This window comes from Coregonus lavaretus, assembly GCF_964263955.1.
Source record: "Coregonus lavaretus genome assembly, chromosome: 14".
NCBI classification, from domain to species: Eukaryota; Metazoa; Chordata; class Actinopteri; order Salmoniformes; family Salmonidae; genus Coregonus; species Coregonus lavaretus.
Genome location: NC_140001.1, coordinates 8995677 through 9139855, shown reverse-complemented (window position 1 = coordinate 9139855; position 144179 = coordinate 8995677). Strand labels below are relative to the sequence as shown.

General features: G+C 45.0%; 5 protein-coding genes across 9 annotated transcripts; 3 read left to right on the top strand and 2 right to left on the bottom strand.

The window, feature by feature from the left end:
• Positions 1-9342: 9342 nt before the first annotated feature.
• Positions 9343-15785, bottom strand: LOC311141592 (arrestin domain-containing protein 3-like). The gene is made up of 7 exons (XM_084176964.1): positions 15281-15785; positions 12655-12736; positions 12358-12505; positions 11207-11309; positions 10812-11068; positions 9953-10255; positions 9343-9817 (listed from the first exon to the last, which is right to left on the bottom strand). The coding sequence occupies exons 1-7, from the start codon at positions 15558-15560 to the stop codon at positions 9749-9751; spliced, it is 1242 nt and encodes a 413-aa protein (XP_084033090.1). The 5' UTR covers positions 15561-15785; the 3' UTR covers positions 9343-9748.
• Positions 15786-16858: 1073 nt separating this feature from the next.
• Positions 16859-28017, top strand: LOC311141520 (G kinase-anchoring protein 1-like). 2 transcript variants are annotated; one of them, XM_084176869.1, is made up of 12 exons: positions 16859-16945; positions 18375-18621; positions 18757-18915; positions 19369-19446; positions 19626-19758; positions 20906-20931; positions 21109-21255; positions 21392-21478; positions 25990-26053; positions 26223-26293; positions 26375-26455; positions 27611-28017. In XM_084176869.1, exons 2-12 carry the CDS (start codon positions 18394-18396, stop codon positions 27650-27652), a joined length of 1116 nt encoding a protein of 371 aa, XP_084032995.1. In that variant the 5' UTR covers positions 16859-16945; positions 18375-18393; the 3' UTR covers positions 27653-28017. The 2 variants fall into 2 exon arrangements, with proteins under 2 accessions (XP_084032995.1, XP_084032996.1); XM_084176870.1 differs by having other exon boundaries at positions 16866-16939.
• Positions 28018-29456: 1439 nt separating this feature from the next.
• Positions 29457-38704, top strand: LOC311141521 (ubiquilin-1-like). 4 transcript variants are annotated; one of them, XM_084176873.1, is made up of 11 exons: positions 29457-29647; positions 30121-30272; positions 30844-30998; positions 34340-34569; positions 34661-34822; positions 34984-35182; positions 35812-35954; positions 36205-36288; positions 36371-36486; positions 36737-36908; positions 37157-38704. In XM_084176873.1, the coding sequence occupies exons 1-11, from the start codon at positions 29522-29524 to the stop codon at positions 37307-37309; spliced, it is 1692 nt and encodes a 563-aa protein (XP_084032999.1). In that variant the 5' UTR covers positions 29457-29521; the 3' UTR covers positions 37310-38704. The 4 variants fall into 4 exon arrangements, with proteins under 4 accessions (XP_084032999.1, XP_084032998.1, XP_084032997.1 ...); XM_084176872.1 differs by having other exon boundaries at positions 34984-35200; positions 36377-36486; XM_084176871.1 differs by having other exon boundaries at positions 34984-35200.
• Positions 38705-47264: 8560 nt separating this feature from the next.
• Positions 47265-50478, bottom strand: LOC311141245 (putative gluconokinase). Its single transcript, XM_084176506.1, has 5 exons — positions 50363-50478; positions 50059-50089; positions 49293-49379; positions 48852-48895; positions 47265-47749 (listed from the first exon to the last, which is right to left on the bottom strand). The coding sequence occupies exons 1-5, from the start codon at positions 50398-50400 to the stop codon at positions 47398-47400; spliced, it is 552 nt and encodes a 183-aa protein (XP_084032632.1). The 5' UTR covers positions 50401-50478; the 3' UTR covers positions 47265-47397.
• Positions 50479-51324: 846 nt separating this feature from the next.
• On the top strand, positions 51325-117418 carry frmd3 (FERM domain containing 3; the record flags this gene model as incomplete). The annotated part of the gene is made up of 15 exons (XM_084176453.1): positions 51325-51429; positions 66208-66312; positions 68323-68365; positions 71003-71081; positions 79856-79953; positions 81094-81217; positions 82859-82946; positions 84445-84533; positions 84649-84712; positions 84935-84967; positions 88505-88593; positions 89647-89721; positions 93529-93597; positions 93710-93834; positions 116718-117418. The coding sequence occupies 15 exons, from the start codon at positions 51325-51327 to the stop codon at positions 117416-117418; spliced, it is 1887 nt and encodes a 628-aa protein (XP_084032579.1).
• Positions 117419-144179: the final 26761 nt, after the last annotated feature.

Here is a 144179-nt window from a genome sequence, read left to right as displayed (position 1 = left end):
AACCTTTTTTTTTTCTATGAGGCTAGCGAACAGAAAATGGTATCATTGAAAAGGCACTGACATGGAGAGCAGAAGAAAATACATTTGTGCTCCCCTCAAGGATAGAGGGGAGGCTGGATATAGTGTGACTGGAAGGAATGCCTGTGCGGAACGGTGGGGTGGGGAGAGGGGAATGGGGGATGTTCTTGTCTGGGACAGGCAGGCAGAGCTCTCAGGCTGTTTTGCTGTACTCAGCCACGGGGTGGTGGAGCGGGGGGTGGTAGGGGAGGACAGGGTTTGTTGTGACTCAAGAGAAACTGATCGGGCAGAGATGGCCTGATCCCAGAGGGGAGGCTGGGCCATGAGTCAGCCATATCTAAAAAAGGAAGCTCACTCCCACGGAGAGAGGAAGGGGGGGAAAAAGCAGCCAAACACTCAGTCATGCCACCTCAGCCTCTTAAAACAGAGCGTTAGGTTACACCGTCATAACATTTAACCTCTTAAAACAGAGCGTTAGGTTACACCGTCATAACATTTAGCCTCTTAAAACAGAGCGTTAGGTTACACCGTCATAACATTTAACCTCTTAAAACAGAGCGTTAGGTTACACCGTCATAACATTTAACCTCTTAAAACAGAGCGTTAGGTTACACCCTACTAACATTTAACCTCTTAAAACAGAGCGTTAGGTTACACCGTACTAATATTTAACCTCTTAAAATCCCCGAGCCGACTGGGTGAAATCGATGTGCCCTTGAGCAAGGCACTTAACCCTAATTGCTCCTGTAAGTCGCTCTGGATAAGAGCGTAAATGTAAAAACAGAGACTAAAATGTGTGTGGTTACACCAGACTAACATTTAAGGAGTCTTATGAAACCACAGCATGAGCAACTTAATGCCTGCCCTATGTAATTAAAGATAATTTGTGTATGAACCCAAAATTCACAGATTAGAAACAAAGCAACATATTACGTGTGATTAAAGGCAGTAGACATAATCAATGCATTGGCACAGCTTTTACCCTTGCTATCACAGGGCCTTCACAGAGAAGTCATTTGGAAGGTCTATTCCAAGATTTATATTTATTTTAGTCACAATGGTATTCCACCTGCAACAAACACTCCCATTCAATCTCTGCGTTATGGTGCAATTCCTCATGACAACCAATAGTACAGTGGGGGTACACTGCAATGTCTCCCCCCACCATGGAGAGTACGCTAGGTAGTAACACGAGTAGCACACATACAGTGCATTCAGAAAGTATTCAGACCCTTTGATTTTCTCCACGTTTTGTTACATTACAGCCTTATTCTAAAATAGATTAAATTGTTTTTTTCCCTCATCAATCTACACACAATACCCCATAATGACAAAGCAAAAACAGGTTTTTAGATATGTTTTTGCATATTTATAAAAAATAAATAACTGAAATATTACATTTGCGTAAGTATTCAGACCCTTTACTCAGTCCTTTGTTGAAGCACCTTTGGCAGTGTTTACAGCCTCGAGTCTTCTTGGGTATGACTCTACAAGCTTGGTACACCTGTATTTGGGGAGTTTCTCCCATTCTACTCTGCAGATCCTCTCAATCTCTGTCAGGTTGGATGGGGAGCGTCGCTGCATAGCTATTTTCAGGTCTCTCCAGAGACGTTAGATCGGATTCAAGTCCGGGCTCTGACTGGGCCACTCAAGTACATTCAGAAACTTGTCCCAAAGCCACTCCTTCGTTGTCTTGGCTGTGTGCTTAGGGTCGTTGTCCTGTTAGAAGGTGAACCTTCACCCTAGTCTGACTGGGGCGAAGGAGCAGGTTTTCATCAAGGATCTCTCTGTACTTTGCTCCGTTCATCTTTCCCTCGACGCTTGGCATTCAGGCCAAAGAGTTCAATCTTGGTTTCATCAGACCAGAGAATCTTGTTTCTCATGGTATGGGAGTCCTTTAGGTGACTTTTGTGGTCCTCTGTAGCTCAGCTGGTAGAGCATGGTGCTTGTAACGCCAGGGTAGTGGGTTCGATCCCCGGGACCACCCATACACAAAAAAAAATGTATGCACGCATGACTGGAAGTCGCTTTGGATAAAAGCGTCTGCTAAATGGCATATTATTATTATACTTTTGGCAAACTCCAAGTGGGTTGTCATGTGCCTTTTACTGAGGAGTGGCTTCCTTCTGGCCACTCTACCATAAAGGCCTGATTGGTGGAGTGCTACAGAGATGGTTGTCCTTCTGGAAGGTTCTCCCATCTCCATAGAGGAACTCTGGAGCTCTGTCAGAGTGACCATCGGGTTCTTGGTCACCTCCCTGACCAATTCCCTTCTCCCCCGATTGCTCAGTTTGGCCGGGCGGCCAGCTCTAGGAAGAGTCTTGGTGATTCCAAACTTCTTCCATTTAAGAATTATGGAGGCCACTGTGTTCTTGGGGACCTTCAATGCTGCAGACATTTTTTGGTACCCTTCCCCAGATCTGTGCCTCGACACAATCCTGTCTCGGAGCTCTACAGACAATTCCTTCGACCTCATGGCTTGGTTTTTGCTCTGACATGCACTGTCAACTGTAGGACCTTACATAGACAGCTGTGTGCCTTTCCAAATCATGTCCAATCAATTGAATTTACCACAGGTGGACTCCAATCAAGTTGTAGAAACATCTCAAGGATGATCAACGGAAACAGGATGCACCTAAGCTCAATTTCGAGTCTCATAGCAAAGGGTCTGAATACTTATGTAAATAAGGTATTTCTGTTTTTGTTTTTTATACATTTGCAAAAATGTCTACAAACCTGTTTTCGCTTTCTCGTCATGGGGTATTGTGTGTAGATTGATGACGGGAAAACATTATTGAATCAATTTTAGAATAAGGCTGTAACGTAACAAAATGTGGAAAAAGTTAAGGGGTCTGAATACTTTCCGAATGCGCTGTACATCCCTGATTGAGTTGTTTAGTAATGTGCGTTCTCTCTGTCTTCTATTACAATCTATCCTATAAATTGATTTATATCTGTCTTGTTAATTTGCTACTGAAATCATTCTCTCCCTAGCTAGCTTTTTACATTTTTTATTTAACCTGTTTTTAACTAGGCAAGTCAATTAAGAACAAATTATTATTTACAATGACTGTCTACCAAGAGGTAAAAGGCCTCCTGTGGGGAGGGGGGCTGGGATTAAAAATACAAATGTAGGACAAAACACACATCATGACAAGAGAGACTCCACAACACTACATAAAGAGAGACCTAAGAGAAGAAAATAGCATGGCAGCAACACATGACAACACAGCATGGCAGCAACACATGACAACACAGCAGGACAGCAACACATGACAACACAGCATGGTGGCAACACAACATGTCAACAACATGGTAGCAACACAACAGGGTAGCAACACAACATGGTAGCAACACCACATGTCAAAAACCTGTTTTCACTTTGTCATTATGGGGTATTGTGTGTAGATATTAACCACCATTCCGCCTCTATCTCAGTTGTCACTTAGTGAGATCAGTATGCACATGCATTATGCCCACCTCCATGCCTATCAGGTTTCCCCATTGCAGACATAGGCTGGCCCAGTGTGGTCAGTGGCTGTTGTTCATCTACACTTATGTCACATCAAAGCTGCCAATGTGCACTAGGCTTCTGATCTTTCTCCTGTGCTACGCCGGTTGGTCCACTTCAGCATATTATATAGCAATGGTAAACAACTTGTCCTTCGCAAGGTTGTTGAAAATCCCTCCCAGAATACTGTTGTAATAACAGCACACTTTGTGACTTGGCAGAGGGTGTCAGAGGAAAGGGGATTGAAACTGGAATGAGCCGGTTTCCTCTGTGATGTGGAAGATAATGAAGGGCTGAGGCCGTCTTACTCTCTAAAAGGGTTGGGAACATTATGGCCTCGCTGTCTAACGAAAAAAACAGAGCAGAAAAACATCTGTACTGATGTCAGATATGAACAGCAGACTGCTAGTATGGTTTTAAAGGAGAGTGTGTGAGCTGGGGTGAGTGCACGACCGGTGGTGGAAAAGAACATCACTGCTTAAATACATTTAAACACAAATCTCCCTTGTAATGGACTCTGACTCTATCATGTTCTGAGATTAAGGCCGGGATTCAATCCAAGACTCAAGAAGAAACAGTCATCTGATACTGTACTTTATGACAATGAGAAGCATGCTGCAATCAAAATGTTAAATCATTGGAATAGAAAATGGAATTAAAAAGAACAAAGTGGGCATGGGAACCGAGTCCTCGTGGCAGTCTGCCCATTGAAATCAAAACACACTGAGGCCAAAGTTAACTTTCTTATTGTTTCTATTCGACTGTGACGCACTTTCAACAATAATGTTGACTTTTCCTTCTCAAACATAATTCACTTAGGGGCTGATTACGATTGAGGAATTTACGCCACTCTTGCGCACGCCTTTCCTATGCACTTCTCAGTATTTGGTACTCAGACTTACCTTATTCAGTCTAGTAACGGGCTCTTTAGGTGAGGCTACCTTGCACACTCTGTATACATTTCATTCAACCGCTGAAAACCCTCCCATTTGCTGGCCAACAGAGTTTTCTTTCAATAGGGTTTTCAGTGCATTTATCATAAGACATCCCTTTAAATATGGTGTACCTTTTAGATTTTGTCGACAAACCCAAGAGAATGGGTTCCAAATATTAGGGATCAATGAAAGAAAGCCATCTAAATATATGAATATTCGTCTCCGTTTCAGAACCAATTGGTAGATTTAATAATACTCTGATCTTGCCAATTATTTAGGTTTAGAAAAGTATTTATAAATCATTAAAAAAAACAGGTTCGGAGCGCCTTTACGCACGAAATAAAGAAAACTGGTTTGATTCATTCAGAAAATTGACACATTCAGTTCGACAACCCATGATAATGTTGGAAGATTAGTGTACATAGAATTATAATAGGGAGAATAGTGTACAATAGTAGGCTATACCCTCGTCTATTGCCTGCACTACCCATGGAACTGTGTGGCAAAGTATTTCGCCATTGCATAGGGTTCGAACTGTTACCGCTTGGTCTGCGCTCCGCTCCATAACGATTTAATTAGCCTAAGTGTCTTTTTATATATTATCAACTGTTACTAATGATCCTCAGCAACAACCACATGGCCGTGATGGCGTTTACAGAGGAAGCAAATGAAGGTAAACGAAACAATGTCATTAAATGGAATGATAATGTAGACTATACCAACTGAAGGGAACTAACAGTAAATTGGCAGTTGAATATGTGTGGTTATTAGGCCTACTGACGGTCGATACTGATAGTGGCTAATATTTAACGACAGAAATAAGAAACAGTGAAAGTCGGGGTAGCCTGTAATTAAGACATTCGAGAGTGCCCATTCCTGCAAGTTAAAAGTACATACAATTTAAATTATGCATAATGGCACAGCATTTCATAAACTTTACCATGGGAAAGTTGATATGTTGATATGCTTCAGTTTGCTGCCATATGACTGGTTTCACATTTGTCTCCAGTGCTTATAAGTTAAAATAGATCTAAAACAAGTGTAATTTATATTTACAATTCCCTTATCCAAACGGAGTACTCATTTACCTAGCTCTTATCAATAGCTCTTATCAAGCTGTAAATGATAGTGCATAGAGAATGGCGTTATTTCTATCGGAAAAAAATAAGTTAATGCTTTTTACACTTGGAACGGGTAGGTTCGCTCGACCTTATTCATGGTACCTTGCATGGAAAGGTGGTGAGACGCTTTGAAGCCACCGGTCGGCCATATTGGCAATCCCTAGAAGAAGCAGTCCTCCATAGGAATTAATGGAATTCTACAGTATTTCAATTAAATGTTTCAAGGACACAATTGTATGCATTTAAGTATTTTTTGTTGTTGTTGTGGGGTAAGATTATTATCAATGTTTTTATATATTTTTTTCATTTTCTATTTTTATGTTTAGCTCACATAATATAATTTAAAATTACGTCAAGGTGTCTGTAATAGAATAAACATAGCAAAAACTAAATGTAAATATTAATAAATGAATTTTTATACCTTCCAAAATATTTTTTACAACGTGGGGGAGTACAAAGATGGAGATGTAGTGGTTTCAAAACAGTGCCCCCAAAAAGTAATCTAGTGTATTTATAAATTATTTGCTCACATGCGTGTATAAAACGAATGGAATGAAATGTAATGCTGTGGCAAATATGTTTTCCTCAACCTTTTCCTATGAGAACCATTGCAAGGAAAATAAACAAAATAATGTTTGTTGAAGTCATGAAGTTGTGTAAACACTGCTGGTCTTGGAGATAAGTATGGCGGATATGAACTCCTGGTTTGGGTTGGGAGGCCTTACAGCACGCTCACTTTACAGTAACACACGAAACCTTTACCAAGACAAAAATAAAACCATGTACATTTGGATATAACCATCATGTAGGTAATGGTATTCCTTATTAACTTTGGATTGTTTATAGCTACTTGTGTGACATTTCGTTTCTAGAAAACGACTACCAATATGTATGTCTTGTGTCTGGCCCACACTATTGGACTATTGAATGTGTTGGAGTGAAGTGTAAGTTCTAGGAACAACCAGCAGGGGCGCTGTTGCACGTTATGGAAGCTTTGGCTGTGTGTGAAGTGACTATAGGGTAGTGAGAACTTGTGTGGGACTGCTGCACCTCCCCTGATGTTCGGCCCTTGGTCGTCATATAGGCTATGGATAGTTGAGCCTAACTAAATTGATGTCAGACTACCTGATCTATGTTATCATATTTTTGTATGTTAATAAAATAAAATAAACATATCTGCTGAAGTTGGCTTAGTGGTCTCATCAAGAAGAAATACATGAATGATTCCCACAACTGTCATTGTAAATTTTAACAAAAGTTTATTAAACTCAAAAGAAGAACTAGACAAATGGTTACAATCATTCAGGACATTCATAAAATATCTATAGACGATCGTGACCAACAAACTAGAAAGACAAAGGAGAAACTAGACATACAAATAGAGAATAAAACACATTCAGATTAGTAATATTGCACTTTGTTTCTAAAACATTTTAGATCCACTCTCCCATTTTTAGCATTTTGATTCCTCACTTCAATAAGTCAGGAATGTAGCTTTTAACACTGGACTACACCGAACAATGGACTATAGAATTGACCAACCTGAAACAGATTTAAGCTTATTCATTTTTCTTTTAGCTTGATACATATTCCCTAAGATAAAATCGAAGCAAAACAAACAAAACAAAATTGGGGAGACAGATTTTTATCTTAGAATAGCGGTCTATTCCACTTGTTAGCTAATTCGTTCTCAGTGGGGGAGGGAGGGTTGCTGATCCACAGCTGTTCCGTGAAGCTGAGAGGTGAGTAGACCTTAACTAAATGGGGTTGTCTGACTGGATAACAAACTATCAATGCCCAAGTACATTATCTAGCCCAGTCATCACTAAAGACATTATCTAGCCCAGTCATCAGTAAAGACATTATCTAGCCCAGTCATCAGTAAAGACATTATCTAGCCCAGTCATCAGTAAAGACATTCAGACAAGTGCACAATCAAAGAGGCTTGTCCAGGGATCGTACATTTTTTTTAACACTTTCTTTTAAGGACTATTTTTTTCTTCCCTTTTTGTCCCTTTGAAAAACATAAAAAGACTAATCTTACATACAGACAACGGAAAGAGCAACAAGATTAAGGTTGTAAATTGTATAGACACTCGATAATGAAGCATCATAATTAGGTGAGTTCTGTGTCAAGGCCACTAAGATAAGATCACTTTAATTAAGTCTACTACTGTCAGCAGTATTCTTATATTTCCTAGCTGGATCTTAACAGAGCACACAAACATATATACAAACTTCTTTTAACTAATTCAAACTGTAAACTTTTCTTTTTTTTTTATCTCTCTAATTTTAGAAGATTATATAATGCATTAATGTCCAACACAACACTGCTTGACTACATTTCTCATCAGAAAATTATGTGGTTACCAGACTTTTTCCAGACCTCCCACCATCAATGCTATTTTTCTTTTTATTATCAAAAAGTGCCTCATGTTTAAGACGATGCCAATTCTCCACTCTAGCTGGTCTAGGTGTTGAATGAGTTTGAAAACCAATGTATTACTCATGTCAACCTACCACTACTTGTTCTGGACAGTTTGAGTGGAGCTTTAGCAATGTCCAATTCAGTGGAGGCTTATGGGAGGAGCTATAGGAGGAGGGTCTCATTGTATTGACTAGAATGGAATTAAAGGAACGGAGTCAAACATGTGGTTTCCATATTCCAGCTCCTCCCACCAGCCTCCACTGGTCCAATTATTCCCCAGCAGTTTGCCAGGCTGGGTTTGCGTCTGCCCCATTTTTAGAAGCAGATCATACCATGTACTCTTACTTTTTGTATATATAATTTTAGCATTTCAGTCTTCACTGGTCTGGAAAATGAAGTAGTTGGTGAATGAAGTCGGCAAGTGCAGCATGGACAAAAAGGGAATGTCGTTCGTCTTCGCAAGCTGCCTTGCTGCTCTGTGTATTTCTCTTCTCTCTTGTTTTGGTAATATACTATTTTAAAATACAAGAAATCCTCCTTTCACTATTTAAAACAGTGCAATTAAAAAATAAAAATAAAAATCTTTTTTTGGGGGGCAAGTGAGAAGACCACCTGAGACAGTGCTGTTTTTGCCCGTATGTAAGCCTGCCTCACTCTGTGCTGTGAGTAGAGGGACAGGGAGACACTGAGGGTGGCTATTCTAATATGTCCCACTCTTTCTGTCTCACACGCATACACACACTCACAATACTCTGCATTTAATGCTCTACTTGAGTGGCAAGTGCTGGCCTGAGGCTCCTCTACTCTAGAACACAGCGGAACATAAACACAAAGCAACATATGATTGGATTGAAGGCATTCTAAGTTCGGAACTAAATCAAAAGACAGAATCTAGTAAAGGAAAAAGGAAGCCAACTGAGGAGACATCGAAAAATTGCTTTTGAATGGAGAGTGTGCTGCTGCTTTCAAGTCCAGTCTACATGTCATTAAGGAAATGTGATAAGGAAAAATAACATCTTAAAACAGCTTAAACAAGGTAGGTGTTTCTGTCCTTTTCAGTCTTGCTTTCCTCCAAGTAGCTATGTTCTCTGCGTTGTTCGAAGTTGTGTGGATAAGGAGTCTAGGCAGTCTCTTTCGTCCAGCATGTTACTAGGCTGAAAAAAACTATTAGTGATTATTGATTCTTCTTCAAAACAGAACTACACAACTCAAGCAAAGAATAACATGTGCAAAAATCCCACATGAGACAGGAGGGTAGTCTCTCTGCTGTGGACACTTCAGACACTGCTGCTTATGTGGTTTTCTCTTCTTTCTGTTTCCTTCTTCTTTCTGCTCAGGTCTCAACAAGACAGTTCTGCTCTGTGTGAGAGCCATGTCTGTATGTTACAGAAGAAAGCAGGCGATTAAGAGCTACGGGCAGACAGTGCCCTGGCATGTCATCATTACTCCACCAAGGCTGTCTCCACTACAGGGGTTTATTTTCTTACAGGTCAGGTGTGTGTTTGTCCAGCCGTCCCCCAGCCAGGCAGGCAGGCTGCCAGGAAGTATTCCCCGTACTGACTTCCTGTGCCTCTCTCTGTGGAAGGGGCTTCGTTCACCCATGGTATGGTCCACGTTTGTTTCTTTGTTTGTTTTCTCTCGACATCGACGGCGGAGTGCTGTCGCTGAGGAAAAAACTAAAACAGAGCTGACTAGAAACGCCCGAAACGTCTCCGGGCGGGGCTCCGAGTTTCCTTCAGCGTGATGGACAGGTGTCAGACCTCCGCTCCCTTGTCCGGCTGGCTTGATCAGGATTGGGATCAACCTGGCGGAAGAGAAGGAGACACTGCTTTAATTACTGGAACGGCACCTCTCGGCTACCAGACTTGAATATGTTCACTAACTGCAGTGTGTAAAAGCATTAGTCTTAGTCGAGGGTGTACGTTTTGCTGATGCATACCTCAGAGTAGAGCGGAGGGGGCTGGAAGCGAAACTCTTGGATGTAGGCAAAGAGTGGTCCCTCCAACTCATCCCTGGCTGAGGTCACAACCAGGCTCTGTCTCTGCTCCTCTGTCACGATCTCGGCATAGCTCGGTGGGGCTTCAGGGCGCTCTGGCAGGGCCATGCCTAACCAGCTCATGGTCATACTGCATTGGCTGCTGACACTGGAGGTGCGGCTGCCAAAGGGGTGCAGCGGGATAGTGCCCATGACCAGTGGCAGGTTCAGAGACAGGTTCATGGCTCCGGGGATGTCTACGTACACCTGGAGAGGGTAAGCAGCACACCGCAGAGGGTTAGAACTGTAGGTCCACCTTCACTGAACAACACACCTGTGTATTCCACAGTGTTACACTCATACTGTATGGGAGTTAATCTCATGTGGGTGTTCCACTTATGCAAGGAAAAGCCTGAAGCAGTCTGACAGGGTATAGAGGTCATTAGCACCTCTAAGACAACTGTTGCCACAGATATTCTAGACTGATCCTCTTAACTGCGTATGGAGACCTGGTACAATGACAATGCCTTTGCCAAAGCTACCTAGATAATAGGCTAGGTCACAGTGGGAAACTTAAGAGAGCTTTCTAGGAATTCAAGAAATCTTTGGAAATGTGCCTAGTATCAATGTCACATGTGGCCCATAATAGTGTCTTGACTTTTTACATCACATCACTCCATATTTACATGTCCAGATTTACCTCAACGTGTCTGAAAATCGGTTGTCAATTGTCACCACCACATTGGAGATGAGAAATTGGAGCGAGAAGGTGAGAGGGAGAAAGAGGAAGATAGGGTCTGCCAAGGGCAGTAGCTGTACTCACCATGAGAGAATATTCCACTTGGATGATGCTGCAGTCCAAGATGGAGGGAGAGACCGGGGGGATCTTCAGCATTTTGCCACTCCACGTCTCCGTCTTGCCCGAGGACAGAGACTCCCCTCGGAGGTTTGCCACCAGCTGTTTGACCTCCTTCAGTTTTCCTTTGGCTTTGAAGGTCTGTGTTTGGTAAATGGCTGCCTTTGGCACGACCATGCGAGAGGAACAATTCTCGATCTCAGCAAAGATCTGAATCGACTCTCCTGCAAAGACAAGAAAGAAGGGGTTTAGTTAAATCGGTCCAAAGATCCTTCGATTGAGATGTCATCATCAAACATAATACGGCAGTCATCTATAGTCATACATCTACAAGAGTGACAGAGTCAGGGTGTTCTCCTCACCTGGGGTATATCCCTTCCTTTCGATTTTGGCACTTAAGGATATTGGACCTGAGGTGCAGAACCAGCAGCATAAAGTCTTGTCTTTCGTACCTGCCTGGGGTGACTGTGAAACAGACAGAGAAAACAATGGAATGTAAGAGCTTGAGAATCAGGCTCCCTTATTCCTCTCCTCAATTTTCCATCGGGGGGGGGGGGGGGGGGGGTAGTCATGGCCCCCTGACAGAAAGCTGCACCTCTCTCAGTTAACATAATGACACACAGCACCTGAGGCCCGTCATTCAAAAACATGGAGAAAACCTGTTTTTCTTTCCATAACCCGGAAGACATGTTTAGACAGCAGAGGTCGTCACCATACTAAGTGGCTGTCACAGACTATCACAGAACATTAAATATAAATTCCCCCTCAACTGTCATTTAACACCCATATATCACCAACAACACCACTTTATTTGAACCATGTTCTGAATGTCTTGATTTCTCTCCTTTTACCAACTGATCAGAACATAATCTCTGTTAGGTATGGCCCAGCTGACGGGTTTTTCACAACCCATGTCCACTGTCGTCCTCTGTGCTATGGGTTTGGGATCCGCTAGTATAACAAAATGTGTAACTAGCACATTCTGCCACCACAATAACAGAAGCACTGGCAGCCACGACACCAAATCAGATTACAACCAATGAAAAGCAAGGTGCCTGAGTGATGGTATTTTTGCTAATTCTTTCTATATCTGGCCAACAATTGGGCAACATTTGTGGCTAAACATTTGTCATACTTCCACCTTTAAGTCTCTCTCTTGGCTGCCAATGGAAATAGATCTATGCTGCCAACTGAACCATGGAACCATTCAAAGACCCTAAACAGATTAGGGGCAACCAAGGAAGTTCCTATGGTCTACTACACATTTACAACGCACAAACATACAGACACTGTGTGTACTAACCAGTGCCCCCGCACATTGACTCGGTACCGGTATCCCCTGTATATAGCCTCGCTATTGTTATTTTACTGCTGCTCTTTAATTATTATATATATTTTTTGGTATTCTTTCTTAAAACTGCATTGTTGGTTAAGGTCTTGTAAGTAAGCATTTTATTCGGCGAATACAATTTGATTTGATTTGACTGTACAGGAGAAAGATCCGTGCGCTCACCAGCAGTAAGGGAGTGTTGATGTCGATATGTTCGAAGACGGTGAATTCTTTCTTGGTCTTCATGGGCAGAAGCCATGGCCTGTGTAGCTCCGCCTTCACCCAGTAGCGCACGCTGCCGTGCTTCCCTTCGAACGAGGTAGCCAGAGGTCTGAGAGGGATGAGAGACAGGGGGGACAAAAACAGGTCATTTCGGGAGAACATAAAGCCAGCCTCTTCAACTAAGGAAAGACATAAGGATATTAAATAGAAAAACGTTTCCTTAATCAGTCTTTTGATAAGTTAAGTGGAGATACTCACGTCTGTGGAAGCTCAAGGCTGAACGCATACTCGTGTCTTCCTGAATGGATAGTGGTGAGTCCTTCTTCTGAGTTGTCCTCATCTGAAACAACAGAAGGACAATATTCCAACACATGTATACCACACCTGGGAAATATACAGTATGATGTCATCTAAGTATTACAACACAAATACAACACACAGATAACACACAAAATCACCACAGCAGAGAGCACAATAAAACTATTATTATTTGTATCATTATTGGACAACAGGAAGTACTGAATATGAATATGAAAATAATGAGAGAAAAATATTATAATGTGAAATTATCTCTGCAATTAAAGATGATCCTTCTAGAAACATATTTACCTAGCTAGCAAAAAACCTTTAAAGTCTTGAACAATAACACTGACACATTGTGTAAGTCAGTATTGAAAGGGAGAACATATATAATATATACAAACAATGTTAATATAAAAGCACATAAATGTGATGTAATCTTCCCCAATTATGAACTTTAAAATAGAGAATCTAATTCTTATTTCTCTGAAATGATGCATTTTTCCTTGTGTAGGCTAATAAGGAGAAAGGATTTTGGTGTTGTGTAATTAATTACGCATTATATGATAAGTACTAAAATATGTCTCGCTGTGTGCTATTTGAAAGTAACGCGCTATAGAGCAGGAGCTCCGTTTCCTCTAGCTCAGCACTCCTCCCAGCCTTAGCAACTGCCGAGCTGTCACTCAAAAGCAGACTGGAGCAGGAGAAGACCAGCCTAAACCGGAGCGAGCAGCTTCCCCAAGCTGGCTCTCTCATTACGCATTCACTGTGCGGCATTCAGTCAGTGGTTCACTATCAGGGACAACCCCCTCAAGATCTGAAGCGTGTAAATTACTGCAGCATGGACCAGGGATCGTAAGAGACAAGTGGAACAAACACCGCTAATGAAGAAGACGACAGACAAAGAAGCAATTCAATTAATTAAACCTTTATTAAGCGCCACTGATATCCATAAACTCCATACATTATTGTAATAAACCCACAGAGGAAGGCATTGACAATTTCAAGAAACCGAATCAAACTATTCAACAATTGATATAAAAACATTAGCAACATATGCATACATTATTCCCCATACAGAGACAGATCAAATACATTATTTTCACCATCAAGAAACAAACCGTAGTCCCGTGTAGCTCAGTTGGTAGAGCATGGCGTTTGCAACGCCAGGGTTGTGGGTTCGATTCCCACGGGGGGCCAGTATGAAAAATAAATAAAATGTATGCACTCACTAACTGTAAGTCGCTCTGTATAAGAGCGTCTGCTAAATGACGTAAATGTAAACCCATTTCAAATGCATTTACAGCCGATAACAAGGAACAGGCAATGGGTGTAAAATACTTCAATGGGTGAAAAATTTAAATACTTCATGGCATGCATTTCCACCCCACATTCAATTAAGCTACTTATGTTCTCGGACTGACGTTTCTATCCAATCAGCGGAAAGATCTACTACGTACATTAGCAACAGGCTAACAAACCTTTTCTAGTCCTTAGGACTACCGAGTTTCAGTGGTGTAAATTGAAAGTGAACAAAAACAGGCCTACATTTATCATCCGCAAATAGGCTAAAGTGTTGTACATTCAGATAGGCTTAATCATTTTACAATTTCTAGTTCATAGCCAAGTGCAGGACTTATGCACCATTCATTTGATATCTGAATGTTGCTTATATTAGGCTATATAGTAGCACTAAACACTAGACATGCCTACACATGAAGGCATCAAATAAATGGAACGAATGCTATTTTTCTTTTGATGCGACTTTGTAACTTTGTGCTGGCAGGTCGGATACAAAGTTGCAGGCTCCTCTGTCACTTTCTGCAAAAGCATTCCGTCATTGGAAGACACATGAGCACTTCAGCCAATCAACGGAGAGAAAGTACAGTCCCTAAAACCCCCACACATCCAGTTTCTGAACAGGATTGAACCGCTTTGAACAATGGGTGGAAACTTAAGAAAAGCTACAATGTTAAACCTGACAAGATCGCTCGATAAAAACTATTTTCTTTAGGTAAAACTACAAATATGTAAACGGAGACTGCTATGTACCTCAATGTACTGTTTTGACGAAACATTGTAATTTATATAATTGTTATAATAGGCTAAATTGAAGGAAGGGTAGAGACCACTATCATTCAGTCTGCAGCCCAGACATTGCTAACTTGATAGACTTTAGAATTAGCCTGTGCTTGAATAGGCCTACATGATTAATAAAGTATCATGATAAAATATATTCCCATATCTTAAATGATTTCATTAAAGAATATCCTACTGTAGTTGGCATGTCTCAAGGAGAATTTGACCTGCAAGACATGCATGTACCCATATTCATGTGTTGTAGCCAGTAATAAAAAGGTGTTGTGATTGTGATGCTGGTTCACAGACCGTCCCCAATCTTTCTCTGTTATGCATTCAATTGTGTTCATTGTCAGCCAGCCTGTAACATATCACGTTAGGTTGACAGAACAACAGCATCCTCTGTGAGGAACCTCAAGACCCACAATGACTAGCCTACACAGAGCATCTTAGGGAAAAAAGTGATTTCTTTAGCTACAAACAAGGTTGTATTAGGCTATCTTACCTCTTTCATGTCCAATTAGGATGTCTCTATGGTTTAGATATTCCACTTCTTCTGTGTAATTTTGCGTATAGGCAGTGTTAGATCCAGCATTTCGGGATTCAGTCCAACGAACTTTTGCAAATCCCTTTGCTTGAATTTTAAGAGATTTCACACGGATTTCTCCAGTGACTTCGATGATAACCCTACCTGAGACGGAGTCCCCGCTTGCGAAAACGGGGACATTGCTGTCATTGAGACAGTCGTAGCTTACGGTGAAGCTCTTCACCTTTCCTAGCACCATGGTGGAAAAATATGTACCTACAAATAAAAATCAATGAAAAATAATCTCATAAGAAAAAAATGCAGTATTCAAACACTGATCAATATCTTTGCCCTGCAAAAGCAGTGGGCATGATCAGTGCTTTCTTTGACAACAGTTCATTGAGATGTGAAGGCTAATAACAGCAGTGGATGCTGTTATCGTCCGCCCGTCAGCCCTTCCGCGCGTTGGTCTCTAGTCAAAGACAAGGAACTTTCGTCGCTCAGCTCACTTTAAGCGAGGATTTTGTGAAAAACAACCTATAGAGCATGCGCAGAACTTTATCTGCCCTCTCCTTCCGCCTAATGGAACAAGGGAGAGAGCAGAGGCAGTGAGCCAAATAACAAGTTTGGTTAAACAGCTGATAGTATTGCACGAGCATGCGAGCATCCAGTGTAAATCATTCGAGTTTAATGTTCACCCTACACATTTTTTGAATAGGTTGATTAAATAACCTTTTACCAAACAAACGTGTCACTATGTTGGTAGGCCTATAATAAAATACTGGCATAGGCTACTCCCTCATATAGGATAATGAATTTAAAATGCGGAGTGTGTGTACATGACAAACCTATTGTTTATTAATACATCTTAAACATGACATGACCTAGGCTACAGCACATCTTAGTAACATCATACGCTATTATGTAGGAACTACACCAGTGCAGAACTAAACCTATGAATAGGCTTAAACCTGTCGCTGGTGGACCCGACAGCGTTTAAAATGGAACAATATGATCACAATAAAATCGAAATAATAGCTACACAAAGAGGGGCTTGGTTTGAGTCAAACGATGATCTGGTGGCATTGCAGACTTTGACGCACCGGACGCCATCTCGTGGCTATCTTCGATATTGTTGTCAATGGGTGCAAGCTCGCAGACATGACATGACACCTGTTGCATGTTGACTACACATACCAATTTCAAGGAAGAGGTCGAGGTGGCACAATGCATATTTAGAAAATTCCTAACTAATAAATAACATAAGCACGGATAATTAAAGTTCAATTCTAAATAATGGAGGCGCCGACCATGATCATACTGCCACGAAACATTGTATGATTAAACTTCTTGTGAATACTGACAACGAGTGGTCCTGACCTGAACTGAACGCTGTATAAATAAGCGGATCGTCAATCGCGATACAATGTATGATGATGATCATCATGAATGATAGAATGTTGCTGTCATGAATACACTGTCGCGGAAAAGTAGATCTATGTCTCCCTCTACTGATTAAGGGAAGCCAACACATTACTGCTTGGGCCCGCTGCTTGCAGAACACTTTTTGGGCAACTGGGCCACCATATCTACTTTACCGACTGGAAGTGGTGAACGTGTGGTTAACTACTCGAACAGGTGAAAGTATGTTTAAAATTACATGTTTTCTTATTTTCCCTCAAACATACACTGTACAATATTTTAATGATCTGATTTCCAAATTATAAAAGCATTTGAGTTTGTCATATATACGAGTAATGATAGCCTATACGAGCTACTTAGCTAGCTATATCATTGATATGGATGCAATGTAGATAATATGCTAGCCAGCTAAAACTGTTATGACGGAACTAGCTAGGCAACGAAATTCGATGTTTTATTTAAACCAAGCTAATCGGACGGACACTGTTTCTTTCGGTAGTTAGATAACTAGCTATCTAGCAAGATCTCCAATTACCTAATGCCCACTCCCCTCTGCGCCGTGTTGTAGTAACGTTAAACGTTGAAACGGTGTTAACCAACTAGCTAGTTAGCTATAGGCAGACATATTACTCGCACAACGTTGAAACCCAGTTGGTTAGCTAACTACCTAGTTAACTACCTAGTTAGCTAACTAAACTGAAGAGAAGTGCCAGTGCGGGACAGGTGAGCCAGCCAGCAAGCTGCCCTTATAAGTGGCATGTGACATGATATGTCATGTAAGTTAACGTTAGCTACTAGCAATAAACTAATCTGCATCGAGCTAGCTAGCCAGTCACTGGAGCCAGACACAAGTGTTTACTACTTTGTTTACTCACCATAAAGTAGGCTAATACTAGCTACAGATTGTACGCCAGATAATGTAATATAACCAAATATTTTTGGTGTCCATTACTGGGCGTTACAGGAAAGCCACATACAAACCGCCGCCATAGATTTGACAACTAATAGCCTTTTCTTGGCGACAGTGGTGGAAAAAGTACCCAATTGTCATATTTAGTAAAAGTAAAGATATCTTAAAAGAAATTGACTCAAGTGAAAGTCACCAAGTAAAATACTACTTGAGTAAAAGTCAAAGTATTTGGTTTGAAATATACTTAAGTAGAAAAAGTAAATGTAATTGCTAAAATAAATAAACTATTTCAAATTCCTTATATTAAGCAAACCAGACGGCACCATTTTGTTGTTACAACTGGAAACAGACATTTCAAAGATACTTTTTTGACTGAATCGAAAACGAGGAAAAAAACGCCAAGAACAGGTTAGTTGAACAATCTATGGGGTTTGAATGGGGCTTTCCTGTAACTCCCAGTAATGGACACCCAAATCCCAGGTTATATCACATTATCTGGCTTACAATTTGTAGCTACATCATACTTGGCTACACAGCAAAATCTTTTCATTAAAGATCAGAAATAGGCAGGCTAGCTTATTGTAGAACCAGGCATTCACATTTGTCTGTTTTCCTATGACTTTCTTTTGGTTTATTGCTAGAGTTGCACAGGATAAGTTTAGATTTGAATGGTTTTGTCACTAAGCATGTGCCTAATTTGATGTGCATGTTTTCTTCTTGTGTGTATCTTATTGGGTTTAGGTTGTGCACAAATCAGCAGATGGCGTCAGCAATGATCTCCGTCCACACCACAGCCTCTCGCTTTGCCCTGCTCCAGGTCGACTCTGATTCGGACTCCGATTCCGAATCAGGAAGGACCAAAGGCGTCCGGGACTCTGGAAAGACTCGGCCCGGGAAGACAACTGGGGGGAAGTCCACCGCAAGCAACGACAAGAAGAAGGAGAAGAGGAAGAAGAAGAAAGAGCAGCAACAGAGCGAGGCCAATGAGGTGACTGGCAGAGGCATTTCAACTCCCTGTTCAACACCAATTTCTGGTGTTCCCAATGTCGGTTCTCAAAGGTTTCACTTTCACTAATTTACCTGAGCTTGAGGACTGATAATCACTCGTGTCTCCTGTCCCCAGTTAAGAAATCTTGCCTTTAAGAAGCTCCCTCAGAAGTCCTCTGCCCCGCCCCCCTCCCTGTCTCTGCAGGGTGTGGCCAATGAGCTGCTCCATCCCGCGGCAGGGGACCAAGCCATGCCCCCGGAAGGCTGGCAGCAATGGAAGCAAAGGGACAACCAGGTAGAACCCGACAGACACCCCTTCACTAAGAGCAGAGCCCTGTCCAGAAACAACCTATCCCTACCCCCCCAGACACTTGTTGAGATCTGAGATAATTGAATAGTTGTTAGAAATATGGTCCTACTACTATATTACTAATACATTTTAGATTTGATTCATTTGAGCAATTAGGGTTAAGTGCCTTGCCCAAGGGCACATTGGTATATTTTTCACCTGGTCTGCTCGGGGAATAGAACCGGCCCAACACACTTAGCCGCTAGGCTACATATACTCTAAAAAAATCTCATCTATATTGATTGCTTAGTCCTTAAGGGATAGGGGTTGTTTCTGAACAGGGCCCATGATAACACCTGACATGGTCATGAATGGGCATGAGTATTGCTCATGGGTGTTCCCCTTTCCTGACATTCACCATCTGATCCCATCCTTTATCTTTGTCTTTGCCAAATGCAGTTAACGAGTGAGCTTTATGAGGCCGACCTGGAGAAGGCACTGATGATGAGTAAACTGGAGTTTGAGAAGCACAAACAGGTACCACACTGCCCCGTCGCAGCATGCTGTTAGTAAACATCTAGCATTGACAAAAATCACGGAGAGCGGGAGATATATCTACACATGTATGGCTCTGCCAAAACATTGTTTATTTTGTTCATGAGGAAATGAATGTTCCATTGAAGCAGATGCTGTTCTTTTAAATTGCCTCCTGTCAGGATGATGACGGCACAGACATTCCCTCTCCCAAGTCCCGAGGAGCAGGAGGAGGGAAGAAAGACAAGAAGAAGAATCAACAGGGAAAAGACAAGAAGATGACGGTCTCTCTGAAGGACTTCCAGGCAGAGGGGGGTGAGACTACCAGTGGCAAACAGAGCTACCCTTATGTTAACATCGAACACTGCCCAACTTCATCAATACAGTGCCATCATAGCAGTAGCACGACTTGTTCAGCAATCCACTTCGAGCAGGTGCTGCGTAGATATGCTATAAATGCCTCACTGGCCCCACTTATCTTATTGTTCTGGTTTTTTTATGAAGCGTTCATGGGTTGTATGTTTAGTCACAATATTGTTTTGAAAGTTTGTTTTGAACTGATTCCCGACTGAGCCTTCTACTCAATGCATCGTCAGTGAGTGCTAATTAAGATTTCCTCAAAAGTCCATTACAGTGGCTTGGAAATACAATGACATTCAAAAGGACGCAAATAATTAGTAGGAAAACATTTTGTCATAATTTTGATGTCACCAGATTGACTTTAGATGTATAACTTTAGCTAGCTTAGACCCGAGTGGCGCAGTGGTCTAAGGCACTGCATCGCAGTGCTAGCTGTGCCACTAGAGATCCTGGTTCGAATCCAGGCTCTGTTGTAGCCAGCCGCGACCAGGAGACCCATGGGGTGCACAATTGGCCCAGCGTCGTCCAGGGTAGGGGAGGGAATGGCCGGCAGGGATGTAGCTCAGTTGGTAGAGCATAGCGTTTGCAACGGCAGGGTTGTGGGTTCAATTCCCACGGGCTTAGTCCTTAAGGGAATGGGAAAAAAATAAAATAATAATGTATGCACTCACTAACTGTAAGTCGCTCTGGATAAATGACTAAAATGTAAATGTAGCTAAGATTGAGGGGAGGCCACCGGATTTTAGCTAGCTAACATTAGCATTGCTAGCTATTTTTGACAAACTTTGCTAGCTAATGACAACATTGCCATCAGTCTAAAGTAAATTTGACGACATGATAATGCTGGCAAAGTTGTTTCCTACAAAATATTTCACAACTTTAGCAATGTCATCGTATTTCCAGGGACTATTGTGTAATTTAGACGAAACAGTAGTTAGCCTCCGTCCAGAATTACTGGGTTTATCACCACTTTAGGGCACCACTACGGCGCGGCCTTGAGAACGTTCATAATAATGGCATGATGCGACCGAGTGACGGAGGTGCAACCTATGAATGCTTGACATGTTGTGTTCTACTTTAAAAACATGATTCTCCTTTCCAGATCAGAGTAAGAAGCTGGAAAAAGAGGTGAGGGAAAACGTTGTTGTACTTTGTGTTGGGCTTACAGTGCTTCGGGCCATGGTTTAAACCCTGTCATGTGAGGATGAATGTGATGGAAAGGTGGTGATATTACGCAAATTGTGTAGGTTGTGTGTGTGATGTCATAATTCAAATTCTGAATCCATTGATGACATCACTCTCTAGGAGCAGAAACCGCCCGCACCTCCAGAAGACAAGTTCTTCAACAAGCTTGAGGATGACGTTAGCAAAATCGTACAGCAGGAAAAAAGACGTGAGCAGTTTTCTAACAGCACTGGCCTTGAGGTCACGACTTCAACAGAGCATGAACCGGTGAGGCCGACTGCAAATCTGTTTAGTGTAAAAATCATTTTCGCAAAACAACCTTTGAGTGACTGCTGGTAAGACCATGGAGGTCAGTGTAACTTATCTCTCAGAGCCTAACTGTGACTTCCATCACACCACTCAGGACCCTCGAACTGAGCAGTTAAAGGACGACCTGGAGAAGAAAGACCAAGAAATCGACAAGTTAAAGAAAGTCATTTCACAATGGGAGGTGAGTCATTGTAGGGATACTGGTACTAGGCTTTAATGGAGCACGCCTAAAATCAAATCAAATGTATTTGTCACATGCGCCGAATACAACAGGTGTAGACCTTACAGTGAAACACTTACTTACAAGCCCTTAACCAACAATGCAGTTTTAAGAAAAATAAGTGTTAAGTAAAAAATAGATAAGTAAAAAATAACAAATAATGAAAGAGCAGCAGTAAAATAACAGTAGCGAGGCTATATACAGGGGGTACCGGTACAGAGTCAATGTGCGGGGGGGGCCACAGGTTAGTCAAGGTAATTGAGGTAATATGTACATGTATGTAGAGTTAAAGTGACTATGCATAGATAATAAACAGAGTAGCATCAGCGTAAAAGAGGGGGTGGGGGGGGGGAACAAGGCAAATAGTCCGGGTAGCCATTTGATTAGCTGAGTCTTGTGGCTTGGGGGTAGAAGCTGTTAAGAAGCCTAGACTTAGACTTGGTGCTCCGGTACCACTTGCCGTGCGATAGCAGAGGGAACAGTCCATGACTAGGGTGGCTGGAGTCTTTGACAATTTTTAGGGCTTTCCTCTGACACCGCCTGGTATAGAGGTCCTGGATGGCAGGAAGCTTTGCCCCAGTGATGTACTGGGCCGTACGCACTAGCCTCTGTAGTGCTTTGCGGTCATGGGCCAAGCAGTTGCCATACCAGGCAGTGATGCAACCAGTCAGGATGCTCTCGATGGTGCAGCTGTAGAACTTTTTGAGGATCTGAGGACCCATGCCAAATCTTGAGTCTCCTGAGGGGGAATAGGCTTTGTCGTGGCCTCTTCACGACTGTCTTGGTGTGTTTGGACCATGATAGTTTGTTGGTGATGTGGACACCAAGGAACTTGAAGCTCTCAACCTGCTCCACTACAGCCCCGTCGATGAGAATGGGGGCATGCTCGGTCCTCTTCTTTTTCCTGTAGTCCACAGTCATCTCCTTTGTCTTGATCACGTTGAGGGAGAGGTTGTTATCCTGGCACCACACGGCCAGGTTTCTGACCTCCCTATAGGCTGTGTCACTGTTGTGTCGTCGGCAAACTTAATGATGGTGTTGGAGTCGTGCCTGGCCATGCAGTCATGGGTGAACAGGGAGTACAGGAGGGGACTGAGCACGCACCCCTGAGGGGCCTTCGTGTTGAGGGTCAGCGTGGCAGATGTATTGTTACCTACCCTTACCACCTGCGTGCGATCCGTCAGGAAGTCCAGGATACAGTTGCAGAGGGAGGTGTTTAGTCCCAGGGTCCTTAGCTTAGTGATGAGCTTTGAGGGCACTATGGTGTTGAACGCTGAGCTGTAGTCAATGAATAAATCAAATCAAATCAAATTTTATTGGTCACATGCGCCGAATACAACAGGTGCAGACATCACCGTGAAATGCTTACTTACAGCCCTTAACCAACAGTGCATTTATTTTTAACAAAAAAAGTAAAAATAAAACAACAACAAAAAAGTGTTGAGAAAAAAAAGAGCAGAAGTAAAATAAAATAACAGTAGGGAGGCTATATATACAGGGGGGTACCGGTGCAGAGTCAATGTGCGGGGGCACCGGCTAGTTGAGGTAGTTGAAGTAATATGTACATGTGGGTAGAGTTAAAGTGACTATGCATAAATAATTAACAGAGTAGCAGCAGCGTAAAAAGGATGGGGTGGGGGGGCAGTGCAAATAGTCCGGGTAGCCATGATTAGCTGTTCAGGAGTCTTATTGCTTGGGGGTAGAAGCTGTTGAGAAGTCTTTTGGACCTAGACTTGGCACTCCGGTACCGCTTGCCGTGCGGTAGCAGAGAGAACAGTCTATGACTAGGGTGGCTGGAGTCCTTTTGTCCAGGTGGGAAAGGGCAGTGTGGAGTGCAATAGAGATTGCATCATCTGTGGGTGTGTTGGGGCGGTATGCAAATTTGAGTGGGTCTAGGGTTTCTGGGATAATGGTGTTGATGTGAGCCATGACCAGCCTTTCAAAGCACTTCATGGCTACAGACGTGAGTGCTACGGGTCAGTAGTCATTTAGGCAGGTTATGTTAGTGTTCTTGGGCACAGGGAACTATGGTGGTCTGCTTGAAACATGTTGGTATTACAGACTCAGTCAGGGACAGGTTGAAAATGTCAGTGAAGACACTTGCCAGTTGGTCAGCGCATGTTCGGAGTACACGTCCTGGTAATCCATCTGGCCTTGTGAATGTTGACCTGTTTAAAGGACTTACTCACATCGGCTACGGAGAGCGTGATCACACAGTCATCCGGAACAGCTGATGCTCTCATGCATGCTTCAGTGTTGCTTGCCTCGAAGCGAGCATAGAAGTAATTTAGCTTGTCTGGTAGGCTCGTGTCACTGGGCAGCTCGCAGCTGTGCTTCCCTTTGTAGTCTGTAATAGTTTGCAAGCCCTGCCACATCCGACAAGCGTCGGAGCCGGTGTAGTACGATTCATTCTTAGTCCTGTATTGACTCTTTGCCTGTTTGATGGTTCGTCAGAGGGCATAGCGGGATTTCTTATAAGCGTCCAGGTTAGAGTCCCGTTCCTTGAAAGCGGAAGCTCTACCCTTCAGTTCAGTGCGGATGTTGCCTGCAATCCATGGCTTCTGGTTGGGGTATGTACGTACGTCACTGTGGGGACGAAGTCATCGATTCACTTATTGATGAAGCCAGTGACTGATGTGGTGTACACCTCAATGCCATCGGAAGAATCCCGAAACATATTCCAGTCTGTGCTAGCAAAACAGTCCTGTAAAAGACAAAGGACAGAATACTGCCATCAGGCATTTACAGTTGGTGTCAATTTACATGTGTGTGAATCTATATGTGGGTGTGTGTGTGTGAATCTACAGTTGAAGTTGGAAGTTTACACCTTAGCCAAATACATTTAAATTCACAATTCCTGAAATTGAATCCTTGTAAAAATTCCCTGTTTTAGGTCAGTTAGGATCACCACTTTATGAAATGTCAGAATAATTGTAGAGATTTATTTCAGCTTTTATTTCTTTCATCACATTCCCAGTGGGTCAGAAGTCTACATACACTCAATTAGTATTTGGTAGCACTGCCTTTAAATTGTTTACCATGGGTCAAACGCTTCGGGTAGCCTTCCACAAGCTTCCCACCATAAGTTGGGGGAATTTTGGCCTATTCCTCCTGACAGAGCTGGTGTAACTGAGTCAGGTTTGTAGGCCTCCATGCTCGCACACGCTTTTTCAGTTCTGCCCACTAATTTTCTATAGGATTGAGGTCAGGGCTTTGTGATGGCACTCCAATACTTTGACTTTGTTGTCCTTAAGCCATTTTGCCACAACTTTGGAAGTATGCTTGGGGTCATTGTCCATTTGGAAGAACCATTTGCGACCAAGCTTTAACTTCCTGACTGATGTCTTGAGATGTTGCTTCAATATATCCACATAATTTCCTTCCTCATGATGCCATCTATTTTGTGAAGTGCACCAGTCCCTCCTGCAGCAAAGCACCCCCACAGCATGATGCTGCCACCCCAGTGCTTCACGGTTGGGATGGTGTTCTTCGGCTTGCAAGCTACCCCCTTTTTCCTCCAAACATAACGATGGTCATTATGGCCAAACTGTTCTATTTTTGTTTCATCAGACCAGAGGACATTTCTCCAAAAAGGCTTTTTTATGGCAGTTTTGGAGCAGTGGCTTCTTCCTTGCTGAGCGGCCTTTCAGGTTATGTCGTTATAGGACTTGTTTTACTGTGTATATAGATACTTTTGTACCTGTTTCCTCCAGCATCTTCACAAGGTCCTTTGCTGTTCTGGGATTGAGTTGCACTTTTCGCACCAAAGTACGTTCATCTCTAGGAGACAGAACGTGTCTCCTTCCTGAGTGGTTTGAGGGCTGCGTGGTCCCATGGTGTTTAAACTTGCGTACTATTGTTTGTAAAGATGAACGTGGTACCTTCAGGCGTTTGGAAATTGCTCCCAAGGATGAACCAGATTTGTGGAGGTCTATAATTCTTTTCTGAGGTCTTGGCTGATTTCTTTTGATTTTCCCATGATGTCAAGCAAAGAGGCACTGAGTTTGAAGGTAGGCCTTGAAATACCTCCACAGGTACACCTCCAATTGACTCAAATGATGTCAATTGGCCTATCAGAAGCTTCTAAAGCATGACATAATTTTCTGGAATTTTCCAAGCTGTTTAAAGGCACAGTCAACTTAGTGTATGTAAACTTCTGACCCACTGGAATTGTGATACATTGAATTATAAGTGAAATAATCTGTAAACAATTGTTGTAAAAATTACTTGTCATGCGCAAAGTAGATGTCCTAACCGACTTGCCAAAACTATAGTTTGTTAACAAGACATTTGTGGAGTGGTTGAAAAATTAGTTTTAATGACTCCAACCTAAGTGTATGTAAACTTCCGACTTCAACTGTGTATTTGTGTGTAAATGTATATTTGTGTGTAAATGTATATTTGTGTGTAAATCTATGTGGGTATGAATCTATATGGTCCGCATGGGCTCCGTTCCTGATCTCAATCCTCAGGTGAAATACAAAGAAGTGAAAGCCAGAAACTCCCAGCTCCTGAAGATGCTGCAGCAGGGAGAGAGTGAGTACAGCTACTGCACTCCTAATGCAATCTGACTATACTGTAATCCATTACTGGTGCATTAGGCTATTGCACTCCTAATGCAACCTGCCTATACTGTAATCCATTACTGGTGCATTAAGTAGGCCTACATGTCATTCATTCACTTATTCTCTCACTTTCTCCACAGTGAAAGATAAAGCAGAGATCCTACTGCAGGTGGAAGAGCTTCTAAATATCAAAGAGGAGCTGTCTTCACAGGTGTGTGTTTGTGTGTCAAACCTTTCAACTTGCCATGCAAAGCTGACTTCCTGGTTGAATGACCTTTGTTTCCCTCTCCAGGTGACATCACTACATGCCTCACTGGAACAAGAGAAGTCGAAAGTGAAAGGTTTACAAACAGATCAGCCAAAACACCATCCGGTAGGACGGCGCACACATACTCATCACACTTGCAAGTGGCCCTTAATACAACACACATTTAGTTTAAAGCCGCAATATGTATGGGGCGGCAGGTAGCTTAGTGGTTAAGAGCGTTGTGCCAGTAACCGAAAGGTGGCTGGTTCTAATCCCAGAGCCAACTAGGTGAAAAATCTGTCGACGTGCCCTTGAGCAAGGCACTTAACCCTAATTGCTCCTGTAAGTCGCTCTGGATAAGAGCGTCTGCTAAATGACTAAAATGTAAATTTAATGTAGCTTTTGGGCAACCTGACCAAATTCACATAGAAATGTGTGTTATAGATCTGTCGTGGAAATGACAGAAATTGGTTATTAGAAAAGCACAAACATAACATTTTCCATCACATGTCATTCTCATTGAAAGCAAGTCTAAGAAGCGGTACATCTGTTCTATGTGCGCTATTTCTATGCTTCCCGTTCTTAAGTTTTGTACACCAGCTTCAAACAGCTGGAAATACAATATTTTTGGTTATGGAAAATATATTACACAGCGGTTTAGATGGTACAATGATTCTCTACACTATACTTGCTTGTTTTGTCACAAACTGAAATTAGGCAAACTATTAGAATTTTAGCAACCAGGAAATGGTGGAGCGATTTCTACATAGTGCCTCTTTAACTGTCCCTGTCTGATTTAAAATCTGCAGCTCTCGCCTGGTTCCGAGAGAGGAGTTAGAGCTGCAGTGTAGAATGACCATTGTTTGTTTGTTTTATTGTTCAACCTGTGTAAAGCCATGTGTCAAGTGTGTGTGTGTGCATGCATGTGTGTGCTCTCCTCTTAGATCAGCCAGGAAGTCACCCCTAGGAAGATTACCAAGGTAACAGTGCAGCTGCAGCAGTCCTCACTCTCCAGAACAGGACACTACTAGACTGACACAAAACTGAACCGTTTACTCAGTCCAACTCATTACTATAAGTCTCAATGCTAACTAGTGTAGTTCAGTTGAAGGATGTTAGTTTGGTTACAACTTACAAGCCGGTCATATCATGAAATGTTTAATCTCTTGAGCTGTCTTAAGCCGTTGTAGACGGTCAAGCCCCTGACAAGCTAACCAACAAACTACCGATGTAAGACACTCTGTACTGACTCCATACTTCCTGATCTCCTCTGATTGGCAGGGAAACAGGAAGGGGAAAAAGGGTCCAGAGTCCGATCTATGAAGACCGCAGAGGAAAGAACATTGACTGCAAAAACAAACTAAGCCACTCCTATTCTTCAGGGTCTCCTTGTTTGTACTGTTATTCTCTACTGGTTTCATGCGTTATGCATGCCTTGTATTACCACACATCAACTCCTGGATGTGTTGAACTGCAGAAGTCATGAAAAGGCTTTTAATAAAGGCTCTGATAAAGATACGTTTTAAGTTGACTGACATCATCGCAGCTCCTCTTTTTGTTCTGGTATGGAGCTCAAGCGGCTGTCTGCTCCTCCCTTTTTCTGGTATGATGCCAAATGGCAGGTGTGAAATGTATGTTTTTTTCCCTTTCACTGCAAGGTAAATAAACTACTTTTCCTGTGTAAAGTCATGTCTCGTTGTGGTATTATTACTTCTATGTGCTAATGGTAGGCTACAACACAAGATGCTATATTTCTCCTGTTTTTGATGCTAATGAGAGTTAGCATATTTTAGTGTTGCCTCATCTTCACTCATCATGATTAATTCATGACAAATTACACTATATATACAAAAGTATGTGGACACACCTTCAAATTAGTGGATTTGGCTAATTCAGCAACGCTGATTGGTGTATAAAATTGAGCACATAACCATGCAATCTCCATAGACAAACACTGGCAGTAGAATGGCCTTACTGAAGAGCTCAGGGACTTACAACGTGGCACTGTCATTGGATGCCAACTTTCCAACAAGTCAGTTCGTAAAATGTCTGCCCTGCTAGAGCTGCCCCGGTCAACTGTAAGTGTTATTGTGAAGTGGAAATGTCTAGGAGCAACAACGGCTCAGTTGTGAAGTGGTAGGCCACATAAGCTCACAACTGGATTGCCGAGTGCTTTAGCACGTAAAAATCGTGTCCTCTGTTGCAACACTCACTACCACATTCCAAACTGCCTCTGGAAGCAACATCAGCACAAGAACTTTGTCGGGAGCTTCATGAAATGGCTTTCCATGGCCGAGCAGCCGCACACAAGCCTAAGATCACCATGAGCAATGCCAAGCTCGGCTGGAGTGGTGTAAAGCTCGCCGCCATTTGACTCTGGAGCAGTGGAAATGCGTTTTCTGAAGTGATGAATCACTCTTCACCATCTGGCAAGTCCGATGGACAAATCTGGGTTTGGCGGATACCAGGAGAACGCTACCTGCCCCAATGCATAGTGACAACTGTAAAGTTTGGTGGAGGAGGAATAATAGTCTGGGGCTGTTCTTCATGGTTCGAGCTAGGCCCCCTAGTTCCAGTGAAGGGAAATCTTAACGCTACACCATACAATTACATTCTAGATGATTCTGTGCTTCCACATTTGTGGCAACAGTTTGGGTAAGGTCCTTTCCTGTTTCAGCATGACAATGCCCCCATGCACAAAGCGAGGTTCGTACAGAAATAGTTTGTCGAGATCGGTGTGGAAGAACTTGACTGGCCTGCACAGAGCCCTGACCTCAACCCCATGAACACCTTTGGGATGAATTGGAACACAGACTGCGAGCCAGGCCTAATTGCCCAACTCCATATTAATGCCCATGATTTTGGAATGAGATATTCGACGAGCAGGTGTCCACATACTTTTGGTCATGTAGTGTATCTAATCATGGCTGCAGTAGAATGAATGTAGGAATGTTCAGAAGCATCTAACGGAAATTAATTAGGCTACAATATGTGAAAATATTCAGACCTAAAGAAAATAATAAAGCTATCCCTGCACTGTTACCCATTATGCCGTTTGCAGATATTTTTCGAAGCAGCATGATGAGGACACCAGGAAATAAAATCTCACATTACGAGATTCGCTTATGCAAACAGTCTGTTCTTTGCCCGCGCGGTCAGACATCGGTCTGTCCCCACCCCTAGAGCAAAAAGATGGATAATACTGTGGATGTGGACGAGCAACCATCCGCTGCTGAATGTAACATCATCAGAGTTACTGTGAAAACACCAAAGGAAAAAGAGGAAATCGCCATTCCAGAGAACAGCTCTATCAAACAGGTCAGTGTGGTCATTGGAGCTGTCATATTGGCTTCTCGTGTGGAATCCCGTTTATTTGGTCAAGTCACCGTGTCTTATCTGAACATGGTCTAAACCACACGTGGCAACTGTCAAGTATAGTTGTAATTCGTTTTTCTATTTGTAATGTTGTTTTGGATTTTAACACCTACGTGCTTTCATGGATGTAAACTTTTATATGCTGCCAGGCCAGTGGTCCTGTCCCCACCGAAGTGCACCCACACACAGCTGGACTGATGCAATCAGCTTATTTGTGAATGATGCAATGTTTGTGCCTATGTGACAATTTTTTATTAAGCTGTCTTCATGACAATGACTTATTTTCTTTACTGTTGTTGGCCAAGTGTGACTCCCAATATCTGATATAGCCTACAGTAAAATGATTTTTATCTGTCTGCTGCTTGGCAGGGATGAGTTAATGTCTCTCCCTTCTCCCTGCCTGCCTGTCTCTGTAGTTTAAGGAGCAGATAGCCGAGCGGTTCCAGGCACAAACAGAGCAGCTGGTGCTCATCTTTGCTGGGAAGATCCTCAAAGATGCAGATCTGCTGAGTCACCAAGGCATCCACAACGGACTGACCGTCCACCTGGTCATCAAGACCCAGAGCAGGTACACACACTCCCATCACACACACATAGGTAAGACACACCCATCACACACACGTAGGTAAGACATTTTACATTTACATTTTAGTCATTTAGCAGACGCTCTTATCCAGAGCGACTTACAGTTAGTGAGTGCATACATTTTTCATACTGGCCCCCCGTGGGGGAGGGTAAGACACACCCATCACACACACGTAGGTAAGACACACCCATCACACACATGGTCCTCTGTAGCTCAGCTGGTAGAGCACGGCGCTTGTAACGCCAAGGTAGTTGGTTCGATCCCCGGGACCACCCATACACAAAAATGTATGCACGCATGACTGTAAGTCGCTTTGGATAAAAGCGTCTGCTAAATGGCATATTATATTATTATTATTATTACACACCCATCACACACACGTAGGTAAGACACACCCATCACACACACACGTAGGTAAGACACACCCATCACACACACGTAGGTAAGACACACCCATCACACACACGTAGGTAAGACAAGATGAAAGCATTAAAGCTGTCCCCAAAATTGGATTGATGGGCATTATAACTGTCAGTTTCCCTTTCTGTTGAAGGCCTCCGGAGTTGTCTGCCTCTCCTTCCAGCAGCACTGCCTCAGAACAGGCCCAACCGGAAGGCCCTACCTCTGTCCCTGGACCCCCTCCTGTAGGCCCTACCTCTGTCCCTGGACCCTCTCCTGCTTCTTCAGCCACTTCTACCCTCAGCCTGGGTAAGACCAGCTGTATCCTTCCCTCACCCCCTTCATCAACAACACATCTGCCACGCTGACCCTCAACACGGGGGCCCCTCAGGGGTGCCTGCTTAGTACCGTCCTGTACTCCCTGTTCACCCACGACTGTGTGGCCGTGCACGACTCCAACACCATCATTAAGTTTGCATGTGACACGACGGTGGTAGGCCTGATCACCAGCCTATAGGGAGGAGGTCAGAGACTTGGCTGTGTGGTTCCAGAACAACAACCTCTAGCTCAACGTCAGCAACACAAAAGGAACTGATCGTGGACTACAGGAAACGGAGGGTCGAGCACACCCCCATTCACATTGACGGGGCTGTAGTGGAGCGGGTCGAGAGCTTCAAGTTCCTCTGTGTTCACATCACTAAGGATCTACAGTGCCTTGCAAAAGTATTCATCCCCCTTGGTGTTTTTCCTATTTTGTTGCATTACAACCTGTAATTTAAATTGATTTTTATTTGGATTTCATGTAATGGACATACACAAAATAGTCCAAATTGGTGAAGTGAAAAAAATAACTTGTTTCCAAAAATTCTAAAAAAATAAATAACGGAAAAGTGGTGCGTGCATATGTTTTCACCCCCTTTGCTATGAAGCCCCTAAATAAGATCTGGTGCAACAAATTACCTTCAGAAGTCACATAATTTGTTAAATAAAGTCCACCTGTGTGCAATCTTAAGTGTCACATGATCTGTCACATGATCTCAGTATATATACACCTGTTCTGAAAGGCCCCAGAGTCTGCAACACCACTAAGCAAGCGGCACCATGAAGACCAAGGAGCTCTCCAAACAGGTCAGGGACAAAGTTGTGGAGAAGTACAGATCAGGGTTGGGTTATACAAAAATATCAGAAACTTTGAACATCCCACGGAGCACCATTAAATCCATTATAAAAAAATTGAAAGAATATGGCACCACAACAAACCTTCCAAGAGAGGGCCGCCCACCAAAACTCACGGACCAGGCAAGGAGGGCATTAATGAGAGAGGCAACAAAGAGACTAAAGATAACCCTGAAGGAGCTGCAAAGCTCCACAGTGGAGATTGGAGTATCTGTCCATAGGACCACTTTAAGCCGTACACTCCACATAGCTGGGCTTTACGGAAGAGTGGCCAGAAAAAAGCTTAAAGAAAAAAATAAGCAAACACGTTTGTTGTTCACCAAAAGGCATGTGGGAGACTCCCAAACATATGGAAGAAGGTACTCTGGTCAGATGAGACTAAAATTGAGCTTTTTGGCCATCAAGGAAAATGCTATGTCTGGCGCAAACCCAACACCTCTCATCACCCCAAGAACACCATCCCCACAGTGAAGCATGGTGGTGGCAGCATCATGCTGTGGGGATGTTTTTCATCGGCAGGGACTGGGAAACTGGTCAGAAGTGAAGGAATGATGGATGGCGCTAAATACAGGGAAATTCTTGAGGGAAACCTGTTTCAGTCTTCCAGAGATTTGAGACTGGGACGGAGGTTCACCTTCCAGCAGGACAATGACCCTAAGCATACTGCTAAAGCAACACAATGGGAAACATTTAAATGTCTTGGAATGGCCTAGTCAATGCCCAGACCTCAATCCAATTGAGAATCTGTGGTATGACTTAAAGATTGCTGTACACCAGCGGAACCCATCCAACTTGAAGAATGGGCAAAAATCCCAGTGACTAGATGTGCCAAGCTTATAGAGACATACCCCAAGAGACTTGCAGCTGTAATTGCTGCAAAAGGTGGCTCTACAAAGTATTGACTTTGGGGGGGGTGGATAGTTATGCACGGTCAAGTTTTCTGTTTTTTTGTCTTGTTTCACAAGAAAAAATATTTTGCATCTTCAAAGTGGTTGTCACGGTTTCGGCCGAGGCTGCTCCTCCTCCTGGTTCGGGCAGGCTTCGGCGGTCGTCGTCCCCGGAGTACTAGCTGCCACCGATCTATGTTTCATGTTCGTTTGGTTTTGTCTTGATGTTGTACACCTGTGTCTTGTTAGTCCTCGTTAGTGTCCTATTTAGTTCTCGTTGTGTGTGTTTGTCTTTGTGTGTGATTGCTCTTCTGTTTCGTGTTGGAGCTACGTACTTCCCTCCAGTGTTTTGGAGAGGTTTTTCGCACATGTTAGTGCGCCATTTGATTGACGCCTGTGTGCGCCGTTATTTCGCCTTCGGGCTTATTGTGCTTATTTTCTACGTGAATATTGCACTAAAGTCTTTTGGACTGAGCTTCTGCGTCCTGCGCTTGATTCATGCACCACACCCACCTTCAGCACCCCTTGACAGTGGTAGGCATGTTGTGTAAATCAAATGATACAAACCCCCCCAAAATATATTTTAATTCCAGGTTGTAAGGCAACAAAATAGGAAAAATGCCAAGGGGGGTGAATACTTTCGCACGCGTCTGTATCATGGTCCACACACCAACACAGTCGTGAAGAGGGCACGACAATACCCCTTCGCCCTCAGGAGGCTGAAAATATTTGGCATGGGCCCTCACATCCTCCAAAAGCTCTACAGCTGCACCATTGAGAGCATCTTGACTGGCTGCATCACCGCTTGGTATGGCAACTGCTTGGCATCCGACCGCAAGGCGCTACAGAGGGTAGTGCGTACGGCCCAGTACATCACTGGGGTCGAGCTCCCTGCCATCCAGGACCTCTATACCAGGCGGTGTCAGAGAACGGCCATAACATTTGTCAGACTCCAGCCACCCAAGTTATAGACTGTTTTCTCTGCTACCGCACGGCAAGTGGTACCGATGCACCAAGTCTGGAACAAACAGGACCCTGAACAGCCATAAGAGTACTAAATAGTTAGTTAAATAGTTAACCAAATAGCTACCCGGACTATCTGCATTGACCCTTTATACACAAACTTTTTTGACTCCTCACATACGCTGCTGCTACTATTTATTATTTGTCACTTTATTCCAAGTTATATGTACATATCTACCTCAAATACCTTATACATCAACTCGGTACTGGTACCCCGTGAATATAGCCAAGTTATCGTTACTCATTGTGTAATTATTACTTTTATTATTACGTGTTTTACTTTTCTATTATTTCTAAATTTCCTTTCTCTCAGCATTGTTGGGAAGGGCCCGTAAGTAAGGATTTCACTGTCAGTCTACACCTGTTGTTTGCAAAGCATGTGACAAATAACATTTGATTTGATCTGGGGCTTTCTGTGGTGTGTGGATGAGTTGGTAGCCAAATGTTTCTGATGGGTATTTGCTACCTCAAAATGAAGCTTTGTCCAACAGGGAAGGTTTGGTAAAGCAATGAAACTGAGTAGAAATAAACAAATGTTTCTCGCCCTCTGTCTATATCCTGTAGGAGGTCTGGGGACAGCTGCTGAGGGGTCTGGTCTCTCTGAGCTGCAGAGGCAGCTAATGTCCAACCCTGAGCTGCTGGCCCAGATTATGGACAGCCCCTTGGTCCAGGGCATGCTGTCCAACCCAGACACGATGAGACAGCTCATCATGGCCAACCCCCAGATGCAGCAGCTGCTGCAGCGCAACCCCAACATCTCCCACCTGCTCAACAACCCTGACGTTATGAGACAGGTAGGCGTGTGTTGTTATACCTTTTGAACCTTCTCTCTCTCTTCCCTCTGTCCTTGTTCTCTCATTCTCCTATTCTTTTCTTGTCCTTCAGACCCTGGAGATAGCACGGAACCCGACCATGATGCAGGAAATGTTGCGCAACCAGGACAGGGCACTTAGCAACCTTGAGAGCATCCCTGGTGGCAACAATGTCCTCCGCAGGATGTACACTGATGTTCAGGGACCCATGCTCAATGCTGCTGATCAGGAACAGGTAGGTACACACGCACAGTTCCTGATGTAACTTTACAGTGTAACGTTAACATTTAATGCCAATCATTGACAAGGACAAGTAAAAGTAAACTGGTTGGAGGTAAATGAACTAACTGGTATGCTGGTGTATGTTTAGCTGGACTGTAACCCTCTCTGGCTTAGATTGCAGGAAACCCTTTTGCTTCTCTGATGACCTCGTCGTCAGGGGAAACCCAGTCACCCCGGGTAGAGAACAGAGACCCCCTCCCCAACCCCTGGGTTCCTCCTGCTTCCACAGACACCCTTGTAGGCACCGCCACACCCACCACTTCCCCCACCCAATCCAGCAATGGCCCTCAGACCACCCTGCACAACCTGGGAGGTAGAACATCTAACAGTGGTACACACACGCACTCACATTTATACATGTTTATGCTCACACATAGGTCAATGGAGCAGAATGTTCTATTTTCTCTTTTCAAAACTGATTGAATGGCTATTCTTACCGTTTATTCACCTGGAACTTACCGCATGTGAAATAAATTACACATAAACTAAAATCACTTGCCTGCAACCAAATTCATTTGAATTTTGAATAATTTAGTCCAGACCATTTTTTTGTTAAACTTTGAAGTGAAAAATAGCAATTTGTGCAGTTGTAAATCAAACAAATATACATTTACATTTTAGTCATTTAGCAGACGCTCTTATCCAGAGCGACTTACAGGAGCAATTAGGGTTAAGTGCCTTGCTCAAGGGCACATCGACAGATTTTTCACCTAGTCGGCTCGGGGATTAGAACCAGCGACCTTTCGGTTACTGGCACAACGCTCTTAACCACTAAGCTACCTGCCGCTGGTAGTGAACACCAATCGTTTTTTTCAATTTCAACGTATGTTTTAAGAAATAGTGAATCGTGCAAGGGTGCCAACATACCTGGCTGCAACTGTAGGCTTACAAATTCATTAATAAGCCCTCCTGTATCCCCCAATGATGATTGTGTGGGTATAGCGGGTATGTTCAATAGTCCGGGCATGCAGAGTCTTCTGCAGCAGATCACTGAGAACGCCACGCTGATGCACAACATGCTGTCAGCCCCCTACATAAGGAGCCTACTCAACAGCCTGAGCCTGAACCCTGACCTTGCAGCACAGGTACATACACACACACACAGTACACACACACACACACACACACACACACACACACACACACACACACACACACACACACACACACACACACACACACACACACAGCACACACACACACACACACACACACACAGTACACACACACACACACACACAGCACACACACACACACACACACACACACACAGTACACACACACACACACACAGTACACACGCACACACACCTCTAATGTCCCTGAATGTTTTAGATGATGCTGAACAACCCACTGTTTTCTGGGAACCCCCAACTGCAGCAGCAAATGAGACAACAACTCCCAGTGTTCCTCCAACAGGTCAGAGACCTTAGAACACCAAGTGGTGCTGGGATTGGTCCTCTGACCGCTGTGAGAGTCTTTCTGATTGGTGTTTCCTCAGATGCAGAACCCTGAGATGCTGTCAGCCATGTTCAACCCCAGGGCCATGCAGGCGCTGCTGCAGATCCAACAGGGACTGCAGATCCTTGCCACTGAGGCACCTGGATTCATACCTGGGTATATACACCACATCCTCTTCCTTCAACTACATACCTCAGTACACCAGTTCTCCATACCTCCACATGCATTTATACAGAACATCCATACATCAACATACACCTTCACTTTTCACCTCAATAGACCTCTACCTACAGTACGTCTTTAAGCGTCCTATATTTTGTATTTTGTACTCCACCCACATAGTTCCTGTAGCAATGTAGTGTTGAGCTGTGGTCGGCTGACGCCATGATGCCTGTCATTCCTATAGGGTTGGACTGGGAGGCGCTGTCTCAGGTCTTAACCCTGCCCCTGGGTTGTCATCAGACCCCGCCCCTAGTGACCTCAGCAGTGAGTCCCAGGTAGTCACGGAAACGGGTCAGCGGCAACAACAACAATTTGTGCATCAGATGCTAGACGCTCTCGCTAGCACCAATCAGCAGGTTCGCCCCAGGATTGATCTGCATTATTCTCCCAAAACCTGACCCTGTTTTACTTCAAGCCTCTCAAAGTGGTGTACATGTCCCAATCCCTAATCAACCTTTAAGCCTTATGTCCTATCATGCATTTAGGGGTTGGTTTGGGATTGGGCCTATGTTGTGTCAGCAGGGTGGGGAGAAGAGCATTAAACACATTACCATCATCACAAATGGAAGACAAAGTACTGTACCATTGTGTGCTTTGTGTGCAGGCTCAGACTGAAGAGCTGCCGTTCCAGCAGCAGCTGGAGCAGCTGAGTACCATGGGCTTCCTCAACCCAGAGGCCAACCTGCAGGCCCTCATCGCTACCGGGGGAGACGTCAACGCTGCCGTAGAACGACTGCTGGGCTCGCAACCCTCGTAACACACACACTTCACATGTGCACATACAATTAACAAATTCACATGTGCACACACACAGAGACTCACTTACTCGTACAATCATACATTTGTACAATCGGATGCTTGCACATTGTTCACTCACAGAGACCTACTGAAACATGAACATGCATTCCTGAATGTCATTTATTTTGTGTATGTAAGCTGCTGAACTGTGAAGTGTTCTGAATGGCCTTAGTTGGTTCAGGCTCTAGTCTGGATCATGCTGGCTTCTGCCACATTCCTTTATGCAGTAAAATACCTACCCTAAGAGTCCTACCCTAAGAGTCCTACCCTAAGAGTCCTATCCAAGGCTCTAAGAGTGAATATGCTGCTAATCTCACATCAATATGTATTTCCCTGCTGCTACCAAGGCCTTAAACTCAAATCAGGATGTTAAAATAACCCCCAAGGGTTCCCTACTGGGGACCCTTGAGAGCATGTGTATAGCAGTCTTCATTCTGTGTATATGTAATGCACTAAATGCTGTGTGTCCTTTTTGCCACTTCATTATGGTATAGACTAGGGGCGGCCAGAGGGAGGTGCTCATTTTGGAAGTGGGCTGCTCATTTGACTGTTACATGGAGCCGGCCTTTTGCTGACAAGCTTGTTAAATATCAGTCCCTCATATCACGCTTGCCCAGCCTTGGATATGAGTGCAAGCTAGTAGCACTGATATTAAATATTTCCAACCAATCAAGAAAAAGTGCGCCAGTGGCTTTATATTTATTCCCATTGATAATACAATGACTCACTATTAAGCTCTATGTAGCTCTATGTGCTTTATTAACTCTTAACTAAATGTACTTTTGACTTGCGTGTTATTTTATGGTTGTTATGGTTTATGTTGTTTTATTGTCTAATGTTCAAACCCTTATGCCAAAACCTCATAGTATGTTCTTTATGTTCCTAGGGTTAGGCCTATATATGGAGGATGAAGTGTTTTCTTTCTAAACCCCATCTACTAAACCCCATCACATGTTTCATGTCTTTCCATATCAAGTAAAATTGAGATGTATGTATTAATTGTACTGCACCACTGACTGGCTAGAGTGCGCCTGGCCTGTGACAAATACAATGTGCTCTGTCGACCACTGGAGGGCACTGTTGACTCAACTCTCTTCTGCCTCTTGAGAGAGAATATAAAATTCAGGAGCCATTGAAATACTGTACATGCAAAAACAGGTGCAGGGATGGAATCTTAATAATATACCTCAATGGATAGAATATCATTATTAGAGTGCTTATCAAGCAATTGTTGAAGTCACCTTCCTAGCACATTGATAACAACTGCCTTGGGAAAACACATATTTTGGGTTTTAGGATTTAATTTGCATTCATTCTCCTGTGTGCAGGTTAATAAAGTGAAATGGAAAAACAAGATTGCTTTGTGTGTATTTGTCTTTGTCAATGTGTACACAAACTGTGATGCCATGGTCATTCCTGATGTACCCCTGACTGCCATTACAACACTTGACATTTGAAATGCCAATAATGGTAACTCAGTTTCAGGGTCTTGTTAACCTAACATAGCAGGCGTAGAATGTTAACCTAACGTAGCAGGCGTAGAATGTTAACCTAACGTAGCAGGCGTAGAATGTTAACCTAATGTAGCAGGCGTAGAATGTTAACCTAATGTAGCAGGCGTAGAATGTTAACCTAACATAGCAGGCGTAGATTGTTAACCTAATGTAGCAGGCATAGAATGTTAACCTAACGTAGCAGGCGTAGATTGTTAACCTAATGTAGCAGGCGTAGATTGTTAACCTAACGTAGCAGGCGTAGAATGTTAACCTAACGTAGCAGGCGTAGATTGTTAACCTAATGTAGCAGGCGTAGATTGTTAACCTAACGTAGCAGGCGTAGAATGTTAACCTAAAGTATCAGGCGTTGAATGACGCCTGAGCTGTGTTCCAGCTTCGTTTTTTTCAGGGGAAATGGAAGTTAGGTTGAAAACACTGTATCCCTGAAAACTGGATGTTAGTGTTTTCTGGTGACTCTGCTAGGGCGTTGTGAACAAAGTAACAGAATCAGATTTTTCTCTTCACAGTTTCGATGGCATTATCATCCAGGGGCGTATTCATTACCACACACTGCAGCAGAACACTTTGCAACGGAAAAATTAAAACAAGTGTTTATTTTTGGACTAATAGATTTGCTAATATTAATATATATATTTTTTTTTTATGGGGTAGATCAGCTTTAATATTGCAGATAGATTGTAACTTCCATCAATGTAATTGTCTGCAATCCCCCAAATGTTTATTTTTTTCTCTCGCAAATATATATACAGCTCTGGAAAAAATTAAGAGACCACTGCAAATGTTTCTTAAATCAGCATCTCTACATGTATGACAGCCATTCCATTCCAGTGTCTGTTGAATTCCAACACAGGCACACCTCATTCTACTGAATTAGGTACTGATTAGGTGATCACCTGACCCAAATCTTATTTAACGAGGAAAAGTATAAAAACCACTGCTGTGGTCATCACTATCCTCTTGCAATAGGACCAGCTGGATGGCAAAAACAGTGCTAATTGTACCTCAAAAGTAATATTAATCAAAAAAGAACTATTGACCATGCCAAAAGAGTTGAAAAGGAAAGTTTTGAGTGAGGAAAAGAAGGGTTCAATTCTGGCTTTACTGGCAGAGGGATACAGTGAGCGTCAGGTTGCTTCCATCCTTGACATTTCAAAGACGGTGGTTCATAAGGACAAGGTCAAGCAGCAGACATTGGGGACAACAAAGCTACAGACAGGCAGATGGCGAAAACGACTCTCTACTGACCGGGATGACCGCCAACTCATTCGAATGTCACTCAACAACCATAGGATGACATCAAGTGACCTACAAAAAGAATGGCAAACGGCAGCTGGGGTGAAGTGCATGGCGAGGACAGTTCGAAACAGGCTCCTAGGGGCAGGGCTGAAGTCGTGCAAAGCTAGAAAAAAGCCCTTCATCAATGAGAAGCAAAGAAAAGCCAGGCTAAGGTTTGCAAAAGACCATAAGGATTGGACCATAGAGGACTGGAGTAAGGTCATCTTCTCTGATGAGTCCAATTTTCAGCTTTGCCCAACACCTGGTCGTCTAATGGTTAGACGGAGACCTGGAGAGGCCTACAAGCCATCAAACAAAGCCGAGCTGCTTGAATTTTTGCGCCAGGAGTGGCATTAAGTCACCCAACATCAATGTGAAAGACTGGTGGAGAGCATGCCAAGACGCATGAAAGCTGTGATTGAAAATCAGGGTTATTCCACCAAATATTGATTTCTGAACTCTTCCTAAGTTAAAACGAGGTCTGACAACACTGCATATTTTTTGTTATTTTGACCAGTTGTCATTTTCTGCAAATAAATATGTACACACATACATACATACATACATACATACATACATACATACATACATACATACATAAATACATACATACATACATACATACATACATATACATATCCTTTAAAACAATATATTTCCCTTTATTACTTTCCAACCCCACCACCCCTTCCCTAATTGGAGTAAACTAGTGAACAACAATGCTTAGGCCTCTACTTCCAGCTTATACATACTATATACATTTTATAGACACAGTCAATTTTACAATAATTATATTTTGTTTGTTTTTACTCCTGAACTTCCTCTACCCTCAACCTCTCAGATCATTTTCATGATGTCCATCTGGTTTGCTTCTATATGCCATACCATGTCTTTCTAACTGTGCTCTTTCACAAAAGCTCTCAACCTATAACCTATATACAGTGGGGAAAAAAGTATTTAGTCAGCCACCAATTGTGCAAGTTCTCCCACTTAAAAAGATGAGAGAGGCCTGTAACTTTCATCCTAGGTACACGTCAACTATGACAGACAAAATAAGAATTTTTTTTCCAGAAAATCACATTGTAGGATTTTTTATGAATTTATTTCCAAATTATGGTGGAAAATAAGTATTTGGTCAATAACAAAAGTTTCTCAATACTTTGTTATATACCATTTGTTGGCAATGACACAGGTCAAACGTTTTCTGTAAGTCTTCACAAGGTTTTCACACACTGTTGCTGGTATTTTGGCCCATTCCTCCATGCAGATCTCCTCTAGAGCAGTGATGTTTTGGGGCTGTCGCTGGGCAACACGGACTTTCAACTCCCTCCAAAGATTTTCTATGGGGTTGAGATCTGGAGACTGGCTAGGCCACTCCAGGACCTTGAAATGCTTCTTACGAAGCCACTCCTTCGTTGCCCGGGTGGTGTGTTTGGGATCATTGTCATGCTGAAAGACCCAGCCACGTTTCATCTTCAATGCCCTTGCTGATGGAAGGAGGTTTTCACTCAAAATCTCACGATACATGGCCCCATTCATTCTTTCCTTTACACGGATCAGTCGTCCTGGTCCCTTTGCAGAAAAACAGCCCCAAAGCATTATGTTTCCACCACCATGCTTCACAGTAGGTATGGTGTTCTTTGGATGCAACTCAGCATTCTTTGTCCTCCAAACACGACGAGTTGAGTTTTTACCAAAAAGTTCTGACCATATGACATTCTCCCAATCCTCTTCTGGATCATCCAAATGCACTCTAGCAAACTTCAGACGGGCCTGAACATGTACTGGCTTAAGCAGGGGGACACGTCTGGCACTGCAGGATTTGAGTCCCTGGCGGCGTAGTGTGTTACTGATGGTAGGCTTTGTTACTTTGGTCCCAGCTCTCTGCAGGTCATTCACTAGGTCCCCCTGTGTGGTTCTGGGATTTTTGCTCACCGTTCTTGTGATCATTTTGACCCCACGGGGTGAGATCTTGCGTGGAGCCCCAGATCGAGGGAGATTATCAGTGGTCTTGTATGTCTTCCATTTCCTAATAATTGCTCCCACAGTTGATTTCTTCAAACCAAGCTGCTTACCTATTGCAGATTCAGTCTTCCCAGCCTGGTGCAGGTCTACAATTTTGTTTCTGGTGTCCTTTGACAGCTCTTTGGTCTTGGCCATAGTGGAGTTTGGAGTGTGACTGTTTGAGGTTGTGGACAGGTGTCTTTTATACTGATAACAAGTTCAAACAGTTGCCATTAATACAGGTAACGAGTGGAGGACAGAGGAGCCTCTTAAAGAAGAAGTTACAGGTCTGTGAGAGCCGGAAATCTTGCTTGTTTGTAGGTGACCAAATACTTATTTTCCACCATAATTTGCAAATAAATTCATAAAAAATCCTACTATGTGATTTTCTGGAATTTTTTTCTCAATTTGTCTGTCATAGTTGACGTGTACCTATGATGAAAATTACAGGCCTCTCTCATCTTTTTAAGTGGGAGAACTTGCACAATTGGTGGCTGACTACATACTTTTTTTCCCCACTGTACTTATTATGGACACAGTATGCTTACATTATGAGTTATCTTGTTATTAGTTGTTGCTGGTTGTTATTAGTCCCATCCTTCAACTCCATTCAACACCACCCATCTGTCTCTTAACATATATTGTATTGTTGATCGATTGACTATGACTTTTCAGATCACCCAGTAATGCTATCTCCAGGTAAATATTGCAATCCTTCAGCCATTCCTGGACCTGTGTCCAGAAACAAGCTACAAATGGACAGTACCAAAACAAATGATCTAATGATTCTGTCTCTTCACAGCAAAATCTGCAGAGCTGGGAAGATTGTATCCCCATATAAATAACATTATATTGGTAGCAAGAATTTCATATAATAATTTAATTGAAAAATTCTAAATTTTGAATCCGGCGTCGTTTTGCGTACCAGTTCATAAACACTATGCCATGGGATCGGTACGTCAAAAATCTCTTCCCAACTATTTTGCAATCTATATGGGACGGCTGTCAATCCTTTGGTCCTTAAATGAAACTGGTATACTTTTTTATTTATCACAATTTTCTTTAACCAATTATGTTCTTTAATGCAAGGCCGACAGACAAGTTCCTTACCTTTTCCCCCTTCCACTTTCCTCTTCCATTTTTGCGGTAATGCTGCAATTATTTGGTTGTAATTTTGGGTAGAGCAGACATTTCCATATGTTTTTGTTAGCTGCATGTGCAACATAACTCCACCAGTCCTACCGATGATATCATTTACTAAGATTATACCTTTTTTAAAACATTTGGTCAAAACAAAAAGTTTTTTAATCAATTAGTATATTTGAGTTTAACCACAATATTTGTTGCATTATTTGTTCTGTCGTTTCTGGAGGATTCAATTGAAATTGCAACCAACTTTCTATGGCTTGTTTTAAAAATAGTGATATTTGGGAGATAATTTCCTTTTTTAATAACTGAAAGTGAGAGGTTGTAATCTGAATAAAGGGAAAAAGGCCATTCTTGAACATTGGGTGAGACAATCTTACTAATTTGCTAGAGAACCAGTTCGGATTTAAGTATAACTTTTGTATGACTGAAGTTTTTAGTGATAGGTCTAATGCTTTAATATTTAATCATTTCTGTCCTCCGAATTCATATTCATTATATAAATAGGCCCGTTTAATTTTGTCTGGCTTGCCGTTCCAAATAAAATGGAATATTTTTTTCTCATTTAATTGAAAAAACTGTTCGCTAGGCGTAGGCAGGACCATAAGCAAATAGGTAAACTGGGATAATACTAAAGAGTTAATCAGGGTGATTTTTCCACAAATTGACAGGTATTTACCTTTCCATGGTAGCAAGAAATTATCTATTTTTGCTAACTTTCTATTAAAATGTATTGGAGTGAGATCATTTATTTCATTTGGGATATGTATTCCGAGTATATCCACATCACCATCAGGCCATTTTATTGGTAAACTACATGGTAATGTAAAATTTTTATTTTTTAGTGAGCCAATACATAATATAGTACATTTATCATAATTGGGTTGTAATCCAGAGAGTTTAGAAAATGTATCTACAGTGAGGTAAATAAGTATTTGATCCCCTGCTGATTTTGTATGTTTGCCCACTGACAAAGACATGATCAGTCTATAATTTTAATGGTAGGTTTATTTGAACAGTGAGAGACAGAATAACAACAAAGAAATCCATAAAAACGCATGTCAAAAATGTTATAAATTGACTTGCATTGTAATGAGGGAAATAAGTATTTGACCCCTCTGCAAAACATGACTTAGTACTTGGTGGCAAAACCCTTGTTGGCAATCACAAGGTCAGACGTTTCTTGTAGTTGGCCACCAGGTTTGCACACATCTCAGGAGGGATTTTGTTCCACTCCTCTTTGCAGATCTTCTCCAAGTCATTAAGGTTTCGAGGCTGACGTTTGGCAACTCGAACCTTCAGCTCCCTCCACAGATTTTCGATGGGATTAAGGTCTGGAGACTGGCTAGGCCACTCCAGGACCTGAATGTGCTTCTTCTTGAGCCACTCCTTTGTTGCCTTGGCCATGTATTTTGGGTCATTGTCATGCTGGAATACCCATCCACGACCCATTTTCAATGCCCTGGCTGAGGGAAGGAGGCTCTCACCCAAGATTTGACGGTACATGGCCCCGTCCATCGTCCCTTTGATGCGGTGAAGTTGTCCTGTCCCCTTAGCAGAAAAACACCCCCAAAGCATAATGTTTCCACCTCCATGTTTGACGGTGGGGATGGTGTTCTTGGGGTCATAGGCAGCATTCCTCCTCCTCCAAACACGGCGAATTGAGTTGATGCCAAAGAGCTCCATTTTGGTCTCATCTGACCACAACACTTTCACACAGGTCTCCTCTGAATCATTCCGATGTTCATTGGCAAACTTCAAACTGCCCTGTATATGTGCTTTCTTGAGCAGGGGGGCCTTGCGGGCGCTACAGGATTTCAGTCCTTCACGGCGTAGTGTGTTACCAATTGTTTTCTTGGTGACTATGGTCCCAGCTGCCTTGAGATCATTGACAAGATCCTCCCGTGTAGTTCTGGGCTGATTCCTCACCGTTCTCATGATCATTGCAACTCCACGAGGTGAGATCTTGCATGGAGCCCCAGGCCGAGGGAGATTGACAGTTCTTTTGTGTTTCTTCCATTTGCCAATAATCGCACCAACTGTTGTCACCTTCTCACCAAGCTGCTTGGCGATGGTCTTGTAGCCCATTCCAGCCGTGTAGGTCTACAATCTTGTCCCTGACATCCTTGGAGAGCTCTTTGGTCTTGGCCATGGTGGAGAGTTTGGAATCTGATTGATTGATTGCTTCTGTGGACAGGTGTCTTTTATACAGGTAACAAGCTGAGATTAGGAGCACTCCCTTTAAGAGTGTGCTCCTAATCTCAGCTCGTTACCTGTATAAAAGACACCTGGGAGCCAGAAATCTTTTTGATTGAGAGGGGGTCAAATACTTATTTCCCTCATTAAAATGCAAATCAATTTATAACATTTTTGACATGCGTTTTTCTAGATTTTGTTGTTGTTATTCTGTCTCTCACTGTTCAAATAAACCTACCATTCAAATGATAGACTGATCATTTCTTTGTCAGTGGGCAAACGTACAAAATCAGCAGGGGATCAAATACTTTTTTCCCTCACTGTATGAGGCTGTGGAGGGATTCAAGTTGTGGATTTAAAAGAAAACATGAATCATCAGCGATTTGCTTATTTTTTGGTTCCTCGTGAATACACCCCAGTGATGCATGTAGTACTCAGTCTTCTCCACCAGGGTTCCCCAAAGTTGGTCCTGGGGCCGCCCCTGGGTGCACGTTTTGTTTTATGCCTTGGCACTACACAGCTGATTCAAATAACCGACTCATCATCAAGCTTTGATTATTTGAATCCGCTGTGTAGTGCTAGGGCAAAAACCAAAACGTGCACCTAGGAGGGGCCCCAGGACCGACTTTGGGAAACCCTGTTCTACACCACTGCCTTGTAGCACATCTAAATGTCCACTTGATGGCACTATATCTCTGATCTTGAGTTGCAGTAATGTACATTACAACTTTTCATTTGGAATTGATCATACATGGTGAGAAATTCTCATCCAATTGTTTTTCAGAAGGAGGCAAGGAGAGAGGATGCGAGGAATCAAGGAAATGCAATTGAGATTCTCGCATGGTCTTATGATGTTTTGAGGTTTGTATACCGAAAAAGTATAGATACTAAATGTAAATGTAGAAATGCTGGAGTGTGTGTGGACGTGTTTAACTATACTTGTGGGGACCACAAGTCCCCACAAGAATAGTAAACTAACAAAAATTTGACCAACTGGGGACATTTTGTTGGTCCCCAGAAGGTAAAATGCTATTTCTAGGAGGTTTCAGGTTCAGGTTAGAATTAGTGTTAGGGTTAGAATTAGGGTTATTGGTTGTGGTTAATGTTAGGGAAAATAGGATTTTGAATGGGACTGAATTGTGTGTCCCCACAAGGTTAGCTGTACAAGACTGTGTGTGTGTGTGCGTGTATGTGTGATATGAGAGTGATGGTGGGGAGTTTACAAGGATTAGAGGCTCCTGAAATACCCTTGTTGGGGGTGGGAGGTGAATCATTCCCCTGAAACAGCTCTATGATGCTGTGGGGTCTTCCCATGAGGCCCCTCGCCCCTCTTTCAGCTCTATGATGCTGTGGGGTCTTCCCATGAGGCCCCTCGCCCCTCTTTGATGCTATGGGCTCTAGGTTTGTAATTTAGGTTTCTAATGGGGCTAACCCACCATCCATGACATTTGGCAGACAGGCATTGTTACAAAATAGTATGTAGGTCTGTGTCACCATTTAAAAATGGAAAAGACGTCCAGGCAGAAATTACTGAGAGCATCCTCAACTGGTGTGACCTGGAAAAACTTGCCCCAAACCAAGTGAGATGGAAGACATTCGTCAACGGCCTATTCTCCTTTAAGGAGCTATAGGCTTAAGTCAAGTAAGTCATACTGTATTGTAATAATAATGCAATGTTTTCAGACATTTCCCTCAACTCAACTAGGCTTCCTAGACCCAAGACTATTATTGGATTAAAAAAACACATTCAACAGAGATTCTGCATCTAACGTGTCATATAATTAGAAACAGATTTATTGTGCTTTGCAAAATTAAATAATAAAAAAGTCTGATATGTAATTGTTTTGTAGCACACACTGTGCAGTCCAGTGTGTTATCATTGATTTCATAGTCCAGACATAATCTCTGATTATGAAAGTTGGCGGAGATGCTCCTGGATCTCCCTGCAGATGTCATCAGTGCTCCTCCGAATGTCAAGCAGCAACGCGTTCTCCTCCTCCGTCGGTGGCTCCAGAACATCAAACTGAGAGCGCAGGAGACCAGGCTGCATAAAATGTCCCCTCCGGGCCACCATCCTCGCATGGATCAGATCATATGTCCCATACAGGAAGAGGAACCAGACGCCGGGCAGGCAGCACATGTGCAGGCCTGCTGGGTCCGAGCTGGAGGTCAGGGCCTCGGAGCCAAACAGCAGAACCTGCCTGTAGAGTCGCCTCAGAGCTGAACACACCACGATGGCATCGCCCCCTGAAGACCTCTCCCTATTGAAGACAGCGCCACAGCAGACAACTTCCAACATTATGAGATGACGACAGACATTAAAGTGCCTTTTACTAAAATAAATATGCAGTCAGTGTGCAGTAGAACTGAAGTATGTTGCAAATACTGGGTCAAAAATTATGTTTTTTTTACACTGCAGTTATTCTGCAATAACTGCGTCCAAAATACCAATGTCGACTGCAGTTACTGCACTTTTACAGCAGTTTCAAAACTGCAATATTCTTTTGTAAGGGTGGAATTTGCTGTGCAAAACGCTGTAACATGATACACACTGTACATCTGACAACAATGTTATACAAACATTTAAGAACACTTAAAACATGTTTAAAACCCAGTGATTCCATGTGACTGGGAAGAGTTTTCATCAGATGGGTTAAAATGGACAACATTCATGTTGAAAACAACTAGCGGGATCAGGAAGGAGTGTGTGACTAACTGGGAAAGGGAGAAGGCAGATTACTAGGAGAATCCGAGTCCAGAAGGGGAGCAGATCTCTTTGAAGTCGTCACACAGATTTTAAGTGAGAGCTGTCACTTTTTTTTCTCTCTCTCTCTCTCGCTCTCTCTCTCTCTCTCTCTCTCTCTCTCTCCTCTCTCTCTCTCTCTCTCTCTCTCTCTCTCTCTCTCTCTCTCTCTCTCTCTCTCTCTCTCTCTCTCTCCCTCTCTCTCTTTCTCCCTTTCTCTCTTCCTCTCTCTCTCTCTCTCTCTCTCTCTCTCTCTCTCTCTCTCCCTCCCTCTCTCTTTCTCCCTCTCTCTCTCCCTCTCTCTCTCTTTCTCCCTCCCTCCCTCCCTCTCTCCCTCTCTTTCTCTCTCCCTTTCTCTCTTCCTCTCCCTCCCTCCCCCTCTCTTTCTCTCTCTCTCCCTCTCTCTCTCTCTTTCTCCCTCTCTCCCTATCTCCCCCTCTCTCTCTCTCCCTCTCCGTGCTCTACATTCTTTCCATCCAGCTCCATCATATCAGCCTTTGCGATATATTTGAGTCTGTTCCATAAAAAAAGAGATTGTGATTAACTGTTCCTCTGTGTGTATTTGCATGTATAATAGGTGGTTATACATGTATAATGATGTGTACGTAGCCTATAATTACCTTTGAATGACATCATGCAATTTCAGCAGCCAAGGCAGTCTGTCCTGATGAATTAGAATAATCAGACACAGATCAGTCACAGGATCGGATTCAGATCAAAATACTGAAACAGAATCAGAGTCCTGTGTTGTGATTTCCAGCCAACATAACAAGCCAGCTCCATCTCTAGTGGTCTCCCATTTCCCCGTCACTGACTGTCTCTGTCCCTCTCTCTCTACAGGGGCATTGGTTCTGAGTATCCGCCAACTTGGCTACAAAAGAGAGGTAAGCCTCAGTGAACTCACTCATACACATCATATTTACTTTGTACATCTTAAATGATGGAACTTGATTAAAGCGCTCCCTTTGACACTAAGAGAAGGTTGAGACATTCAAACACTGCGTTGAATAATCAGAGGCATGATGATAGCCTAAGAGAAGTGACGTGAGTGCTTTGGCCACCTGGTCTGTCAGAGGCTCCCCGCGAGCCATTTTCTCAACGTTTTCCCGCGGGTGAAAGTCATCTCCCTCGTGCAGCGGCCACCCGAGCTGAGAACAGAGACACAGGTGAGTGAGTGCCAAACCAGACCTTGGTTCAAATACATGATTATTTAAGTATTTGTATTTCAAATACTTATTTTCTGTGCATTTTAGCTAGTATTTTCAAATACACTGGCCAAATCAACTACACCTACTTATATTTTAAGTATCTGAATGCCTATTTGTGAAACCAAATACTCAAATACTTTTTTACTTATTGTAAAACCAAATACACAAAAATACAAACATTAAAATACTCACAAACCAAATACTCAAATACTTTTTTACAAATATATTTCAACTACCCCTAAATACCCTACCCTAAAAATTGGGCAAAAAGGCAAATGTTTGCATACAATACGAAGTAGGCCTATGTTTTCAATAACTAAAGTATTTAGATATTTGGAGAAAAAAAGTGTGTATATTTGTATTTTCAAATACACAGCCCAAAACATCTACTTCAAATATAAGTTGTGGTAAATACATGCAAATACTTCCAAATACATTCCAATATTCAACTACTTGTATTTTCAAACAATCTTTGTTTAAATTATTATTTCGAAATGTATTTAATAGCAATTGAAATACAGTTGCCTAAATAGTATTTGAACCCTGGTCAGGAGAGACACAGGTGAGCGTAGTGTGTTGAATCTCAGGTCAAAGTTTGAGAGCACCGTTCAATGTCTACCTTGTGTGACAGGAAGGCCCCTAGTGTTGTCCTGTGTGGGAGAGACAAAACATTAAGGTTCAGACAGTAGCTACAGTAAGGCTAGCCAGGGCAATATTACGATTCTCATAAACCGATAATACACAATACACAAACAGACTGATTTCACTGCTATGATTCGCGGTTCCGCAGGGAAGTGGTACATCCATACATAGGCCAGTCTAGGATATTCCAGACTGCGACTCACTGTTGAGCGGATGTGAATGCGATCACTAGTAGTCTAATGTGTGCTCTCCAAACGGTAAACTAAAATAGGGACACCTACTTTCCGCAGCCAGACACTCCCATTATAACATATATCATTTCGCTGGGTGTCAGTATGGCCTGATACCCAGGCGAAGCCCAGACGCTCCGATGTAGATCCTGCACAAGAAAACAGCTCTGCAGGTTGTTTTGGTATTGAGCGTAATGACGCAATACATGTCTTGCCTGCCGCCTGCCCCTTTCAGTTTAAAGCGACAGTACACGTTTCAAAACCAATTTGGACGCGGCGCATCATATGGCACAAGTAAATTAAATGAGTTGTCAATTTTAATGTGAATGAATAAAGAGATTAAATCGTTTGAAATCCATGTCCAATATAGATGGACATGAAACAATATTCATTAGTCGTAATGTCTTGGGACAGGATCAAGTCCGTATGGATGGACGATGGATGGTCCAAGCTTAGCTACATGAGAGTATTCTGTTTGATATAACCATTGTTGAAGCATGTGGTTATTGGCTCATCCCAGAGACCTATAGCCTATATATTGTAAGCAGTGGTGTGGTGACCATGCCATGGGTCATCTGAGGCATCAGGCATGTTCATCGCAGCCGGGAATGATTCTAACACCATGCCAATTGTTATGCGCCAACTATAGGCCTAATCTTTAGAAATTATTATCATAAATATATTAGGCCTGTTACACCTCCTGTGAGTGATCTCGTGGTGCACTTGTTTGATCATTTATTGGACAAAACTGTAGCCAAAAGTGGCATATCGCGAAAGGGCGCATTGACAGGGGAGCGTGCATCTTGTTGCTGAGACAGTCATCAGAGACAGAGAGAGAGAGAGAGAGAGAGAGAGAGAGAGAGAGAGAGAGAGAGAAGGCAGAACGTTCTTGCAGGCGACAGATGCAGCCTCTCCCACCTCGCCAGTCTCTTGCATCCAGTCCTACGCTGAACGCGTCACTGCCAGCAAAAGCGTTTGTTTGATATGTGGAGCAGGGAAATAAGGGCAGAAGAATGAAAATGCTTCGGTTTCGTAGTCCAAGCATCCGCTCTCTGGATCAAGAAATTCAGGTCACGATTCGGTTACTGGATGACTCGGAGATCTCGTGCAGCATCCAGGTAAAGGGCGACCATGCTCGCGCAGCCCGCATGCAATGATCTTTATTGTGATTGTTACGACCGGTGACATAATTGCGTCGGATGCTGACTGCCATGAGCCCATTCTCGGGGTAGGATCATAGGCTATTCTTATTAATTCACTGGCTACATTAGAACATCTGTTTGTTTGTGGTTTCAAGTCGCATATTTTTAGTATAGGTGACAAAACACTGGTTAGCCGTTATTTTTCCTCACAGGGATTAATCTCCCCCCTCCAACATTAGTAGTCTAGTCTTATTTCGCTTATACCTACTGTAGCAACACACTAACGTACACTAACATGACACTCTTTACACTAAAATTGATCAGAAAATTGGTGACATATCTACATACAAAATATATATCGGCGTAGACCTATTATTATTACTATTGTTGCGTGACAATAATAACAACCACCACCAAGTAGTGAATTTCTCATATTGATTGCATAATCAACGCTGTGAATTTATCCATTAAAAAGCGTCAAAGACAGTGAATACTGTTTCCCATAGGGGGTGGGGTTAAAAGGAGGGGCCAGGTTTATAGTTATCTGGCATTAAACTGTTGATGTTTGACCAGACTCACAACCATAACGCTGACCATGTCAAACTAAAGAGTCTCTGTGTTCATGTACATCTACCCAATCAATGATTTACAACCACTCTTAAGTGCTGTGAGAGTGTCTGTGTGTGTGTGAAAGAGAGAAATATTGTGAGAGAGAAAGTGTGTGTGTGTGTGTGTGAGAGAGAGAGAGAGAGAGAGAGAGAGAGAGGGTGTGTGTGTGTGTGTGTGTGTGCGTGCGTGTGTGTGTGTACGTGTGTGTGCGTGTGTGTGCGTGCGTGCCCGTGTCAGTGAGTGCACGGTCAGGAGGAAATGTCTGTGTTGTAGCTGAATGCATTTTTCAGTCGTTGTGTCTTAATGGGTTTCTGTTCCAGGGTGAATTCTTCTGCATATTTCATGAACTTCCGCCGAGTTCGTTCTGCTTCGAACAACATTCTTTTTAATGTTAGAAGGCTTCTTCTCTGTTCTTTCTTCATATGTAGGTCATCAGAAGCCACATACATAAGACACAGACTGAAATGTCATGGTGTGAGTGGTGGTTGGGTTCTGGAGCATTGCTGTGGAGTTGTGTGCCTCGGACAGATGTCACATTTGGAGTGACGTTCAAAACCGTACTAGAGCTGCATTCACAACAGTACTTATTGTTGGAAGTTACAATGTGAGAGAGAGAAATGTAATGCATTGCTTAATTTGAGCCAATAGCTTACTAATACAGTTTAAGCATAATTCTTATTGGTTGCTGTGTAGTCCCACCCTTGACTGACAGCTCTCACAAGACGCTAAATTGAGAAATTGTTTATGCTGAGTGTGTTTTCCAGTGCTGGTGTGGGTTAGATTGGCTGTGTTGAGTGTGTATTCCAGTGCTGGTGTAGGTTAGATTGGCTGTGTTAAGTGTGTTTTCCAGTGCTGGTGTAGGTTAGATTGGCTGTGTTGAGTGTGTTTTCCAGTGCTGGTGTGGGTTAGATTGGCTGTGTTGAGTGTGTTTTCCAGTGCTGGTGTAGGTTAGATTGGCTGTGTTAAGTGTGTTTTCCAGTGCTGGTGTAGGTTAGATTGGCTGTGTTGAGTGTGTATTCCAGTGCTGGTGTAGGTTAGATTGGCTGTGTTGAGTGTGTTTTCCAGTGCTGGTGTAGGTTAGATTGGCTGTGTTGAGTGTGTTTTCCAGTGCTGGTGTGGGTTAGATTGGCTGTGTTGAGTGTGTTTTCCAGTGCTGGTGTAGGTTAGATTGGCTGTGTTGAGTGTGTATTCCAGTGCTGGTGTAGGTTAGATTGGCTGTGTTGAGTGTGTATTCCAGTGCTGGTGTGGGTTAGATTGGCTGTGTTGAGTGTGTATTCCAGTGCTGGTGTGGGTTAGATTGGCTGTGTTGAGTGTGTGATGTTCAGCCTGGGGGTAAATGTGTCTACTGTAGCTCACTGCTCTCGTGTTCAGTCTAAATGTAAGGGAGACAAGCCCAAACAATCAATATCCTCTGACCTCCACCCTCCCTCCCCCACAATCCACCTCTCCTTCACCTTCTCCTCTTTCACCCTCTGTCTACTGTCAAGTGGCAGTTCCATCCTAGCCCTTTGAAGAGATGTCCAAAAGTCCACAGTCATCATGCGTATGAAAGTAGTTTTTTGTTCCACTGTTATGGCTGGGGATTTTTTTGGCATGCACCAAAAACTAAGCAGTTTTTATGAAAAGTGAATGTTTAGTCAAAGATACATGGAATTGCGGGAGCCCTTCAAAATGGAAATTGCCAGCATTTTGATTCTCTCTCTCTCTCTCTCTCTCTCTCTCTCTCTCTCTCTCTCTCTCTCTCTCTCTCTCTCTCTCTCTCTCTCTCTCTCTCTCTCTCTCTCTCTCTCTCTCTCTCTCTCTCTGTGTCTTCTCAGACAGCCCATGTATAATTAAGGATGATCATTGTCCTTCATGAGGCCAACATTAGTCAGGTGTAACCGTTAGTCAGGTGTCACTGATGCCAGGCACTGTGTGTGTGTCTTCATAGTATTGTGATATCAGAGAGCCTTTTATAGCCTCCTCCGGATGAGTGTATTTCCGTCTATTTCCGTCACCTTATCGATACATTACTGATACAATTCTATTTAAGAATCTGAATACAGATAGGAGCAATCATCATATTTCAAAGGTCTGTGAGGAAAGGAGAGTGAAAGAGGGAGGGAGGTGTGTGTGTGTTTGTGTTTGAGGCAGCACTGGTGTTTCAGTTAGTAGGCATTCTTTAGCGTGTTTAAAAATAGCAGGGTTTTCTATTCTTGTCGTCCACGGCGCACCTTTCATGTCTTTCCGAAGATGACTAAAGAAAAAGAGATCAATCCTCCAGACTTCACCAAGTAATGGTGAGAATGGAGAGAAATAGACGTCATAGAGGAAGAGGAGGAGGGAACTGAGAGAGGAGAGAAAGAGAGAAAGAGAGAAAGAGGGGAGGATGAAGAGAGGAGGAGAGTAATGGGGAGGCGACTCAGAGAAGTATCCAGGTGGTTGGATTATGAATGAAGGCTCAGAGAAGTATCCAGGTGGTTGGATAATGAATGAAGACTCAGAGAAGTATCCAGGTGGTTGGATAATGAATGGAGACTCAGAGAAGTATCCAGGTGGTTGGATAATGAATGAAGGCTCAGAGAAGTATCCAGGTGGTTGGATGATGAATGAAGACTCAGAGAAGTATCCAGGTGGTTGGATAATGAATGAAGGCTCAGAGAAGTATCCAGGTGGTTGGATAATGAATGAAGGCTCAGAGAAGTATCCAGGTGGTTGGATAATGAATGAAGGCTCAGAGAAGTATCCAGGTGGTTGGATGATGAATGAAGACTCAGAGAAGTATCCAGGTGGTTGGATAATGAATTAAGACTCAGAGAAGTATCCAGGTGGTTGGATAATGAATGAAGACTCAGAGAGATATCCAGGTGGTTGGATTATGAATGAAGACTCAGAAAGGTAGCCGGGTGGTTGGATTATGAATGAAGACTCAGAGGGGTATCCAGGTGGTTGGGGGGGCAATGTTGGTTGGATTTGTCAACGAAGCAGCATGACAGAAATATGATGCCAAGTTTTCAAACTACCGGTAGTTTCTCTGAGAATATATATAAAGCGATCTGTGCATTTGAACAACAGCATAAATACACCTAAACTCAGCAAATAACAGGATGGTCAGCTGATTGTCCTCGCAGTGCCAGACCACGTGTAACAACACCTGCACAGGATCGGTACATCCGAACATCACACCTGCGGGACAGGTACAGGATGGCAACAACAACTGCCCGAGTTACACCAGGAACGTACAATCCCTCCATCAGTGCTCAAACTGTCCGCAATAGGCTGAGATAGGCTGGACTGAGGGCTTGTAGACCTGTTGTAAGGCAGGTCCTCACCAGACATCACCGGCAACAACGTCGCCTATGGGCACAAACCCACCGTCACTGGACCAGACAGGACTGGCAAAAAGTGCTCTTCACTGACGAGTCGCGGTTTTGTGTCACCAGGGGTGATGGTCGGATTCGCGTTTATCGTCGAAGGAATGAGCGTTACAACGTGGCCTGTACTCTGGAGCGGGATCGATTTGGAGGTGGAAGGTCCGTCATGGGGCAGTGTGTCACAGCATCATCGGACTGAGCTTGTTGTCATTGCAGGCAATCTCAATGCTGTGCGTTACAGGGAAGACATCCTCCTCCCTCATGTGGTACCCTTCCTGCAGGCTCATCCTGACATGACCCTCCAGCATGACAATGCCACCAGCCATACTGCTCGTTCTGTGCGTGATTTTCTGCAAGACAGGAATGTCAGTGTTCTGCCATGGCCAGCGAAGAGCCCGAATCTCAATCCTATTGAGCACGTCTGGGACCTGTTGGATCGGAGGGTTAGGACTAGGGCCATTCCCCCCAGAAATGTCCGAGAACTTGCAGGTGCCTTGGTGGAAGAGTGGGGTAACATCTCACAGCAAGAACTGGCAAATCTGTCCATGAGGAGGAGATGCACTGCAGTACTTAATGCAGCTGGAGGCCACACCAGATACTGACTGTTACTTTTGATTTTGACCCCCCCTTTGTTCAGGGACACACTATTTAATTTCTGTTAGTCACATGTCTGTGGAACTTGTTCAGTTTATGTCTCAGTTGTTGAATGTTTTTATGTTCATACAAATATTTACCCATGTTAAGTTTGCTGAAAATAAACGCAGTTTACAGTGAGAGGACGTTTCTTTTTTTGCTGAGTTTATTTCACTTTTGCATGTCAAAAACTGAATGACCACTGCTGCACATGCTGCCACTGTTTTGAACAGATTAGGACAAGCAGCCAGCTCACAAACAAACAAGTGCACCAGGGTGAACGCAACAAGCATGCAAATGCAATAAGTGAAAATATTGGATCTAACTAGGGATAGCTAACATAATGTCACAAAGTATGATGCGCTAACCAGTTAACGTTCATTCTGAAATAACTGTATTTTCGAGTTAGTCAGATATTAGTTTAGATAGACTTGAAATTGGCGTGGGAGCTAGCTGCTTATCAAAGGGTTAATTTGACAAGAAAATCGACCAAACTATTTCTCAAAATAACTGTAGCTGGCTATCTAATTTTATCATGCTTTGTGATACACCAGGTTTTATGCTGTTTGAGTCAACACAACATTACGTCATTTAGCAGACGCTCTTATCCAAAGCGACTTAAAGTTAGTGAGTGCATACATTTTCATACTGGCCCCCCGTGGGAATCGAACCCACAACCCTGGCGTTGCAAGCGCCATGCTCTACCAACTGAGCTACATGGGACTATACAACATGTCGTCCTGTCACCTACAGTAGAACATGATGAACACCGGGGGAAAATAAAACAATTGGTCAGCCACAGCCATGCTTCTTTGTCGTATCAGATCAGCGATGAGAAGGTTCTAGCTAGTGTATCCCTCTGACCTTCGAATCTTGTTCCGGTTCATCAGGTCCCAGGCTCCCTTGGCGGTTATCACAATTTGGTTTTTGCTTAAGTGCAATCTGTACCTGATAGAGCAGATCTAGTCTTACGTGCAGAAGTACTGTAAGCCGTCTGGCGCAAGAGACTCATTGGGATGGAGTCTAGAGCAGACCCAGAAGTTCTGACTGAGTCCACATTTGAGCATCCCAGGACGGTCCATTTACTTTGTGCTGTTATAATTGATATGCTATGGAATCCTGCAATTTCATTGGAGCAGTTCCCCCTCATAGCAAATAGCTGGCAAAATAATCCAACTACTATTCGAACGGCCTATGTGCAGCGCTGATGCTGCTGCTAGCAGAGTCACTGAGAGGCAGAATAGTAATTAACTGAACAGCTTGTTTTGAACAATATGTTTTTGAAACAGGAAAATGTACACACTTCCCACACTTTTATGAGCATTTAAAACATATATCTATGAATTATATAATATATATAAAAAAATCACAAGTGGGGCGCTGCCCTAACGCCCTAATGGGCAGGCTGCCGCTGACACACATACACACACATGTTCTGAGATGTTCCCTGGAACACTTATGGGGCTTTCAGCCCAATTAGCCTCTGTCTCATTCGTAATGGACACCCATTCACCGACAAGGCATCGGTGGCAGGAAACGTGTGTGCGTGTGTGTGTGTGTGTGTGTGTGTGTGAGTGTGTGTGTGTGTGAAAAACCCCACCTTAGTCTTAAAGCTGTATTGTTACTAAATTCTGAATAATACTCTGATTCCATGTTTTTGTTTTTGGCTCAATATAACCACCACAGCAATGTTATGAAATACATGATATAATGCATTATATTGTATATAAACACAAATAATCAAACTGAAGGTCAACAGATGTAACTTCAAATCAATTTGTTAAACCTGGGTCGGACCTTGTATGTGACCACTGAGCCTCTATCCTTCCCATTGGACCACAAGGCTGTATATACAGTATTATAAACTGGGTTGTTCGAGCCCTGAATGCTGATTGGCTGAGGACATGGGGGGGGGGGGCTCAATATTAGGAAGCTGTTCCTAATGGTTGGTATACTCAGTGTATATACACACATGTTTGGAGTCTGAAGTGCTAGATGTTAGATAAATGATTAAAGAGATGGCAACCAACACACACACACACACACACACACACACACACACACAGGATCCGAGTGGCTACAGAACTGTCTGGGACCGTGGCAGGTGGGAGGAGAGGAAGCGAGTGTGTGAGCGTGTATGTGTAGCTGGGTGTGCGTGTGTTATGGACGTCACGCTGATTGCTTAGCGAGTACCACTTCAACTCAATTCGGCTCGTACCTGGCTGCAAACTCGGGACCTCTGCTTTGCTAACACACGTGACCGCCCTCCTTGATAACTTTCCAACTGGTTGAGAATAGGGTAAATCATTGGCTCTTTCTTTCCTGACCGTTTACACAAGCCATTTCCACCCGAATCAGATCATTGACCAGTCCTCTCGCTACATCAAGGGCAACAGTAGCGGTGCATGTATAAAATCACTATGTGTTGTGATAATTGTGTTGTTTGCTCTATAACCTGTTAGTTCATATGCCTTGACACCGTGACATATAAGCCTAAGTCCGAGACAATAAGAAGACACACTGGCAGAATAAATTCAACCACACCTTTGTTTCGTCACAAAGCCGGAGAGCAACATCTGTCCGGTGGAGTCCACAAAGCATATTGCATGTAACAAACAGTTACACGACCTACAGCATGGTCTATCAAGGTAATGTTTCCGAAATTTTCAGAACTATTGATTTAGAACCACAGTGTGTATGCGTGCGTGCAAGTAGAAAAAACATGTTGACTCACCCTACTTGTAGAGAAGCGCCAATGCCATCCTCCTTTCATGTTGCCTTAACAGTCCATGACTCTGTCATACAGTACACGCTTTTAGTTTTTGCTGTCCTAGGCTACCTGGCTAAAATACCTGCTCGCTAGCCTAACTTCCTTTCATGGGCAACGATACGCCAGGCCAGCTAGTTAACATTAGCATACTACATCTAACTACATGTTGAATGTCCATCCTTTCAGACCAGGGGCACAATGTATGAATTTATGGTTGGATCAGAATCGCCGTTATAATCATTGGCCAGTACGGAGAATTAAGTAAAACCACAATTCCAAATCCGTATCTCCATCCATGGCTAATTTAGGACAGGGCCTATTTTAGCTAGCTAGTTAGCCACCGGAGGACAACAAGACAATGAGATGCAACAATTCTGTGAGGACAGACGCTGGCGCAGTGGTCTAAGGCACTGCATTGCAGTGCTAGCTGTGCCACTAGAGATCCTGGTTCGAATCCAGGCTCTGTCGTAGCCGGCCGCGACCGGGAGACCCATGGGGCGGCGCACAATTGGGGAGGGAATGGCCGGCAGGGGATGTTGGTAGAGCATGGCGTTTGCAACGCCAGGGTTGTGGGTTCGATTCCCACGGGGGGGGGGGGGCAGTATGAAAAAATATATAATGTATGCACTCACAAACTGTAAGTCGCTCTGGATAAGAGCGTCTGCTAAATGACTAAAATGTAAAATGTAAGCAAGTACAGGGAGTGAACATTTATTACGAGCCGGCTGAGGCGTGGGAGCCTGACGAGCCGAATCAGGCGTGGAAGCCTGAAGAGCTGGCTGAGGTGTGGAAGCCTGACGAGCCGGCTGAGGCGTGGAAATCTGACGAGCAGTCTGAGGCGTGGAAATCTGACGAGCCGGCTGAGGCGGAAGAGCCTGACGAGCCGGATGAAGCGTGGGAGTCTGACGAGCCGGCTGAGGCTTGGGGTGGGAGCCTGCCGAGCCAACCGAGGCAAGAAACCTCTCGAGCCAGCGAAAGCATGGAAGCCTGACGGGCCGGCCGAGGCGTGGAAGCCTGACGAGCGGAATGAGGCGTGGAAGCCTGACGAGCCGGCTGAGGCGTGGAAATCTGACAAGCAGTCTGAGGCGTGGGAGTCTGATGAGCCGGCTTGGGGTGGGAGCCTGCTGAGCCAACCGAGGCAAGAAACCTCTCGAGCCAGCGAAGACATGGAAGCATGACGAGCCAGCTGAGGCATCCCCGTTCCCTCGGCCGCGGCACCCGGACCCGACGTCACCAACCAACACAAAAAAAAAAAAAAAACTCCCTGATGCTTCTGATAATGGTGTCTGCATTCTGTGAGGACAGACGCTGGGAGACGAGAAGCAAGTACAGGGAGTGAACATTTAATATATGCAGACATGAAACAAAACAAGGACAGCGTCTGGACAGGGGAAACATAACGACATTAATGCAGACAAGGGGATCAAACTGAGGAACAGACAGATATAGGGGAGGGAATTAGACAGTGATGAAGTCCAGGTGTGTGTAACGATGGTGACAGGTGTGTGTAACGATGGTGACAGGTGTGTGAAACGATGGTGACAGGTGTGTGAAACGATGGTGACAGGTGTGTGTAATGATGGTGACAGGTGTGTGTAATGATGGGCAGCCTGGCGCCCTCGAGTGCCAGGGAGGGGGAGTGGGAGCAGGCGTGACAAATTAATTTCTGTCAATAATGACGTTTGGCTTGTGATGTGATTGGTCTGAAGCCAAATCCAAACTGGCTTCCCTTGACACTTTTTTTTGGTGCACCAGGACCATTCACAGCTGAGCTCACTCAGTCTAGCTCAACGCTGTTTGGCTTTATTTTATTTTTTATCAAGGGAGGCAAAATGCTCACTGGCTTCCCTTGCATTCAATGCTACGGGCGGCAACAATGTCATACTCTTTCTGACCAGACAGCATCAGATAGATGAGCTACACATACAGAGACAGAGGGGCGCTGTTTCGTTTGCTCGGATGCTTTCTCCGGTGAGTTTCTCCGTTCAGCCTCTTGCGAATTGAAGAAAAGTTATGAAACGCCGCTGAAGGTCAGTTATGGATCTATCTATTCAGTGGCCTTCAGTGGCGTGTATTCATGGATGCCAAGGGATGCCATGGGTGTAGGGTTAGGTTGGTAAACAAAAAAAAGCACACACACACACATACACACACTGTCCCTCATGATTATACCCTTCAGCTCAGTCACCATGTCCGTTTTCAGGATACGTTCTTTACCGCTCATCCTAAAATCCACACTCTCTTTCTCTCTCGCCCCCTATCTCTCTCTCCTCCCCTCTCCTCCCCCTCTGCTGTGTGTGCAGATAGGATTGTCTCATGTGTCTGTATCTGAGGCATTAACAGGTTTCTTGTCTCAGTGCTTTTATGCAGCCAATTAGGGATGGCTTGTAGTGAAATAAAATTTGGTTAGCTGAGATAAGGACCAGTTATAATTGAGCTGGCATGCATATTAATTACCAACCAGCCCCTCTAACTGGGGCACAGACGTCCTCCAGTGATTTTGGAACTTTTTCTGTTGTAAAGCGAAATCCCAAGTATAAATACAGTGAAGTACACACACTAAAGGTTAAACATTTTTTTGGGGGGGAGGAGCTAAATAGTGTTTTTTTAGAAACAACTGCAAACTTCAAGGAGTAGGTCTTATGGTGACTTTGTGATGTCATCGGCCTCCCTTCTTGCTTGAGGAGCAAAATATAACAAAAGAGTAAAGAGATGCTTAAACATAGTCTTTGATCCCCTGCTGATTTTGTACGTTTGCCCACCGACAAAGAAATGATCAGTCTATAATTTAAATGGTAGGTTTATTTGAACAGTGAGAGACAGAATAACAACAAAAAAATCCAGAAAAACGCATGTCAAAAATGTTATAAATTGATTTGCATTTTAATGAGGGAAATAAGTATTTGACCCCCTCTCAATCAGAAAGATTTCTGGCTCCCATGTGTCTTTTATACAGGTAACGAGCTGAGATTAGGAGCACACTCTTAAAGGGAGTGCTCCTAATCTCAGTTTCTTACCTGTATAAAAGACACCTGTCCACAGAAGCAATCAATCAATCAGATTCCAAACTCTCCACCATGGCCAAGACCAAAGAGCTCTCCAAGGATGTCAGGGACAAGATTGTAGACCTACACAAGGCTGGAATGGGCTACAAGACCATCGCCAAGCAGCTTGGTGAGAAGGTGACAACAGTTGGTGCGATTATTGGCAAATGGAAGAAACACAAAAGAACTGTCAATCTCCCTCGGCCTGGGGCTCCATGCAAAATCTCACCTCGTGGAGTTGCAATGATCATGAGAACGGTGAGGAATCAGCCCAGAACTACACGGAAGGATCTTGTCAATGATCTCAAGGCAGCTGGGACCATAGTCACCAAGAAAAAAATTGGTAACACACTACGCCGTGAAGGACTGAAAATCCTGCAGCGCCCGCAAGGTCCCCCTGCTCAAGAAAGCACATATACATGCCCGTCTGAAGTTTGCCAATGAACATCTGAATGATTCAGAGGAGAACTGGGTGAAAGTGTTGTGGTCAGATGAGACCAAAATGGAGCTCTTTGGCATCAACTCAACTCGCCGTGTTTGGAGGAGGAGGAATGCTGCCTATGACCCCAAGAACACCATCCCCACCGTCAAACATGGAGGTGGAAACATTATGCTTTGGGGGTGTTTTTCTGCTAAGGGGACAGGACAACTTCACTGCATCAAAGGGACGATGGATGGGGCCATGTACCGTCAAATCTTGGGTGAGAACCTCCTTCCCTCAGCCAGGGCATTGAAAATGGGTCGTGGATGGGTATTCCAGCATGACAATGACCCAAAACACATGGCCAAGGCAACAAAGGAGTGGCTCAAGAAGAAGCACATTAAGCTAGTCTCCAGACCTTAATCCCATAGAAAATCTGTGGAGGGAGCTGAAGGTTCGAGTTGCCAAACGTCAGCCTCGAAACCTTAATGACTTAAAGATCTGCAAAGAGGAGTGGGACAAAATCCCTCCTGAGATGTGCCAACTACAAGAAACGTCTGACCTCTGTGATTGCCAACAAGGGTTTTGCCACCAAGTACTAAGTCATGTTTTGCAGAGGGGTCAAATACTTATTTCCCTCATTAAAATGCAAATCAATTTATAACATTTTTGACATGCGTTCTTCTGGATTTTTTTGTTGTTATTATGTCTTTCACTGTTCAAATAAACCTACCATTAAAATTATAGACTGATCATGTCTTTGTCAGTGGGCAAACATACAAAATCAGCAGGGGATAAAATACTTTTTTCCCTCACTCAAAGACCTACTGTAACACACCGATACACACATACTCAAAGACCTACTGTAACACACCGATACACACATACATACTCAAAGACCTACTGTAACACACCGATACACACATACATACTCAAAGACCTACTGTAACACACCGATACACACATACATACTCAAAGACCTACTGTAACACACCGATAAACAAATACATACTCAAAGACCTACTGTAACACACCGATAAACACATACATACTCAAAGACCTACTGTAACACAACGATACATACATACTCAAAGACCTACTGTAACACAGGGATATACAGTCTGCAGTGCACTTTGCTCAGACTCTGTCTCGCTGCGTAAGGCTGTGTCTAAAGTGGGGAGAGCACTTTAGCTTCATTAAGACAGATCATGTAGAGACAGGCTGACCAGGTTAATATTTAATGTTGAGCCCTTTGAAATATGCATCCACCTCTTGTTGGACATGAAATGGACTCTCTGCTCTCGTCTCTCTCTCTCTCTCTCTCTCTCTCTCTCTCTCTCTCTCTCTCTCTCTCTCTCTCTCTGGCTCGCTCGCTCTCTCTCTCTCTCTCTGTCTCTCTCTCTCTCTCTCTCTCTCTCTCTCTCTCTCTCTCTCTCTCTCTCTCTCTCGTCTCTCTCTGTCTCTCTCTCTCTCTCTCTCTCTCTATCTCTCTCTCTCGCCTCTCTCTCTCGCTCTCTCTCTCGCTTTCTCTCTCTCTCTCTCTCTCTCTCTCTCTCTCTCTCTCTCTCTCTCTCTCTCTCTCTCTCTCTCTCTCTCTCTCTCTCTCTCTCTCTCTCTCTCTCTCTCTCTCTCTGTCTGTCTCCTTCTCTCTCTCCCCCCCCCCCCCCGTCCCCCCCCCGTCTCTTCTCTCTGAAAGGGTATGTCAGATACTGTATGTGCCATGTTTCATGGTGCTTCAGTCTCAGTGTTGCTCTGATCAGGGAGAAAGTAACCTAATGTAGCAGGTGTAAAATAAACGCCTGAAATTAGATCCCCTACGTACTGGTCTTGACGAGAAGAAAATAAACTATTTCTGCACTGTTCAACCAATCCAGTACATGTGGAGAAGGAGTTAAGATGCAGTGTCGCCTTGTTAACTTCCAAAAGCGGAAGTCACAACACAGGCTCTCTTTCCATTTCCCCTGAAAACTGGAACATCTGGTTGTTGGGGACTCGGCAGAGGCTAGGGAGACAGTAGCCAACCTACATAGACCAGAGAGACAAACATCAACAAGATGGACCATCACAGTGGAGGGACTGTAAGGACTGGAGAGACAAACAGCAAAGAGATGGACTGTCACAGTGGATGGGCTGTAGGGACTGGAGACATATACATACATGGTTATGTAAGTGACCACTTCACGCTGTTTGACTGACAGTCTTAGCGTTGCCTGGGTGACAGCAAGTGGGACTGATAGCTTCAGCACCTGACTCTGCTCTGTGGGTCAGGGCCGCAGACAGCGTTGTTTAGTAAATCAAAAACTGATAACAGCAAGGGCAAATGGCCGATTACCAGCTGGATTCAATCAGGCTGCTCAGCTGAGTGCAGATTCCCCTCCATCAGCAGGATCAGGGGAAGGGGTGAAGTGAAGGACCCTGTTAGATATAGTGAAGGACCACTAGGGAAGAGCATCCATCAGGGGTCTCCATTTAGAATGTACTGACAACAGGACCTGGGACTAGAATATCTCCCAACAGGACCTGGGACTAGAATATCTCCCAACAGGACCAGGGAACTAGAATATCTCCCAACAGGACCTGGGACTAGAATATCTCCTAACAGGATCTGGGACTAGAATATCTCCCAACAGGACCTGGGACTAGAATATCTCCCAACAGGACCAGGGAACTAGAATATCTCCCAACAGGACCTGGGACTAGAATATCTCCTAACAGGACCTGGGACTAGAATATCTCCTAACAGGACCTGGGACTAGAATATCTCCTAACAGGACCAGGGACTAGAATATCTCCCAACAGGACCAGGGACTAGAATATCTCCCAACAGGACCAGGGACTAGAATATCTCCCAACAGGACCTGGGACTAGAATATCTCCTAACAGGACCAGGGAACTAGAATATCTCCCAACAGGACCTGGGACTAGAATATCTCCCAACAGGACCAGGGAACTAGAATATCTCCTAACAGGACCAGGGAACTAGAATATCTCCCAACAGGACCTGGGACTAGAATATCTCCTAACAGGACCTGGGACTAGAATATCTCCTAACAGGACCAGGGAACTAGAATATCTCCCAACAGGACCTGGGACTAGAATATCTCCCAACAGGACCAGAGAACTAGAATATCTCCTAACAGGACCAGGGAACTAGAATATCTCCCAACAGGACCTGGGACTAGAATATCTCCTAACAGGACCAGGGAACTAGAATATCTCCCAACAGGACCAGGGAACTATAATATCTCCCAACAGGACCTGGGACTAGAATATCTCCTAACAGGACCTGGGACTAGAATATCTCCTAACAGGACCTGGGACTAGAATATCTCCTAACAGGACCAGGGAACTAGAATATCTCCCAACAGGACCTGGGACTAGAATATCTCCTAACAGGACCTGGGACTAGAATATCTCCTAACAGGACCAGGGAACTAGAATATCTCCCAACAGGACCAGGGAACTATAATATCTCCCAACAGAACAGCCATTACAAACAGCTTTAGTTGGGAGTCAGCAGGATGGGTGGACACTAGTGTGGTGGGAATTACCATGTAAGTGTATTGTTGTGATTGAGTATGTTGGTGTTTTATGTGTGTTCGTGTGTGTGTGTGTGTGTGTGTGTGTGTGTGTGTGTGTGTGTGTGTGTGTGTGTGTGTGTGTGTGTGTGTGTGTGTGTGTGTGTGTGTGTGTGTGTGTGTGTGTGTGTGTGTGTGTGTGTGTGTGTGTGTGTGTGTGTGTGTGTGTGTGTAGAACAGTTTCCTGATTTATTCCTGCTTTAAATAACTGGTGCAAATCTGCACATTCTACACTTTTATCATTCCAATAGTGTTACATATCTAACCTAATTATGGTATCAAATGCTGTATATATCCCTGATATTGAGTGTGCTGTAATAACAGTTTGTTGTGTTTTTCCCCACAGAGAGAAACCAAGGGCCAGTTCCTAGTGGATCATGTGTGTAACCATTACAGCCTCCTGGAGAAGGACTACTTTGGCATCAGATATGTCGACCCAGAGAAACAGAGGGTATGGATAGATACACACATACATTGACAAATATACAACTCATAACTGTTCTCAGTCATTGCGTGATATTCTGTTTAACACTTAAAGATGCAGTCCGGGATCTTACAAATTCGTAACATATTGTACGAATTTGAATTTCTAAGAAATACGAATTGCACCCCACATTTTTTTTTTACAACTTTTTTTTGCAGGATGTAACATAAGAAATGGATGCCATAGTACACAAATATGGAACATTTTCTGGCTGAAATTATACAAAATCTCTGGAGCATCACTTTAACTCACGCTGACATTGTGGCAGGTTGGCATTTACTGGGATGACTCGTGTACTGGAGGCAGCTCTGCAGAGTGGTCACAATTTTGCACAAGCACAAAGTCATAAAAATCTGATTTGAAACCTAAACCTAACCTTAACCACACTGCTAATCCTAATGCCTAACCCTAACCTTAAATTAAGAACAAAAAGCAAATTTTAAGTTTTCATGAATTCCTACGATAATATAGCCAATTTGTACTTTGCAGCTTGCCCATCTAGCAGAAACCGCACAGTTCTGCCTCTAGGGCAGGATTCATGTCAATAAACGTCAATAATAATATAATAATAATAATAATATGCCATTTAGCAGACGCTTTTATCCAAAGCGACTTACAGTCATGTGTGCATACATTTTTACGTATGGGTGGTCCCGGGGATCGAACCCACTACCCTGGCGTTACAAGCGCCGTGCTCTACCAGCTGAGCTACAGAGGACATGCACGTATACGCTCGCACTCACACACACACACAAACACACACGTGTCAACCTGACAGGTGTGTGTGTGTGAGTGCGAGTGCATAAGTGCATGTGCTTCCTCAAGAAGAAGAAGAATACTTTATTAATCCATACGAGACTGAAGCGTGAGTTCTGCTGTACCCAGCCCCTCTGATATAAGCAGAATCACTCCAGGCAGAATCACTCTCTCTTTGATCATGATACACAGGAAATAAATATCCCAGCATCATCATCAGAGATGGGCCAGACACAACCGAACATTACCCCAAATCCCTCCTTTTAGGTAGTCATCCAATTAATCTGTCCTGGTGTCCTGACGAGCACTCTAATTCCATCAGTTAACCATTATACAAAGCTGCCTACCTTTGGCCAGCACATACACCTCCCTGAGAGACAAGCTTACTGTTCATCCAATCAACAACACCTCTCTCTCTTATAGTCAACCAATGAATAACCCCCAGGTGGGCGGAAGTACCTGGGAATGAGATTAACCAAAGAACAGTGCTCTTTTGGTCAAGTATGATAAAACGGAGGTCCACCATGTCAGAATGACTAGCAAATGTTTTGTCTGAAATCATATTTGAACTCATGACGGCTCATTTCGGTTGAGGGTTGCCATAGCAACAGTCTCTCGGTGTTTATCCCGGTGTATGTGCAATGTCTCCGTGCTGTGGCGGAAAGTCTCTCGGCATCCGACCAGTAAATTATTGACCCTTCTTTATGCTGTTCTATTGACGTTTTTAATACATGTTTCTGTTGCCTTGGAGATTGGTTGCCAAGCGCTGAACACAAGGAAGAGTTGACATTCTGTTAGCAGGACAGTGGTGATGATGACAGCACACACACACAAAACTAATCTACAGTAAAAACCCTGGCCATTGCACCTTACACTACCATTACAACTCAATCCAAGGTCTATACCGATACTTATACTACACCTCAACATGCTACGTGTTAATTAAATATTAATATGCACTTGACATATAATCATGTTTATAAAGCCTCTCCCTGATGCCAACTCACACACACACACACACACACACACTCTGCTGTGCTCAGAGCAACGAACAACCTTTTTTAACATCTCTCCCCATGTCTCTTTCCCTTTCTGTCTCTCTGTCTCTCTCTCTCTCTGTCTCTCTCTCTCTCTCTCTCTCTCTGTCTCTCTCTCTCTCTCTCTCTCTCTCTCTCTCTCTCTCTCTCTCTCTCTCTCTCTCTCTCTCTCTCTCTCTCTCAGCACTGGCTGGAGCCCAATAAGCCCATAGTGAAGCAGATGAAGTGTAAGTGTCCCCTCTGTTCTCTCTGTGTGTTTGATGTGGCCATAGTGTTTGTATGGGTGCCCATGCGGCACTGGGGACGTGGCCTACGCTCCTCTCCGAAGTGGGAAACAAGCCTTAGGTCAAGCCCTACAACAGTAAAACAAGGAGACAGAGAGACATCCCTAAAACACTGAAACAGAGCATAGATCAAGATATAGATTGACAGACAGAGCAGATAGAACACTGAAACAGACAGAACACTGAAACAGACAGAACGAGACACAACACTGAAACAGACACAACACTGAAACAGACAGAACACTGAAACAGACAGAACGCTGAACGAGACAGAACAATGAAACAGACAGAACACTGAAACAGACAGAATGCTGAACGAGACAGAACACTGAAACAGACAGAACACTGAAACAGACAGAACACTGAAGCAAACAGAACACTGACAGCAGACAGAACACTGAAACAAACAGAACACTGACAGCAAGCAGAACACTGACAGCAAACAGAACACTGAAACAAACAGAACACTGACAGCAAACAGAACACTGAAACAAACAGAACACTGACAGCAAACAGAACACTGAAACAAACAGAACACTGACAGCAAACAGAACACTGAAACAAACAGAACACTGACAGCAAACAGAACACTGAAACAAACAGAACACTGACAGCAAACATAACTGACAGCAAACAGAACACTGAAACAAACAGAACACTGACAGCAAACAGAACACTGACAGCAAACAGAACACTGAAACAAACAGAACTCTGACAGCAGACAGAACACTGACAGCAAACGGTACACTGAAATAATATCCAAGACAGAATAGTGAGAATGTTGTTGGATTTGGTGTGCATTAATCTCTGCAACCATCGAACAGGCTGTGTGGATTTGGACAGTATTTATGTGTGTTTATTAAATCCTTCCTGCGCTGGTTATGGACAGTGTTGTGGATACAGAGCTGAATGGGTGGGCATAAACAGGATTTAGTAGATTTACGTGTTTAATTTCTCAATGAACTTCATCTCTCTCTCTCTGTCTCTCTGTCTCTCTGTCTCTCTCTCTCTCTCTCTCTCTCTCTCTCTCTCTCTCTCTCTCTCTCTCTCTCTCTCTTCTCACTCTCTCAATATATCTTTCTCTCGCTCTCTTTCTCCCAGAGCATAAATTAATCAAGAAACTATTACTCATGCGCTCAGCTCTAGAACATGTGCAATAGGAGATAAAGAAGGAGTACGGATGGAGAGAGAGGGAGTACAGATAGAGAGAGAGGGAGTACGGATAGAGAGAGAGGGAGTACAGATAGAGAGAGAGGGAGTACGGATAGAGAGAGAGGGAGTACGGATGGAGAGAGAGGGAGTACAGATAGAGAGAGAGGGAGTACGGATAGAGAGAGAGGGAGTACGGATAGAGAGAGAGGGAGTACGGATAGAGAGAGAGGGAGTACGGATGGAGAGAGAGGGAGTACAGATAGAGAGAGAGGGAGTACAGATAGAGAGAGAGGGAGTACGGATAGAGAGAGAGGGAGTACAGATGGAGAGAGAGGGAGTACAGATAGAGAGAGAGGGAGTACGGATAGAGAGAGAGGGAGTACAGATAGAGAGAGAGGGAGTACGGATAGAGAGAGAGGGAGTACAGATAGAGAGAGAGGGAGCACGGATAGAGAGAGAGGGAGTACGGATGGAGAGAGTGGGAGTACGGATGGAGAGAGAGGGAGTACAGATAGAGAGAGAGGGAGTACGGATAGAGAGAGAGGGAGTACGGATAGAGAGAGAGGGAGTACGGATAGAGAGAGAGGGAGTACAGGGGCAGATGGAGAAAGAGACGGTGACAGATAGTGAGATCAGATTTGATGAGAATGAGAAGACATGAGATATGTACGGAGTTAAAGATAGACAGAGAACTTGTAAGGGAAGTGTACAGTATAGACAGAATGTGGGAGTGATTGAGAGGATGACAAATGGAGGGTGGGCTCTTGATATGTCTGAGCTGAACTGACACTTCCCATATCTCTCTGGCGAGTTTGCTTCACACGTTATGTGTGTGTGTACGTGTGCGTGCATGTGTGCTTGCATGTGTGCGTGCCTACTTATGTGTGTGTTTGGCAGTAGAATGTTATTAAATATCACTCTATTCCGCAAGACTCAGGAATAAGCAGCTCAGGTTATTTAGGATCTTTGTATTTATTATTATTTATCTTCTGTCTGTTTCTCCAGATAATGCCACTGAGAATTCAGCTGGTATATACGGGCACTTCAGTCAACTCAGCCAACACTGGCACTCAGTAATGACTTCCTGTCGTTCAACCTATCAATCATGGGGTGCGTCCGAAATGGCACCCTATTTCCACATATAGTGCACTACTTTTGACCAGGGTCCGCATAGGATCAGAATATAGAGTTAAAAAAGCACACTGGTTCATCTTTCTCTCATTAGTGTGTGTGAGAGAATCCTGCTCATCGCTAGCAGTTAAAATACCTCCTCTGTGTGTATGAGTGATTACAGTCATGATCATTAACAAATGAATGATCAAAAATAGTCTCACTCTGTCTATTTTCTCTCTCTCCCTCTTCTCTCCTCTCTTCTTCCCTCTTTTATCTCTTTTCTCACGCTTCTTTTTTTGTGTCCGTTTTTTACAGCTCAGCAGCCCTACACAATGTGCTTCAGGGTCAAATTCTACCCTCACGAGCCAATGAAGATCAAAGAGGAGCTCACCAGGTAGTGACCTTGATGCTGATTGGCTAGAAAACACTATTTTATTCCCTACAGTATGACTGGTTCCTTACATTATCTGAGGCTGTCTAAGCGAGCAGACAGGAGGGTGTTTGATGATGGCCTTCTCTGGTTCTATTTCATGGACATTTGGCAGGCGATCCTAGGATAACTGCTGCTCCCTCCCAGCCCTGCCGGAACATGTTAAAAACATGTTAAAAACATATTGGAAATACAATAATTACACTGTAACACATTTTATTGTAATTGAATTGTAACATGTTAAAAATGCTTTCTACCCATCTTTGCTTTCACAAACACCTGAAAAGCTGTTTTTGCTCGAGACATGACATGAGAGAGAGAGTGGGGCTTTGTGATTACACACTCTCAAGCATATTCAGTGATGGTACGGGGTGTGGAGGCTTAGGAACCTGTGCGCCCTGCATGCTGGCATGGCTGAGGTCTCAGCTGAGCGAGTGAAGCAGAAGAAGCTAGAAAGACAGCCTCCCTACCTCCCTCCCTCACAATGAGTGAAAGAAGGAAAGAATGAGTGAAAGAAAGAATGAGTGAAAGAAAGAATGAGACGGAAAGAATGAGTGCCAAGCTAGCCCCCTGCCCTCCATCTATCCCTCCCTCCCTCCATCTATCCCTCCCTCCCTCCATCTATCCCTCCTTCCCTCCATCTATCCCTCCCTCCATCTATCCCTCCCTCCCTCCATCTATCCCTCCCTCCCTCCATCTAACCCTCCCTCCATCTATCCCTCCCTCTATCTATCCCTCCCTCCCTCCATCTATCCCTCCCTCCCTCCATCTATCCCTCCCTCCATCTATCCCTCCCTCTATCTATCCCTCCCTCCCTCCATCTATCCCTCCCTCCCTCCCTCCATCTATCCCTCCCTCCCTCCCTCCATCTATCCCTCCCTCCATCTATCCCTCCCTCCCTCCATCTATCCCTCCCTCCCTCCCTCCATCTATCCCTCCCTCCATCTATCCCTCCCTCCCTCCATCTATCCCTCCCTCCCTCCATCTATCCCTCCCTCCCTCCATCTATCCCTCCTTCCCTCCATCTATCCCTCCCTCCATCTATCCCTCCCTCTATCTATCCCTCCCTCCCTCCATCTATCCCTCCCTCCCTCCATCTATCCCTCCCTCCATCTATCCCTCCCTCTATCTATCCCTCCCTCCCTCCATCTATCCCTCCCTCCCTCCCTCCATCTATCCCTCCCTCCCTCCATCTATCCCTCCCTCCATCTATCCCTCCCTCCCTCCATCTATCCCTCCCTCCCTCCCTCCATCTATCCCTCCCTCCATCTATCCCTCCCTCCCTCCATCTATCCCTCCCTCCCTCCCTCCATCCCTCCCTCCCTCCATCTATCCCTCCCTCCCTCCTTTCCCTTTCAGTTGCTCCTTCTCAGTGTTTCACATCTCTGGCTGTTGTGTAAAGTGCTATTTGACATGGAGGTAAGAGCACCATTAGCTCTAGAGGTAAAGTGCCGTGGAACAGAGTTTGAGAGTCTAGAGGTTCGGGGTGGAGCGGGGACCTTGAGGGGCAGAAGTAAAGCTCTCCAACCCCAGACAGCAGCATTAGAACATGGCCATTAGTGACGCATGGCACTGGTCACTGGAGCATACACAGAGGCCTCTGAGTCTAAGCTCTCTCAGTGTCTAACATGATGTAGTACAGTATCATAGGGTGCTATGGAGATCTACATCGCATACATCCTAGAATTCAATGTTCTAAATGTCATTCTATGGGCTGCATGGTTTACATGGTCTCGGGGCTGTAGACTGTCTCAGAGCCACTCGGAAATGTGTCTGACTGAGTATCAGTACAGTAAATACATTCCAGACTATTACATAGAAAATACAGTAATGAAATACAGTAATGAAATACAGTACAAAAAATGTCAGAACTGGACATGCATTTAATAGAAGATTCTATATTGGATTGTATTCGTTCTACTAGTCTGTACAGTGTTTCTGGTTGCAACAGTGGAGGGCTGTGTTGTTGTTGTGGATCAATGTGCTGTCCCCATAGTAATCTGAGTGAATGGTTGACTTCACACATTCAACCACATGACAAGTCCTAGAAAGAGAGCCAGAGGCCAATAGTTAGGGATAGTTACATCACAGAGAAAAGAGTAACATGGTCTTTGAGAAGAGGAGATATGGGGATCTGATATGGAGTGTGTTACAGACATACTACATTTGAATGGATGTTATGTTAAAGAGATTTTAAAGTTTGTTTTAGGGAGAGCTGAGGAATATAGTGATAGTCTATTATTCCTTGTGAATATGTGTAGAGGTTATTGCGCTGCCTCCTGCTCCTAATCCAAGGTAGCTGTAGGTATACCAGACAGCCTCTATAAATAAACCCATTGAGACTCAGTCGGCTTTTTAGTTCCATTGAATTTTTCATGCTTTTCTTTTAATCGGCCTTGCTCGGGTTTATTCCCTGCATCTGTGGGTGAGTGTGTGTGAGTGCATGCGTGTTTGTTTCTGACGTGATTTTGTAGGTTGTCAGTTGCCTCTGGAAGTTTTCGGGACAATGCCACTCTCCATAGTTTCTATGGTAACATATGTCTATGGTTTGTCGTCGTTTCTCGAGTAACAGGGGACACATTTGCACAGTAGTAACTATTGAAGCCATCTCCATAGTAACTGTGGTAGAGGTGGCCATGGTAACCGATCTCTTGTAGGGGTGATTCCCATAGCAACTGATCTCGGTTTTTGTATAATTAATGGCAATGGCACATTGGTTTTAAAAATGCTTTTAGTAAATGTTCCGTGTTTGTGGATACTGTTTTTATGGGTCATGACATGGTTCTACCACCATTCAATGTTGTTTATAAATGATACTTGTGTTGAAGACCATTCATGTCATGTACAGTCGTGGTCAAAAGTTTTGAGAATGACACAAATATTGGTCTTCACAAAGTTTGCTGCTTCAGTGTTATGAGATATTTTTGTCAGACGTTACTATGGTATACTGAAGTATAATTACAAGCATTCCATAAGTGTCAAAGGCTTTTATTGACAATTACATTAAGTTTATGCAAAGAGTCAATATTTGCAGTGTTGACCCTTCTTTTTCAAGAGCTCTGCAATCCGCCCTGGCATGCTGTCAATTAACTTCTGGGCCACATCCTGACTGATGGCAGCCCATTCTTGCATAATCAATGCTTGGAGTTTGTCAGAATTTGTGGGTTTTTGTTTGTCCACCCGCCTCTTGAGGATCGACCACAAGTTCTCAATGGGATTAAGGTCTGGGGAGTTTCCTGGCCATGGACCCAAAATGTAGATGTTTTGTTCCCTGAGCCACTTAGTTATCACTTTTGCCTTATGGCAAGGTGTTCCATCATGCTGGAAAAGGCATTGGTCGTCACCAAACTGTTCTTGGATGGTTGGGAGAAGTTGCTCTCGGAGGATGTGTTGGTACCATTCTTTATTCATGGCTGTGTTGCAGCTGAAATGGCGCCGGAGAAGATGGCTGCCGTTTTACAGCCCTCTAACCAATTGTACTATTATGTGTGTTTTTCCGCATTATTTGTAATTTATTTTGTACATAATGTTTCTGCCATCGTCTCTTATAACCAAAAAGAGCTTCTGGATATCAGGACAGCGATTACTCACCTCGTATTGGGCGAATAATTTTTCTTCAACGAGGCGGCCGCGAAGGATATCCTACAGACACCCGACAAGGCCCAAATCCCCGTCATTCGCATGAGGAAGAGACAGAGTTATCGTGGACGTAGGTCGGGGTGCCTTGTAAGGATCCGACGGCGAGCGAGTAAACTGCCGCTCCCATCAATCCTATTAGCCAATCTTCAATCATTGGAAAATAAATTGGATGACCTAATATTACGTTATCCTACCAACGGGACATTAAAAACTGTAATATCTTATGTTTCACCGAGTCGTGGCTGAACGACGACATGGATAACATACAGCTAGCGGGCTATACGCTACATCGGCAGGATAGAACGGCTGACTCCGGTAAGACAAGGGGTGGCGGTCTGTGTATATTTGTAAACAACAGGTGGTGCACAAAATCAAATACTAAGGAAGTCTCGAGGTTTTGCTCGCCTGAGGTAGAGTATCTTATGATAAGCTGTAGACCACACTATTTACCAAGAGAGTTTTCATCTATATTTTTCATAGCTGTCTATTTACCACCACAAACCAATGCTGGCATTAAGATTGCACTGAATGAGCTGTATAAGGCCATAAGTCAACAAGAAAACGCTCATCCAGAGGCAGCGCTCCTAGTGGCCGGGGACTTTAATGCAGGGAAACTTAAATCCGTTCTACCTAATTTCTACCAGCATGTTAAATGTGCAACCAGAGGGAAAAAAACTCTAGACCACCTTTACTCCACACACAGAGATGCATACAAAGCTCTCCCTCGCCCTCCATTTGGCAAATCTGACCATAACTCTATCCTCCTGATTCCTGCTTATAAGCAAAAACTAAAGCAGGTAGCACCAGTGACTCGGTTAATAAAAAAGTGGTCAGATGACGCAGATGCTAAGCTACAGGACTGTTTTGCTAGCACAGACTGGAACATGTATCCTTCAGATAGCATTGAGGAGTACACCTCATCAGTCACTGGCTTCATCAATAAGTGCATCGATGATGTCGTCCCCACAGTGACCGTACGTACATACCCCAACCAGAAGCCATGGATTACAGGAAACATCCGCACTGAGCTAAAGGGTAGAGCTGCCGCTTTCAAGGAGCGGGACTCTAACCCGGACGCTTATAAGAAATCCCGCTATGCCCTCCGATGAACCATCAAACAGGCAAAGAGTCAATACAGGACTAAGATTGAATCGTACTACACCGGCTCTTGACGCTCGTCGGATGTGGCAGGGCTTGAAAACTATTACAGACTACAAAGGGAAGCACAGCCGCGAGCTTCCCAGTGACACAAGCCTACCAGACGAGCTAAACCACTTCTATGCTCGCTTCGAGGCAAGCAACACTGAAGCATGCATGAGAGCACCAGCTGTTCCGGATGACTATGTGATCACGCTCTCCATAGCCGATGTGAGTAAGACTTTTAAGCAGGTCAACATTCACAAGGCCGCAGGGCCAGACGGATTACCAGGACGTGTACTCCGAGCATGTGCTGACCAACTGGCAAGTGTCTTCACTGACATCTTCAACATGTCCCTGACTGAGTCTGTAATACCAACATGTTTCAAGCAGACCACCATAGTCCCCGTGCCCAAGGACACTAAGATAACCTGCCTACCGACCCGTAGCACTGACGTCTGTAGCCATGAAGTGCTTTGAAAGGCTGGTCATGGCTCACATCAACACCATTATCCCAGAAACCCTAGACCCACTCCAATTTGCATACCGCTCCAACAGATCCACAGATGATGCAATCTCTATTGCACTCCACACTGCCCTTTCCCACCTGGACAAGAGGAACACCTACGTGAGAATGCTATTCATTGATTACAGCTCAGCATTCAACACCATAGTGCCCTCAAAGCTCATCACTAAGCTAAGGATCCTGGGACTAAACACCTCCCTCTGCAACTGGATCCTGGACTTCCTGACGGGCCGCCCCCAGGTGGTAAGGGTAGGTAAGAACACATCTGCCACACTGATCCTCAACACGGGAGCCCCTCAGGGGTGCGTGCTCAGTCCCCTCCTGTACTCCCTGTTCACCCATGACTGCATGGCCAGGCACGACTCCAACACCATCATTAAGTTTGCCGATGACACAACAGTGGTAGGCCTGATCACCGACAACGATGAGACAGCCTATAGGGAGGAGGTCAGAGACCTGGCCGTGTGGTGCCAGGATAACAACCTCTCCCTCAACGTGACCAAGACAAAGGAGATGATTGTGGACTACAGGAAAAAAAAGAGGACTGAGCACGCCCCCATTCTCATCGACGGGGCTGTAGTGGAACAGGTTGAGAGCTTCAAGTTCCTTGGTGTCAACATCACCAACGAACTATCATGGTCCAAACACACCAAGACAGTCGTGAAGAGGGCACGACAAAGCCTATTCCCCCTCAGGAGACTGAAAAGATTTGGCATGGGTCCTCAGATCCTCAAACAATTCTACAGCTGCACCATCGAGAGCATCCTGACTGGTTGCATCACCGCCTGGTATGGCAACTGCTTGGCCTCTGACCGCAAGGCACTACAGAGGGTAGTGCGTACGGCCCAGTACATCACTGGGGCCAAGCTTCCTGCCATCCAGAACCTCTATACCAGGCGGTGTCAGAGGAAGGCCCTCAAAATTGTCAAAGACTCCATCCACCCTAGTCATAGACTGTTCTCTCTGCTACCGCACGGCAAGCGGTACCGGAGTGCCTAGTCTAGGTCTAAAAGACTTCTCAACAGCTTCTACCCCCAAGCCATAATTCTCCTGAACAGCTAATCATGGCTACCCGGACTATTTGCACTGCCCCCCACCCCCACCCCATCTTTTTACGCTGCTGCTACTCTATTAATTATTTATGCATAGTCACTTTAACTCTACCCACATGTACATATTACTTCAACTACCTCAACTAGCCAGTGCCCCCGCACATTGACTCTGCACCGGTACCCCCCTGTATATATAGCCTCCCTACTGTTATTTTATTTTACTTCTGCTTTTTTTTCTCAACACTTTTTTGTTGTTGTTTTATTTTACTTTTTTATAAAAAAAAATGCACTGTTGGTTAAGGGCTGTAAGTAAGCATTTCACTGTAATGTCTGCACCTGTTGTATTCGGCGCATGTGGCCAATACAATTTGATTTGATTTGATTTGATTTGTTCTTAGGCAAAATTGTGAGTGAGCCCACTCCCTTGGCTGAGAAGCAACCCCACACATGAATGGTCTCAGGATGCTTCACTGTTGGCATGACACAGGACTGATGGTAGCGCTCACCTTGTCTTCTCTGGACAAGGTGTTTTCCAGATGCCCCAAACAATCGTAAAAGGGATTCATCAGAGAAAATGACTTTACCCCAGTCCTCAGCAGTCCAATCCCTGTACCTTTTGCAGAATATCAGTCTGTCCCTGATGTTTTCCCTAGAGAGAAGTGGCTTCTTTGCTGCCCTTCTTGACACCAGGCCATCCTCCAAAAGTCTTCACCTCACTGTGCGTGCAGATGCACTCACACCTGCCTGCTGCCGTTCCTGAGCAAGCTCTGCACTGGTGGTGCCCCGATCCCGCAGCTGAATCAATTTTAGGAGACGGTCCTGGCACTTGCTGGACTTTCTTGGGCGCCCTGATGCCTTCTTCACAACAATTGAACCTCTCTCCTTGAAGTTCTTGATGATCCGATAAATGGTTGATTTAGGTGCAATCTTACTAGCAGCAATATCCTTGCCTGTGAAGCCCTTTTGTGCAAAGCAATGATGACGGCACGTGTTTCCTTGCAGGTAACCATGGTTAACAGAGGAAGAACAATGATTTCAAGCACCACCCTCCATTAAAAGGTCCTTTTGTGGCAGGGCTGACATGCAGTGGAAATGTTTTTTGGGGATTAAGTTCATTTTCATGGCAAAGAGGGACTTTGCAATTAATTGCAATTCATCTGATCACTCTTCATGACATTCTGGAGTATATGCAAATTGCCATCATAAAAACTGAGGCAGCAGACTTTGTGAAAATTAGTATTTGTGTCATTCTCAAAACTTTTGACAACGACTGTAAAGTGTGACAATTATGATGATTGAGTATGATCATTAGTTTGTGATGCTTCTCTATGTACAGTGCATTCTGAAAGTATTCAAACCCCTTGACTTTTCCCACATTTTGTTACGTTACAGCCTTATTATAAAATGGATTCAATTGTTTTTTCCCCTCATCAATCTACACACAATACCCCATAATGACAAAGCAAAAACAGGTTTTTACATAAGTATTCAGACCCTTTACTCAGTACTTTGTTGAAGCACCTTTGGCAGCGATTACAGCCTCGAGTCTTCTTGGGTATGACGCTACAAGCTTGGTACACCTGTATTTGGGGAGTTTCTCCCATTCATCTCTGCGGACCCTCTCAAGCTCTGTCAGGTTGGATGGGGAGCGTCGCTTCACAGCTATTTTCAGGTCTCTCCAGAGATGTTTGATCGGGTTCAAGTCCGGACTCTGGCTGGGCCACTCAAGGACATTCAGAGACTTGTCCCGAAGCCACTCCTGCGTTGTCTTGTCCATGCTTCACCGTAGGTTTGGTGCCAGGTTTCCTCCAGACGTGACGCTTGGCATTCAGGCCAAAGAGTTCAATCTTGTTTCATCAGACCAGAGAATCTTGTTTCTCATGGTCTGAGAGTCCTTCAGGTGCCTTTTGGCAAACTCCAAGCGGGCTGTCATGTGCCTTTTACTGCGGAGTGTCTTCTGTCTGGCCACTCTAAAATAAAGGCCTGATTGTTGGAGTGCTGCAGAGATGGGTGTCCTTCTGGAAGGTTCTCCCATCTCCACAGAGGAACTCAGGAAATCTGTAAGAGTGACCATCAGGTTCTTGCCCTTCTCCCCTGATTGCTCAGTTTGGCCGGGCGGCCAGCTCTATCTATAAATCAAAAAACGTGTCTTCGCTTTGTCATTATGGGGTATTGTGTGTAGATTGATGAGGAAAAAAAGTAATTTAATACATTTTAGAATAAAGCAGTAACGTAACAAAATGCGGAGAAAGGGAAGGGGTCGGAATACTTTCCGAATGCACTATATGCAGGCAGCACGGCAGGCTACAGTGTATCTTGAGTAACCATGTGTCTATAAGCAGGCACAGTGTCTGTGGTTGACCCCTGTATACGTCTCTGTGCAGGTATCTGCTGTATCTGCAGCTGAAGAGGGACGTCTACCACGGTCGTCTCCTGTGCCCCTTCGCTGACGCAGCCTACCTGGGGGCCTGTATCGTACAGGGTGAGCCCCGCTCTGACATCATCACCCTAATTTACATGCACAGCAATTAGCAATATATTCGCTGTGATTCCAGACTCATTAGTACGAGTACCTTCTCAAACGATCTGAGCACCGGCCCTACTCTCGGAGCGGAGATCTCTCATCTCTACTCAAACGCTCCCTGAGTAACCAATCTGAACACTGGCCCTACTCTCCGAGCTGAGATCTCTCATCTCTACTCAAACGCTCCCTGAGTAACCAATCTGAACACTGGCCCTACTCTCCGAGCTGAGACCTCTCATCCCTACTCGGACGCTACCAGCGGCAGAGTAATACAACCTGACAGCAGCCCAGAGTAATAGACCTCAACACTATAGTCTTATTCCATCCATCCTTAAGCTGACACACATCAAACCATCCCTGAACAACTCCACAGTGCCAATTAACAGCACAGTGAGAGGCTAAGGCTGGTAGTGTTTGATGTGGGTTCCAAAAGGATTGAACTATGTCATATCACTAGCTAATCCCCATGTCTGTTACAACATACAGTATATCTTAGCCCCTACTCTTCTGACTGGTTGGGCTCCCTAGAGAGGAGAATATGATGAAGTGATCTGAGGTATCTAAGGATACGTCCCAAATGGCACCCCGCTCCCTATTTAGTGCACTGCTTTTCTCCAGGGTCAAAAGTAGTGCACTGTGTATGGAATAGGGTGCCATTTGGGACACAAACCTAACTGACGTAGTTACAGCACAGGGCCTCCTGCTGGTCGTTATCAGTACTTCTGTTTAATGAGAACGAGTCCCCATGCATGCCTTGTTAGGCTGTTAAGTAAAGTGAAGTGTGTTAGCTGCAGGATTAGTCTGTAATAAAGCTAGAGGTACATTGCGCTGCGAACCGCTTTATAACCCTCTGTGAACCGTGTCATAACCCTCTGCTAACCGTTTTATAACCCTTTACTAACCGTTTTATAATCCTCTGCTAACCGTTTCATAACTCTCTTCTAACCATTTCATAACCCTCTGCTAACCATTTCATAACCCTCTGCTAACCATTTCATAACCCTCTGCTAACCATTTCATAACCCTCTGCTAACCATTTCATAACCCTCTGCTAACCGTTTCATAACCTTCTGCTAACCATTTCAAAACCCTTCCCAGCTGAACTAGGGGACTATGACCAAGACGAACACCCGCCAGACTACATCCAAGACTTCAAACTGTTCCCCAAGCAGTCGCTCAAACTGGAGAGGAAGATCATCGATATCCACAAGAACGAGCTGAGGTAATGTGGGATTTGTAGTCTAACCAGCATCTAACAACTACAACACCTAGACACCTTGACACCTGAACACAACAGCATCAACTGTAAACACTAAGATGGCATCATGACATCAGCAGAATTTTACTCCGATTTTACTGACTTGCTTCCTTATTTTATTTTTTTACACACTTCCTCTCTTCTTCTCTGCTGCTATAAAACAAAAATAGGGTCCCAGATGGTTTTACAACCTATTACATTTTTTGCTACACCTGCATTTTTTAATTGTTTGCCAGCACATCATAAATAGTGCACTGAAGCGATGCTGTACAACACATCATCGACTCCAGCAGCTGATCTAACCATATCTCTGACTCTGAGGGGGGCAGACACATGCAGACACATACATACACATACAGACACTCACACACACTCACACACTCACACACACACACACAAACAGACACACACACACACACAAACAGACACATACATACACACACACACACACACATACACACACACACACACACACACACACACACACACACACAAACAGACACACACACACACAGACACACACAAACACACACACAAACAGACACACACACACACACACACACAAACACACACACACACACACACACACACACAAACAGACACACACACACAAACACAAACAGACACAAACAGACACAAACAGACACACACACACACACAAACAGACACACAGACACACACAAACACACACACACACACAAACAAGACACACAGACACACACAAACACACACACAAACACAAACAGACACATACACACACACACACACATACATAAAGCCACTACTGATCCCATGTCCCTGTCCCAGATGGTGTAATATGGCTGGCTGGGACCAGAGGGCTGGCTGGGACCAGAGGGCTGGCTGGCTGGGACCAGAGGGCTGGCTGGCTGGGACCAGAGGGCTGGCTGGGACCAGAGGGCTGGCTGGCTGGGACCAGAGGGCTGACTGGCTGGGACCAGAGGGCTGGCTGGGACCAGAGGGCTGGCTGGCTGGGACCAGAGGGCTGGCTGGCTGGGACCAGAGGGCTGGCTGGCTGGGACCAGAGGGCTGGCTGGGACCAGAGGGCTGGCTGGGACCAGAGGGCTGGCTGGAACCAGAGGGCTGGCTGGCTGGGACCAGAGGGCTGGCTGGCTGGCTGGGACCAGAGGGCTGGCTGGCTGGGACCAGAGGGTTGTGTTTACAGGCGTTATAATAGAAACTGAGGCTCAGGCAGGTTGATTTAGAGCCCACAGCAGGCAGCCGCCCATCGCTGAGCAGCAGCATGCGTCACCTAGGTGCTTTGCCAAGCACCACTTCAACTAATGAACATAAGCAGAGTGTCATTACTCCAAATACAAGCTGCTGAGCAACATCTCTGGCAATCTAGAGATGGGCTAACACTGAGCTAACGACAACAAGAGAAATGTAAAGCTAGCATTAGAATATCATTCTACATTATAGTTGTATTACTCTGACATTACTTTAGCACTCACAGACATGATTTGTGTTTATGGAGCACTCAGCTCAAACACAAAGCAGTTTATATTGGGGTAATAACTGTGCCCTCTAACCCATTGTGTATAACCAGCCTGCAGGTTTGCTGCTAACTGGCCTCCTATCCCACAGGGGGCAGTGTTCTGCTCTGGCCGAGCTTCATCTCCTCCAGAGGGCACACAACCTGGAGACATACGGAGTGGACCCTCACCCCTGCAAGGTACCTCCCACCACCTCTCCCCTAAACTCTCACCTTTATTTCAATGTCCTTTATTCCAGTGTAGCCACTGTGACTTATAATCAATGAGTGTAAGATTGATTAAACAGCTTGTATGGAGTTGTCAGCCCACATTAATATGTAGTCCGCTCACATCAAATATTCAAACCAATTTGATTTCAGTTTCTCGGCCAATCGTAGTCCTTTTTCTTTCTGATTGGACGGTTTGTTTATTGTTGAACTCAGTCTCCTTCTGATTGGACAGTGTGTTTCTTAATGAGTGGAACATGACGGCTGTAATGGAGACTGTGTTCCTCTGCTTCTGTGTCATCCTCTCTGGCTTCATTTACACAGGCAGACAAATTGATATCTTTTTTTTACAGTGGTCTCAAAAGACCAATTAGTGGAAAAAATATCAAAATTGTGCTGCCTGTGTAAACGCAGCCATAGTGACTCACCGTGTGAATGGGAAACTCTTGACAGCCAGGGTATCAAAGCACTCTAAGCTGATTAAAGGAGATATTTAATTTATTTTGTTTGAGGATTCGCTTATCTGTTCTGCTTGTGTCATAAAGACCTTTTAATTCAGGAATTAACTGCAGCTGTCAGTGTATCACCGTCCATTTACTGCAGCCAGAACACAGTCTCCATTACAGACGTCATGTTCCGCTCATTAAGAAACACACTGTCCAATCAGAAGGAGACTGTGTTCAACAGAGAGACAAATCGTCCAATCAGAAAGAAAAAGGACTGAGTGTGAAATCAGCTACGATTGGCAGAGAAATTGAAATCAAATCGGTTTGAATGTTTGATGTGAGCGGACTACATGTTTACTGTGCTGCAGAGGGAGGTTGCATGTGGTGATACAGTAGTTAGTAGACTCTTGGCAGGAGTCTACTGTATGAAATTGGCTTTGGTTCATATGTTATCAAGAGGATTATATATCATATGTTCCCATGGATTTGAATTATCTTTATGTTTTACATACATTTTCATTGTAGAAGTCTATGGGAACAATTTTTATAGAGTAGCCATTGCCATTGCGACAACACTTCACATTCTGGGATACAGTCTTCCTGTATGCCAGAATGCCAAGTTTTGCTGCCTCAGCCTGTGATCTAGTAAGGGGCAGGTAGACGATTCCATCAACCTCTGGTCCAGAGTCAGATATTATTTAATCCCTGTAATGGATAAGGATAGGATTGGGGGTGAGCTTATCTGATCCTAGATCTGTGGCTAATAATAATAATATAAATTTAGAGATATAAATCACAAAGCTCTTTACATTGTGAGCAACCAACAGTTGTTTTCGGGGAACGATACATGACTATATGACAGTGAGGCTTGCATTGGAACAAAGTGTAGTCAGGAAGACGAGTCATTTTCAGCCTGCTGCGGTGGTAAACAGTGAGACCGCCTCCTCAGCAGCTGTCTGCGCATGCCTGATTGGTATACATGGGTAACTTCTACCTTCACTGAGCATTGGTGTGTGTGTCTGCAGGACTTCACAGGATCCACAGCCTTCCTGGGATTTACCGCCACTGGGTTTGTGGTGTTCCAGGGAAACAAGAGAATCCACCTGCTCAAATGGTAACCCTTCGCCTCTCCCCTCTCACCTATATCCTCTAACCTATGACCTCTTAACTACCAAAACAGCAGTGGTCTGATTCTTCAGTCTCATAATTACTGTTGTTTACGATTCTAGGGCTGATGTCAACAAACTGAAGTTTGAAGGGAAAACATTCTATGTCATTGGAATTCAGAAAGAGGTATGTCACAAAATCTCATTGTGTTTGCAAACACAAAAATAGATTTTCAAAATAGATTTCCTACCAGAGATTTTCCCCAACATAACTCTGTAGTATAATATTAGTCACTTCTTGTGTCTCTATGTTCTACTCTGTGTGTTTACGTTTATACCGTAGGTGTGAATGTCTCTGTATTTCTAATGTGAGATGTGTGTGAGAGAGTAATTTGTTGCACTGTTTCAGATCTCTCTCACGGGCAGGATGCACTGTAACATGGTGGGTGTATAATGTCTAGCCCCACACCCCTGCCCTGACATCTCCCATGCCTAAAATCAACTAAGAATGGAACTATAGTCGAATCAGAGCCCCAAAGTCATTCTACATGACATTGCTCCTGTTTGAGAAAATCAACAGGTCTCAGGGAAGGTGGTTTGTAGTAATAAGTGATGTTTAGCCAGCTACAACCAACTGACATGCACCACAGATAGTCTTTGTGAGCCATTCAATGGATGTAATGTTTTCAGAACTGGCCTCACGCTCTATATACTCTATAAAGATGTCTTCCTTCTATCTTTCTATTGGCCATTATCTCTGTCTGTGCTGTAGTTCCACTCTGCCATTGGCTGCCTGTCCTGCCTCATGCTTGAGATCTAGACAGATACATTTCTGCTCAGCTCTAGTTAATGTTTAGTCCTGTCTCACGGTTTAGCCTGCTGCTTTAAAATCACACACACACATACACACTCACTCACACACACACTCACACTCACACACACACACACACACAAACACACACACACACACAGGTGCATTGTACTCTCACTAAAACATTCAATTGGGTCCTCTGGGGCCTGAATGTCTGCTGTTTCTTGGGAAACCAGGTGTGTGCACTGAGCAATGAGTGACATAAACCAGGTGTGTGCACTGAGCAATGAGTGACATAAACCAGGTGTGTGCACTCTGAGCAATGAGTGACATAAACCAGGTGTGTGCACTCTGAGCAATGAGTGACATAAACCAGGTGTGTGCACTGAGCAATGAGTGACATAAACCAGGTGTGTGCACTCTGAGCAATGAGTGACATAAACCAGGTGTGTGCACTGAGCAATGAGTGACATAAACCAGGTATGTGCACTGAGCAATGAGTGACATAAACCAGGTGTGTGCACTCTGAGCAATGAGTGACATAAACGGGTCAATTAAGTGCCAGGCAAAATAAAAAACCAGCCGACACTCAGGAGCCCCTGAGGACTGGAGTCACCCATGGGTTAAAACAAAGATCTAAGTCAACAGCTGGACATGTCATTGCTACAAAGTGCCCGTCTCAACTGCCCAGCACCTCATTTCAGACCGCTTTATGGCAGCTCATTTTGCTTGTAGTCTGTTGGTCTGTCTGGCTGAAGATGCAGTTTTATCTTTGTGTTTCTGTCTCTTCTCTCTGTGTGTTCATATCCATCACTGGTGAGTAAAAACACACACACACCATTGCATCCCCCCCAACACCCTAATGCTGACCCCTTCCAAACCTTCTCACATTCTCCACAACTCGAAAAACCTCTCCGTTCTTCGCTCCTGTGGTTGTTGTGCGGTTCTCCTCCGAGTTGGGTTTGGTTCATTTGATTTGAGTTTTTGTTGGACTGCTCTTTGGTGATGGTGGTGCAGGACCATTTGGTTTGACCATCATCACCCTATAGCATGGAGCACTCTGTGACAATTCCCTTTACTGCAGAAAAACATACATCCATCAAATCTTATTAGTATCTTATTATGTAATAACTTATTTTTATGTTTTATGTCCTTAATTAATTAAACAGTTTGGCGGTTTGCTGAACTGTTTGTTTCCCTTGGTGTGTGTGTGTGTGTGGCTGTCTGTATGTCTGTGTGTGTGTGTGTGTGTGTCTGTCTGTGTGTGTCTGTGTGCGTGCGTGTGTGTGTGTGTGAGTGCTTAGTGCAGTAAGGTGTATCTTATTATGATTTAATCATGCATCGATCCGCAGTCTCCGCTCTTCCTGGAACAGTTTATACCCTGTGCCACTGCATGATCTCACTCTGCCCTCATCTCTGCCAACTTCACATGGAGATGATGTACCATTGAACATGTTTAACACATGTTGTGGTCCCATGAAAACTCCCCTGAACGTACAGTCCTGCTAGCTGAACACACTTGTAGCCCACACACGGCCACTGCCGCACATGCGTGTTGCGTATAATAACCACTTCACTGTGGCTGACCACCCTGAACCTCCAGATGTATAAATCCTCCTTACACTCTTCTTACCGTTGATACGCCCCAGACAGTTAAGCATACTGTACCATTTACAGTATCAGTGCAACAGCTGCGTTAATACATTTTAGACTGTGACACAGGCTTCATACCAAATAGCACCCTATTCCCTTTATAGAGCAGGGCCCCTCTGGTCAAAAGTAGTGCGCTATATAGAGAATAGGATGCCATTTGGAATAGAACCAAAGTGTTACAGCATGGGAATGTGGAAATTCATCACCAAATCTTATTTTATCTTATAGTACAGTATTAGTGTTCGATGGTTACAGTGGTTAAGTCTCTGTCAGTATTAGTGTTCCATGGTTACAGTGGTTAAGTTTCTGTCAGTATTAGTGTTCGATGGTTACAGTGGTTAAGTCTCTGTCAGTATTAGTGTTCCATGGTTACAGTGGTTAAGTCTCTGTCAGTATTAGTGTTCAATGGTTACAGTGGTTAAGTCTCTGTCAGTATTAGTGTTCCATGGTTACAGTGGTTAAGTCTCTGTCAGTATTAGTGTTCCATGGTTACAGTGGTTAAGTCTCTGTCAGTATTAGTGTTTCATGGTTACAGTGGTTAAGTCTCTGTCAGTATTAGTGTTCCATGGTTACAGTGGTTAAGTCTCTGTCAGTATTAGTGTTCCATGGTTACAGTGGTTAAGTCTCTGTCAGTATTAGTGTTCCATGGTTACAGTGGTTAAGTCTCTGTCAGTATTAGTGTTCCATGGTTACAGTGGTTAAGTCTCTGTCAGTATTAGTGTTCCATGGTTACAGTGGTTAAGTCTCTGTCAGTATTAGTGTTCCATGGTTACAATGGTTAAGTCTCTGTCAGTATTAGTGTTCCATGGTTACAGTGGTTAAGTCTCTGTCAGTATTAGTGTTCGATGGTTACAGTGGTTAAGTCTCTGTCAGTATTAGTGTTCCATGGTTACAGTGGTTAAGTCTCTGTCAGTATTAGTGTTCCATGGTTACAATGGTTAAGTCTCTGTCAGTATTAGTGTTCCATGGTTACAGTGGTTAAGTCTCTGTCAGTATTAGTGTTCCATTGTTACAGTCGTTAAATCTCTGTCCAGGCCAGGGAAAGTCTGTGCTCTGTGCTCTGTACTCTGTAATGCTGCAGACACCATTGATCTGCTGATCATATTACCAGACACAGAGCAGATAACTGGACTTTTACTGGAATTGATCCCCCTCTTATCCCCAGCTCTGCCCATAAACTCCCTCACACCCGGGGCCTTTTAAGAACTGCTTAGTGCTGGAAGTGCACAAAGTGTTCGCCTGCCCACCTCCCCATCTCCCTAACAGGCTGGGTGTAGGGTCTGGGTCAGCACTTTGCACAGCTCACTCTCAACATGTTCAGCACTTTGTCGGATGCCTCGTCCTAATTCACTGTCTTCCTCTGCTTTGTTCCTCTCCTTTCATCACTCTTTCTCTCTCTCTTTCTCTCTCTCTCTCTCTCTCTCTCTCTCTCTCTCTCTCTCTCTCTCTCTCTCTCTCTCTCTCTCTCTCTCTCTCTCTCTCTCTCTCTCTGTCTCTCTCTCAATCTCTCTGCAGAAGAAACTGGTGCTGACATTCCACACCTCTACCCCAGCGGCGTGTAAACATTTGTGGAAGTGTGGGGTAGAGAACCAAGCATTTTACAAGTGAGTCCCACAAAACACCTGCAGCACTCTCATATCCATCTCTCTATCCAAGCTGGAACTTGGAACATGTGTGTGTGTGTGTGTCCACAAGAATAGTAAACTAACAAAAATTTGACCAACTGGGGACTTTATGTTAGTCCCCACAAGGTTAAATGCTATTTCTAGGGGGTTTAGGGTTAAGGTTAGAATTAGTGTTAGGGTTAGGTTAGGTTTAGGGTTAGGAGCTAGGGTTAGTTTTAGGGTTAGGGTTAGGAGCTAGGGTTAGGTTAAGGGTTAATGTTAGGTTTTTGGGTTAAGGTTAAGGTTAGGGTTAGGGTTAGGTTTAGGTTTAGGGGTTAGGGAAAATAGGATTTTGAATGGGACTGAATTGTGTGTCCCCACAAGGTTAGTTGTACAAGACTGTGTGTGTGTGTGTGTGTGTGTGTGTGTGTGTGTGTGTGTGTGTGTGTGTGTGTGTGTGTGCGTGCGTAGGCTCTAGCCGGGTTGATTTGTGGCTGCAGACTGTTGTTATCACTAGTTTAATCCAGAGTTATGAGTGTTCAGATTGGTAGGGCTCAATAAGACTGGGTGGATGGTGTTGGAAGGGAGGGGTGGAGGGTTGGACAGACAGCAATGGCTCTGAGGGCCAGCAGCTGAGCCTGGCTCCTGCATGCTGGTTCCTGGGTCCTTGGGGCTCGATTTTCCCTGGTCCTCAGCAGAGAGGCAGGTTTGGATGTCAGATCAGAGCTCGTTAATCAAATGAGACTGAAGTGAATTTAGAAAATGGCAGCCAAAGAGACCTCTGGAAAGTGCTGTGTCCTGGCATTTATCTTCACAAAAGTGCATGAAACTTTTTGACAGGACCAACTAGACTGGATACCTGTCAAGTCCTATGAGTTCCTTTTTGACAGGACCAACTAGACTGGATACCTGTCAAGTCATATGAGTTCCTTATTGACAGGACCAACTCGACTGGATACCTGTCAAGTCCTATGAGTTCCTATACGCCAAATGTAACTAATAAATGAATGTGCCCTCTTGCTCAGCAAACAATTATCTCTGTCTCTTTGACAGATGTGCAAAGTCAAGCCAGATAAAGACTGTGTCCAGCAGTAATATTTTCTTCAAGGGAAGCAGGTTTCGATACAGGTGAGACATTGAATGCTTGACTGTGTCACTGAGCCTTACTAAGCCAAGCTGTGTCCAGTTAAATGCCGCTAGACTTATGTATTGTTTGTTTTGATCATTTCCCAAAGCACATTTTATATGCTACACATCTCTTCATTTCAGCAGCTGGATAAGTGCTCAAGCAATTTAGCTTAAGAGACAATTTAGCTTAATTTAGCTTAAGGACTAGGTTATTTGTTATAGAGAACGATTAATTGGTTCAAGTCGGCAGGTAGCCTAGTGGTTAGAGCAGGGGTGTCAAACGTCCGGCCCGCAGGCCGGATCAGGCCCGCAAACGGGTTTAATCCGGCCCGCGAGATGATTTTGCAAAAAAAAAAAAGGTAAAGTATAAAAATGCGCTGCAATTTTTCAATAAAATAAACTGCTGTTCCAATTGCGTCCACTGGATGGCGCAATAGCAATTGTGTTAAGCAAGCAAACTGTTTATACCGGGGCAGAGCAAGTAGGTCAAGCACGTGCAGCCAATGAGCTACTTTGTTTTGCCCGCGATATTTATTACGGCTTCTACTTTTAACATTATGTGCTTTGGCACCCTCATTGCCCCAATATGTCTCTGTCAAAAAAGAGAAAAGTGGACGCAGAGTGCAGAGTGTTCCAAGAAAAATGGTCATCCTATTTATTCACGGAATTGAATGGGAAAGCTGTATGTTTGGTGTGTTCAGAGCATGTTGCAGTGCTGAAAGAATATAACCTTCGTCGCCACTATGTGAGTCTTCATGCCGACAAATATGACAACTTTCAAGGACAGCGGAGATGAGAGAAGGTGAATGAACTGTTGGCGGGTCTGAAGAAACAGCAGTCTGTGTTTACTCACAGCCGAGACATCAGTGACGCTGCAGTGAAAGCTAGCTACCTCATTGCTAATGAAATCACAGTGGCTTCAAAACCATTTAGTGAGGGTGAATTTGTAAAAACATGCATGATGAAGGCAGCGGAGATTGTGTGCCCTGAAAAGCGGCAGGCTTTTGCAAATATCAGCCTGACAAGAAACACAGTTGCAGACAGGATTTCCGATCTTTCAGTGGATTTGGACAGCCAGTTGAAGCAAAAAGTAAAGTCATTTATTGCGTTTTCGGTTGCAATTGATGAAAGCACGGACATTACAGATGTTGCACAACTGGCCATTTTCATCCGCGGAGTTGATGACACATTGACCGTCACCGAGGAGTTCGTGGAGTTGGTGCCGATGACAGATACAACGACAGCAGCTGATATTTTTACCGCACTCGTCGGCGCGCTGGACAGGGTCGGAGTGGACTGGTCCCGCGCTGTCAGCCTGGCTACAGATGGTGCACCCTCAATGATCGGGAAAAAAGCAGGCGTTGTGACAAAGTTCAGAGAGAAAGTGCAATCTGCAAATGGAGGACGTGATTTTTTGACTTTTCACTGTATTTTGCACCAGGAGGCTTTGTGTTGCAAGTCATTAAAGATGGATAACGTCATGAAGGTGGTCATCCAAACTGTTAATTTCATCCGATCCAGAAGCCTGAATCACCGTCAGTTTGACAGCCTTCTCAGAGAGAAAGACCACATCTATGGCCTGCCATACCACACTGAGGGAAGATGGTTAAGCCGAGGTGCTGTGCTGAGGCGTTTCTTTGATTTACGAGAAGAAATTGAACAGTTCATGGAAGAAAAGGGCAAACCAGTGTTAGAATTTCATTCCGCAGAATGGATGCAGGACCTTGCATTTATGGTGGATGTTACAGAGCACCTGAATAACTTGAACAAACAGCTGCAAGGGCGCAACAAAGTTGTCACGCAGTATTATGACAGCATACGTTCTTTCAAGTTGAAGCTGTCATTGTGGGAGATGCAACTTGCCGGTGGTGATGCAGCTCACTTCCCCTGTCTGAAAAATGTGTGCGCGACCCAACATGTGGCAGACATGAAGCGGTTCAAAGATAAAATAACGGGACTGTTACGGGAGTTTGAGCAACGCTTTCAGATTTATGTTTATATGTTTTTATGTTGATGTGCTATTGTTTTTAATTGATTTTATTTTATTTGTATATTTAACCTATTCTTGACTCTGTGGTTCTTGCACTTGTTTGGGGAACAGGATTTCATTATTTTTATCTACATTTCTGCCTGAGAAATGACACCCTGATATAGTTCTGTGATCTGTGATATACTTCTGTGAATCACTGAGGCATTGTGTGTTTGTGTGTTCTTTGTCCTCAGAACTTTCAAATAACTTGAGGTGTTTTATGATTAATAGTGATGTTGTGCTTTTGGACACTGTCCTCAGGCTCCAGCTTTATGTTTATATGTTTTTATGTTGATGTGCTATTGTTTTTAATTGTTTTTATTTTATTTGTATATTTAACCTATTCTTGACTCTGTGGTTCTTGCACTTGTTTGGGGAACAGGATTTCATTATTTTTATCTACATTTCTGCCTGAGAAATGACACCCTGATATAGTTCTGTGATCTGTGATATACTTCTGTGAATCACTGAGGCATTGTGTGTTTGTGTGTTCTTTGTCCTCAGAACTTTCAAATAACTTGAGGTGTTTTATGATTAATAGTGATGTTGTGCTTTTGGACACTGTCCTCAGGCTCCAGCTTTATGTTTATATGTTTTTATGTTGATGTGCTATTGTTTTTAATTGATTTTATTTTATTTGTATATTTAACCTATTCTTGACTCTGTGGTTCTTGCACTTGTTTGGGGAACAGGATTTCATTATTTTTATCTACATTTCTGCCTGAGAAATGACACCCTGATATAGTTCTGTGATCTGTGAAACAGTTCTGTTAATCACTGAGGCATTGTGTGTTTGTGTGTTCTTTTTCTTTAGAATTTTCAAATAAACTTGATGTGTTTTATGATTAATAGTGATGTTGTGCTTGTACTATTTTGGACACACTGTCCTCAGGCTCCAGCTTTATGTTGTATGTTGATCGTATTAAAACAAAGAAAACAATCTGAAGTTGTTGTTTTTAAGTTATATATACCATGATTTTTCCGGTCCGGCCCACTTGGGAATAGATTTTCCTCCATGTGGCCCCTGAGCTAAAATGAGTTTGACACCCCTGATCTAGACAAAGTCACACTGTAGAACTACACATACACAAAGTCACACTGTAGAACTACATCTAGACAAAGTCACACTGTAGAACTACATCTAGACAAAGTCACACTGTAGAACTACACCTACACAAAGTCACACTGTAGAACTACACCTACACAAAGTCACACTGTAGAACTACATCTAGACAAAGTCACACTGTAGAACTACACCTACACAAAGTCACACTGTAGAACTACACCTACACAAAGTCACACTGTAGAACTACATCTAGACAAAGTCACACTGTAGAACTACATCTAGACAAAGTCACACTGTAGAACTACACCTACACAAAGTCACACTGTAGAACTACATCTAGACAACGTCACACTGTAGAACTACATCTAGACAAAGTCACACTGTAGAACTACACCTAGACAAAGTCACACTGTAGAACTACATCTAGACAAAGTCACACTGTAGAACTACATCTAGACAAAGTCATACTGTAGAACTACACCTAGACAACGTCACACTGTAGAACTACATCTAGACAAAGTCACACTGTAGAACTACACCTACACAAAGTCACACTGTAGAACTACATCTAGACAAAGTCACACTGTAGAACTACACCTACACAAAGTCACACTGTAGAACTACACCTAGACAAAGTCACACTGTAGTACTACACCTACACAAAGTCACACTGTAGAACTACACCTAACGAGATGTTTGTTTTTCTTTTTAGTGGAAGAGTTGCAAAAGAAGTAATCGAAGCCAGCTCCAAGATCCAGAGAGAGCCACCGGAGGTGCATAGGTGAGAGAGGGAAAACTGAACCTCACTGTCATGTAGTTAGTACCACATACCAGGTAAAGGTGTGTTTAGTCTGGTAAATCAGATAACAAGTGTTGTTTACACCATGTTTCAGGTTACACTTTGGGCAGAGCAGAAGCTTCAACTCACTGAGCCACAAAAATCTGATCATGAACATGGAGCCTCTTGTCCCAGCACTGCCCTCCACCAACGAGTATGAAGAGACCTCGGCAGACAATGGTAAGAGCACACAGTCACACACACACACACACTCCAGAAAATAATACATACACGCATGCATGCATACACACTTACACACACACCGGCCGCGTCCTGGGGTTTGCTTGGTCTCCAGTGACAGCTGTTAGGTGTCCAGCTCTCGGAGTTGGAGTGTAAATTGAGCAGCTGATGCTACGGTAAGCCTCGTTTCCCCGGAGACCCAATCACAGTGCTAAAAATACACCTCCCATGAGCCTCCCTGAGGACACCATGCTGGTAATGACCAGTCACGGAAGTGCACCATGACATCACGGAAACAGACGCAGGACCCCAGCTAGGGTTAGCGTTAACAGTAACTTAATTAGCACATATTTGTTTGGCTCCAAGGGGTGTGTGTGTGTGTGTGTGTAACAATTTTTTCCTTCACTAAACCTCATGTTAGTCTCATCCTTAAATATACAGTACAAAGATTACATTTTTACATTTTAGTCATTTAGCAGACGCTCTTATCCAGAGATAGTGAGTGCATACATTTTTTTTTTTTCATACTTCATAGATGGCTTGTGAACGGTAGGCTGGTTGGATGTGTGGCATAGAAGCTGGTGCCTCTTGTCCTGTAAATGGTAAAAGAAGGTGGAGTTTCTCCAGACTAGGACTGACAGGTTGGTAGTATGTATAGTGGTCAGTAGTTTCTCCAGACTATGACTGACAGGTTGGTAGTATGTATAGTGGTCAGTAGTTTATCCAGACTAGGACTGACAGGTTGGTAGTATGTATAGTGGTCAGTAGTTTCTCCAGACTAGGACTGACAGGTTGGTAGTATGTATAGTGGTCAGTAGTTTATCCAGACTAGGACTGACAGGTTGGTAGTATGTATAGTGGTCAGTAGTTTCTCCAGACTATGACTGACAGGTTGGTAGTATGTATAGTGGTCAGTAGTTTCTCCAGACTAGGACTGACAGGTTGGTAGTATGTATAGTGGTCAGTAGTTTCTCCAGACTATGACTGACAGGTTGGTAGTATGTATAGTGGTCAGTAGTTTCTCCAGACTAGGACTGACAGGTTGGTAGTATGTATAGTGGTCAGTAGTTTCTCCAGACTATGACTGACAGGTTGGTAGTATGTATAGTGGTCAGTATAAGAGTGTGCTGCTGAGGGACCACAGAGCCCAATCCATCAGCTCTATTGCTGACACTCTGGCTTAACGCTGGCCTAGGATCAGTTTATCCCCAGGAGGCTGTCTGACCAGACCAGACCTGCCCTTGGGGGGGAACAGAGAGGGAGGGAAGAGAGGGGGAGGGAAGAAGAGAGAGAGAGGGGGATTGAGAATGGGGAGAAGGAGGGTGGGCATGGGTAGGCCAATCAGACGTATTCTTTTATGCTCTCTACTTGTCAGTGTTACCTAAACATGCAAACACATCAGATAGAATTCAAAGCAAGCAGTGTACTGGAATGACATTAGCTCTCATGGGATGGGTGGCCAAAAATAACTAACTGTAAGCCACACCACCAATATGACTACATTGAGGCATATGTCACTGTGCTTCTATAGCTATACAGTGAGGGGGGAAAGTATTTGATCCCCTGCTGATTTTGTATGTTTGCCCACTGACAAAGACATGATCAGTCTATAATTTTAATGGTAGGTTTATTTGAATAGTGAGAGACAGAATAACAACCAAAAAATCCAGAAAAACGCATGTCAAAAATTGTATACATTGATTTGCATTTTAATGAGGGAAATAAGTATTTGACCCCTCTGCAAAACATGACTTAGTACTTGGTGGCAAAACCCTTGTTGGCAATCACAGAGGTCAGACATTTCTTGTAGTTGGCCACCAGGTTTGCACACATCTCAGGAGGGATATTGTCCCACTCCTCTTTGCAGATCTTCTCCAAGTCATTAAGGTTTCCAGGCTGACGTTTGGCAACTCGAACCTTCAGCTCCCTCCACAGATTTTCTATGGGATTAAGGTCTGGAGACTGCTTAGGCCACTCCAGGACCTTAATGTGCTTCTTCTTGAGCCACGCCTTTGTTGCCTTGGCCGTGTGTTTTGGGTCATTGTCATGCTGGAATACCCATCCACGACCCATTTTCAATGCCCTGGCTGAGGGAAGGAGGTTCTCACCCAAGATTTGACAGTACATGGCCCCGTCCATCATCCCTTTGATGCGGTGAAGTTGTCCTGTCCCCTTAGCAGAAAAACACCCCCAAAGCATAATGTTTCCACCTCCATGTTTGACGGTGGGGATGATGTTCTTGGGGTCATAGGCAGCATTCCTCCTCCTCCAAACACGGCGAGTTGAGTTGATGCCAAAGAGCTCCATTTTGGTCTCATCTGACCACAACACTTTCACCCAGTTCTCCTCTGAATCATTCAGATGTTCATTGGCAAACTTCAGACGGGCATGTATATTTGCTTTCTTGAGCAGGGGGACCTTGCGGGCGCTGCAGGATTTCAGTCCTTCACGACGTAGTGTGTTACCAATTGTTTTCTTGGTGACTATGGTCCCAGCTGCCTTGAGATCATTGACAAGATCCTCCCGTGTAGTTCTGGGCTGATTCCTCACCGTTCTCATGATCATTGCAACTCCACAAGGTGAGATCTTGCATGGAGCCCCAGGCCGAGGGAGATTGACAGTTCTTTTGTGTTTCTTCCATTTGCGAATAATCGCACCAACTGTGTCACCTTCTCACCAAGCTGCTTGGCGATGGTCTTGTAGCCCATTCCAGCCTTGTGTAGGTCTACAATCTTGTCCCTGACATCCTTGGAGAGCTCTTTTGTCTTGGCCATGGTGGAGAGATTGGAATCTGATTGATTGATTGCTTCTGTGGACAGGTGTCTTTTATACAGGTAACAAGCTGAGATTAGGAGCACTCCCTTTAATAGTGTGCTCATAATCTCAGCTTGTTACCTGTATAAAAGACACCTGGGAGCCAGAAATCTTTATGATTGAGAGGGGGTCAAATACTTATTTCCCTCATTAAAATGCAAATCAATTTATACAATTTTTGACATGTGTTTTTTTTTTTTTTTGTTATTCTGTCTCTCACTGTTCAAATAAACATACCATTAAAATTATAGACTGATCATGTCTTTGTCAAATCAAATCAAATCAAATCAAATCAAATTTTATTGGTCACATGCGCCGAATACAACAGGTGCAGACATTGCAGTGAAATGCTTACTTACAGCCCTTAACCAACAGTGCATTTATTTTAAACAAAAAAAGTAAGAATAAAACAACAACAAAAAAAGTGTTGAGAAAAAAAGAGCAGAAGTAAAATAAAGTGACAGTAGGGAGGCTATATATACAGTAAAATAAAGTGACAGTAGCGAGGCTATATATACAGGGGGGTACCGTTGCAGAGTCAATGTGCGGGGGCGCCGGCTAGTTGAGGTAGTTGAGGTAATATGTACATGTGGGTAGAGTTAAAGTGACTATGCATAAATACTTAACAGAGTAGCAGCTGCGTAAAAAGGATGGGGTGGGGGGGCAGTGCAAATAGTCCGGGTAGCCATGATTAGCTGTTCAGGAGTCTTATGGCTTGGGGGTAGAAGCTGTTGAGAAGTCTTTTGGACCTAGACTTGGCACTCCGGTACCGCTTGCCGTGCGGTAGCAGAGAGAACAGTCTATGACTAGGGTGGCTGGATTCTTTGACAATTTTGAGGGCCTTCCTCCTCAGTGGGCAAACGTACAAAATCAGCAGGGGATCAAATACTTTTTTCCCTCACTGTATATGTATCATGCCACTGCCTACTTCATTTGTTCATTTAGCAAACAAGACAGCTGATAATCCAGTGCCTTTTGTCACGTTCGTTGAAGGACGGGTCAGACCAAGGCGCAGCAAAACAACAAAACAATGAAACGTAAAGTCCAAAGGCTGAACACAAAACTAGCCTAAACACGGAACAAGATCCCACAACTACCTAGTGCCAATAGACTGCCTAAGTATGATCCCCAATCAGAGACAACGAGCGACAGCTGCCTCTGATTGGGAACCACACCGGCCAACATAGAAATACACATACTAGATAACACACCTAGAATATACACAACATAGAATATACACACCCTGACTCAACATATAAGAGTCCCCTGAGTCAGGGCGTGATACCTTTATTACAGTCAACACACCTACATTGCAGTTTTAATTAGCTATAAAACTGAAAGTGTTTCTCTTTGCCCCATGGCAAAATGTGTAGAATTGCAGGAAATTAGCTGTTTCCCCAAACATTTCTGCAGGCCCACCCACCAAAGTATTTCTGTCTACGCCACTGACCTGAACTAGTTTTTTTGTTTTGTTGACTTTGTGTGAAAATGTATGCACTCACTAATTGTAAGTCGCTCTGGATAAGAGCGTCTGCTAAATGACTAAAATTTTAAATTTTAAATGTTTGCCATCCATCAGCGGGGTTGAGGTATCAGCACACATCCAGGGGGCCTGTCTCTACCTCTGAGTTATACCCCCAAGGTGTTACCCCCTGGATTCTAACACACACACACACACACACACATACACACACACAAACATTCCCCTTTCACATTCCCATTTTGGGCATTACACTATTACACGCATAGGGCTAAGTTCGCACTCATAGTCAGCTTCTTATCCACCATCCTGCCAGGAGAATTTACAGTATATGCCCACTGGAAAAATATTCTCTTGGCTGGGTTTCAAAGAACTACCAGAGTGGCCATTTCCTCTGTCACCTCTCGACTGACTGGGCCGGAGAAGGAAGTAGTCACCAGCAGCAGGCGTTGGTGGTCACCAGGCCTATAGACCCAGGGCCTCAGCCTGTCTAGTCTACCCCAAGGCCACTGAGGGCCACTACACAGCCTTGGGTTGGCTGGTTGGCTGGCTGGCTGGAAGAGGACTGGCCACCCCTCAGAGCCTGGTTCTGCTCTAGGTTTCTTCCTAGGTTTCGGCCTTTCTAGGGAGTTTTTCCTAGCCACCGTGCCTCTACATCTGCATTGCTTGCTCTCTGGGGTTTTAGGCTTGGTTTCTGTATAAGCACTTTGTGACAACCGCTTGTTTAAAAAGGGCTCTATAAATACATTTTAATGATTGATTGATAGCCCTAAGGGGTTTTAGGAATATAAAGCCCTTCATATGCATCAGCATGAATGGGGAATATAACGGGGTGTGAACATGTACAGTCGTTGTCAAAAGTTCTGAGAATGACACAAGTATTGGTCTTCACAAAGTTCGCTGCTTCAGTGTTATGAGATATTTTTGTCAGATGTTACTATGGTATACTGAAGTATAATTACAAGCATTCCATAAGTGTCAAAAGCTTTTATTGACAATTACATTAAGTTTATGCAAAGAGTCAATATTTGCAGTGTTGACCCTTCTTTTTCAAGACCTCTGCAATCCGCCCTGGCATGCTGTCAATTAACTTCTGGGCCACATCCTGACTGATGGCAGCCCATTCTTGCATAATCAATGATTGGAGTTTGTCAGAATTTGTGGGGTTTTGTTTGTCCACCCGCCTCTTGAGGATCGACCACAAGTTCTCAATGGGATTAAGGTCTGGGGAGTTTCCTGGCCATGGACCCAAAATGTAGATGTTTTGTTCCCCGAGCCACTTAGTTATCACTTTTGCCTTATGGCAAGGTGCTCCATCATGCTGGAAAAGGCATTGGTCGTCACCAAACTGTTCTTGGATGGTTGGGAAAAGTTGCTCTCGGAGGATGTGTTGGTACCATTCTTTATTCATGGCTGTGTTCTTAGGCAAAATTGTGAGTGAGCCCCAGTTACCCCAGTCCTCAGCAGTCCAATCCCTGTACCTTTTGCAGAATATCAGTCTGTCCCTGATGTTTTTCCTAGAGAGAAGTGGCTTCTTTGCTGCCCTTCTTGACACCAGGCCATCCTCCAAAAGTATTCGCCTCACTGTGCGTGCAGATGCACTCACACCTGCCTGCTGCCATTCCTGAGCAAGCTCTGCACTGGTGGTGCCCCGATCCCGCAGCTGAATCAACTTTAGGAGACGGTCCTGGCGCTTGCTGGACTTTCTTGGGCGCCCTGACGCCTTCTTCACAACAATTGAACCTCTCTCCTTGAAGTTCTTGATGATCCGATAAATGGTTGATTTAGGTGCAATCTTACTAGCAGCAATATGCTGTGAAGCCCTTTTTGTGCAAAGCAATGATTGACGACACGTGTTTCCTTGCAGGTAACCATGGTTAACAAAGGAAGAACAATGATTTCAAGCACCACCCTCCTTTTAAAGCTTCCAGTCTGTTATTCTAACTCAATCAGCATGACAGAGTGATCTCCAGCCTTGTCCTCGTCAACCTCTCTGGCCCCCCTCTCTCCCTAGCCTCACTGGCCCCCTCTCTCCTTAGCCTCTTTGGCCCCCCTCTCTCCCTAGTCTCACTGGCCCCCCTCTCTCCCTAGTCTCACTGGCCCCCCTCTCTCCCTAGCCTCTCTGGCCCCCCTCTCTCCCTAACCTCTCTGGCCCCCCTCTCTCCCTAGCCTCTCTGGCCCCCCTCTCTCCCTCTCTGGCCCCCATCTCTCCCTAGCCTCTCTGGCCCCCCTCTCTCCCTAGCCTCTCTGGCCCCCCTCAATTCAATTTCAATTCAATTTAAGGGCTTTATTGGCATGGAAACGTATGTTAACATTGCCAAAGCAAGTGAAGTAGATAGTAAACAAAAGTGAAATAAATATTAACAGTAAACATTACACTCAGAAGTTTCAAAAGAATAAAGACATTTCAAATGTCATATTATGTATATATACAGTGTTGTAACAATGTGCAAATAGTTAAAGTATAGATGGGAAAATAAATAAACATAAATATGGGTTGTATTTACAATGGTGTTTGTTCTTCACTGGTTGCCCTTTTCTTGTGGCAACAGGTCACAAATCTTGCAGCTGTGATGGCACACTGTGGATTTTCACCCAGTAGATAAGGGAGTTTATCAAAATTGGGTTTGTTTTCGAATTCTTTGTGGATCGCTGTAATCTGAGGGAAATATGTGTCTCTAATATGGTCATACATTTGGCAGGAGGTTAGGAAGTGCAGCTCAGTTTCCACCTCATTTTGTGGGCAGTGTGCACATAGCCTGTCTTCTCTTGAGAGCCAGGTCTGCCTACGGCGGCCTTTCTCAATAGCAAGGCTATGCTCACTGAGTCTGTACATAGTCAAAGCTTTCCTTAAGTTTGGGTCAGTCACAGTGGTCAGGTATTCTGCCACTGTGTACTCTCTGTTTAGGGCCAAATAGCATTCTAGTTTGCTCTGTTTTTTTGTTTGTTCTTTCCAATGTGTCAAGTAATTCTCTTTTTGTTTTCTCATGATTTGGTTGGGTCTAGTTGTGTTGTTGTCCTGGGGCTGTGTGGGGTCTGTTTGTGTTTGTGAACAGAGCCCCAGGACAAGCTTACTTAGGGGACTCTTCTCCAAGTTCATCTCTCTGTAGGTGATGGCTTTGTTATGGAAGGTTTGGGAATCGCTTCCTTTTAAGTGGTTATAGAATTTAACGGCTCTTTTCTGGATTTTGATAATTAGCGGGTATTGGCCTAATTCTGCTCTGCATGCATTATTTGGTGTTTTACGTTGTACACGGAGGATGTTTTTGCAGAATTCTGCATGCAGAGTCTCAATTTGGTGTTTGTCCCATTTTGTGAATTCTTGGTTGGTGAGCGGACCCCAGACCTCAGAACCATAAAGGGCAATGGGTTCTATAACTGATTCAAGTATTTTTAGCCAGATCCTAATTGGTATGTCAAATTTTATGTTCCTTTTGATGGCATAGAAGGCCCTTCTTGCCTTGTCTCTCAGATCGTTCACAGCTTTGTGGAAGTTACCTGTGGCGCTGATGTTTAGGCCGAGGTATGTATAGTTTTTTGTGTGCTCTAGGGCAACGGTGTCTAGATGGAATTTGTATTTGTGGTCCTGGCAACTGGACCTTTTTTGGAACACCATTATTTTTGTCTTACTGAGATTTACTGTCAGGGCCCAGGTCTGACAGAATCTGTGCAGAAGATCTAGGTGCTGCTGTAGGCCCTCCTTGGTTAGCCTCTCTGGCCCCCCTCTCTCCCTAGCTTATCTGGCCCCCCTCTCTCCCTAGCCTCTCTGGCCCCCCTCTCTCCCTAGCGTCTCTGGGCCCCCTCTCTCCTAGCCTCTCTGGCCCTAATCAGTCAGAGATTAGCTGGCCCTCTCTGCAAGACCAGGGGTGTAAAAATAGGCCCTCCTGCTTTTGGGATGATCCACCCCTAATGCCCTGTCTTTGTTAATGCTGCTGACATTTAAGTCATCTGGGAGGGTTGTGTGTGTTAAACCCAGCCAGAGCTCAGAGGACGGTCGGTCAGTGTGTGTGGGAGTCGAGGCACTGCCGGGTCAGAGTTAACGGGGGAGCAGAGGAGCCATGGAGCTTCTGGAGCAGAGGAACGAGGCAGATATTGGGCTGGGAGTTGGGGACTCTTTGGGGTGCGGGGGTGTCCTGGGGCAGCCGGCGGACGTGGGTGAGGGGCTGGGTGAGGGGCTGGGTGAGGGGCTGGTTGAGGGGCTGGGTGAGGGGCTGGGTGAGGGGCTGGTTGAGGGGCTGGTTGAGGGGCCGGGTGAAGGGCTGGGTGAGGGGCTGGTTGAGGGGCTGGGTGAGGGGCTGGTTGAGGGGCTGGGTGAGGGGCTGGTTGAGGGGCTGGGTGAGGGGCTGGTTGAGGGGCTGGTTGAGGGGCTGGGTGAAGGGCTGGGTGAGGGGCTGGTTGAGGGGCTGGGTGAGGGGCTGGTTGAGGGGCTGGGTGAGGGGCTGGTTGAGGGGCTGGGTGAGGGGCTGGTTGAGGGGCTGGTTGAGGGGCTGGTTGAGGGGCTGGGTGAGGGGCTGGGTGAGGGGCTGGTTGAGGGGCTGGTTGAGGGGCTGGGTGAGGGGCTGGTTGAGGGGCTGGCTAAGGGGCTGGGTGAGGGGCTAGGTGAAGGGCTGGTTGAGGAGGCAGAGGAGATCCTAGGTGTGGGGTGTGGGGAGGTTCTGGAGGAGCGGGGGGATACGGTGCGCTGCCGGTTAAAGATCACCACCAGCCACAACCTGCAGCTCCGCATGGCCAACCACACGGCCCGGGACGTCTACGTACGCCTGCTCGGCCACGGGGAGTGCATCTCTGGAACCGGTACAGAACCATGGAATCAATGGGAAGGGGCGGGGGGTGCTGTGTGTGTGTGTGTGTGTGTGTTTGTGTGTATAATCGGTAGTGTAAGGGTAACAGTCCGGGAAAAAACGATTTAACGATGTAACATGTCTGTCTAACCTTGTTCCATAAACTCAGTTGATTTACATGCTGACGTTGTTGTCAGGTCGAGCTTGTTGTTTGTTAATGGCCTGTTAATCGTTTAAAGCTTCTTTATGGCCCTAAGTGTGAACGAGACATTGGTTGGACTGGAGCATCAGTGATGAGCGTCCAGTGTATCTGTGATAGTTTTATGGGGCTCTGCTGTCTCTGTTGTTGGGAACTGGGACTGAGCTCTGCTGCTGTCTCTGTTGGGAACTGGGACTGAGCTCTGCTGCTGTCTGTTGATGGGAACTGGGACTGAGCTCTGCTGCTGTCTGTTGTTGGGAACTGGGACTGATCTCTGCTGCTGTCTGTTGATGTGAACTGGGACTGAGCTCTGCTGCTGTCTGTTGATGGGAACTGGGACTGAGCTCTGCTGCTGTCTGTTGTTGGGAACTGGGACTGATCTCTGCTGCTGTCTGTTGATGTGAACTGGGACTGAGCTCTGCTGCTGTCTGTTGATGGGAACTGGGACTGAGCTCTGCTGCTGTCTGTTGATGGGAACTGGGACTGATCTCTGCTGCTGTCTGTTGTTGGGAACTGGGACTTAGCTCTGCTGCTGTCTGTTGTTGGGAACTGGGACTGAGCTCTGCTGCTGTCTGTTGCTGTCAGTCTAAAGGAGTGTCTGTCTGGTCTGCTGGTGATATAATGGCCACTCTTAGATGGCAAAGCAGTGTATCCCCGTGCTGCACTGCAGGCTTTTCAGAACATACAGTCAGTCAAGTCTAGAGATCAGACACACTTTTAATGTTTGTTTGGACAGAGTATACACTCTTAGGGAAAAATGTGCTATCTAGAACCTAAAAGGGTTATTTGGCTGTCCCTATAGAAGAACCCTTTGAAGAACCCTTTTTGGTTCCAGGTTGAAATCTTTTGGGTTCCATGTAGAACCCTTCCACAGAGGATTCTAAATTGAACCCAAATGGGTTCTACCTGGATCCAAAAAGGGTTTTCCTATGGGGACAGCTGAAGAACCCGTTTGGAACCCTTTTTCTAAGAGTGTAGGGGTGCTGTTAATGTTGAGGATGAGAATGCTGTAAGGATGAAGGTTAATTCATCTTTCATTCTGTGCTGCTGTGTGAGGGGCATCTGGTTTCACAAGGCTAGAGTGGCAGGACATAGCGGGGAAAACCCTGTGTGTGTGTCTCTGTGTATGTGTGTGTTGAGGAGGAGCTGCAGGAATCTAACAGCTCATTCTGACACCTGATATGAGTACACGAGTACAGAACCACCAGTGATTACATTATTTACTGTTAAACTGACAGGGGAACAGAGAGCGAGGGAGGGAGGGGGATAGAGGGAGAGTGTCTGGTGATTCAGTTTTAGGAGGATCACTCACTCTTCAGTGATTAGGTGACCTGAAAGAGAGGACTCACTCTTCAGTGATTAGGTGACCTGAAAGAGAGGACTCACTCTTCAGTGATCAGGTGACCTGAAGGAGAGGATCACCATGAGATGTCTAGAATGACAAAACATCTCCCCTCCCCCTCTCTCCATCTCCCCTCCACCTCTCTCTATCTCCCCTCCCTCTCCATACCCTCCACCTCTCTCCATCTCCCCTCCATCTCCTCTCCACCTATCTCTCTCTCCCCTCTATCTCTCACCATCTTCCCTCTTCCTTTCCCTACCCTCCACCTCTCTCTATCTCCCCTCCACCTCTCTCCATCTCCCCTCCTCCTCTCCCTACCCTCCATCTCTCTCTCTCTCTCTCACCTCCATCTCTCTCTATCTCCCCTACACCTCTCTCCATCTCTCTCCATCTCCCCTCCCCTCCACCCCTCTCCATCTCCCCTCCACCTCTCTCATCTCCCCTCCACCTCTCTCCAGCTCCCCTCCACCTCTCCCTACCCTCCACCTCTCTCATCTCCCCTCCACCTCTCCCTCCCCTCCACCTCTCTCCATCTCCCTTCCACCTCTCTCCATCTTCCCTCCACCTCTCTCATCTCCCCTCCACCTCTCTCATCTCCCCTCCACCTCTCTCCAGCTCCCCTCCACCTCTCCCTACCCTCCACCTCTCTCATCTCCCCTCCACCTCTCCCTCCCCTCCACCTCTCTCCATCTCCCCTCCACCTCTCTCCATCTCCCCTCCACCTCTCTCCATCTCCCCTCTACCTCTCTCATCTCCCCTCCACCTCTCTCTATCTCCACTCCACCTCTCTCCATCTCCCCTCCACCTCTCTCCATCTCCCCTCCCCTCTACCTCTCTCTATCTCCCCTCCACCTCTCTCATCTCCCCTCCACCTCTCTCATCTCCCCTCCACCACTCTCCATCTCCCCTCTACCTCTCTCATCTCCCCTCTACCTCTCTCATCTCCCCTCCACCTCTCTCCATCTCCCCTCCACCTCTCTCCATCTCCCCTCTACCTCTCTCCATCTCCCCTCCCCTCTACCTCTCTCTATCTCCCCTCCCCCTCTCCCTCCCCTCCACCTCTCTCCATCTTCCTTCCACCTCTCTATGTCTCCCCTCCACCTCTCTCTCTCTCTCCCTCTCTGGCCCTACTGTATCGCTCTGAGGTCATTTGCTCGCAAACTCATTCTTGACTCTGGCTGTTTCCATAGCAGCCGTCACTGTGTTGTTCCAGGACAGTCCCCCACCCCCTCGCTCTTCCTCTTCATCTCTCTCTCTCTCTCTCTCTCTCTCTCTCTCTCTCTCTCTCTCTCTCTCTCTCTCTCTCTCTCTCTCTCTCTCTCTCTCTCTCTCTCTCTCTCTCTCTCTCTCTCTCTCTCTCTCTCTCTCTCTCTTTGTCCAAAGGTTTGAATCTGTTGGCATGGTTACTGAGCAGTTTCATTGGTTCAGTGTGTTTGGCTGTATACTCTTACAGTAGATGTGGTCTTAGCCTAATGAAGCATTGTGTTTTATACAATATGTACAAATTGCTCATACACTGAGTGTTTGTCTTAGAAGTGGCCCAGCGGATGAGGAATGTGTAGGCCCATCATGTCTCTTGTGAGGTACGGGAGAAATGCAGACTGGCAGTGAGTCACACATCACTGGGAGTTTAACCCAGAGCCATTTCTTAATCCACAGCAGGAAGACAGCTGGGCCTATTTTAAACCCACACACACGCGCACGCACACACACACGCGCATGCACACACACAAACACAATATACACATAATTATCCTGTATGCTGAAGCTTCAGTTATGCCTCTGAACTACTGAACACAGCCCAGAGTCTTTCATCACCTCAGGCCTAGGCAGCGAATAGCCTGAGGAAAAGATATGCACACACCTGCAGCCAATGGGAGCACAGGTGTCCCTATATAAGGGGACGCTTCCCCTCAATCAGCCTCCCGAAAAATTATCTTCAGCGAGACTGGAGGGTCGGCAAGGACCTTAAGTCCTATTGGGCTCCGCTCCACTCATAGAACTGGAGTTACAACTCCGGTAACTATCGTTCTATATCGTGGAGCTCCGCCCCATAGGGGAGCTCTGCTCCTAGTGGTTTAAGGCGGAGCGCAACGCTCCAAAATGTACTCCCTGCCGAGCCTAACACTTACCACGTACTGAAAAGGTCGAGCCCATCAATGGCTGCGACGAAGTCCCACAGTACTGTAACACAATGTGTCACAATATACTGTGTCCTCGGTACAATCCGCTACACTCAGTACAAGCCAAGGCCAATGGCTAGTGGGCAGATAACCAGAATATGAGCTATACTAATCTGAACCAGCAGATAGATGGTGCCTCAATATCCTGTCAAGAAAGAAACGATCACTAATGGAGTGATACAAAGTGTCACTCTACACTGTGTATTCGGTTCCACCACACTCAATCTATGGATCCCAAAGATTGGTGGGTAGAATCTAGAACATGAGCCATACTAATCTGAACAAGCAGATAGATGGTGTCTCAAAATTCTGTCAACATTCAATGAGTGGTCTAATAGTAATGTAACACAAGTTACAAACACTATTTCCCTCCTCATTCCACCACAATAGTCTACACTGGTGGACAGGTCAACAACATGACCTCTACTGTACTGAGAATATCAGTCAGGAGTCATGTCCCATATGTCTCTCTCCTATAAAAAAAAGCACGGACCTAATGGGAACGATGCCCATCGGCCCTGTACCTTTCCCTTCTATTTCAAGTCCTCCCATCAGCTACGCTGAGTACAAACTGAACCAGAGAGTTAAAAGACATATCCAGAATTGAGGACATGAGCTAAAAATTGAACTGAACAAAGCAGACAGTTAATGCTCTAATATCCCTGTAACTACTGGTACTACAGTGTCGCAACACAAGGTGTCGCTGTACACTGTGCCTTCAGTAACCTGCCGCCCCTAGTCTAAGGAAACCAAAGACTAGTGGGCAGGAACGTAATACTTGAGCTCAACTGAACTGCACAAGCATACAGTTACCGCTCTAATATTCCTTTAATAACTGACACTCAACTCAAGGTGTCGCCCTCCACCGTGTCGTCAGTAAAACCGCCGCAGCCAGCCTAAGGAATAATCCAAAGGCAAGCGGGCAGATAAAAGGACAGGAAACCACACTGATCTGAACCCTCAGACAGTTCGTATCTCCATATTCCCACACAACTGATCTCACAGTGTGGCGTCACAGGGTGTCGCCCTAGACCATGTTATCAGCATACAGATGCACGCACAAGGATGCACAAACACACAAACACACACACACTAGCGTGGAACCCCGTATTATCGGCATATTCAACAGCGTTTAAAAAATACATTACCTTCAACAGTGTTATCTTGTGATCAAGCCATCAATGTTATGTGATTATTGGTGTCGTAAGAATGTTAGCTAACGGGTTAGCAATTAGCAGGTTTGACATTTCTGTGGAAATACTACTATTATCAGCTTTTTGATAAGCGGTTTAGCAAAAAAAAAACGTCCCGTATTATCGGCATACGGCCCCCAGTTATTGGCCACCTTACTATTCTGTTCAATTACAAGATATATCCGTTTAATTTTGTTGAAAAAAGAGACACCAACCACGTACCCGAAGTGTTTACTAGATAGTTGACTAGTTGGCTAGTCTTCAGGTAAAACATAATGACTTGCCTGTCAACGTTTCATTGCGTAGCCCGGTGCGCCCTCCTGTGGACTCTTAAAAAATGGTTCTTCACCAACATATTCAGTGTTGTAACCAAATAATGTCTCATCATTTGTTTTGAGAAAGTAGATAACAGTTGAATTCTAAAATATGAGTATTAATAATTTACATCAAATAAAACTAATTTCAGTTATGTGCATTGACATAAACAATGAAAACACTGTTGGAGTTTGTGTTGCAGAGATGCACTTGGAAAGTAAAGGAAGAAATACACAAGAGTGGTTCAATAAATATATATATTATATTTTAGACATTGATTTTTTTGTACAAATAAATAATTTCATATGAACACAAACAAAACAAACAATTAAATCTCTACCTCCATCCCTATATTGTCAAAAAATCACAATAATATTACAGCTCCACCGCTACCTCTTGATCCCACTGCACACACCTGCAGTGGAACCAGTGCAGACATGGTGGGGTTGAGTGGCCGACGATGGTGTGGCAGGAGAGTAGGCACGTGGCCGCCTTCTGCAGCTGGGGACTCCGGCGGCTCCTACAGGTGTTGCACACTGGGAGGCACTGGCAGTGGTGATGCAGCTGTCAGGAGTGGTTCCAGCTGGGGGTACTGCAGAGGCGATGGCGTCAATGGTCTCATCCATGGCAGCCCTCTCCTGTGCCCTCTGTGTTCTGAGGGCTGCCCGACGCTCTTTCTCCTCTGCCTCTGCCCTCTCCTTCTCACCCCTCTCCTGCCACTGGCGCGTGTATTCCTCCCCGGTGAGGCATGTGGCGACCACAGGGAGTCTTCTGTATTGGTCCAGCCGATACTTCAGGACAGTAAGGATGTGCCCCAGGTCCTTCGCTATCAGCCCACCCTCTATTAGGGGGTGCTCTTCTAGAGCTAGGCCTGGGACTGGAGCAGGGACTGGGACTGGAGATGGGGCTGAGGGTTCTCCTGCGGTCGCTGGGGAGGAGGCGCTGATGGATGGCACAGTGATGCTGGTTCCAGGAGAGGCGGTGGTGGGACTCGGTAGGGACCGAGACAACATTAAACGGGACCCTTCAATGGCTGAAGGGTCAAAAAGGGAAGAGGCCACACTTCTTAAAGCCTTCCACCACATAGCGCATGTCCTTGCATCGCTGGTACGGGTAGCGGAATACTCTGGCAAATTCTGATTTGATTACCATGTAAGAGTGGTCAAAATGGCTAAGGTCTCCAGCTACCTTGGAGAACTCAGCCTTTAAAGGGCCAAAGTATGCCACGTCCAGCGGCTGCAGGACATGGGTGCAGTGTGGTGGAAGACAAAGAAGGATAACCCCTTCCCTTAGTGCCGCCGCGAGCACCTCCGGGTCCATGTGGCTCTTGTGCCTATCGAAGAGGAGAAGGAGATGGCGCTCTTTCACTGCATGCTTAATGAAGTGCAGAAACCACTTCCTGAACAGGTCCCCGTCAATGTATCCACTGCTAGCCAAGGCTTGGGAGGGGCCTCCCAGTGTGTAGTGGCCACCGGGGAAACACTTGGGGTAGATGATAAACGGGGGGGACGTCCTCCCCAGCTGCGTTGAAGCAGGCCAGCACTGTGATGTGCTCCTTGGTCCCAGGAGCCTGCTGGTACACGTGTTTTGCGCCCCGGGGAGCCAGCACTTTGTGCCTGCTCTGGTCGCTACGAAACCCAGACTCATCGCAGTTATAGATTGTCAAGGGGTGCTGAAGGTGGGTGTGGTGCATGAATCAAGCGCAGGACGCAGAAGCTCAGTCCAAAAGACTTTAGTGCAATATTCACGTAGAAAATAAGCACAATAAGCCCGAAGGCGAAATAACAGCGCACACAGGCGTCAAACAAACGGCGCACTAACATGTGCGAAAAACCTCTCCAAAACACTGGAGGGAAGTACGTAGCTCCAACACAAAACAGAAGAGCAATCACACACAAAGACAAACACACACAACGAGAACTAAATAGGACACTAACGAGGACTAACAAGACACAGGTGTACAACATCAAGACAAAACCAAACGAACATGAAACATAGATCGGTGGCAGCTAGTACTCCGGGGACGACGACCGCCGAAGCCTGCCCGAACCAGGAGGAGGAGCAGCCTCGGCCGAAACCGTGACAGTACCCCCCCCCTTGACGCGCGGCTCCAGCCGTGCGCCGACCCCGGCCTCGGGGACGACCAGGAGGACGCGGAGCAGGGCGCGCGGGATGGTCCCGGTGGAACTCCGACAGGAGAGATGGGTCTAGGATGTCCCTCCGCGGCACCCAGCACCGCTCCTCCGGGCCGTACCCCTCCCACTCCACGAGATACTGAAGACCCCCCATCCGGCGTCTTGAGTCCAAGATGGACCGAACGGTGTACGCCGGAGCCCCCTCGATGTCCAGTGGGGGCGGAGGAGTCTCCCCTATCTCATTGTCCTGGAGTGGACCAGCTACCACCGGCCTGAGAAGAGACACATGGAACGAGGGGTTAATATTCTTATATTCAACAGGTAGATGTAACCTATAACACACCTCGTTCAATCTTCTCAGGACTTTAAAGGGCCCCACAAACCGCCGACCCAGCTTCCGGCAGGGCAGGCGGAGGGGTAGGTTTCTGGTAGAGAGCCAGACTCAATCTCCGGGTGCGTACACCGGCCCCTCACTGCGGTGGAGATCGGCGCTCGCCTTGTGACGAAGTACGGCCCGCTGCAGATGGACGTGGGCAGCGTTCCACGTCTCTTCCAAGCGCCTCATCCAATCATCCACCGCAGGGGCCTCGATCTGGCTCTGCTGCCAAGGTGCCAGAACCGGCTGGTAACCTAACACACATTGGAAGGGGGTTAGGTTGGTAGAGGAGTGGCGGAGAGAGTTCTGGGCCATCTCGGCCCAGGGAATGTACCGTGCCCACTCCTCCGGCCGGCCCTGGCAATACGACCTCAGAAACCTACCCACATCCTGGTTGACACGTTCTACCTGCCCGTTACTCTCCGGGTGGTACCCTGAGGTAAGGCTAACCGAGACCCCCAAACGCTCCATGAACGCTCTCCAAACACGGGAGGTAAACTGGGGGCTATATCCTCGGGTACCCCGTAATGCCGGAAGACGTGGGTAAATAGGGCCTCAGCGGTCTGTAGGGCAGTAGGAAGACCCGACATAGGGAGAAGACGACAGGCCTTAGAGAACCGGTCCACAACGACCAGGATGGTGGTATTCCCCTGAGAGAGGGGAAGGTCTGTCACAAAATCCACCGAGAGGTGGGACCATGGTCGTTGTGGAACGGGCAGGGGTTGTAACTTACCCCTGGGCAGATGTCGGGGCGCCTTACACTGGGCGCACACCGAGCAGGAGGAGACATAAACCCTCACATCCCTAGCCAAAGTGGGCCACCAGTATTTAGTGCTAAGGCAATGCACTGTCCGGCCAATACCCGGATGTCCAGAGGAGGGTGACGTGTGAGCCCAGTAAATGAGTCGATCCCGAATCTCGAGCGGAACGTACTTCCGACCCTCAGGACACTGTGGAGGGCTGGGGTCGGTACGCAACGCTCGCTCGATTTCGGCATCGACCTCCCACACCACCGGTGCCACAAGGCAAGCCTCCGGTAGTATGGGAGTAGGCTCAACGGACCTCTCCTCCGTGTCATACCGCCGGGACAGCGCATCTGCCTTACCATTCTGGGACCCAGGGATGTACGTGATTTTAAATACGAACCTGGTGAGAAACATACTCCATCGAGCCTGGCGAGGGTTCAGTCTCCTCGCTGCCCGGATGTACTCCAGGTTCCGATGGTCAGTCAAAATGAGGAAAGGGTGTTGAGCCCCCTCAAGCCAATGCCTCCACACCTTAAGGGCTTGAACTACAGCTAACAGCTCCCTGTCCCCAACGTCATAGTTACGCTCCGCCGGGCTGAGCTTTTTTGAGTAAAAAGCACAGGGGCAGAGTTTAGGTGGCGTGCCGGACCGTTGAGAGAGCACGGCCCCTATACCAGCCTCAGACGCGTCTACCTCAACCTGAAAGGGTAATGCGGGATCCGGATGCGCCAGCACCGGAGCCGACGTAAACAGGTCCTTCAGTCTCCTAAAGGCCCTGTCCGCATCAGCTGACCACTGCAGGCGCACCGGACCCCCTTTCAGAAGGGACGTGATGGGAGCTGCCACCTGTCCAAAACCCCGGATAAACCTCCGGTAGTAATTCGCAAAGCCCAAGAACTGCTGCACCTCTTTTACAGTGGTTGGAGTTTGCCAATTACGCACAGCGGACACACGATCCACCTCCATTCTCACCCCTGACGCGGACAACCGATAACCCAAAAAGGAGACCGACTCCTGGAAAAACAGACATTTCTCTGCCTTGACATATAGGTCGTGCTCCAACAGCCTCCTCAATACACGACGCACCAGGGTTATATGCTCGGCTCGGGTAGACGAGTACACCAGAATGTCATCAATGTACACGACCACCCCTTGTCCCTGCATATCCCGGAAAATGTCATCTACGAAGGATTGGAAGACTGATGGAGCATTCATCAACCCATATGGCATGACGAGATATTCGAAATGACCTGACGTGGTACTAAACGCTGTCTTCCATTCGTCGCCCTCCCTAATGCGCACCAAGTTATACGCGCTCCTGAGATCCAATTTTGTGAAAAACCGCGCTCCATGCAATGACTCTGTCATGGTCGCAATCAGAGGGAGTGGATAACTGTATTTCACAGTAATCTGATTGAGACCACGGTAATCAATGCACGGGCGCAACCCTCCATCTTTCTTCTTCACAAAAAAGAAACTCGAGGAGGCGGGAGAAGTGGAGGGCCGAATGTATCCCTGTCTCAAAGATTCGGCTATGTAAGTCTCCATAGCTTTTCTCTCCTCTTGAGACAAAGGATACACGTGGCTCCGTGGGAGCGCTGCTCCTGCCTGGAGATCAATCCCCCTGTCTATGAGGAGGCAACTGCGTCGCCCTAGTTTTACTAAACACGAGAGCTAAATCCCCATATTCAGGCGGAATGTGCAGTGCGGGCACTTGGTTTGGACTTTCCACCGAAGTCGCCCCCACGGAAACACCCAGACATCGCCCCTCGCACTGAGCAGACCACCCATCGAGAGCCCTCTGTTGCCACGAAATAGCAGGGTTATGGGTGCTTAACCAGGGAATTCCCAGCACCACCGGGTACGCAGGAGAGTCGATCAGATACAGCTGTATAGTCTCTTCATGACCCCCCTGCGCACACATCCTAAGTGGTGCTGTGATCTCCCTAATCAACCCCGACCCCAACGGGCGGCTATCTAAGGCATGAACAGGAAAAGGTTTGTCAACAGGTAGGAGAGGGATCCCTAAATCTAAACAAAACTTCCGATCAACAAAATTCCCAGCTGCGCCTGAATCTACTAGCGCCTTATGCTGGGAATGAGGTGCAACCTGTGGAAAACACACAGGTATACAAAAGTGCGCAACAGAAAGCTCTGGGTAAGTGGGACGTCTACTCACCTGGGAGGCCCCCCCAATGCGTGGCCTGTTGTCTTCTCCCCCGGAGAACCCTCCCCAGCACCTGGCCGCAGTGTGCCCTCCACGACCGCACTTGGTGCAGGAGACAGGCCCCCTCGGGCTCCTCCTCCTCCTTTCTCTAGCGCCGGCACCCCCGAGCTCCATAGGGCTCGGCTCGGAGGTGCCGGAGGGCGGAATGGACGGACCCCCCTCGGGACATCCACGGGTGGCCAGCAGGGTGTCCAGACGGATGGACATATCGACCAACTGGTCGAAGGTGAGATGGGTATCCCTGCAGGCCAACTCACGTTGAACGTCCTCCCGTAGGCTACATCGAAAATGGTCGATGAGGGCCCGTTCATTCCACCCTGCGTCCGCCGCTAGAGTCCGGAACTCTAGAGCAAACGCCTGTGCGCTCCTCCTCCCCTGTCTCAGGTGGACTAGACGCTCCCCCGCCGCTTTGCCCTCAGGTGGATGGTCGAACACGGCCTCGGCGTAGGAGATGGTGTTGGCGTCCATCTTCCTCCACTCGGCGTTAGCCCACTCCAACGCCTTGCCCGTGAGACAGGAGATGAGGGCGGAAACGCTCTCGTGTCCCGAGGGCACCGGGTGTACAGTGGCCAGGTAGAGCTCCACCTGCAGGAGGAACCCCTGACACCCGGCAGCTGTTCCGTCATACGCCCTCGGGAGCGAGAGCCGAATCCCCCTGGGTTCCGGACCTGGGACTGGTGGACCGGCCGATGGGGTTGGCAGGGTAGGTGGAGGTGTGGGTACCCCGCTGGCCTCCCATCGGTGCAGGGTGTTGATGACGTCCTGTAGAGCGGTCCCCAGTTGTCGTATCTGGTCATCTTGGCCGCGAACATGCTCCTCGAGCGACTCAGGCGTAACTGCAGATCCTGCTGATTCCATTTTGGTGTGTGATTCTGTCAAGGGGTGCTGAAGGTGGGTGTGGTGCATGAATCAAGCGCAGGACGCAGAAGCTCAGTCCAAAAGACTTTAGTGCAATATTCACGTAGAAAATAAGCACAATAAGCCCGAAGGCGAAATAACGGCGCACACAGGCGTCAAACAAACGCCGCACTAACATGTGCGAAAAACCTCTCCAAAACACTGGAGGGAAGTACATAGCTCCAACACAAAACAGAAGAGCAATCACACACAAAGACAAACACACACAACGAGAACTAAATAGGATACTAACGAGGACTAACAAGACACAGGTGTACAACATCAAGACAAAACCAAACGAACATGAAACATAGATCGGTGGCAGCTAGTACTCCGGGGACGACGACCGCCGAAGCCTGCCCGAACCAGGAGGAGGAGCAGCCTCGGCCGAAACCGTGACATAGATTTGTCTGGGTTTCTCCCTCAACCCACTCTCCTCCAAGTGCTTCTCATAAGAAGTGAAGAAGGTGTCCATCGTCGGACGTGTGGCACACTCAGCACTCCCCCTGTCCAGGGTGTCCGGCCTCCTCATGCTCAGGTTCTTGTGCCTCCTCCTGAACATTTCCCACCACCTCTTCCCCAGTGGTGGGATTGTTTCCCCTGGGTGCCAAAACCTACAATAGAATAGAATATATAATTGTCCATCCAGGATGAAAATATTTGTTTTGGCATCACCATACACATCCACATTTACATCACACACATTGAGAACAGTCAGTCCACCAATCTACATACATAAATACATAGAACACGAAATACCTGCGTATTTTGTCGGCGTATTTCATCAGCCTCTGTCTGGTGAAGGGGAACCCATAGCTGGCGCAGTAGATACAGTACTGCACCAGATAATTTTCATCCTCTGGTACAAGCAATGTGGGTGGTCCACTGCGACAACCATGGGTCACCCGGCCGCTCAGCCTGTCCGCCAGGGTCTGCCGAGGTACACCATGCACCTTGGTAGATAAGAAAATAAAACTGTTACTAGCAGATAAAATTCACATACACATGGTAATCTCCTAAAAACAAAAGATTCCTAATCTTGGCAGCCTGGCGGATAGCCATCCCTGCCCCGCAGTCCTCCATGGCATGGAACATGTCCACCTCACTCCACTGCTTCCTCTTGACTTTCTCCGTGCTGTGGTGTTAATACATGTAGCTAAATAACTTGGCATACTATACACATTTTAGAAAGATAACTCAATCTGAATATGTATAAACATTTACATTTCAGAGCTAAGGCATTGAAAGGTGATTAAAGTTTTCACAATAACTGAAAGTGTACCCACGTTTTTTGTTTGATGTTATCTGTAATGAAAATTAGTGTCAATTAGTACAATTTGACTAAATACTGCCTCTATGTAGCTGTTGTAAGATTAAACATAACCAACAGTGATAGGTGTCAAAAAGTTAATGGTTCAAAGTTCCAAATACATTTTTGCAGATTGTGCAATACGCCTCCGTCAGAGGACTTCAATTTTGATACGATAAAGCTTGACAACATTCCGCTGTTTTCGTGATATGTATTATCTAACGCTTACAATTTCTTTCCTTTTTTCTGTCTTAGCAGTTCTATCAACATTTAGCAACTAAGCTAGTAACATTAGAAAATCCGTTAGCTATATTTCAGAGGTAAAAAGTTGGATATTAAATTATGTGTGGTCTGTCGCGTAGTCGAATTTTACAATATGCAGCGTGTTCCACAAAATGTGTACATATATAACTTTTTTGAAAACGCTCAAAACCTAACTTAACTTACACAAATTGCACTGAAAATCGGTGGTCAGCTAGCTAGAAGGGTGTCGTTAGTCGCAAAACTTACCGTTATTTTCCAGTCCATTTAAATGTTGAGCTCGAGGTGATTTAGTCCTCCAACCGCTAGAGAGTGTCCGAAGTTAGGGGGTGTCCGATGTTGGGGGAAAATTAGCTATAGTGATCTCAAGGTGTAACTGAAAGAGCAGGGGCACCCTCCGGTGGCTATGAATCTGAATGACAGCTATTTTGTAGCTCAGAGGAGCCAGCCAAGCTGTAGGATAACGATGTTCTCCTGTCTCCCAAGACTGTACAGTCTGTTAATTTCCATATTTATTTTACATTCAGCTATTGGTTTTGACATGAAACTAGATAGCCTATCACTGAACTCAATAGGGCAAGTAAGTGGATAAGATGAACTGAATATCATCTCTCTGTCTTTACAGGACTCCTGGCTCTGAAGGACTCTGTTTACTTGTCCCCCCTGAAGCCGTCCACCACCTCCACGGAGCCGGAGCTAGAGCGGGTGGAGGGTCCTGCTCTGGGGCAGCGCAAGGAACAGGAGGCCCCTACCAGGGCTGGGGGGGAGGCAGAGGAGGGGCAAGAAGAGGAGGAGGAGGAGGAGGAGGAGGAAGAGGAGACGAGTGGAGTCCTGACCATCTCTGAGTTGGTGTACAACCCCTGTGCCAGCATGCTGCCCACGCCAGTGGACGACGGCCAGGGAGGGGTGGACCTGCTGTTCCAGAGCCCCATCCAGAGCCCTGCTCGCCTGCTGAGAGAGCTACATGCCGACCCTGACATCCAGGCCCAGCTGGAGGCTGAGAGGGTGCGTGACCGCGCATTCGAGCGTGCACGTGTGGTGGGGAGGAGCATGCTGGGTAGCGGGCTCCGCCTCCTGGCGAGGAATGAGCGGGTGAACACGTGCGTGCTGAGCGCGGTCCGCCTCATCGCCATGGTGATAGGGGTGCTGCTGGTTGCCGTACCGATGCTGCTGCTGCTGCTGGAGTCGGACATAGACGTGTCGTTTTTGCACGAAATCAGGCAGACACCGGAGTTTGAGCAGTTCCACTATGAGTACTACTGTCCACTGCGCCGCTGGATCCTCTGTAAGATCAGCATGGCCATGGAGAGGCTGGGATGGGACTGAAGAGGAGAGGACACACAGGAGTGGAAAGAGGAAGGGAGGAGGAGGAGGAGGAGGAGGGGTGAGGGAGGGAGGGTTGCTTTCACTCTGTAACATGTTTCTGTCTGCTCACTCCTGATGCTGACAAGCTGATGGGTATTGGTTGTGATTGGACAGTGATTTTCTAATAGGTACGAGACAAATCTGTCTCTGGAGCTCATTTGATTGGCTCTCCTCTTCATAACATAGTCAGTGATTGGTCCTAGACACTGTCAGTAATGGCGGAGTGGGCCGGACAGAGAGAGAACATAGATCTGAGAGCAACCCTGTATCGCTGGCCACATAACAGCCACAGCCTATAGATAGATACACTACATGACCAAAAGTATGTGGACACCTGTCGAACATCTCATTCCAAAATCATGGGCATTAATATGGAGTTAGTCCCCCCTTTGCTGCTATAACAGCACTCTTCTGGGAAGGCTTTCCACTAGATGTTGGAACATTGCTGCGGGGACTTGCTTCCATTCAGCCACGAGCGCATTAGTGTGGTCGGGCACTGATGTTGGGCGATTAGGCCTGGCTCGCATTCGGCGTTCCAATTCATCCCAAAGGTGTTCGATGGGGTTGAGGTCAGGGCTCTGTGCAGGCCAGTCAAGTTCTTCCACACCGATCTCGACAAACCATTTCTGTGTGAACCTCGCTTCGTGCATGAGGGCATTGTCATGCTGAAACAGGAAAGGGCCTTCCCCAAACTGTTGCCACAACGATGGAAGCACAGAATCATCTAGAATGTAATTGTATGCTGTAGCATTATGATTTCCCTTCACTGGAACTAAGGGGACTAGCACGAACCGTGAAAAACAGCCCCAGACCATTATTCCTCCTCAACAAAACTTTACAGTTGGCACTATGCATTCTGGCAGGTAGCGTTCTCCTGGCATCCGCCAAACCCAGATTCGTCCGTCAGACTGCCAGATGGTAAAGCGTGATTCATCACTCCAGAGTCCAATGGCGGCGAGCTTTACACCACTCCAGCCGACGCTTGGCATTGCGCAAGGTGATCTTAGGCTTGTGAGCGGCTGCTCAGTCATGGAAACCCATTTCATGAAGCTCCCGACGAACAGTTATTGTGCTGGCGTTGCTTCCAGAGGCAGTTTGGAACTCAGTAGTGAGTGTTGCAGACGAGGACAGACGATTTTAACGCGCTACACGCTTCAGCACTCGGCGGTCCCGTTCTGTGAGCTTGTGTGGCCTACCACTTCGCGGCTGAGCCATTGTTGCTCCTAGACGTTTCCACTTCACAATAACAGCACTTACAGTTGACCGGGGAAGCTCTAGCAGGGCAGAAATTTGATGAACTGATTTGTTGGAACGGTGGCATCCTATGACAGTGCCATGTTGAAATTCACTGAGCTCTTCAGTAAGGCCATTCTACTGCCAATGTTTGTATATGGAGATTGCATGGGCGTGTGGTCGATTTTATACACCTGACAGTGACGGGTGTAGCTGAAATAGCCGAATCCTCTCATTTGAAGAGGTGTCCACATACCTTTGTATATATAGTGTATATATGTATATTTACAAAAAAAATAGGAATATTGATAATAATACATATTTAAAGTTATTTTTAATGTTTTGTAAAAAAATTGTGATGCAAGTATTTCAGGAATTTTTCAGTCAGAGGATCTACTTACAAGTTTATTGAAGCTATGGGTTGGGGGTCAAAGTCAACTATTTTTAAAGTCTACTGTCACGCGACTTGACAGGTAGCACCAGGGGTTTTACTACGAAGATATAGCACAATCTTTTACAACACAGATTAACTGTTTCAGATTCTCTGATGTCATTGGAGTCAGATGGCACAGGTCTGGTTAACTGTTTGTACATTTCAACATGTTTGTGTTGAACTAAATGTGATCTTATTGAAGGTTTCAGTCAGTCTCCTGGCAAGTGGATTTAAGAGTTTTAACATAAAACTTGTAATGTGTGATGTCAGCAACAGTGGAATATATCCAATGGTCAGTCGGAACTGAAATGCCAGACTGTATAAAAAAGGAAAGTCATTCATGGCTGTTTTTTACGATTGTAGTGGTTGACCAATAAGATGATGCGTTAGTATGATATTGGTGAAGTATCGTGACAGATGATAGGCCAGTGATGGTTTGAATGGGAGGGGCATACAGCTGTCAGTCTAATAGCTACGAGGTTATGTTATCTGAAATACAGTATTATTGAGAGGAACAGCTGTTTGTTGGGGGAAAACATGTTATGTTCAGATCAATTGGTTGTGAGTGAAGGAAAGTACAGGATGATTACATGAACAGAATTCAGATAATCCGAAATAGCAAAATACACTCAGTGGCCAGTTTATCTAGCCTCCAGAACAGCCTGAATTCTTCAGGACATGGAAATGTTGCTCGATTGGTATCAAGGGACCTAACGTTTGCCAGTAAAACTTTCCACACACCATTACACCACTGCCACCAGCCTGTACCGTTGACAGGATGGGGCCATGGACTCATGCTGCTTAAGCCGAATCCTGACTCTGCCATCAGCATGACACAACAGGAACCAGTGTTGGTGATGGCGTGCCCACTGGAGCCGCTTCTTCTTGTTTTTAGCTGATAGGAGTGTAACACGGTGTGGTCGTCTGCTGCAATAGCCCATCCGTGACAAGGACCGACGAGTTGTGCGTTCCGAGATGCCGTTCTGCACATCACTGTACTGCGCTGTTATTTGTCTGTTTATGGCCCTCCTGTTAGCTTGCACGATTCTTGCTATTCTCCTTTGACCTCTCTCATCAACGAGCTGTTTTCGCCCACTGGACTGCCGCCGACTGGATGTTTTTTGTTTGTCGCACTTTTCTCTGTAAACCCTAGATACCCTAGACACGTGAAAAGCCCAGGAGGCCGGCAGTTTCTGAGATAATGGAACCGGCGCGCCTAGCTCCTACGATCATACCACGCTCAAAGTCGCTTAGGTCACTCGTTTTGCCCATTCTAATGTTCAATCAAACAGTAACTGAATGCCTCGATGCCTGTCTGCCTGCTTTATATAGCAAGCCACGGCCACGTGACTCACTGTTTTTTCGTGAATAAACTGGCCGCTGAGTGTATATCAATTTGGACCGTATTCTCAGGAAAGGACATACGCACGTTGAATTATGTCTCTGTGTGTGCTAACAAAATATGATCTAAACAAACACCACATTGAAACACACAACTTACTTTATAGTCATAAACGTTTTGTGAATATGAAATATCCTTTAATGAACTCCTCCCTATCATTATATCTCAACAGGTTTGTAGCCATAAATGTCCGTTTAATTCTGTATCTGTATTCTCTAACACACAGGCACTGACTCATTGTCACAGCTCAATCTTCTGGTCCAGATGTACAAGTACTCTAATGACCAACAATGTATTTTACTCGTCTGCAGTACTGTAGGATGACCACAGTAATCACTCTCATTACCCCTATTCTATTAGCCACAGTGTAATCATCAAAGGTGTTTTCATGTTAATAAACGATAACGTTATGTGTAACCAGCTTTAAACAGTGGGCTCATCCACCCACCCCTGCCCCCACCCCCCCACCCCACACACACACACACACACACACACACACACACACACACACACACACACACACACACAAGTATAACACACTGTATAGGCCTAATGTATACACATTTACAATAAGACATGTCCTAGTGTCAGTACTTTGTTTGTATGCGACCCCTCTACTGGACCTGACCTCACTCATACCGTGGATGAGCTCTGAACTGCAGACTGCATGCCTTCGTCTGTAAATACTGTTATATAGAGAAAAGACAATTGTGGTGCAGAACTTTCTTTCTTTGTGTCTTTTCCTTGTAAGCGATCCACGTGTAGACGACCTTCCAGGTTAGATGCATGCATGACATCCATATTTTTAGCAAGGACAGTGGGTAGTGCACAGAATAACCTTGTGCGAGGTGTAGGGCGTTTTCAGTTCAGTGTTCATTATCCTGAAAGCCACTAGAAGCCAACTGTCAGTCTGAGAAATTTGGGGCATTAGAAGAAGCCAATCAGATGGCCAGAAATGAAATGATAAAATGATGGTCGGATTAAATGCATAATGAAACCAGTGATAACGTAGAACCACAGAGCCAGTTTAGCAGAGGCATTTATTATTTCAATCCAGCACATTTGATACTGTATTTCAAAACATAGGGACTGTTGCCCATTTGGAATCGTGTCTCAAGTAGAATAGGTTGCTTTTATGTGTGTGTAACCATAAATAAAGCTAGATGCTAACACCTGACCTCATTGCTAACAGATGTCCCTGATGATGTTAGCATGGACACACACATCATGTTAGCCATATCATAACAAGTCGGCCTATGACAAAGGCCATGGTATTCTGTGGACCATGAAGTTCTAAAGCCCAATGACACTGTAGCATTATTCTTTGTAGTTTATTATCTATTTCGCAGCCTTTCTATAATGTTTTCTTAGCAGGGAAACTGCCCACAATTAAGCTCTTTTATTTGAGCTACAGAACATGTTTAGTTTGTTTTGAATGTTTTTCGATCAGTGTTTTAGGACTAAGAGTTTAAAGTACCATGCCAATGATAAAGCTATGTCATCACAAGTTGAAAGACTGAAATGCAATTTATACAGTGCTGATTTGGCTATCAAGACTGCCCGGCACAAATACTGTGATTAAAAAACAACATGCAATCACATGAGTTGATGTCATACGTACCACCCACTTTCTCTTAAGTGATCTGATAAAAAAAATGCAAACTGGATGAAGACCGTCCAGGTGTATGACATGTATGTATATGCAAACCTGTAAGACACCACATGGTACAGATGGAAGGAGATGTTCTTTCATAGATTATTTCGATGTTAAATGGGCATGTAACATGTTTTGCACGGATAGCAGCGTTACCCTCCGTAGCTGTTTGTTGTTATCAGTTCGTAGGACTTGTTTTTGTTATTCAGTCTCTGTTAAAACAACTCTGGGAGTAATTGAAAAAAAGAGCAAGTTTTCAGTTGTTTGACCACTGCTGGAACACAAAGCCTTATGAACTTTGTAAAGTGAATTTTGAATGTTTGTATGTTCAAAGAAAAACATGGTTGTTTTATATGTTAATACTGCCACAATAAAGCCCCCAAATGAATATATATTGAAATATAGTGTATTGTTATGTTAATGCATTTATTGAACATAAAAGAGCATATAGACTTTTGGAATTAATGCAACTTTCAATCAGAAAACACATATTGGCAAATAAGGTTAATTAAAGGTCCATTGCAGCCGTGTTTATCTCAATATCAAATCATTTCTGGGTAACAATTAAGTACCTTGCTGTGGTTGTTTTCAATAAACATTTCAACAACAATAAATACTTAGCAAAGAGCAATTTCTCAAGCATGAATTTCGCTACGACTGTCTGGGAGTGGTCTGAGTGGGGAGGGGAAAACTGAAAACTAGCTGTTATTGGCAGAGAGGTTTGGAACTCTCTTTCTTATTGGTCTATTAAAAACTCCATCCCACCCGCCTTTTCAAACAGCTCTTACACAAAGGCATTATCCCTTACAAAAGGGCATTATCATTATTTTTAAATTTTCACAGTATTATTCCAACCTCAAAGTGTGGAAATATATATAAAACACAGGAAAATCATGTTTTTGACTGCACTGGGCCTTTAAGATTGTGGTTTATGTGGACTGTACATTGAAATACAAATTCTAAAACACATTTTGTTTACCTAATGCCTATGTAACTCTACCCCGTAGTGTACTGTACGTGATTAGTGTGTGGTGTGACCAGGCTGCGTAAGAGGAGATTGCACACAGTGAATGCAGAGCAATGTTCTTTGTTTCTTGGTATAATGAGTAAATCAACATGTTAAACCTTTAAGGCAGAAATAAGTGAGATAAAGAACCTTATGTAACCTAAAACGATAAAGAGCACAGGCCTCAGTATAAAAGGGAGCACACAGTGCTCTTGCAATCAACTATTATAGTCAAAGAGTGACCTCACGTGTCACTTAGATTTCACAGTCCATAGTCTCCGCAGCGCAGAGTAGGTATATTTATGTGATCGACTATGCCTGCATTATTAATGTGGAAACAATATTGTTTTTACTATAAGGCATTGTGCTTTGAAAGCATGCATTTACTTTTTCTATAAGGCTATACATTTGTATTTACATTAGTCGCTATGGAGACACTGGCCAAGCCCTGTAGTGGGTCGTCTCTCACTGCAGTCTCCCTTGGTGAGTAAGTATTTGTGTCGTTTCTATAACAACGTTTGTGTGAGCAGCGCAGCAGCTGAAGGACTGGAAAGGACTGGAGTGGAGAGACCTCTGGGTAAGAAGCAATTCTTATAGCAAATGATAGCAACAAGTAAACATTTATATGGCAAACTGCTTTCATTTAAATATGTGTGTAGGCTACTAGTTCGGTGTCTGTACTTCAGATCCGTTCATTTGTTATATTTTTTATTTTTTATTTGTTTTAGGTGGTAGATCAGCTTTAATATTGCAGATAGATTGTAACTTCCGTCAATGTAATTGTCTGCATGACTTCCAATCCCCCATATGTTTTTTTTCTCGCAAATATATATATATATATATATATATATATATATATATATATATATATATATATATATATATATATATATATATATATATATATATATATATATATATATACACATATACATACATATACATATACATATACACATACATACATATAAATACATATACATATACATATCCTTTAAAAATATATATATTTCCCTTTATTACTTTCCAACCTCACCACCCCTTCCCTAATTGGAGTAAACTAGTGAACAACAATGCTTAGGCCTCTACTTCCAGCTTATACATACTATATACATTTTATGGACACAGTCAATTTTACAATAATTATATTTTGTTTGTTTTTACTTCCTCTACCCTCAACCTCTCCGATCATTTTCATGATGTCCATCCGGTTTACTTCTATATGCTATATCTTTCTAATTGTGCTCTTTCAAAAAAGCTCTCAACCTATAACCTATATACTTATTATGGACACAGTATGCTTTACATTAGTTATCTTGTTGTTATTAGTTGTTAGTTGTTATTAGTCCCATCCTTCAACTCCATTGATTTTACTTAAGTGCATAGATGGCATGCAGTATGTTTACAGCCTTACAACCAAGGCTTTAGTGCATTGATTTTATCTCACTTTCTGTAATTTCGATTTTCAGCATGGGTATGATTGGAGTGCCAACGAGGAGCAGCGAAAGGATGGGACAGTGGGAATGGATACAGGGTCAGACGTTGTAGTTCACATGATACTGGGCGTGGCCACAGGGTCAGAGGGTGTAACCAGAGGGTCAGAGAGGAGTCCTGGATCTAGCAGTGAGTGTTAGTGGGGAGAGTTCTCTGGAGCTGGATCCTGGTCTCCTGGAGGACTCAGTCCTCACTGAGCAACAGAAGCTACGCCATGTGTTGGACTGGGCTAAGAGTTTCCTTGGGACAAGTCAGGATGGGCACAATCTCAGCAGACCAACGAGAGCTGCACCTACCTCCCCGCGTTTGTACTCTACTTCAGCTGCACCTCGATTCGAGGTTAGTGGAAGAGCTGCTGTCTCGATCCTTGGAACCTTTCACAATCTTGTCAGAAGCAGAAGTGTGAGAGAAAATATGGTGGACAAATCAGAGCCTCTGACTGGGCTTCCATACACCACCCCACTGCCCTGCCACGCTCTCTCCCACACCCCAGGTGGTCGTGTGTTTTCTGGGCCTGAGTTTAGAGAGAGCCCTGGGCACAAGGAGCTGGTCCTGTCCTCTGGGCCAAAAGAGGATACCAATGACCAACCACGTTTCCTTGGTCTAGACAACCCTCAGGCAGAACAGACTATCCACAAACCAATAGCTCCTCATCCTGTGGCGAGAGATGGCGTTTCCATCAGTGGGAGCCTAAGAGACAGAGACAGTACCGTTACAACTTGTTGCTCCTCAGTGGACACTATCCAATGGTTGCCTGGGTATGGTCCTTTATCCAGATCCCGTGACCTCATATCAAGCGATGGGGGTTGTGGAGAGAGAGAGGACAGAGTTTTGGGAATGCAGGAACACGAAGAGGAGAAGGCGGTGGCGGAGGAGGAGGACCCAAAAACAGGCCTTGAGGGAACCAGTAGTATCATACCTTATGGATCCTCTAGAGTCGCACTCGAGGGTGAACGTCTAGATTGGGGAGCCAACGGCCGGGCGTCAGAGGGCCTGAGTGTGTATGAGGAGTATCTGCTGTGTGTGTCCCGTTTGGATCACCTCAGAACGGAGCAGAACCAAGCACCTGCGGACCTCATGACCCTACCTGCTGACGTCATGACCCTATCTGCTGACGTCATGACCCTACCCGTTGATGTCATGACCCTCCCTGCTGATGTCATGACCCTACCTGCGGATGTCATGACCCTACCTGCTGACCAAAGGGCTGACCCCTCTGAGCGACCCCTGAGTACTCCTGCTGAGCTGGTGGTTGCTAAGCAACATGTCCATCAGGACATCCACAATGAGGGGAGACGTGCACCATTGAAGAGTTCAGAAGTGAAGAACGGCAGAGGTATCTCTAATAGAGGACCAACATCCTATTCAGACATGATATAAAACAGCATACATACTTTACCTACCGATGACGTACACACTCATTACATACAGCTCTTTGCAATGTAAAGAGACTCTGCCATAATGTTTCTGGGTGTGTGTTGTTTGTTTGTCTTTGGTCAGTGTTGCAGCCCAAGAGCAGCGGAGGTCAACCTGGTGTCAGGGGTCAGGCTCGTGTCAGAGGTTGCGGTCATTCCTGGAGGTTCTGGGAAAGGTCAAGCCTCTCCTGGTCATCCTTCACTCACGGAGAAGTGCTGCCACGGTAACATCTATCATGAGAAATGCTGCCACGGTAACGTCTATCATGAGAAGTGCTGCCACGGTAACATCTATCATGAGAAGAGCAGCCACGGTAACATCTAAACATCTATCATGAGAAGTGCTGCCGTGGTAACATTTATCATGAGAAGTGCTGCCACGGTAACATCTATCATGAGAAGTGCTGCCACGGTAACATTTATCATGAGAAGTGCTGCCACGGTAACATCTTTCATGAGTTACTAGTCTACTTACGTCTATATGGTGGGCCTCTGTAGCTCAGTTGGTAGTGTATGGCTCTTGCAACGCCAGGACAGCTAAAAGATGGCGCAGTACTGGATGGAAAAGAAATACATTTTACTGTACTTGTGCATGTGATTCCCGGGACCACCATACGTAAACAAAAATGTACGCACACATGACTGTAAGTCGCCTTGGAGAAAAATTTCTGCGAAATGGCATAACAATTGTATGTTTTTATTTTATTCTAGTGAGTACTGGCACCTTTTTCGTTCCACTAAGAACACTGGAGGCTGCCCTGTGGCAAGTGTCACACTCATAGGGAGTCACACTGCCCTCTGTAGTCTATCAGCAGGACTGCACCTGCACACAGAAAGACAGCAGCATGGGTGTATTCATTAGTGCACAACATAGCAAACACAATGTTCTGCAGCGATAACGGGCATTTCTTATTGGACAAGTTCAGGTTAGTCCCTCCCCCTTTTGGCCCATTTGCTTCCATTTGGTTCCTAGTGAATACACCCATAGCCTGACCTCTAGAGATACTGCAGCCAGACAGATTAGATGAACTGTCACTGACATCGCCCTCCATTGGCTGCAGGTCCCAGCTCCCCAGTAGACCCCACTCAACAGGTGTAGTGTCTAAATGGACGTCCCCAACTGAACATTCCTGCTCTGGACCCAGACCACCAACAGCACTTCAACTCCCTCTGGGTGAGCACAGCAGAGACAACTCATACACTAGATTACTATATGTCCACTGATTCACATTATAATGTATGTGGAAAACTTTATACTATATCAAATCTTAGTTTATAGATACTTTTTTTATCTGTAGTATACAGTTAACTCATAAGTTAAATAATCACTGGTTCATAAACAATCTATAAATGAATAAACAGTCTATAAACTAGTCTAACTAAACCCTTTATCAAGTATAAAGTGTCATTACCACAGTAATTAATAAACAAGTTAATTAAACCAGTATTGTTATAACTCCAAGTAGTCACCAATTATTACAGAACCCAGTTTCTTAGAGAGCAAAGTTATACAAGAATCCAGAATACAGTACACAAAAGGTTGAACAAGTCACATAATGCATCATATGTTTTTTGGGGAAATCCAAGATCTTGGTTTGAAATTAATTTAGCCCCTCACAACCTCGCAATAGTCATAAGACTTCACGGATTTAGACAGAATGAGAGCGAGATTACACTCGCACTCGCACTCGCACACACACACACACACACACACACACACACACACACACACACACACACACACACACACACACACACACACACACACACACACACACACACACACTTATACACACACATACACACACACAGACACACACACATACAAACACAGACACACACACATACACACACACAGACACATACACACACAGTCTTGTACAGCTAACCTTGTGGGGACAAACAATTCAGTCCCATTCAAAATCCTATTTTCCCTAACCCCTAGCCATAACCCGTACTCTTACCCTTACCCTAACCTTAACCCTAACCTTAACCCAAAAACCTAACCTTAACCCTAACCCTAAACCTAAACCTAACCCTAGCTCCTAACCATAACCCTAAAGCTAACCCTAGCTCCTAATCCTAACCCTTAACGTAATTCTAACACTAATTCTAACCTTAACCCTAAACCCCCTAGAAATTGCATCTGACCCCATTGGGACCAACAAAATGTCCCCAGTTGGTCAAATGTTTGTTCGTTTACTATTCTCGTGGGGACTTCTGGTTCTACAATAATAGTTAAACACGTCCACACACACACTCACACACACAGACAGACACACACACACACACAGACAGACACACAGACACAGACACACAGACAGACAGACACACACACAGACTGACAGACAGACAGACAGACAGACAGACAGACAGACAGACAGACAGACAGACAGACAGACAGACAGACAGACAGACAGACAGACAGACAGACAGACAGACAGACAGACAGACAGACAGACAGACACACACACACAGACATAGACACACACACACACACACACACAGACACAGACACAGATACACAGACACAGACACATAGACACACACAGACAGACAGACAGACATACACACACAGACACACACACAGACACACACACTAACTGTTACAGGTTTAGGTTTTTTCCATGTATGTTTAGAGGTTGTTCTTCAGCACGTATAGCTCGTTAGCACGTAGGGCACACTGATTGGTGTCACCTTGTTAGTCAGTATGTGTGACACCTGTCCTGGTTGCCATCGCTTTAGTGGGAAGGTGTTTCACCTGTGCTGGCCCAGGTGCTATTTAAGAGTGGCTGGCCCAGTGCTCCAGTTGTCTTGCGAGATGTGGAGGGTCAACCACTAGTTGGCGCTCCCTATTCCTAGACAAACAAATCCTTTATCTGTTTTCATTTTGCTCCACTTTTTGGTTTACTTCCTGTCTTTAAGTTTGGTCTGGGGTTTTTCCTTTTGTTTGCCTCTTCTTGGACAAGTTTAGTGGGCGCTCATGGTGGGTGTCTTTTAGGTTCCAGTTGTTGTTGCTAGTCAACTTTCAGTGGACACCCCCACAAGTGTCTTTCAGAACCCCTCCTAAAACCCCACCTGTTTCATTTTGGTTGTTGTTCAGTGACTATTTGTTAGTTCCCCCTTCTGTTTGAGCGCCATTTTAGATTTTCTTGCTGGGGAAAATAACACTAACACAGACACACACAAACACACAAACACAGCGACACAAATACTAACACACACACACAAATCTCCACACATTAAAAAAATAAAATAATAATAACTGGTATGATGTTTTGTATCTGTATCACACATGCCTGATTTAAAGCATTTTGTATATCTTTAGGCACTGCTGTGAATACCAATGCAACCAATATTCCTGTGACCAGGGCTCTCAAACTGGCAGTAAGATGCATTTCTATCCTTCAAAGTACTGTATTTCATTTCTGACCACTAAACAGTCAAACAGCTGAGCACTGGTTATGTACAGTACCAGTCAAAAGTTTGGACACACCTACTCATTCAAGAGTTTTTGTTTATTTTTTACTATTTTCTACATTGTAGAATAATAGTGAAGACATCAAAACTATGAAATAACACATATGGAATCATGTTGTCACCAAAAAAGTGTTAAACAAATCAAATTTTATTTTATATTTTAGATAATTCAAAGTAGCCAACCTTTGCCTTGATGACAGCTTTGCACACTCTTGGCATTCTCTCAACCAGATTCATGAGGAATGTTTTTCCAACAGTCTTGAAGGAGTTCCCACATATGCTGAGCACTTGTTGGCTGCTTTTCCTTCACTCTGCCTCCGACTCATCCCAAACCATCTCAGTTGGGCTCCCGAGTGGCGCAGTGGTCTAAGGCACTGCATCTCAGTGCTTGAGGCGTCACTACAGACTCCCTGGTTCGATTCCAGGCTGTATCACAACCGGCCGTGAATGGGAGTCCCATAGGGCGTCGTCCGGGTTTGGCCGACGTAGGCTGTCATTGTAAATAAGAATTTGTTCTTAACTGACTTGCCTAGTTAAATAAAGGTAAAATAAAATTGGGTTGAGGTCGGGTGATTGTGGAGGCTAGGTCATCTGATGCAGCACCGTCACTCTCCTTCTTGGTAAAATAGCCCTTACACAGCCTGGAGGTGTGTTGGGTCATTGTCCTGTTGAAAAACTAATTATAGTCCCACTAAGCGCAAACCAGATGGGATGGCGTATCGCTGCAGAATGCTGTGGTAGCCATGCTGGTTAAGTGTGCCTTGAATTCTAAATAAATCACTGACAGTGTCACCAGCAAAGCACCCCCACACCATCACACCTCCTCCTCCATGCTTCACGGTGGGAACCACACATGCGGAGATCATCCGTTCACCTACTCTGCGTCTGACAAAGACACGGCGGTTGGAACCAAAAATCTCATATTTGGACTCATCAGACCAAAGGACAGATTTCCACCGGTCTAATGTCCATTGCTCGTGTTTCTTGGCCCAAGCAAGTCTCTTCTTCTTCTTGGTGTCCTTTAGTAGTGGTTTCTTTGCAGCAATCCGACCATGAAGGCCTGATTCACGCAGTCTCCTCTAAACAGTTGATGTTGAGATGTGTCTGTTACTTGAACTCTGTGAAGCATTTATTTGGGCTGCAATCTGAGGTGCAGTTAACTCTAATGAATTTATCCTCTGCAGCAAAGGTAACTCTGGGTCTTCCTTTCCTGTGGCAGTCCTCATGTCGTTTCTCTTTGCTTATTTGAGCTGTTCTTGCCATAAAATGCACTTGGTCTTTTACTAAATAGGACTATCTTCTGTATACCACCCCTGCCTTGTCACAACACAGCTGATTGGCTCAAACGCATTAAGAAAGAAAGAAAGAAATTCCACAAATTAACTTTTAACAAGGCACACCTGTTAATTGAAATGCATTCCAGGTGACTACCCCATGAAGCTGGTTGAGAGAATGTCAAGAGTGTGAAAAGCTGTCATCAACACTTTTTTTGGTTGCTACATGATTCCATATGTGTTATTTCATAGTTTTGATGTCTTCACTATTATTCTACAATGTAGAAAATAGTCAAAATAAAGAAAAGCCCTTGCATGAGTAGGTGTGTCCAAACTTTTGACTGTAAGTCTGGGTTGTGTGTGTTGAGTGTAGTGTACTGGTGTGTGCGTTGAGTAATCAGTAGAATCCACTCTCTCCCCCCAGCCTGTAGGGGGCTGTGTACAGTGGCTGTCTCTCCCTGATGAGGTATGGGTGTCCATACTGTCACTCCTGCCACACAGAGATCTGTCTACAGTGGCCCAGGTCTGCCTCCACCTATTCCGACTGGCCAATGACCACACACTATGTAAGTCTCTGAGGAAGTGAATTAACAAGTGAGTGAGGTGTGTGTGTCTTCCTCTGTCCCCAGCTGTCCCCTTGTAAGACTCCCTGGAGAAACAGGAGTTAACCAGAGCTGTGACATCACACACACACAACAGTATACCCGTAAGCGTAAATCAAAGTAAAAATGTTTAATTCTTTCAAACGGTATTTCTCTTTAGGGCAGGTTGTTAGTGTGGAGAACAGCTCATCTTTAACTGACCAATGGCTGAGCAGTGTGGGCGGGCGTAATCCTCGAAACCTAACTATCTACAGGTGCAGCGGACTGTCAATCACCCCGGGCGGGCTAGAGGAGTTTTTCAAACTAAGTCAAGCCTCTCTGGAGGTAGAGTTAACCCGTCACCTACAGTACCAACTTAGTGCACTACTGTGTTGTACAGAAAGAGATCTAGAACTGTAATAATGTGAAGGAAACAAAAACACTGTTGTTTTCGGCCAGTTGTGAGACCTGTTCATTGGCTACAGGAGCTGAGTGTGACAAGCTGCAGTGGGCCTGGTCTCCATGGTGACCTGGTGCTGACTCTGAGTGGTCAACACTGTGATCACATGACACGTGTGGACGTCAGCTGGAGCGGAGCGACTGACACGGGCATCAAAGCACTGACTGACACCTGCCATGGGTAGGCCGTAGTGCCATTAACATCACTAATACATGGTTCATGTAAAAATGATCACATTTGGTGATATCACAGTTTGATGTTGTTACATAATGATATGCGTTTAACAGGGCTTTCAGATAACATAAATAACATGGCTTATGACTGTCTGCAGACTGAAGACTGTTGTTCTCAATGGTTGCCAAGTTACAGATGAAGCCTTGAATGCCCTCCTCATAAGATGTAGAGACAGGTGAGTTGCAATATAGTGTGGGAAAAGGATTTAGTACTTTGATGTGTGTTTGTGTGTGTGCGTGTGGTAACTTGTATCTTAGTTTATTGTAATGTGTGTGTACCAGTCTGCGCAGGTTGGAGGTGTTTGGCTGCCTGTCTATCAGTCCCTCCTGTCTGAACACAGTGTCAGAGTTGTGTCCTGGGCTGGAGACTCTGAACATCGGCCAGATCCCTAAGGTCACTCACCCTTGTCTGACCCTGGTGACGTCACGACTCAAACGCCTTCACTCCCTTAACCTGACTGGACTGCACGCAGTAAGTGTGTGTGTGTGTGTGTGTGTGTGTGTGTGTGTGTGTGTGTGTGTGTGCATTTGTGTGTGTGTGTGTGTGTGTGTGTGTGCATTTGGTGCTTAGTAGTCATTGATGTTCATCCCACCTATTCTGTATAGGTGAGTGATCAGACAGTTCACCGGGTCCTCCTGCAGTGCCCTGACCTCCAGAGTCTGACCCTCAGCTCCTGCCCTGGAGTCACTGACATGAGCCTGCACAAGATCAGCACCCATGCCCCCCGCATCAGGTATGCTACTGTATATACTCACACAGTCAGCCTGTAAGTCAGTCACTCATTCACTCAGTCATTCGCTCTTGTTTCACCCGCGCGTGTGTGTGTGTGTGTGTGTGTGTGTGTGGTGTGTGTATGCATGTCTGTGTGTATATGTATGTGTGTGTGTGTGTGTGTGTGTGTGTGTGTGTGTGTGTGTGTGTGTGTGTGTGTGTGTGTGTCAGGTTGTTGGATGTGAGTGGCTGCAGTAAGGTGAGTGATGCTGGTGTTAAGGCTGTAGCTGTGGCCTGTCGACGCCTGCAGCACCTGGACCTGAGCTCCACCGCCACCGGGAACAGAGGGTAGGTTAATGGACCTGAGCTCCACCACCACAGGGAACAGAGGGTAGGTTAATGGACCTGAGCTCCACCGCCACAGGGAACAGAGGGTAGTTAATGGACCTGAGCTCCACCACCACAGGGAACAGAGGGTAGGTTAATGGACCTGAGCTCCACCGCCACAGGGAACAGAGGGTAGTTAATGGACCTGAGCTCCACCCACACCGAGAACAGAGGATAGGTTAATGACTCTGAGCTCCACCCCCACAGGGAACAGAGGGTAGGCTACACTATCGGTACATCTTAAATGGCACTCTATTCCATTTATAGTGCACTACTTTTATAATGTGTTTATTAGGATCCCCATTAGCTTTTGCAGAAGCAGCAGCTACTCTTCCTGGGGTCAATAGGGTTCTGGTAGTGCACTATATAGGGAATATGGTGCCATTTGGGACAGAGACTATGTTACAGGGACACTATAATACATTACATACATCACATACCCTGACTCAACCTGCACGTTAACTGGTTGCCGTAACTTTGTTAACACACAACAAATTCCTTTTGTTGATTGGATTCTTCCATTCATCAGTACACTATAAAAGGGATTGGTCACTCACTAGCAACAAACTACTAGATACTTTAATGACCGCACAGTGGTCACTGTAACAGTTTGTTTGTTTGTTGACCACACTGCTTTAAAACAATGATTAAACTCTGACCACTGCTTTTAGCTTAGAGGCTTCACCAATACATCATGACCGCCCGATGATCACATGACCACGCACTTTAACTACACTGCCCACTCTGCACTCATCCATGACCGTAACCACTCCATCAGGGCTCTATGGGTACAGGAAGGTCACTGAGGTCACTCATTATCCGAGCACAGAGAGCATCACCATGGTCACTGGCCACACAGCTTGGCCTCTGAACCGTGACGTATCTGTATGCCAGGAGAACTCTTCCCTGCTGCCCAGCAACCACACCTTCACCATGGTGAAAGAGTTAGAGACAACATACACACATACAGAACATACACATCTACAAAGGTATGCACGCACGCACACACACACAGATGGTGCTGACAGACATGGCAGCTCTGCTTCTTGCTCCTAAGCAACTTTGCAGTATTTCGTTTTTTTTGTGTGTAATTTGTTACATTATTAGCCCAGCACGTTTTTTGTGTTATTACATACAGCCGGAAATAACTTTTGGATATCAGAGCGGCGGTAACTCACCAGCATTACGACCAGGAATACGACTTTCCTGAATTGGATTCTTTGTTCGTACCCCAAGGGCAATTTAACTTATCCCAGAGGCTGCTCCAAGACAGCGCCGGCGAAGAAGACATATTCGGAGTTGTCACGTCCTAGACACCTGTCCACCTCGGGGACGGCCAGGAGGACGCAGAGCAGGGCGAGTTGGGTGACTCCGGTGGAACTCTGTCAACAGGGAGGGATCTAGGATGTCCCTCCTAGGGACCCAGCACCGTTCCTCCGGACCGTACCCTTCCCACTCCACGAGATACTGCAGACCCCCCATCCGACGCCTCGAATCCACGATGGAACGGACTGAGTACGCCGGAGCCCCTTCGATGTCTAGTGGGGGCGGAGGGGCCTCTCGTACCTCATTCTCCTGGAGTGGACCAGCTACCAACGGCCTGAGGAGAGACACATGGAACGAGGGGTTAATGCGATAATTAACAGGCAGCTGTAACCTATAACATACCTCGTTCAATCTCCTCAGGACTTTAAATGGCCCCACAAACCGCCGGCCCAGCTTCCAAACGTTCCATGAACGCCCTCCACACTCTAGAGGTGAACTGGGGACCCGATCAGACACTATATCCTCAGGCACCCCGTAGTGCCGGAAAACGTGAGTAAACAGGGTTTCGGCCGTTTGTAGGGCTGTAGGAAGACCTGGCATAGGGATGAGACGGCAGGCATTAGAAAACCGATCCACAACGACCAAGATCGTGGTATTCCCCTGGGAGGGGGGAAGGTCCATGACAAAATCCACCGACAGGGGATATACGTGATCTTAAAGACAAACCGGGCCAGAAACATGGCCCACCTAGCCTGACGAGGGTTCAGTCTCTTCGCTGCCCGGATGTACTCCAGGTTACGATGGTCAGTCAGAATGAGAAAAGGGTGGTTAGCCCCCTCAAGCCAATGTCTCCACACCTTCAGGGCCTGGACCACAGCTAGCAGCTCCCTGTCCCCCACGTCATAATTGCGCTCCGCCGGACTGAGCTTCTTAGAATAGAAAGCACAGGGGCGGAGTTTTGGAGGCGTGCCCGAGCGCTGAGACAGTATAGCACCGATCCCCGCCTCGGACGCATCCACCTCGACTTGGAACGCCAAAGAGGGATCCAGATGTGCCAGCACCGGAGCTGAGGTGAACAGGTCCTTCAAATGACTAAACGCCCTGTCCGCCTCAGCCGACCACTGCAAACGCACCGGGCCCCCCTTTAGCAGGGAGGTAATGGGAGCCGCTACCTGTCCAAAACCCCGGATAAACCTCCGGTAGTAATTGGCAAAACCCAAAAACCGCTGCACCTCCTTTACTGTAGTTGGAGTTGCCAATTACGCACGGCTGAAACGCGGTCAATCTCCATCTCCACCCCTGACGCAGACAACCGGTGTCCCAGGAAGGAGATGGACTCCTGGAAAAACAGACATTTCTCTGCCTTCACATACAGATCATGCTCCAACAGTCTACCCAGCACCCGACATACCAGGGACACATGCTCGGTACGTGTAGCGGAGTATATCAGAATGTCATCAATATACACCACTACCCCCTGTCCATGCAGATCCCGGAAAATCTCGTCTACAAATGATTGGAAGACTGAAGGAGCATTCATTAGACCGTATGGCATGACGAGGTACTCATAGTGACCCGAGGTGGTACTGAAGGCTGTTTTCCACTCATCTCCCTCCCGAATGCGCACCAGGTTGTAAGCGCTCCTGAGATCCAATTTTGTGAAGAAGCGCGCCCCGTGTAATGACTCCGTCATACTAGCAATCAGAGGGAGAGGATAGCTGTATTTAATAGTGATCTGATTGAGACCACGGTAATCAATACACGGGCGTAAATCCCCATCCTTCTTCTTCACAAAAAAGAAACTTGAGGACGCAGGAGAAGTGGAAGGCCGTATGTATCCCTGTCTCAAGGATTCGGCGACGTATGTCTCCATAGCAGCCGTCTCCTCCTGAGACAGAGGATACACATGGCTGCGAGGGAGCGCCGCGCCAACCTGGAGGTCTATCGCACAATCCCCCTGTCGATGAGGTGGTAATTAAGTCGCCTTCTTCTTACAGAAGGCGCTTGCCAAATCGGCATACTCAGGAGAAATGTGCATTGTGGGCATTTGGTTCGGACTCTCCACCGTCGTTGCCCCTACGGAAACACCTACACACCGCCCCACACACTGATCAGACCATCCCTTGAGAGCCCTCTGTTGCCATGAAATGTTGGGGTCATGAGATATTAACCAGGGAAGTCCCAACACCACTGGAAACGCAGGAGAGTCAATTAAATACAACTGTATAGTCTCCTCATGACCCTTCTGCGTTTTCATCTTCAGTGGCGCTGTGACCTCCCTAATCAATCCCGACCCCAAAGGCCGGCTATCTAGGGCATGGATAGGGAAGGGCACATCGACTGGTAATATAGGGATCCCTAACTTATATGAGAAATGGCGATCAATATAATTCCCAGCTGCGCCTGAATCGACTAGCGCCTTATGCTGGGAGTAAGAAGAAACTTCTGGAAACATCACTTGGATACACATATGAACAGCAGAGAGCTCTGGGTGAGTTGGGACCTTACTCACCGGGAATGACTCATCAGTGCGCTGCCTGCTGCCTCGAATCCGAGGAGACCCTCCCCAGCACCGAACCGCCGTGTGTCCTCGGCTTCCACAGTTGGTGCAGGGGACAGCCTCCTTCCTGGCCTCCCTACTACCAGCACCCCCGAGCTCCATAGGGCTCGGCTCGGAGGTGCTGGGGGATGGAATGGACGGCCCCAGCGCTGGACGTCCGCGGGTAGCCAACAGGGTATCCAAGCGAATCGACATGTCCACCAGCTGATCGAAGCTTAGGTTGGTGTCCCTGCAGGCCAGCTCTCGACAAACGTCCTCCCTCAGGCTGCATCTGTAGTGGTCGATGAGGGCCCTCTCATTCCATCCCGAATTGGCAGCCAGAGTCCGGAAGTCCAGTGCGAATTCCTGCGCGCTCCTCCTCCCCTGTCTGAGGTGGAATAGACGCTCACCCGCCGCCTTCCCCTCCGGGGGATGATCGAACAATGCCCTGAAGCGGCGGGTGAACTCCGCATAGTTCACAGTAGCGGCGTCTATCCCTCCCCACTCGGCGTTGGCCCACTCCAGTGCCTTGCCGGACAGACAGGAGATGAGGGCGGACACGCTCTCGTATCCCGAGGGTGCCGGGTGAATGGTTGCCAGGTAAAGTTCCACCTGGAGCAGGAAACCCTGACACCCGGCTGCGGTGCCATCATAAGCCCTCGGGAGCGAGAGCCGAATCCCACTGGACTCCGGATGTGAGACGATATGAGTAGCCGATGGTGGTGGTATCGTTGGAGGAGGTGTGGGCAAACCTCCTCTCTCCCATCGTCCCAAAGTGTTCATAACGTTATCCATAGCGGCACCAAGATTTTGGAGCATCGCTGCCTGTTGTAGGACGCGCTCCTCGAGTGATCCAGTCGGTGCCGTCGCTCCTGCTGACTCCATGGTAAGGTGTGTGATTCTGACTGTCTGTGAGATGCGGTAAACGAAGTCAGGCGCAGGACACAGAACTCTCGGATACGTACTTTTAATACGAAAAGGATCCAAAAGGACACAGAAAATAACTCCACGCAGGGAGGAAATAACCCGCTCACAAAATAGACAACCGTGAAGGGGAAAACAATCACACACAAAGTACAGATGAGAGACAGGGGTAATTATAAGGGAAACAATTAACATAATGACGAACAGGTGTAAACAATACAGACAAAACTAAACAAACACCGATAACATCGAACGGCAGTAGCTAGTACTCCGGGGACGACGAACGCCGAAGCCTGCCCGAGCAAGGAGGAGGAGCAGCCTCGGCAGAATCCGTGACAGGAGTGGACTTCTAGTCCGACTCAGGAGGCAGGCACACCATCCTCCGCTTCCAAGTATATAACTCGCTAATGTTCAGTCTCTGGACAATAAAGTAGACAAGCTCAGGGCGAGGATCTCCTTCCAGAGAGACATCAGGGACTGTAACATACTCTGTTTCACAGAATCATGGCTCTCTCGGGATATACTGTCCCCGTCCATACAGCCAGCTGGGTTCTCAGTTCATCGCGCAGACAGGAATAATGAACTCTCCGGGAAGAAGAAAGGTGGGGGTGTATGTTTCATGATTAACTACTCATGGTGTGATTGTGATAACGTACAGGAACTCAAGTCCTTTTGTTCACACAACCTAGAATACCTCACAATCAAATGCCGACCGTATTACCTCCCAAGAGAATTCTCTTCGGTTATAGTCACAGCCGTGTATATTCCCCCTCAAGCCGATACCACGACGGCCCTCAAGGAACTACACTGGACTTTATGCAAACTGGAAACCACATATCCTGAGGCCGCTTTTATTGTAGCTGGGGATTTTAACAAAGCAAATTTTTGGAAAACGCTACCGAAGTTCTATCAACACATTGACTGTAGTACTCGCTTTGGAAAAACATTAGATCACTACTACTCGCCTTTTCAAAACGCCTACAAGGCCCTCCCCTGCCCTCCCTTCGGCAAATCAGATCACGACTCCATTTTGTTCCTCCCTTCATATAGGCAGAAACTCAAACAGGAAGTACCCGTGCTAAGGTCTATTCAACGCTGGTCTGAACAATCGGAATCCATGCTTCAAGATTGTTTTGATCACGCGGACTGAGATATTTTCTGGGTAGCCTCAGAGAATAACATTGATGTTTACACGGACACGGAAGTGTATAGGGGATGTTGTTCCCACGGTGTCTATTAAAACCTACCCAAACCAGAAACCGTGGATAGATGGCAGCATTCGTGTAAAACTGAAAGCACGAACCACACATATTGTTAGATACTACTGCACTGTTGGAGCTAGGAACACACGCATTTTGCTACACCCGCAATCAAATCTGCTAAATATGTTTATGTGACCAATAACATTTGATTTGATTTGACATACACACACACACACGTGCCCACACACAGAGGGCCGTAGCCAGGGACATTTTAAGAAAGTTAAAGTTCATTTACTGCATTTCTATTCAATTTAAAAACTCTAAAATGCTATTTGGAAAAAATGACCCCAGCCATTGTCACATTGGTTGCTGTAGCTTCGTTCACACTACCTCAGCACCGGGATTAAAAACTATAATTGAAAACGTATGATCTATTAGCAGAAAAAAGTATTTTATTAACAAAAGGTAAACAAATGTGCTTTCCATAAATATTTTTTTTGGGCCGTTTTACAGCAAATCTCCTGCAATTTTACACATTTTGGCATGACTTATGCTTTGTTAATATGATATTTGAGAGTGACTAACAAAATCAATGGGACCCCCCTGGAGGTAAGGGTCCCGGGCAGTGGAAAAAAGTACTTAATAAAAATACTTTAAAGTATTACATAAGCTGTTTTTTGGGGGTATCTGTAATTTACTTTACCGTTTATATTATGACAACTTATACTTATACTCCACTACATTCCTAAAGAAAATAATGTACTTTTTACTCCATACATTTTCCCTGACACCCAAAAGTACTCGTTTACATTTTGAATGCTTAGCAGGACAGGAAAATGGTCAAATTCACACACTTATCAAGAGAACATCCCTGGTCATCCCTACTGGCTCTGATCTGGTGGACCCACTAAATAATAATAATAAAAATAATATGCCATTTAGCAGACGCTTTTATCCAAAGCGACTTACAGTCATGCGTGCATACATTTTTACGTAATGCTTAGTTTGTAAATTATGTCTGAGTGTTGGAGATAGCCCCTGGCAATCCGTACATTTCAAAAACAAGAAGAACGTGCCGTCTGGTTGGCTTAATTTAAAGAATTTGAAATTATTTATACTTTTACTTTTGATACTTAAGTACTGTGCTATCGGAAAGAATTCAGACCCCTTGACTTTTTCCACATTTTGTTACGTTACAGCCTTATTCTAAAATGGATTAAATAGTTTTTTCCCCTCATCAATCTACACACAATACCCCATAAAGACAAGGCAAAAACTGTTCGTTTTTTTAATTTTGGCACATTTATAAAAATAATGTAACTGAAATATGACATTTACATAAGTATTCAGACCCTTTATTCAGTACTTTGTTGAAGCACCTTTGGCAGCGATTACAGCCTCGAGTCTTCTTGGGTATAACGCTACAAGCTTGGCACACTTGTATTTGGGGAGTTACTCCCATTCTTCTCTGCAGATCCTCTCAAGCTCTGTTGGAAGGTTAACCTTCAACCCAGTCTGAGGCCCTGAGCGCTCTGGAGCAGGTTTTCATCAATGATCTCTCTGTACTTTGCTCCGTTCATCTTTCCCTCGATCCTAACTGGTCTCCCAGTCCCTGCCGTCGAAAAACATCCCCACATCATGATGCTGCCACCCCCATGCTTCACCGTAGGGATGTTGCCAAGTTTCCTCCAGACGTGACGCTTGGCATTCAGGCCAAAGAGTTCAATCTTGGTTTCATCAGACCAGGGAATCTTGTTTATCATGGTCAGTCTTTAGGTTACTTTTGGCAAACTCCAAGCGGGCTGTCATGTGCCTTTTACTGAGGAGTGGCTTCCGTCTGGCCACTCTACCATAAAGGCCTGATTGGTGGAGCGCTCCTTCTGGAAGGTTCTCCCATCTCCACAGAGGAACTCTGGAGCACTGTCAGAGTGACAATCAGGTTCTTGGTCACCTCCCTGACCAAGGCCCTTCTTCCCTGATTGCTCAGTTTGGCCGTGGGGCAAGAACTAGGAATAGTCTTGGTGGTTCCAAATTTCTTCCATTTAGGAATGATGGAGGCCACTGTGTTCTTGGGGACCTTCAATGCTGCAGACATTTTTTGGTACCCTTCCCCAGATCTGTGCCTCGACACAATCCTGTCTCGGAGCTCTACAAACAATTCCTTCGACCTCATGGCTTGGTTTTTACTCTGACATGCACTGTCAACTGTGGAACCTTATATAGACTGGTGTGTGCCTTTCCAAATCAAGTCCAATCAATTGAATCTCCAACAGGTGGACTCCAATCAAGTTATAGAAACATCTCAAGGATGTTCAATGGAAACAGGATGCACCTGAGCTCAATTTCAAGTCTCATAGCAAAGGGTCTCATGTACTTATGTAAATAAGGTATTTCTGATTTTATTTGTAATACATTTGCAAAAATGTCAAAAAATCTGTTTTCGCTTTGTCATTATGGGGTATTGTGTGTAGATTGATGAGGAAAAACACAATTTAATCAATTTTAGAATAAGGCTGTAACGTAACAAAATGTGGAAAAAGTAAAGGGGTCTGAATACTTTCCGAATGCACTGTATATTTTAGCAATTACATTTACTTTTGATACTTAAGTATATTTAAAACCAAATACTTTTAGACTTTTACTCAAGTAGTATTTTACTGGGTGACTTTTACTTGAGTCATTTTCTATTAGGGTATCTTTACTTTTACTGAAGTATGACAATTGGGCACTTTTTTTCCACCACTGGCCCCTGGCCACGTGCCCTGCATGCCCTGTCGGTAATTCGCCCATGATTACTTCAAGTTTAGATAGCTGACTAATTTACAATCTTTTCTTTTTTTTTTACTGAGATGGGCTAATTGAGTGACTGTCAGTGAGTGACATATAACAAGAGGAAAGCTCCTGATGCACAACCAAGTTTCGAAATTGAAACTTGTGTATTCTACTATTCTAACTCTCAACAGTAAGTTGAGAACCTGACTGAGTTCCTTAACAAAAAAAAAAATATATATATATATATATATATTTATTTTTATTTATTTTTAATTACCCAGGTCCGGGCCTCTGTGTCCTCACAGGCATCTATGGCCCTGCACACACACACACAATTTATAGATGTAGGATCTTAATTTGAGCCAGTTTGCTACAGCAGGAAAATAATCATGCAGCAACAGGAAATGTGAATTATTATGTGGATTATAATTAATGGACATTTTTGTAGGGGTTTATACATTTTTGGTTAGGGCAAATCAAGTCTGAAATTTCATAGTGGAAATTACAAACTTTAAAAGCCTTCTCATGTTGAGAGCTTCAAGTTCCTTGGTGTCCACATCACCAACAAACTACCATGGTCCAAATACACCAAGACAGTCGTGAAGAGGGCACGACAAAACCTATTCCCCCTCAAGAGACTGAAAAGATTTGGCATGGGTCCTCAGATCCTCAAAAAGTTATACAGCTGCACCATCGAGAGCATCTTGACTGGTTGCATCTCTGCCTTTCATGGCAACTGCTCGGCCTCCGACCGCAAGGCACTACAGAGGGTAGTGCGTACGGCCCAGTACATCACTGGGGTCAAGCTTCCTGCCATCCAGGACCTCTATACCAGGCGGTGTCAGAGGAAGGCCCTAGAAATTATCAAAGACTCCAGCCACCCTAGTCATAGACTGTTCTCTCTGCTACTGCACGGCAAGCGGTACTGGAGCACCAAGTCTAGGTCCAAAAGTTTTCTTAACAGCTTCTACCCCCAAGTCATAAGACTCCTGAACAGCTAATCATGGCTACCCAGACTATTTGCATTGTCCCCCCCACCCCACCCCACCCCCTCTTTTACGCTGCTGCTACTCTGTTTATTATCTATGCATAGTCACTTTAAATCTACCCACATGTACATATTACCTCAATTACCTCAACTAACCGGTGCCCCCGCACATTGACTCTGTACCGGTACCTCCTGTATATAGCCTACCTACTGTTATTTTATTTTACTGCTGCTCTTTAAAAATTGTTTTATTTTATTTTTTACTTATCTATTTTTTACTTAACACTTATTTTTCTTTAAACTGTATTGTTGGTTAAGGGCTTGTAAGTAAGCCTTTCACTGTAAGGTCTACACCTGTTGTATTCGGCCCATGTGGCAAAGACAATTTGATTTGATTTGATTTTAAAAAGTCAAAAACACTACAAGTTTGCATTTCCTGCTTTGCAACAAAATAATTCTCAGCAACAAAAGTTATCAAATTAAGATCCTACATCTGTACACTGCACTCACAGTCATGCAGAAGCTTGCAGGGTTGATTTCTAATGCTTGCGTCTTCCATGCTTCTGACATTCTTGACTTCTTCTTGGCTGTGTGTGTGTGTCCCTGACAGGGTGAGCCTGTTGGCAAACTACTGCAGCACTCACCTTCACACTGTCAAACTGAGCTTCTGCCAGATCAGCCCAGAGGCCATCCACAACCTCAGCAGGCGGTGCAAACGGTAAAATTAAAGCACACACGCATGTCAACGATGTAGGGTGGTTTTCCCCACTAATGGCTAAGGCTAGTATTGGGGAAGGGAAGCTGATCCTAAATCTGTACCTTGGGAAACCCCGGAGGCATAACACACAAAGTGATTAGCAGATAGATTGAGAGGAAAAATCAACAACCCTTAGAAATGTCAGTTTTCTGTTGATTTCTGTTCAGGGAATTTTAATAGGTCTCTCTCCCTCTCTCTCTCTCCCTCTCTCTCTCCCTCTCTCCCTCTCCCTCTCTCCTTCTCTCCCTATCTCCCTCTCTCTCTCTCTCTCTCTCTCTCTAGGTTGAAACTACTGCATCTCTACGGCTGTGCCTACATCCCTACTGAGAAGGAGATCAGAGACATCAACCCCACTGTTAAACTCTACCCGCTGACTTGATACACACACACAGACACAGACACACTTTTTTGTTGAAATTGGTAACACATCTGACAAACTCCTCCACAGTTACCACAGAGGCATGACTCAAATCAAATTAAACACTTTGTAAATACAGCCTGTGTGATATT

Excerpts from the sequence above, each read along its gene's own strand:
- LOC311141592 (XM_084176964.1), bottom strand. The coding sequence starts at position 15,560 with ATGGTGCTAGGAAAGGTGAAGAGCTTCACCGTAAGCTACGACTGTCTC. Across the intron at positions 12,737-15,280 it reads CCTAATTGGACATGAAAGAG|ATGAGGACAACTCAGAAGAA; the intron begins GTAAGATAGCCT and ends CTGTTGTTTCAG. Across the intron at positions 9,818-9,952 it reads CCCCTCCGCTCTACTCTGAG|GTTGATCCCAATCCTGATCA; the intron begins GTATGCATCAGC and ends CTCTTCCGCCAG.
- LOC311141520 (XM_084176869.1), top strand. The coding sequence starts at position 18,394 with ATGGCGTCAGCAATGATCTCCGTCCACACCACAGCCTCTCGCTTTGCC. Across the intron at positions 21,256-21,391 it reads CTTCAACAGAGCATGAACCG|GACCCTCGAACTGAGCAGTT; the intron begins GTGAGGCCGACT and ends CACACCACTCAG. Across the intron at positions 26,456-27,610 it reads ATCAGCCAAAACACCATCCG|GGAAACAGGAAGGGGAAAAA; the intron begins GTAGGACGGCGC and ends TCTGATTGGCAG.
- LOC311141521 (XM_084176871.1), top strand. The coding sequence starts at position 29,522 with ATGGATAATACTGTGGATGTGGACGAGCAACCATCCGCTGCTGAATGT. Across the intron at positions 35,955-36,204 it reads ACCCTGACCTTGCAGCACAG|ATGATGCTGAACAACCCACT; the intron begins GTACATACACAC and ends TGAATGTTTTAG. Across the intron at positions 36,909-37,156 it reads TCGCTAGCACCAATCAGCAG|GCTCAGACTGAAGAGCTGCC; the intron begins GTTCGCCCCAGG and ends CTTTGTGTGCAG.
- LOC311141245 (XM_084176506.1), bottom strand. The coding sequence starts at position 50,400 with ATGATATATGTTATAATGGGAGTGTCTGGCTGCGGAAA. Across the intron at positions 50,090-50,362 it reads GGAGTGTCTGGCTGCGGAAA|GACAACACTAGGGGCCTTCC; the intron begins GTAGGTGTCCCT and ends TCTCCCACACAG. Across the intron at positions 47,750-48,851 it reads TTGCATGATGTCATTCAAAG|GGAGAGGTCTTCAGGGGGCG; the intron begins GTAATTATAGGC and ends TGTCTTCAATAG.